Genomic DNA, 125,306 nt, shown 5'->3' on the forward strand with positions numbered 1-125,306 from the left:
TGGATGATTCTGCCTGACCATTAGCTTGTGGGTGGACTGGTGTTGATGTTATCATCTTAATCCCCCAGCTGTCACAAAAGTTAGTAGTTCTGCCCCCAATAAATTGGGAACCATTATCACATATAATTTCAGAAGGGATACCAAATCTAGTAATAATATTTCTTTTAATGAAGGATATCACTTCCTTTTCTCTGACTTGGGCAAAAGCTTCAGCCTCTATCCACTTAGAGAAGTAATCAATCATAGCAAGTGTTAGGGCTGGATTTTTATAACACGTGATCCTTACATGTGATCCTAACCAGTGATCCTTGTTTCTTTGGCAGATAGTGATCCTCAGCAGAGTTCCAGGATCAGGATCACGGACCATCATAGGGATCCTCATGCTAACAGTTGTTTTCATTGAATTTAATGTTATCTTGCAGGAATGTCTAGCAGGATCCGCTCTTAGCATCGCAAACAAGGGACGCGTCTTTACAACTTTGGCATATGCTTAATCAGAGATGAACGTTGTAGAGGATATGGAAACTCGGCATGATTTAAGGGCGATAATTTAGGCTAGATTTACTTTTATTTCTAAAGGGGTAATGAGCTGATTGTTAGTCTATTTACCTAAAATAGGTCACTCACACTTGTATATATAACACTCTTCCCCATTCGGAAGACACACAACACATTTCTCACACGCTTAGACACTCGATACTATAGTGATCCTTGTACTCAGCTCATTATCATCCGAAGTTGTAACCATTTTTTGTTATATTGAAGTTTGGTGATCGGTAGTTGCCATCACCCGAGGTTTTTTATGCCGGAGATCATTCATTGATCAAGGGCTTTTTTCTCGTATAAATCCTTGTGTCACTTACATATTTCTCACTAAAGTGATCCTTTACATTGTCAACAAACCAAGCATCATTCCCCGTTTACTTAGAGTTTGGTTGCATTATCCTTGTGTGATTTTTGACCAAAACAGTTTGGCGCCCACCGTGGGGCAATTGGTGCTTCATTCATAAGAAAACTTTCTGTTCGAAATCATTTCAAAGAATTACATGGCTTCATCATTGAAGAATACATCCACGGCGATGTCTGTAGTCACCTCATCTCAGAACACTCTGCCTTTGCCTCCACCACCGGCAGGATCTCAAAAAAATGCTGAGAAGAGACCAACTCCTACTTTCTCTAAACCTCCATCTTCTTCTGCTATGAATTCTTCTGCTCCCAGTACTAGTGATGTATTTACTTTGATTTTGCAGATGAAGGATCGTATGCAGCAGCAGGATGAAACTAATGACAGGATCCTCAGGGAAATCAGAGATCTCAAAAGACAAAAGAAAGTGGCAGAGGATCATTCCCCACTGATGCCCAAATCTTTAAGTTTTGATACTCCGATGATCACTTCTCAGCCATCAGGAGTCCCAGACGTTCAAATTGTGGGAGGATCAAAAGGATTGCACCTCGGATCGGCAAAAATGACTCAGGCATCGGGCTCACATTTTCAGCCGGCAGGATCCTATCCTCAGCATATGGGATCCTTCATGAATTCAGGAGCCTATCCAGGAGCACAGCAGTTTCAAGGATCCTACTTTGTTCCAGGATCATCCCAGGTTCAAGGATCCTCCTTTGTTCCAGGATCATCCCAGGTTCAAGGATCCTTCTTTGTTCCAGGATCATCCCAGGTTCAAGGATCCTTCTTTGTTCCGGGATCGTGTCAGATACCAGGATCCTCCCAGATGCCAGGATCCCTAAAGAGTTTGCAAACAGGAATCTAGATGTCCATCAAGGGGATTTCATTCCAATGCAGACCGTTGCCTCCACTGGTCCCTCCATCATCCCAGAATCCCAGCCATATGGATTCACACCCAGTATTCCTAACCTGAACCCAATGGGAGGTAACACCTTAAATAATTATCTTACCACTAACCATGGATTCGTGCAGGATACAGGTGTCAATCATGCTATGGCCAGGGAGTTGCAGAAGCTGAAGGATATGATCTCAAGTGTTCCAAGGGTAGTCAAGCCTATCCCGGAGATTGCAGATGGAAGCCATAAGGTATCTCGTTTTGCACCACCAATTTGTGATGCAGAGGTACCCAAAAGGTTCCATATCCCTACTATGAAGCTGTATGATGGTACAACGGATCCTGAGGAGCACATAGCACAATACAGGGAGAGGATGGAGATCAATCCAATCCCAGAAAAGTTAAAGGAAGCATGCCAATGTAAAGGATTTGGATCCACTCTTACTGGATCAACTCTTAAATGGCTGCTAAGTCTTCCCCCTTACTCTATCACTTCATTTGCTAATTTAGTTAATTTATTCAATAATCAATTCTCTTGTAGTAGAAAATTTGAAAGATTAACTAGTGATTTATACAGGGTAACTCAAAGTCATAATGAATCATTAAGGGATTATATAACTAAATTCAGTAAAGAATCCTTGGACATTCCCAACTTGGATATGGCCACGGCTGTTGAGGCCTTCAAAATGGGACTGCTTAAGGATTCATTGTTCTATGATGATCTTGTTATGACACCGTGCAGGAACCTAGATGAAGTAAGAACTCGGGCACTCAGGTTCATCCGGCTAGAGGATGACAAGAGGATCCAGGAGAGACAAGTAGGATCCTCAAAACAGGAGAAGCAATGATCCTCCTTCAAGAGCAATAAATTCAAATCCTACCATAGAAATGACAACCAGAACGTGTATGCTGTTGACCAAGAAGAGGATGATGAGGATTATCCTCCGATTTCTGAATATTGTTTTTCTGCTTCTAGGATAATCCTTGCAATGCAGAATCTAGGAGAAAAAGCCAGGTGGCCCAGAAAGAATGATAAACCATCCGGGACTAAAGACAAGTCAAAGTGGTGTGCATACCACGAGGATTTCGGGCATCTAACTGAAGAGTGCATCGCATTAAGAAAGGAAATTGGATATCTGCTAAGCAAGGGGCATCTAAAAGAGTTGTTGGGAAGAAAAAAGCAAGGGACTCAGGATCCTGAAAGGATCCCTGAAAAGGCTCCAGCCCCTCCGGCGAATGCACAAGTGATCAACTTTATTTCCGGAGGATCAGACATCTGTGGTACATCCTTCTGAGCGGCTAAAAGGCATGCAAAGGAAGCAAAAATGGATAATGGAGAAAAACCTATCCGAACCTCAAGTATCTCGGAAGGAAATACGATAACATTTGATGAGGATGACCGCATTAACATCCAGGATCCTCATCATGATAGTTTAGTTATTACCCTATTTATTTCTAACCATTTTGTCCGTAGGATCCTTATCGACGGAGGAAGCTCAGTAAACATTATCCAGCTTGATGTTCTAAAGAAGATGGGTATCCCAGAATCAGACATCACACCAAGATCCTCCGTACTTGTGGGATTCAGTGGAGAAACTAAGAAAACTCTGGGGGACATCAAACTCCCAATCTACGTGGAAGGATTACATAATTATCAAAAATTTTGTGTTATTGACTGTTTATCTTGTTGTAATGTTATCCTTGGCAGGCCCTGGATACATGATATGAAAACAGTCCCATCCACCTACCATCAATGTGTGAAACTCCCTAGCCCATGGGGGATAATCAAGATCGACAGTGATCAGCAGGAGGCCAAGGATTGTTATACCTCATCCATGAAACCAACCTCGAAGCCAAGGGAGCAATAGCAATTACAGTATCCTCCAAGGAATGTCTTGGAGGCAAGGGAACAGGATGTGGACGAAATCCTTCTGGATCCTAATGATCCTGAATCAAAAGTCTATATCGGATCAGGGATCCTTGGCAAGATGAAAGAAGACATAATATCCTTCCTCAAAAGAAGAAAATCTACTTTTGCATGGAAACATGAAGATATGACAGGTATATCTAAGGATATTATCACTCATAAACTTGGCATTGACAGGTCGATCAAACCAATCCACCAAAAAAGGAGGAAGTTTGCACCAGAAAGGAATGCCATTATCCAGGAAGAAGTAGAAAGACTACTTCGAGCAGGTATGATCAGAGAGGTAAAATATCCAAAATGGTTAGCCAATGTGGTTGTTGTCCAAAAGAAAAACGGAAAGTGGAGGGTATGTGTCGATTTCACTGATCTGAATAAAGCATGTCCCAAGGATCCTTTCCCATTACCCCACATTGACTCCATGGTGGATGCAACGGCGGGGCATGAACTGTTAACCTTTATGGATGCATCATCTGGATTCCAACAAATTCAGATGGAGCCATCTGACCAAGAGGATACGGCCTTTATGACCCCAACCGGTTTATATTGCTATATTGCTATGCCTTTTGGACTAAGAAATGCAGGTGCAACATATCAAAGGCTGGTGAATATGATGTTCAAAGATCAAATTGGACAGACTATGGAAGTATACATAGACGATATGGTAGTAAAATCAAAGAAAGCTGAGGATCACCTAAGGGACTTGGAGGAAGCATTTGATATCCTTGATAATTATAACATGAAGCTTAATCCTTCGAAATGTCACTTTGGTGTTAAAGCAGGTAAATTTCTAGGATATATGGTAACTCAGAGGGGCATTGAAGCAAGCCCGGAACAAATCAAAGCATTGGTGAATATCAAATCCCCTGCCAATGCTAAGGATGTGCAAAGGCTAACAGGCAGGATAGCAGCTCTAAACAGGTTCATATCAAAATCCTCAGAAAGATGTAAAGAATTTTATGATATCCTAAGGAAAAACAAGAGATTTGAATGGACTGAAAAGCACGAATGCTTTGAAAGCCCTCAAAGAATATATGTCCTCAGCTCCAGCATTAATGAAACCCGGAAAAGGAGATGTGTTATCCTTATATCTGGCGGTATCCTCAACCGCTGTAAGTGCAGTCCTTGTTAAGGATCACGAAGGTACACAACATCCTATCTACTATGTAAGTAAAAGTTTACTTGATGCCGAATCCAGGTACTCACACCTTGAAAAACTTATTCTTGCATTAATTATGGCATCTACTAAGCTAAGACATTATTTTGAAACCCATACTATCGTTGTTAGAACTAATTTTCCAATCAAGAATGTCCTCAGGAAACCAGAGATGTCCGGAAGGATGGCTAAGTGGGCAGTAAAGCTTAGTGCCCATGATATAAGATATGAGCCTAGAACAGCCATCAAATCTCAAGCATTAGCAGACTTTGTGGCTGATTTCAGTAGTGATCTACAAAAAGAAGCCGAATTAGAGGTCCAACAGCTGGATGAGACTAAGGATCCTTGGATACTGCACACCGATGGATCCTCAAATGTCAAAGGCACAGGGCTCGGCATACTACTAAAATCGCCACAGGGGGACATAATACCCCACTCCATAGCTTGTGAGTTCCAAGCAACTAACAATGAGGCTGAATATGAAGCCTTAATTGCTGGCTTGCAAATTGCTAAGGATATGGGGATCAGATATCTTAAAGTATACGTAGACTCATTACTGATCACTAATCACTTTAATGGATCATATGCTGTTAAAGGTGAAAAACTAACCAAATATTTAGAGATAGTCAAAGAATTGGCACTCTCCTTTGTTTCTTTCAGTTTAACACAGGTACCAAGGGAGGAAAATACAGAAGCTGATGCATTGGCCAATCTAGGATCATCCTTGAATATCCCAGAGGATATAAGTATCCCCATCATCCATATCCTGGCTCCTGCTATTGAAAATCAGGTGGCCATGGAAATAGAAGAGGATACTGCAATGATCCCTAGTGAAGAAACTCAATCTTATTCAGGATCATGGATCTCACCAATCATGAGATACTTACAACACGGGGAGATTCCTATGGGAGAAAATCCTAGAGCTTTCAGGATTAAGGTATCTCAATTCACAATCTTAAATAATGTATTATATAAGCGATCTCTTGTAGGACCATATTTAAGATGTATCGAGAATCCTGAAATTCAAGAAGTGTTGAGAGACTTCCATGAAGGAGATTGTGGAAACCACACTGGGGGCAGGGCATTGTTCTCAAGGATCCTTAGAACAGGATACTACTGGCCAACTATGAAAAGGGATGCTGTAGAATATGCTAAGAAGTGTGATCCTTGTCAAAGACACAGCAATATCCTTCATCAGCCAGCTGAATTTCTACATCCTATACCATCCTCTTGGCCATTCATGAGATGGGGAATGGATATAGTTGGCAAGCTCCCTAAAGCACCTGGTGGAAAAGTATATATGCTTGCCATGACCGACTACTTCTCCAAGTGGATAGAAGCTGAAGCTTTTGCTCAAGTCAGAGAAAAGGAAGTTATATCCTTTATTAAGAGAAACATTATAACCAGATTTGGCATTCCCTCTGAAATTGTATGTGATAATGGTTCCCAATTCATTGGGAGCAGAACCACTAACTTTTGTGACAGTTGGGGAATTAAGATGATAACATCAACACCAGTTCATCCACAAGCCAATGGTCAAGCAGAATCATCCAACAAGATCATCATCAACAACCTGAAGAAGAAATTAGGATCCAAGAAGGGGAAATGGGCAGAGGAATTGCCTTATGTGCTTTGGGCTGATAGGACAACTCCCAAGAATGCCACTGGTCAAACACCCTTCTCTTTAGTATTTGGGGCAGAAGCAGTGATCCCAACAGAAATGGTGGTTCCAACTGCTAGAACAAGTACTCGTGATCCTGAAGAGAATGCTGCAAACTTAGCTCAAGACTTGGATACTATTGAGGAAATCAGGGATCTGGCTAGGATAAGGATGGCAAGCTACCAACAAAGAATGGCTGGTGCTTACAACAAAAACGTCAGGATAAGGAAGTTCCAAGTCGGGGATATGGTGTTGAGAAAAGCATTCCAAAATACCATCAATCCTGCTGATGGAAAATTGGCACCAAAATGGGAAGGCCCTTACTTGATTGAAGCCGAAGCAGGAAAGGGGGCATACAGATTGCTAACCATGGAAGGAAATTTGTTACCAAGAGCCTGGAATGCTATTCACTTAAAGAAATATTTCATGTGAACAGGATCCTTCAAGCATATGATCCTTACAATGAAAGCATCCTCGAAGGATCCCGGCGATATCAGTGATCCTTACTCTGGTAAAGTCCTTATCTCAAAACTTTTCCATTTTCTTATTTTTACCTAAGGATAAGGATCACGTATCCTTCATCCTCCTCTCACGAGAATTTGAGTTCTGATAGTACAGGTATCCTCAGCATGTTATTGATAGTCTTCAAAAAGCACCTCAGATCCTTGGGTTCAACCCCAGTTATCCTTGGGCTTGTCCCCAGTTTTCGCCTGTAGCGCACGATGATCCTGGTATAGTTCACGTCTTTGGGACCAGTACCCACTTTAGGGGCTGACAACCTCATCGTACTGGCTATATCTAGGATCCTACGTATAATGGTAGACATACCATACATCCGTTCCTAAGGTTTCTAACGTTTTCACGTTAGCTAAGGTTTTGACATTTTCATGTCACCAAGTTTGGATAGTCGCCAGTAAGGGCCATACTCCAGTTTACATACGATCCTTGGGCTTGTCCCCAGTTATCCTTTGGGCTTGTCCCCAGTGATCCTTTGGGCTTGTCCCCAGTTATCCTTTGGGCATGTCCCCAGCTATTAATTTATCTTTTACATTGGCTTAGTCCCAAGTTATGTTCCATTTTTTAGGTTTTCGAAGTTAAACAAATAAGGATCCTTAATCCTTATTATCCATTAAAATTTCATTTACGGTTATCTTGATTAGAGGTTAGGATCCTAACTTGGATTCTCAGGTATGATCCTTGACTATTTTGATTATACTCGTTATTTTGAATAACCCTTACACTTTGACAACTAAACCTATGATCCTCGATCATAAATTATTTTTGAAAATTTTTCGATTACAGGATATTTGATCCATGATCATATCCTAAAATGATTGAACATGATTTGCTTAACAATTGGAAAATAAAAGGATAAACAAAGGATAACAACACGAGATAAGCCAGAAAGATTAGAGTTATTTTATTAACAAAGGATTTTAAACCCTTTCAAAAGTTGTCAAAATTGCCAACCCACGTTTCTACCAGCAAAACGTGGCCCGTCCACATGGGTTGGCAAAGGGTGTCCATTGTTTATGCGGTCATAGCAGGTGCAGGAAATTAAAAGCGGCAGGATCACAAAGGCTTCATCCCCCAAACAGAGGATCCCTCCACCGTTTGCAATCCTACCTATTGTCTGAAGGATCCTGGATCCTTTATCCTAAAACTATTGTTCAAAGTTACAAACCATCATTGTTTCAAAACATCAACAACCACAAAAACCACTACCAAATTCAAAAAATTGGGCTCCGGCCAAGTCTCGAAATTTCCATCATAGCCCAATCCTGCAGCTCAAACCTTCGCTGCTCCATCACCACCAGCTCCACTTGCTTCCCCCTGATCCTTGCCAGCATCACCACCTTCAAGCATTGGGATCTCCTCGGCTTCATCATCATCCTCCAACTCTGCTAACCTTGCCTTCCAGCCCTCCACATCCCATGTGCTCTTGTCAAAGGCAGGATCCTGAGCCTCCGCAGCCATCTGCAATTGGATCTTATACATAGCTATTGCGGCAGAGACCTTGGCATCCTGGGTGATCTCCTGCTTCTCACAATCCATGTTGATCAGCATTTGAGCAGCTTCATCCTTGGTAGCCCGGAGTTCTTTCTCAAGATCAGCTATCTTGAGATCCTTCAGCACGCCCATTTGTTGGAGGTTGGCGATTTGGCGATCCTGATCCTCAACATGGCCAAGGTAGGTTTCTATTTCAGCAAGTTTCTGCAGAAAGGGAAAAAGGTAAGTTCAGGACCAGGTGATCCTCAAACAAGCAGGATATACGAGCAGAATACACAAGCAAGAGCAATGATCCTTACTTCATTAACATAATCAAGAAACTGTTGGCGGAGCAGGGGAAATCCTTGAAGATCCTCAGAAGCTTTTCTCTTCTTTCCCTTACCTCTGACAGGTGCTTTAGGGGCTGAAGCAGACGGACTAGCAGCAGGGGTCTTCTTCCTTGTAGACTTGACATTTGCAAGATCATCAATACCAAACTTGGAGGCAGACTTGACAGATTTCCCAGCGCCTACACAATCAAAATAAGATAAGTACTCTAACTAATTTAAAAATCTTACATAGAACTACTTTTTAAATGAGGATACTTACTTGACATTGTGGCAGATGCGGAGGATACTTCCTGTGAATCTTGAATGGCAACTTGAAAACTTCTGGTCTCAGGATCAAGCTTTTTGAAGGCTAGAACTCTCTCTCTTGCAGCAGGAGTCAACTTGAGATGAGCAACAGATATGGCTGCACAAAAAACAGAATATTAGTGATCCTCGCCTTAAGGAACAAGTCTGATGGTGATCCTTCCAGGATCCTCTATCCTACCATGAGTAGCCCACTCCTTGGGCAGATCCTTCCCATTAGGGATGGTATCCCTCCTAACGAAGAAAAATCGTCGCTTCCAATTCGTGTCATTCTTGGTGACCTTAAGAACAGGGTGATCCTCTCCAGCTTTCCGTTTGAGCAAATATCGACAGGATCCAAACGTTGTGAGATCATACAGCTCAGCCAGCTCCGCCATCCCTAGGTCAATCCCCTCCTGCTCAATGATCCTTTCAAGGGTATACAAAACCCTCCAGATCATCGGCATGGCTTGGATGTAAGATATGCCGGTCAGGGTAAAGAAAGATTGGGTGAAAGCTGGAAAGGGATACGTATAGCCTATGGTGAACGGAGTAACAGGAAAAGCTACCCAAGTATCGGAGACAAAGTCACTTAAAGCAGTGGGAGTGAAAGATTTAAAGATAGCATTCACCGGAAAACTATGACGAATTCTATCAATATGAACATCGGTGAAACAACACCTCTCATGGGGAGAATCCTTGATGATCCCTTGACCCTTCAAGGGACTGTTCTTTTTAGGATCCTTATGAGGGGAGTTGCGTAGCAGCATGCTTGCAGAATGTTGAAGAAAAACAAAGAAGCAGAAAAACAGAGTAAGAGAAGGAAGAAGGAAGAAGAGAGATACCTGATTGATCTTCGGACGAGATTATAAAGGGAGTTTCTTTGATTTTAAATGCGAATTGATCCTATCTCTATCTCCTATTTATAATGATGATCTGCAGGGCTGTCACTTCTGTGACGTAAGAATCACAACGGCTAGTCCGACTCCAATGGCTAGTTATCCGATTAGCTCGTTGCAGATAAGATCAAGCAAAATATAACTCATTTATTTACAATATCACTCCTTATATTTTGGGGGCAATTGTTAGGGTTGGATTTTTATAACACGTGATCCTTACATGTGATCCTAACCAGTGATCCTTGTTTCTTTGGCAGATAGTGATCCTCAGCAGAGTTCCAGGATCAGGATCACGGACCATCATAGGGATCCTCATGCTAACAGTTGTTTTCATTGAATTTAATGTTATCTTGCAGGAATGTCTAGCAGGATCCGCTCTTAGCATCGCAAACAAGGGACGCGTCTTTACAACTTTGGCATATGCTTAATCAGAGATGAACGTTGTAGAGGATATGGAAACTCGGCATTATTTAAGGGCGATAATTTAGGCTAGATTTACTTTTATTTCTAAAGGGGTAATGAGCTGATTGTTAGTCTATTTACCTAAAATAGGTCACTCACACTTGTATATATAACACTCTTCCCCATTCGGAAGACACACAACACATTTCTCACACGCTTAGACACTCGATACTATAGTGATCCTTGTACTCAGCTCATTATCATCCGAAGTTGTAACCATTTTTTGTTATATTGAAGTTTGGTGATCGGTAGTTGCCATCACCCGAGGTTTTTTATGCCGGAGATCATTCATTGATCAAGGGCTTTTTCCTCGTATAAATCCTTGTGTCACTTACATATTTCTCACTAAAGTGATCCTTTACATTGTTAACAAACCAAGCATCATTCCCCGTTTACTTAGAGTTTGGTTGCATTATCCTTGTGTGATTTTTGACCAAAACAGCAAGCATGAACACTTTTCCACCAGGTGCCTTAGGGAGCTTACCAACTATATCCATACCCCATCTCATAAATGGCCAAGAGGAGGATATAGGATGCAAAAATTCAGCTGGTTGGTGAAGGATATTGCTGTGTCTCTGACAAGGATCACACTTCTTAGCATACTCCACAACATCTTTCTTCATAGTTGGCCAGTAGTATCCTGTCCTTAGGATCCTTGAGAATAATGCCCTGCCCCCGTTGTGGTTTCCACAATCTCCTTCATGGAAGTCTTTTAAAACTTCTTGGATTTCAGGATCCTCAATGCATCTTAAATATGGTCCTGCAAGAGATCGTTTATACAACATATTATTTAAAATTGTGAATTGAGATACCTTAATTTTGAAAGCCCTAGGGTTTTCTCCTGTAGGAATCTCTCCATGTTGTAAGTATCTCATGATCGGGAGGATCCATGATCCTGAATGAGAATGAGTATCCTCACTAGGGATAATTGCAGAATCCTCTCCTATTTCCATAGCCACATGATCCTCAATAGCAGGAGTTAGGATATGAATAATAGGGATCTTGATGTCCTCTGGGATCTTCAAAGATGATCCTAAATTAGCCAATGCATCAGCTTCTGTATTTTCTTCCCTTGGTACCTGTGTCAAACTAAAAGAAACAAAAGAGAGTGCCAATTCTTTGACTATCTCCAAATATTTGGTTAGCTTTTCACCTTTAACAGCATAGGATCCATTAAAGTGATTAGTGATTAAAAATGAATCTACATGTACCTCAAGATACCTGATCCTCATATGCTTAGCAATTTGCAAACCAGCTATTAAGGCTTCATATTCTGCCTCATTGTTAGTGGTTTGGAACTCACAGGCTATAGAGTGGGGTATTATGTCCCCCTGTGGCGATTTTAGTAGTATTCCAAGCCCTGTGCCTTTGACATTTGAGGATCCATCAGTATAGAGTATCCAAGGATCCTTGGTCTCTTCTAGGTGCTGGACTTCCAACTCAGCTTCCTTTTGCAAATCACTACTGAAATCTGCCACAAAGTCAGCTAATGCTTGGGATTTAATGGCTGTCCTAGGCTCATATCTTATATCATATGCACTAAGCTTCACTGCCCACTTAGCCATCCTTCCTGACATTTCAGGTTTCCTGAGGACATTCTTAATTGGAAAATTAGTTTTGACAATAATAGCATGAGTTTCAAAATAATGTCTTAATTTAGTAGATGCCATAATTAAAGCAAGGATTAGCTTTTCAAGGTGTGAATACCTGGATTCGGTATCAAGTAAACTCTTACTTACATAATAGACAGGATGTTGTGTACCTTCGTGATCCTTAACAAGGACTGCACTTACTACTTTTAAGGATACTGCAAGATATAAGGATAGCACATCTCCTTTTTCTGGTTTCATCAAGGCCGGGGCTGAGGATAGGTAATCCTTGAGAGCTTTTAAGGCACTTTCATGCTTCTCAGTCCACTCAAATTTCTTGTTCTTCCTTAGGATATCATAGAATTCCTTGCATTTCTCTGAGGATTTGGATATAAATCTGTTCAAAGCTGCGATCCTGCCTGTTAGCCTTTGGACATCCTTAGCATTGGCAGGAGATTTGATATTCACTAAAGCTTTGATTTGTTCCGGGCTGGCTTCAATACCTCTCTTTGTCACCATATATCCTAAGAATTTACCTGCTTTAACACCAAAGTGACATTTTGAAGGATTAAGTTTCATTTTATATTTGTCAAGGATATCGAATGCTTCCTCCAAGTCCCTTAGGTGATCCTCAGCTTTTATGGATTTTACCACCATATCATCTATGTAAACCTCCATATTTTGTCCAATCTGATCCTTGAACATCATATTCACCAGCCTTTGATAAGTTGCACCTGCATTCCTTAGTCCAAACGGCATGGCAATATAACAATATATATCGGTTGGAGTCATAAAGGCCGTATCCTCTTGATTAGATGGTTCCATCTGAATTTGTTAAAATCCAGATGAAGCATCCATAAAAGTCAACAGTTCATGACCCGCCGTTGCATCCACCATGGAGTCAATGTGGGGTAATGGGAAAGGATCCGTGGGACATGCCTTATTTAAATCTGTGAAATCGACACACACCCTCCACTTTCCATTTTTTTTTGAACAACAACCACATTTGCCAACCATCTTGGATACTTGACCTCTCTAATCATACCTGCTCGGAGCAATTTCTCTACCTCTTCCTAGATAATGTCATTTCTTTCTGGTGCAAACTTCCTCCTTTTCTGATGGATTGGTTTGAAAGACCTGTCAATGCCAAGTTTATGAGTGATAATATCCTTAGATATACTTGTCATATCCTCATGTTTCCATGCAAAGGTAGTTTTCCTCCTTTTGAGGAAGGATATGAGGTCTTCTTTCATTTTGCCAAGGATCCCTGATCCGATATAGATTTTGGATTCAGGATCACCAGGATCCATGAGGATTTCTACTAGATCCTGTTCTCTTGCCTCCAAGACATCCCTTGGAGGATACTTTGATTGCTATTGTTCCCTATACTTTGAGGCTGGTTTCATCGATGAAGTGTAACAGTTTTTAGCCTCCTGTTGATCACTATCAATCTTCACTATTCCCTAAGGACTAGGGAGCTTCACACATTGATGGTAGGTGGATAGGACTGCCTTCATATCGTGTATCCAAGGCCTGCCAAGGATAACATTACAACAAGATAAACAGTCAATAACAAAAAAAATTTGATAAGAATGTAGGCCTTCGATATATATTGGGAGTTTAATGTCCCCCAGAGTATTCTTAGTTTCACCACTGAATCCCACGAGCACAGATGATCTTGGTATAATATCGGACTCAGGGATATTCATCTTTTTGAGAACATCGAGCTGGATAATGTTCACAAAGCTCCCTCCATCTATAAGGATCCTGCGAACAAAATGGTTAGAAATAAAGAGAGTAATAACCAAACCATCGTGATGAGGATCCTGGATATCAACACGATCATCCTCATCAAAGGTTATGACTTTTCCTTCAGAGACACTTGATGTTCGAATGGGTCTATCTCCATTATCCATTTTGGTTTCCTTTGCATGCCTTTTAGCTGCTGAGAAGGATGTGCCACAAATGTCTGATCCTCCAGAAATAAAGTTTATTACTTGTGCATCCGCTGGAGGGGCCGGAGCTTTCTCAGGGATCCTTTCAGGATCCTGAGTCCTTGACTTTTTTCTCCCCAATAATTCCTTCAGGTGCCCCTTGCTCAACAAGTATCCAATTTCTTTTCTCAGTGTAATGCATTCTTCTGTGAGATGCCCAAAATCTTCATGGTATGCACACCACTTTGATTTATCTTTAGTTGCAGCTGGTCTGTCATTTTTCCTAGGCCATCTAGCTTTATCACCTAAATTCTGCATCGCAAGGATTAGTTCATTGTTATCAACAGAAAAACAATATTCAGAAATTGGAGGATAATCCTCATCATCCTCTTCTTGATCAACAGCATGCACATTCTGGTTATCAGATTTGTTATAGGATCTGAACTTATTGTTCTTAAACGAGGATCCTTGCTTTTCTTGTTTTGAGGATCCTGCTAATCTCTCCTGGATCCTCTTATCATCCTCTAGCCGGATGAACCTGAGTGCCCGGGTTCTTACCTCATCTAGGTTCCTGCATGGTGTCTGTTAGGGCAGGATTTTAATGACCTGTGATCCTTACATGATATCCTAACGAGTGATCCTTGTTTCTTTGGCAGATAGTGATCCTCAGAAGAGCTTCAGGATCAGGATCATGGATCATCCTAAGGATCCTCATGCTAACGATTGTTCTCTTTGAATTTAATGTTGTTTTGCAGGGATTACGAGTTGGACCTGGTCTTGGCAACGTTATTAAGGAATCTTTCACGTAAATCTCGCACATACATCACCGGAAATAGACGTTGTGGAGAATATGGAAACTATGCACAAATTACGGGCGATTAGTTAGGCTAAATTTACTTCTATTTCTAAAGGGGTAACGAGCTAGTAGTTAGGTGACTTGCCTAAAATTCAACCACACACGCTTATATAAATGATACTCTACAGCATGCGGAAGACACAACACATTTCTCACACGCTCTAGCATACGATACTATAGTGATCCTTGTACCTAGCTCGTTACCATCCAAAGTTGTAAACATTGTTTGTTATATTGAAGTTTGGTGATCGGTAATTTCCATCACCCGAGGTTTTTTATGCCGGAGATCATTCATTGATCAAGGGCTTTTTCCTCGTATAAATCCTTGTGTCACTTGTGCAATTTTCATTTAAGTGATCCTTATCTTTGTTCATCAAACCAAGCATCATTCCCCGTTTACAAAGAGTTTGGTTTCATAATCCTTGTGTGATTTTTTGACCAAAACAGTTTGGCGCCCACCGTGGGGCAATTGGTGCTTCATTCATAAGAAAGTTTTTCTGTTGGTGATCATTCCGGAGCGTTGCATGGCTTCATCGTTGAAGAATACCTCCACAGCGATGTTTGCAGTTAACTCATCTCAGGGCACTCCACCTTTGCCGCCACCACCAGCTGGATCTCAGAAAAATGCTGAGAAGAGACCAACTCCTATTTTCTCTAAACCTTCATCTTCTTCTGCTCTAACTTCTTCTGCTCCCAGTACTAGTGATATATTTACTTTGATTTTGCAGATGAGGGATCGTATGCAGCAGCAGGATGAAACTAATGACAGGATCCTCAAGGAAATCGGAGATCTCAAAAGACAAAAGAAAACGGCAGAGGATCATTCCCCACTGATGCCAAAATCTTTGAATTTTGATACTCCGATGATTACTTCTCAGCCATCAGAGATCCCAGACATTCAACATGTGGGTGGATCAAGAGGAGTACATCTCGGCTCATCAACAGTGACTCAGGCATCAGGATCATATTTCCAGCCGGCAGGACCCTATACTCAGCATATGGGATCCTTCATGAATTCAGGAGCTTACTCAGGAGCGCAGCAATTTCAAGGATCCTCCTTTATTCCAGGATCATCCCAGGTTCAAGGATCCTCCTTTGTTCCAGGATTATCCCAGGGTCAAGGATCCTTTCTCATCCCAGGATCATCCCAGTTTCAAGGATCCCTCCAGATACCAGGATCCTCGAAGAGTTTGCAGACAGGAAGTTCAGATATCCATCAAGGAGATTTTATTCCGATGCAGACCATTGCTTCCACTGGTCCCTCCATTATCCCGGAATCTCAGCAATACAGATTCACATCCAATGTTCCTAACTTGAACCCAATGGGAGGTAACACTTTGAATAATTCTCTTACCACTAACCATGGATTCATGCAGGATACAGGTATCAACCATACTATGGCCAGAGAACTGCAGAAATTGAAGGATATGATTTCAAGTGTTCCAGGGGTAGTCAAACCTATCCCGGAGAGTGCAGATGGAAGCCATAAGGTATCTCGTTTTGCACCACCAATTTGTGATGCTGAGATACCCAAAAGATTCCATATTCCTACTATGAAACTGTATGATGGTACAACGGATCCTGAGGAACACATAGCACAATACAGGGAGAGGATGGAGATCAATTCAATTCCGGAAAGGTTAAAGGAAGCATGCCTATGCAAGGGATTTGGATCCACTCTTACTGGATCAGCTCTTAAATGGCTGCTAAGTCTTCCCCCTTACTCTATTACTTCGTTTGCTAATTTAGTTAACTTAATCAATAATCAGTTTTCTTGTAGCAGAAAATTTGAACGTTTGACTAGTGATTTATATAGGATAACTCAGGGTCATTATGAATCATTAAGGGATTATATAACCAAATTTAGTAAAGAATCCTTGGACATTCCCAACTTGGATGTGGCCACAGCTGTTGAGGCTTTCAAAATGGGATTGCTTAGGGATTCATTGTTCTATGATGATCTTGTTATGACACCATGCAGGAACCTAGACGAAGTAAGGACTCGGGCACTCAGATTCATCCGGCTAGAGGATGACAAGAGGATCCAGGAGAGACAAGTAGGATCCTCAAAACAAGAAAAGCAAGGATCCTCTTTCAAAAGCAACAAATTCAAATCCTACAATAGAACTGACAACCAGAACGTGCATGTTGTTGACCAAGAAGAGGATGATGAGGATTATCCTCCGATTTCTGAATACTGTTTTTCCGTTGATAACCATGAACTAATCCTTGCAATGCAGAATCTAGGAGAAAAAGCCAGATGGCCCAGAAAAAATGACAAACCAGCCGCAGCTAAAGACAAATCAAAATGGTGTGCATACCACGAGGATTTTGGGCATTTAACAGAAGAATGCATCGCGTTAAGAAAGGAAATTGGATATCTATTGAGCAAGGGGCATTTAAAAGAGTTGTTGGGAAGAAAAAAGCAAAGGACTCAGGATCCTGAAAGGATCCCTGAAAAAGCTCCAGCCCCTCCGGCAGATGCACAAGTGATAAACTTTATTTCCGGAGGATCAGACATTTGTGGTACATCCTTTTCAGCAACTAAGAGGCATGCAAAGGAAGCTAAAATGGATAATGGAGAAAGACCTATTCGAACATCAAGTGTCTCGAAAGGAAAAGTCATAACCTTTGATGAGGATGATAGAATTAACATCCAGGATCCTCATCATGATAGTTTAGTTATTACTCTCTTTATTTCTAACCATTTTGTCCGCAGGATCCTTATTGACGGAGGAAGTTCGGTAAACATTATCCAACTTGATGTTCTGAAGAAAATGGGTATTCCTGAATCAGAAGTCACACCAAGATCCTCCGTGCTTGTGGGATTTAGTGGTGAAACTAAGAAAACCCTGGGGGACATCAAACTCCCAATTTACATGGAAGGATTACATAATTATCAGAAATTTTGTGTTATTGACTGTTTATCTTGTTGTAATGTTATCCTTGGCAGGCCCTGGATACACGATATGAAGGCAGTCCCATCCACCTACCATCAATGTGTGAAGCTCCCTAGCCCTTGGGGAATAATCAAGATCGATAGTGATTAGCAAGAGGCTAAGGATTGTTACACCTCATCAATGAAACCAGCCTCGAAATCAAGGGAGCAATAGCAATTAAAGTATCCTCCAAGGGGTGTCTTGGAGGCAAGAGAGCAGGATGTGGACGAAATCCTCCTGGATCCTGATAATCCTGAATCTAAAATCTATATCGGATCAGGGATCCTTGGACAAATGAAAGAAGACATCGTATCCTTCCTCAAAAGAAGAAAATCTACCTTTGCATGGAAACATGAGGATATGACAGGTATATCTAAGGATATTATCACTCATAAACTTGGCATTGACAGGTCAGTTAAACCAATCCATCAAAAAAGGAGGAAGTTTGCACCAGAAAGAAATGCCATTATCCAGGAAGAGGTAGAAAGATTACTACGAGCAGGTATGATTAGAGAAGTAAAGTATCCAAAATGGCTGACCAATGTGGTTGTTATTCAAAAGAAAAATGGAAAGTGGAGGGTATGTGTCGATTTCACTGATTTGAATAAGGCATGTCCCAAGGATCCTTTCCCATTACCCCACATTGACTCCATGGTGGATGCAACGGCGGGTCATGAACTGTTAACCTTTATGGATGCATCATCTGGATTCCAACAAATTCAGATGGAACCATCTGACCAAGAGGATACAGCTTTTATGACCCCAACCGGTTTATATTGTTATATTGCTATGCCGTTTGGATTAAGGAATGCAGGTGCAACATATCAAACGCTGGTGAATATGATGTTCAAAGATCAGATTGGACAAACTATGGAAGTATACATAGACGATATGGTAGTAAAATCTAAGAAAGCTGAGGATCACCTAAGGGACTTGGAGGAAGCATTTGATATCCTTGATAGTTATGACATGAAGCTTAATCCTTCAAAATGTCATTTTGGTGTTAAAGCAGGCAAATTCTTAGGATATATGGTAACCCAGAGGGGCATTGAAGCAAGTCCAAAACAAATCAAAGCATTGGTGAATATCAAATCCCCTGCCAACGCTAAGGATGTGCAAAGGCTAACAGGCAGGATAGCAGCTCTAAACATATTTATATCCAAATCCTCAGAAAGGTGTAAAGAGTTCTATGATATCCTAAGAAAGAACAAAAAATTCGAATGGACTGAAAAGCACGAGAATGCTTTACAAGCCCTCAAAGAATACATGTCCTCAGCTCCAGCATTGATGAAACCAGAAAAAGGAGATGTGTTATCCTTATATCTTGCGGTATCCTCAAAAGCAGTAAGTGCAGTCCTTGTCAAGGATCATGAAGGTACACAATATCCTATCTATTATGTCAGTAAGAGTTTACTTGATGCTGAATCCAGGTACTCACACCTTGAAAAACTTATTCGTGCACTAATTATGGCATCTGCTAAACTAAGACATTATTTTGAAACCCATGTTATTGTTGTTAGAACTAATTTTCCAATTAAGAATGTCCTCAGGAAACCAGAGATGTCCGGAAGGATGGCTAAGTGGGCAGTAAAGCTTAGTGCCCATGATATAAGATATGAGCCTAGAACAGCCGTCAAATCTCAAGCATTAGCAGACTTTGTGGCTGATTTCAGTAGTGATTTACAAAAGGAAGCCGAATTGGAAGTCCAGCAGCTGGATGAAACCAAGGATCCTTGGATACTACATACTGATGGATCCTCAAATGTTAAAGGCACGGGGCTTGGTATACTACTAAAATCGCCACAGGGGGACATAATACCCCACTCCATAGCTTGTGAGTTCCAAGCCACTAATAATGAGGCTGAATATGAAGCCTTAATTGCTGGTTTGCAAATTGCTAAGCATATGGGGATCAGGCATCTTGAGGTATACGTGGATTCATTGTTAATCACTAATCACTTTAATGGATCCTATGCTGTTAAAGGTGAAAAACTAACCAAATATTTAGAGATAGTCAAAGAATTGGCACTCTCCTTTGCTTTCTTCAGTTTGACACAGGTACCAAGGGAAGAAAACACAGAAGCTGATGCACTGGCCAATCTAGGATCATTTTTGAAGATCCCAGAGGATATAAGTATCCCGTCATCCATATCCTGGCTCCTGCTATTGAAAATCAGGTGGCCATGGAAATAGAAGAGGATTCTGCAATGATCCCTAGTGAGGATACTCAATCTTGTTCAGGATCATGGATCTCACCAATCATGAGATACTTACAACACGGAGAGATTCCTATGGGAGAAAACCCTAGGGCTTTCAGAATTAAGGTATCTCAATTCACAATCTTAAATAATATGCTGTATAAGCGATCTCTTGCAGGACCATATTTAAGATGTATCGAGGATCCTGAAGTTCAAGAAGTTTTAAAAGATTTCCATGAAGGAGATTGTGGAAACCACACCGGGGGCAGGTCATTGTTCTCAAGGATCTTAAGGACAGGATACTACTGGCCAACTATGAAAAGGGATGCTGTGGAGTATGCTAAGAAGTGTGATCCTTGTCAAAGACACAGTAATATCCTTCATCAGCCGGCTGAATTTCTACATCCTATACCATCCTCTTGGCCATTTATGAGATGGGGAATGGATATAGTCGGCAAGCTCCCTAAGGCACCTGGTGGAAAAGTGTCCATGCTTGCTATGACTGACTACTTCTCCAAGTGGATAGAGGCTGAAGCTTTTGCCCAAGTCAGAGAAAAGGAAATTATATCCTTTATTAAGAGAAATATTATAACTAGATTTGGCATTCCTTCTGAAATTGTATGTGATAATGGTTCCCAATTTATTGGGAGCAGAACTACTAACTTTTGTGACAGCTGGGGGATTAAGATGATAACATCAACACCAGTCCACCCACAAGCTAATGGTCAAGCAGAATCATCCAACAAGATCATCATCAACAATCTGAAGAAGAAACTTGGATCCAAGAAGGGGAAACGGGCAGGTTGCCTTATGTGCTTTGGGCTGATAGGACAACTCCCAAGAATGCTACTGGTCAAACACCCTTCTCTTTGGTGTTTGGGGCAGAATCAGTGATCCCAACAGAAATGGTGGTTCCAACTGCTAGAACAAGTACCCGTGATCCTGAGGAAAATGATCAGAACTTGGTTCAAGACTTGGATACTATTGAGGAAATCAGAGACTTGGCTAGGATAAGGATGGCTAGCTACCAACAAAGAATGGCTGGTGCTTATAACAAAAATGTCAGGATAAGGAAATTCCAAGTTGGGGATATGGTATTGAGAAAAGCATTCCAGAATACCACCAATTCTGCTGATGGGAAATTGGCACCAAAATGGGAAGGCCCTTATTTGATCAAAGCCGAAGCAGGAAAGGGGGCATATAGACTACTGACCATGGAGGGTAATTTGTTACCAAGAGCCTGGAATGCTGTCAACTTGAAGAAATATTTCATGTGAGCAGGATCCTTCTGGCACGTATGATCCTTACATTGGAAGTATCCATCAAGGATCCCTGAAGTATCGGCGATCCTTACTCTGGTAATATCCTAAGCTTGAACTCTTATTTACATATTTTCTCATTTAAGGATAAGGATCATGTATCCTTCATCCTTCTCTCACGAGATTTTGAGTTCTGATAGTCCAGGTATCCTTAGCATGTTGTCGACAATCTTCAGAAGCAACTCAGATCCTTGGGTTCAACCCCAGTTTACATACGATCCTTTGGGCTCGTCCCCAGTTATCCTTGGGCTTATCCCCAGTTTTCGCCTGTAGCGCACGATGATCCTGGTATAGTTCACGTCTTTGGGACCAGTACTCGCTTTAGGGGCTGATAATTCCATCGTACTGGCTATACCTAGGATCCTACGTATAATGGTAGACGTACCATACATCCGTTCCTAAGGTTTCTAACGTTTTCACGTTAGCTAAGGTTTTGGCATTTTCATGTCACTAAGTTTGGATAGTCGCCAGTGAGGGCCATACTCCAGTTTACATACGATCCTTGGGCTTGTCCCCAGTTATCCTTCGGGCTCGTCCCCAGTTATCCTTCGGGCTTGTCCCCAGTGATCCTTTGGGCTTGTCCCCAGTTACTAACTTATCTATGATATTGGCTTAGTCCCAAGTTATATTCTATTTTCAGGTTTTCAAAGATAAACAATTAAGGATCCTCAATCCTTATTACCCATTAAAGTTCTTCCTATGGTTATCCTGGTTAAAGGTTAGGATCCTAACTTGGATTCTCAGGTATGATCCTTAACTGTTTTGAATACATTCATTATTTTGACTAACCCTTACACTTTGACAACTGAACCTATGATCCTTAAAATTAACTACTTTTTGGAAGTTCTCGACTATAGGATATTTGATCCTGGATCATATCCTAAATTTCTTAAACATAATTTGCTTAACCTTTCTTACTTAGACAAGTATAAATCAAAACGATTGAAAATTCAAAAGATATACAAGGATAACATCACAGGATAAGTCAAAAGTTAAAAGTTTTATTCATTAAATAACCCTTTTTTAAGTTGTCAAAATTGCCAACCCACATTTCTACTAGCAAAACGTGGCCCGTCCACATGGGTTGGCAAAGGGTGCCCATTGTTTATGCGGTTATAGCAAGTGCAGGAAATTAAAAGCGGCAGGATCACAATGGCTTCATCCCCCAAACAGAGGATCCCTCCACCATTTGTAATCCTACCTATTGTTCACAGGATCCTAGATCCTCAACCCTAAACCTATTGTTCAAATACAGACCATAATTGTTTCAAAACATCACCACCAAACAAAAAAAATTGGGCTCCGGCTAAGTCTCGAAATTTCCATCATTGCCCAATCCTGCAGCTCAATCCTTCGCTGCACCATCACCACCGGCTCCACTTGCCTCTCCACCCTGATCCTTGCCAATGTCTCCACCCTCAAGCATCGGGATCTCCTCAGCCTCCTGATCATCCTCCAGTTCAGCCAGCCTAGCCTTCCAGCCTTCGACATCCCAGGTGCTCTTGTCAAAAGCAGGATCCTGAGCCTCCGTAGCCATCTGCAGCTGGATATTGTACATAGCTATTGTAGCAGAGACCTTGGCATCCTGGGTGATCTCGTGCCTCTCATAGTCGAAGTTGATCAGCATCTTGGCGGCTTCCCCCTTGGTGGCCTGGAGCTCCTTCTGAAGATCGGCTATCTTGAGATCCTTCAACACCCCAACCTGTTGAAGGTCAGCAATCTGGCGATCCTGATCCTCAACATGGCCAACATATGTCTCTACTTCAGCAAATTTCTACAAGGAAGACAAGGAATGATGTCAGAAACCAAGTGATCCTTAGACCAGCAGGATACACAAGCAGGATAGTGATCCTTACCTCGTTGATATAATCCAGACACTGTTGGCGAAGCAGGGGCAGACCTTGCAAATCCTCAGAGGCCTTTCTCTTCTTGCTTCCTTTTCCCCTGATAGGTGCTTTAGGGGCTGAAGCAGTTGGGCTAGCAGCAGGAGTCTTCTTCCTTGCGGATTTGACATTAGTAAGATCATCAATGCCGAACTTCGAAGCAGACTTAGAGGATTTTCCAGCGCCTGCACAACCAAAACAAGATAAGTATCTTAATTTTATTTGACTCTCATTATATAAATACTCCTTAAAAGAGGATACTTACTTGACATTGTGACAGAAGCAGAGGATACTTCCTGAGAATCCTGGGTGGTGACCTGGAAAGTTCTTATTTCAGGATCAAGCTTCCTAAAGGCCAAGAGTCTCTCTTTTGCAGCAGGAGTCAACTTAAGATGAGAAACGGATATAGCTGCACAATAAGGAAACAAAAGAATGTCAGTGATCCTTATGCTAAAGGATAAGTTCTACGGTGATCCTTCCAGGATCCTCTATCCTACCATAGGTAGCCCACTTCTTGGGCAGATCCCTCCCATCAGGGATGGTATCTCTCCTCACAAAAAGAACCGCCGCTTCCAGTTCATGTCATTTTTGGTAACTTTGAGAACAGGGTGCTCTTCTCCAGCCTTTCGTTTGAACAAGTATCGGTGGGATCCAAAAGTTGTGAGATCATACATCTCAGCCAGCTCCGCCATACCCAGATCAATTCCTTCTTGTTCGATGATCCTTTCAAGGGTGTATAAAACCCTCCAAATCATCGGCATAGCCTGGATATAGCAGATGCCGGTAAGAGAGAAAAGGACTCGGTGAACTGAGGGAAAGGATACGAGTATCCTATCATGAAAGGAGTGACCGGGAAAGCAACCCAAGTCTCAGAGATGTAATCGCTCAGAGCGGTAGGGCTAAAAGATTTAAAGAGGGTGTTCGCCGTAAAACAATGACGGATCTTATCAATTTGAGAATCAGTAAAACAACACCTCTCGGTGGGGGAGTCCTTGATGATCCCTTGACCCTTCAAGGGGCTGTTATTCTTAGGATCCTTGCTGGGAGAGTTCCGGAGCAGCATATTGAAAGAAATAAGAAAAACAGAGCAAGTAAGAAAGAAGGTGAAGGGGAATACCTGTTCAATCCTCTGGTCGCGGTTATAAAGGGAAGAGTCCTTGAATTTAAATGCAAACGATCCTATCCCTATTTCTATTTATAATGATGATTTGTGCAGGGCTGTCACCTCCATGACGTCAGATCGCAACGGATAGTTCTTTCTTAACGGCTATATATCCGTTGAGTTAGTTATAGATAAGATCCGGCAAAATATAACTTGTTCATATTATATAATTACTCCTTATATTTTGGGGGCAATTGTTAGGGCAGGATTTTAATGACCTGTGATCCTTACATGATATCCTAACGAGTGATCCTTGTTTCTTTGGCAGATAGTGATCCTCAGAAGAGCTTCAGGATCAGGATCATGGATCATCCTAAGGATCCTCATACTAACGATTGTTCTCTTTGAATTTAATGTTGTTTTGCAGGGATTACGAGTTAGACCTGGTCTTGGCAACGTTATTAAGGAATCTTTCACGTAAATCTCGCACATACATCACCGGAAATAGACGTTGTGGAGAATATGGAAACTAAGCACAAATTACGGGCGATTAGTTAGGCTAAATTTACTTCTATTTCTAAAGGGGTAACGAGCTAGTAGTTAGGTGACTTGCCTAAAATTCAACCACACACGCTTATATAAATGATACTCTACAGCATTCAGAAGACACAACACATTTCTCACACGCTCTAGCATACGATACAGTGATCCTTGTACCTAGCTCGTTACCATCCAAAGTTGTAAACATTGTTTGTTATATTGAAGTTTGGTGATCGGTAGTTTCCATCACCCGAGGTTTTTTATGCCGGAGATCATTCATTGATCAAGGGCTTTTTCCTCGTATAAATCCTTGTGTCACTTGTGCAATTTTCATTTAAGTGATCCTTATCTTTGTTCATCAAACCAACCATCATTCCCCGTTTACAAAGAGTTTGGTTTCATAATCCTTGTGTGATTTTTTGACCAAAACAGTGTCATAACAAGATCATCATAGAACAATGAATCCCTGAGCAATCCCATTTTAAAGGCCTCAACAGCCGTAGCTATATCCAGGTTGGGAATGTCTAAGGATTCTTTACTAAATTTTGTGATATAATCCCTTAATGATTCATTATGACCCTGGGTTATCCTATATAAATCACTAGTTAAACGTTCAAATTTTCTACTACAAGAAAACTGACTATTAAATAGGTTAACTAGATTAGCAAATGAGGTAATAGAGTAAGGGGGAAGACTTAGCAGCCATTTGAGAGCTGATCTAGTAAGAGTGGATCAAAATCCTTTGCACAGACATGCTTCCTTCAACCTTTCTGGGATTGGATTGATCTCCATCCTCTCCCTGTATTGTGCTATGTGTTCTTCAGGATCCGTTGAACCATCATACAACTTCATGGTTGGCACGTGGAACCTCTTGGGTATCTCAGCATCACAGATTGGTGGTGCAAAACGAGATATCTTATGGCTCCCATCTGCAATCTCCGGGATAGGTTTGACCACTCCTGGAACAGTTGATATCATATCCTTTAACTTTTGCAATTCTCTAGCCATGGCATGATTGATACCTGTATCCTGCATGAATCCATGGTTAGTGGTAAGAGAATTATTAAAAGTGTTACCTCCCACCGGGTTCAAATTAGGAACACCAGATGTGAACCCATATTTTTGAGACTCTAGAATGATCGAAGGACCGGTAGAAGCAATGGTCTGCATTGGAATAAAATCTCCCTGATGGACATCCGAACTTCCTGTTTGCAAACTCCTTAAGGATCCCGGCATCTGGAAGGATCCTTGAAACTGGGATGATCCTGGAACAAAGGAGGATCCTTGAACCTGGGATGATCCTAGGACAAAGGAGGATCCTTGAACCTGGGATGATCCTGGAACAAAAGAGGATCCTTAAACCTGGGATGATCCTGGAACAAAGGAGGATCCTTGAACCTGGGATGATCCTGGAACAAAGGAGGATCCTTGAACCTGGGATGATCCTTGAAACGGCCAGAACCCTTGAATCTGCTGCGCTCCTGGGTATCCTCCTGAATTCGTGAAGGATCCTATATGCTGAGGATGGGATCCTGTTGGCTGGAAGTATGAACCTGATGCCTGAGTCACTGTTGTTGATCCGTAGTGCACTCCTTTTGGCCCTCCCACATATTGAACGTCTGGAATCACTGAAGGCTGAGAAGTTATCACCGGAGTATCAAAATTCAAAGATCTGGGCACCAGTGGGGAATGATCCTCTGCCGATCTCTTTTGTTTCTTGAGATCTCCGATTTCTTTGAGAATCCTTTCGTTGGTCTTATCCTGCTGCTGTATATGCTCCTTCATCTGCAAAATCAAAGTAAACATGTCACTAGTAGTAGGAGTATAAGAAGCAGAAGAAGTTGGAGGTTTTGAGAAAATGGGAGTCGGTTTCTTCTCAGCATTTTTCTGAGATCCAGCGGGTGGTGGAGGCAAAGGTGGAATACCCTGAGATGAATTGACCGCAGACATTGCAGTAGAAGTATTCTTTGATGATGAAGCCATGTACTATGCAATGAACTGGAATGATCACAAATAGAAAAACTTCTTAGGAACGAAGCACCAATTGCCCCACGGTGGGCGCCAAACTGTTTTGGTCAAAAATCAGATGAGGATAATGCAACCAAACTCTTTGTTACGGGGTATGATGCTTGAATTGAGGATCAACGATAAGGATCACTTAAATGTAAATTGCACAAGTGACACAAAGATTTGTACGAGGAAAAAGCCCTTGGTCAACGAATGATCTCCGGCATAAAAAACCTCGGGAGATGGAAACTACCAATCACCAACTTCAAATTAATCAATAATTATTTACAACTTCGGATAATAGCGAGCTAGGTACAAGGATCACTATAGTGTAAAGTGCAGAAAATGTGTAAAATTGCTAAGTGTTTTGCTGTATACTCAAGAGTGTTGCTGTACGAGTGTGTGTAGCCAAAATTAGCCAAGTGTTTATAAAGCTAGCTCGCTACCCCTTTTAAAAATAGAAGTTAACTATGCTAACTAACTATCCGCAATTCGTGCCACGCTCCCACGTTCTCCACAACGTCCATTTCCAGTCAAACACGTGCGAAATAACCGTGGAATATTCCTTAGTAACGTTGCCAAGACCAAGTCTAACTTGTTACTCCTGCAAAACAATACGAAATTCAAAGTGAACAATCGTTAGTATGAGGATCCTTAGGGTGATCCATGATCCTGATTATGAAGCACTCCTGAGGATCACCATCTGTCACAGAAGTAAGGATCACTAATAGGATAACACATGAGGATCATAGGTCATTAAAAATCCTGCCCTAACACAAATGTAACTGATTGATCAAGAGTTTAGTAGTTCATGATGATCATATGATTAAGGGCTAGACATGATTTAGTTGGTGTAAATGTTCATAAAAGTGCATGAAGTTAAACTGCTTGATCCGATTGCTATTGTTCTTGATTAAAGGATGAATAATAGGGTTGAATGATTATGCATGATTACTGAAATAAATTGTTGTTTGATCTGAAATGAAACTGCCAAAGTTGTTTGCTGATGTTACGGGAATAATGGGCTGGAAATTTGGAAGGTTGTTGCGTAATTAATCTGGACGCGGGTTGCGAGCCGAGACCGCACAGTCTCGACTCGAGACCACACCTCACCAGCACACAAACAGCATTACTCGAGACCATGGTTGCGGGTCCTGTTGCGACTCGAGACCGTCTAGTCTCGACTAGTACATGCATGACTCGAGAGTTCCTTAGTTGTGACTCGAGAACTCCAGGACTACAACTTGAGACCACCTAGTCCCGACTCGAGATCTCTAGTCTCGAATCGAGACCAGGAACACGTGCACACGGTTGGACTTATACACTGTTACGAGCCCAACTATTTGGGCCGCATACTTGGACTTTGGTTATTTACGTGACTGTACTATTGAACTCGTACTGTGGTTGAACTGCCATGATGATATGTGCATGACATGATCAATACTTGTATGCAACTAGATGGAACATGTGTAGTAAACATACGTGCACTACTTGAATACGAACCTGACTTGTATGGTACACCTATGTTAGGACGTGGTTGACCACATTATAGCTTGATTGACCTTTCTGTGTATCTGCCGAGCAAACCAAGGTGAGTTCACACTCTTACCAAGGCATGGGATTCCTAGGGTCGGGAATGGGTTTGGAAGATTTCTTATACTTAAGACATTATCGGGATTACGTACTTTAGGCCTCGGGAGAGGAAGGTTATTGATAGATACTGCTAGACTAGTGATACAAATACTTCTCTTCGCACACACGCCGGGAATGGCTGCGATAATAGAACCAATCTTCGCACACAAGCCTGGAATGGTTGTGAACCATACACTAAACTTCGCACACATGCCGGGTGGGCTGCGATACGAATATACCTAGTATAGAATACTTGGGAAACTCCCACTAATCTTCGCACACATGCCTAGAGGGATGCGATACAAATGCATACGATACATGGTTTACTAAACGAACATACGATTTACTATACTATTACGATCACTGAACAACCAACTGTGAACTCGCTCAACTTTGTTGTTGACTCTCTGTTACATGCCTTGCAGGACCTTAGGTATACATGGAGCTTGCACGGGAGGCGCAGTCGTTGTGGGACATGGACCGTGGATGCCATGCTAAAACATTTAAACATTTGAACTTATTACTTACATCGGGTTTACATTTATGCTTCTGCTAGACACTTAATATGCCTTGTTTAAACACCTTTCGTATTGTTTGGTTGAATTACATTTATTACTTATTATGTTCGATATGATTGGTGGCTTGATCCTGGTCATGTCACGCCTCCAACCGGTGGTACTCCGCGTGTGGATTTTGGGGGTGTGACAGATTGGTATCAGAGCCATTGGTTATAGAGAACTTGGTTTTAGTAAGAGAAAAACGTTTTTATTAAGACCAGACTATAACCAGTACAGTGCTCTCAACAATCCACAACGACGCCTCGCTCCACGTGCAAGACTCAACATACTAGGTAATATGGTATATGTTATATTGCCTACTTGCTAGATTACGTAGGACTTTGCTCAGAGTATGCTTAGATACACATAACCACTATTGCTTGAGAACACTTGTGTGCTTACTCCCTTCTGTCATCGCACTTTTCGCGAACCTCTCTCTCACTTATGTTACCTTTACTATGAAGATCATGGCTGGACGCATTAACATGACACAAGCCCAGTTGACGGCTCTCATTAACGAACAAGTTGCTGCGGCACTTGCAGTCGCACAGGCAGGAGGTCAACACGCTCAGCAACCTGTTTGCACTTTCAAGAATTTCATGGACTGTCGTCCAAGCACATTCAGTGGCACTAAGGGAGCAGTGGGACTCCTCCATTGGTTTGAAAAGCTCGAGTCGGTGTTTGAGATGTGTGAATGCCCTGAGGCTCGCAGGGTGAAGTACGCCACTGGTACTCTGGAAGGAATTGCGCTGACTTGGTGGAACGCGCAAGTTCAGATTCTAGGGCTGGCAGCTGCTAACGCCACCCCTTGGAACGATTTCAAGGAACTGATCAAGTGAGAATACTGCACACGTGATACCATTCACAAGTTGGAGGTGGAGCTCTATCATCTGAAAATGACAGGGTCGGAAATTGAAGCTTATACGAAACGGTCAAACGAGCTGGCCATCTTGTGTCCAACCATGGTGGACCCTCCAGTCAAGCGCATTGAGTTGTACCTCAAGGAGTTAGCACCAGAAATTCAGAGCCATGTGACATTGGCTAACCTTAATAATATTCAGGATATTCAGCGTCTTGCTCATCGCCTCACAGATCAGGCAGTGGAACAGAACAGGCTGCCTAAGCGCATCAGCGCTACTGCTACCGCTACCACTTCTGCTACTCCTGCTACCCCCAATGAAAACAAACGGAAATGGGATGGGGATTCCAGCAAGGGTTCAGCTACCGTTCAGTCTCAAGCACAGCAGCAGCGCAAGAATAGTGATTACCAGAGCCCGGGTCAGCAAACTTCTGGTGGTCAGGGGCAGGGAGGATATCGGGGAATTCACCCACTGTGTAACAGGTGCAACAGACACCACAGTGGTCAGTGCCGCAAGGGCCGCTGTCAGAGATGTCTCAAGAAAGGGCACGAAGCTAAAGATTGCAGGAGCTCAAGACCTGCGAATCAGAACCAACAACAACCACCAGCTCCTCAAAACCAGCAGCAGCAACAACGAGGCAACAGCGGATGCTTTCAGTGTGGTGCTGAAGGTCACTTCAAGCGGGATTGCCCCCAGTTGAACCAGAATCGCAACAACAATAACAATCAGGGCAATGGGAACAACAACGGTGGAAACAATAATGGCAATGAAGCTAGGGGACGTGCATTTGTGCTGGGGCAGGGAGAAGCAAGGAATGATCCCAACGTGGTAATGGGTAAGTTTCTCCTCGACGAGTTTTATGTTACTGTATTGTTTGATTCGGGTGCGGATACAAGTTATATGTCTCTAAAAGTTAGCCAAATGTTAAAACGTGCACCAACTCCCTTAAACACCAAACATGTCGTAGAGTTAGCTAACGGTAAAAGTCTAGAGGCCACACACATAGTTCAGGGTTGTAATCTTATCCTCGCTGGTCAGACTTTCTCTATTGATCTCATTCCCATAGCTCTGGGTAGTTTCGACATCGTCATTGGAATGGACTGGTTATCCCAACAACACGCAGAGATCCTATGTAAGGAGAAGATCGTTCGTATTCCCCGTGCTGGTAAAGAACCTCTCGAAATTCAAGGCGACAAGAGTGGTGCTGTGGTAGGCATCATCTCCTTTCTAAAGGCTCAGAAGTGTTTGCGTAAGGGCCACACTGCCATTCTGGCACTTGTTACCGATGCATCAGTAAAAGAAAAGAAATTGGAAGATATTCCAGTTGTACGCGACTTTCCTCAGGTGTTCCCTGAAGATTTACCTGGTCTACCGCCTCATCGCCAGGTCGAGTTTCAAATCGAGCTAGCTCCAGGAGCAGCACCTATAGCTCGTGCACCGTACCGCTTAGCTCCATCAGAATTGGAAGAACTATCTGCACAGCTACAAGAACTCTTGGATAAGGGTTTCATCCGACCTAGCTCTTCGCCTTGGGGAGCTCCAGTATTATTTGTGAAAAAGAAGGACGGTACCTTCTGCATGTGCATTGACTACCGTGAACTGAACAAGGTGACAGTGAAGAACCGCTATCCTCTTCCACGTATTGATGATTTATTCGACCAGTTGCAAGGGTCGAGCTACTACTCCAAGATAGACTTGAGGTCAGGTTACCATCACCTGAGAGTCCGGGATGAGGACGTCTCCAAAACAGCATTCAGAACTCGCTACAGCCACTACGAGTTTCTAGTCATGCCATTCGGGCTAACGAACGCACCGACAGTCTTCATGGATCTTATGACCAAAGTGTGCAAGCCATACCTAGACAAGTTTGTCATTGTTTTCATCGACGACATCCTGATCTATTCCAAGAGTCAGGAGGAACACGAGCAGCATTTACGAATTATCTTGCAACTTCTTCGATCAGAACAGCTGTACGCCAAGTTTTCAAAATGCGACTTCTGGCTTCATGAAGTCCACTTTCTAGGCCACGTGGTAAACAAGGATGGGATCCATGTTCACCCATCCAAGGTAGATTCGATCAGGAACTGGCCTGCACCGCGTACACCAATGGAAATACGCCAATTCTTGGGTTTGGCGGGTTATTACAGACGATTCATTAAGGATTTCTCAAAGATTGCTCAGCCACTTACACTACTGACACAGAAGGGTGTCACTTACCGTTGGGGTAATACTCAGGAAACCGCTTTTCAGCACTTAAAGGATAGACTTTGCAGTGCACCTATCCTCTCATTGCCAGAGGGCACGGACGATTTTGTGGTCTATTGTGACGCATCGATACAGGGGCTTGACTGTGTATTGATGCAACAGGATAAAGTTATTGCTTACGCTTCGCGCCAACTCAAGGTTCACGAACGGAAGTACACAACGCACGATTTAGAGCTGGGAGCTGTTGTTTTCGCGCTCAAGATATGGCGACACTACCTGTACGGTACCAAGTGCACTATCTACACCGATCACAGGAGTCGCGAGCATATCTTCAAGCAGAGGGAATTGAACATGCGTCAACGTCGATGGGTTGAACTACTTAACGATTACGAATGCGCCATCAAGTACCATCCAGGCAAAGCCAACGTTGTGGCTGACGCTCTCAGTCGAAGAGACACTCTACCTAGACGCGTGCGAGCACTACAGCTTACTATTCAGTCTGGTCTTCCTGCACAGATACGAGATGCTCATGTAGAAGCATTGAAACCAGAAAACGTAAGGGCTGAAGCCTTACGTGGCTCAAGGCAACGATTAGAACAGAAGGAAGACAACGCCTATTACGTAACGGGGCGTATTTGGGTCCCACTATATGGCGGTTTACGAGAACTTGTAATGGACGAAGCACATAAGTCTCGCTACTCGGTACATCCAGGTTCGTATAAAATGTACCACGATCTCAGAACTACGTATTGGTGGCCTAGCATGAAGGCCCACATTGCAACTTACGTTAGCAAGTGCTTGACTTGCGCGAGAGTCAAGTCGGAATACCAGAAACCATCAGGCCTACTTCAGCAACCCAAGATACCACAATGGAAATGGGAGGAAATTTCCATGGATTTTGTTACTGGCCTACCTAGATCTCAACGTGGAAACGATACCATTTGGGTGATCGTGGATCGACTCACAAAGTCTGCACATTTCCTGGCTATTAAGGAAACGGATAAGTTCTCCACTCTAGCGGACGTATATCTTAAGGAAGTTGTCTCAAGGCACAGAGTGCCGACCTCTATTATCTCTGATCGAGATGCACAATTTACTTCAGAACTGTGGCAAGCAATGCACAAATCTTTTGGCTCTCGATTAGACATGAGCACAACTTACCACCCTCAGACGGATGGACAGTCTGAGCGCACTATCCAGACTCTAGAAGACATGCTCCGAGCATGTGTTATCGATTTCGGCAACAGCTGGGAAAAGCATCTCCCGTTAGTGGAGTTTTCATACAATAACAGTTACCATACCAGCATCCAAGCCGCTCCATTCGAGGCATTGTACGGACATAAATGCCGGTCACCTCTCTGTTGGGCGGATGTGGGGGATAGTCAAATCACAGGTCCAGAAATGGTAGTTGATGCTACTGAACGGATTGCACAGATACGGCAACGCATGGCGGCGGCCCGTGACCGTCAGAAAAGTTACGCTGATAAGCGCAGGAAACCACTCGAATTTCAAGTTGGGGATCGAGTGCTACTCAAAGTTTCGCCCTTGAAGGGTGTAGTTCGTTTTGGTAAACGAGGCAAACTCAATCCGCGGTATGTCGGACCATTCGAGATCATAGAAAGAATAGGCAAGGTGGCCTACACACTGAACCTACCAGCTGAACTCGGTGCAGTTCATAACGTTTTCCACGTGTCGAATCTGAAGAAGTGTCTGTCAGATGAGACCCTCATAGTTCCTTTGAAGGAGCTCACTATCGACGAGCAGTTGCGATTCGTCGAGGAACCAGTAGAAATCACGGACCGGGATGTTAAGGTCCTCAAGCACACCAGAATACCTCTTGTTCGAGTTCGTTGGAACTCCCGTCATGGCCCAGAGTTCACCTGGGAACGAGAAGACCAAATGAAAGAAAAGTATCCCCAATTGTTCGCAAACAGTACAACCACTACTGAGGCTGAAGCTACCACGGAATTTCGGGACGAAATTCTAGATCAACGGGGGGGAGGGTGTGACACCCCAGGAAAACCATGCAACTTAACTAGCTTCCTCAGTAAGTACGTACCAAATTTCGGGACGAAATTTCTTTTAAGTTGGGGATAATGTGACAACTCGTATTTCCGAACTTATACATGTGCTTAATGTAACGTATGTGAACTTGGTGTAATTATTTGATATGTTAATTTAATGAGATGATATGTGTTATATGTTATGTGAGTGTATGTATTATGTAAACGCACAACACAACCCAACCGCACAAGTCATTTGGGCTACACTCTTGTACTCGGATCTTTAGGGCAGCCCAAGTTTGGGTTCGGCCCATCCTCATTAGTTCGATTAACACTTAGGGTGTTAGTAACCACCTCACACTTTACCAAAACACTAACACACACAAAAACCCTAAGCTCTCTTCCTCTCTCTTTGTACGATGGCAACAATCCTCCATCACCGAACCCGGTGGTAGTTGAAGGCCATCTCGATCAAATTAGTCACATCACACGATTCGGTTAGTGTTACATCTTTGTTAATTGACATGATCTCGATTTCTATATGACAACTAGGGTTTCATGCTAGTGATGTTTATTAATGAGATTATGTTGTGAAATCAGAACATGTGCTTGACTGTAATATTAATATGTGATATGATATTAATAAGATGGTGTTTATGCAAATCGATTTACATACGAATGTAACTGATTGATCAAGAGTTTAGTAGTTCATGATGATCATATGATTAAGGGCTAGACATGATTTAGTTGGTGTAAATGTTCATAGAAGTGCATGAAGTTAAACTGCTTGATCCGATTGCTATTGTTCTTGATTAAAGGATGAATAATAGGGTTGAATGATTATGCATGATTACTGAAATAAATTGTTGTTTGATCTGAAATGAATCTGCCAAAGTTGTTTGCTGATGTTATGGGAATAATGGGCTGGAAATTTGGAAGGTTGTTGCGTAATTAATCTGGACGCGGGTTGCGAGCCGAGACCGCACAGTCTCGACTCGAGACCACACCTCACCAGCACACAAACAGCATAACTCGAGACCATGGTTGCGGGTCCTGTTGCGACTCGAGACCGTCTAATCTCGACTAGTACATGCATGACTCGAGACTTCCTTAGTTGCGACTCGAGAACTCCAGGACTACAACTCGAGACCACCTAGTCCCGACTTGAGATCTCTAGTCTCGACTCGAGACCAGGAACACGTGCACACGGTTGGACTTATACACTGTTACGAGCCCAAATATTTGGGCCGCATACTTGGACTTCGGTTATTTACGTGACTGTACTGTTGAACTCGTACTGTGGTTGAACTGCCATGATGATATGTGCATGACATGATCAATACTTGTATGCAACTAGATGGAACATGTGTAGTAAACATACGTGCACTACTTGAATACGAACCTGACTTGTATGGTACACCTATGTTAGGACGTGGTTGACCACATTATAGCTTGATTGACCTTTCTGTGTATCTGCCGAGCAAACCAAGGTGAGTTCACACTCTTACCAAGGCATGGGATTCCCAGGGTCGGGAATGGGTTTGGAAGATTTCTTATACTTAAGACATTATCGGGATTACGTACTTTGGGCCTCGGGAGAGGAAGGTTATTGATAGATACTGCTAGACTAGTGATACAAATACTTCTCTTTGCACACACGCCAGGATTGGCTACGATAATAGAACCAATCTTCGCACACATGCCTGGAATGGCTGCGAACCATACACTAAACTTCGCACACATGCCGGGTGGGCTGCGATACGAATATACCTAGTCTAGAATACTTGGAAAACTCCCACTAATCTTCGCACACATGCCTAGATGGCTGCGATACAAATGCATACGATACATGGTTTACTAAACGAACATACGATTTACTATACTATTACAATCACTGAACAACCAACTGTGAACTCGCTCAACTTTGTTGTTGACTCTCTGTTACATGCCTTGCAGGACCTTAGCTATACATGGAGCTTGCACGGGAGGCGCAGTCGTTGTGGGACATGGACCGTGGATGCCATGCTAAAACATTTACACATTTGAACTTATTACTTACATCGGGTTTACATTTATGCTTCCGCTAGACACTTAATATGCCTTGTTTGAACACCTTTTATATTGTTTGGTTGAATTACATTTATTACTTATTATGTTCGATATGATTGGTGGCTTGATCCTGGTCATGTCACGCCTCCAAGCGGTGGTACTTCACGTGTGGATTTTGGGGGTGTGACAAAACGGCTATGGGTAACGGTCATATTTTGCTAGCCAATCCCAGCCATCCACATCATTTAGCCAACCCGTCCCACGCTAGGCTTCATAGCCACACCAAAGGGGCAACGCCGCTACCCAAGCTGGCATGGTCTGACTAAAGCGGCGTTGGTTTGGTTCCCACGCCCCAAACCCAAGCCCACACTCCGCGGTCTTATAAGAACCCGATCTTAGGTATTTGTTTCTTTACCAAACAATAAGATAAAGTTTCGTTTTAAAACTAAAAGCTATAGAAAGTTAAACAATAGAAATTTAAACGTTTTTCATCTTATCTTAAATATAGAATAAATTAAAAGGTAATCATCTAAGCATAAAACAATTTTAAAGAACAAAATAATTGAACACCTTTTATATTGTTTGGTTGAATTACATTTATTACTTATTATGTTCGATATGATTGGTGGCTTGATCCCGGTCATGTCACGCCTCCAAGCGGTGGTACTTCGCGTGTGGATTTTGGGGGTGTGACAAAACGGCTATGGGTAACGGTCATATTTTGCTAGCCAATCCCAGCCATCCACATCATTTAGCCAACCCGTCCCACGCCAGGCTTCATAGCCACACCAAAGGGGCAACGCCGCTACCCAAGCTGGCATGGTCTGACTTAAGCGGCGTTGGTTTAGTTCCCACGCCCCAAACCCAAGCCCACACTCCGCGGTCTTATAAGAACCCGATCTTAGGTATTTGTTTCTTTACCAAACAATAAGATAAAGTTTCGTTTTAAAACTAAAAGCTATAGAAAGTTAAACAATAGAAATTTAAACGTTTTTCATCTTATCTTAAATATAGAATAAATTAAAAGGTAATCATCTAAGCATAAAACAATTTTAAAGAACAAAATAATAGACCCAATAACTATGAAGTAGCAACGTCTAGACATCTAGGTTAACTAAAACAAGTGTGTTTTTGTAGGAGAAGTCTTGGTTTTAAGTTTTGTTCAATTCTATTTCCCATTCTCACCTTCTATAAGTATGTATGCTACAACAAGACTCAACTATCCACCAGGTCTAGTTTAATCCAATTGTTTGTTTCAGTTGTAAAATCAAATTCAACATATTATTTCCACATTACAAACTTTGATCGATTCATGCTCATATCTTTTTTTAGCGAAGTTAACTTTTTCATTCCTTTATATGCCAAGAACATGTCCGATGCAAAGCATTTAGCTAGCATTTGTATTATGTGGATTTAGCAATTGAAGGGAATGCATTGCAGGAGTTTGCTAGGAGTTCACATTTGATAGGAGCGTAATTGGTGAAGAATGATGCATTTGATAAGATGGTAGGGCCCAATAAAAGTTCTATATGGTTTTTGTGTTTTAATTTATTTTGAAATGCATTAATAAGTTATATACACTATAAGCTATAGTGAGTTATACAACTATTTAGTTATGATTTTAAATGTAGTAATTAGATAAAGTAACAAAAAATAACATGTAATGTTTTTATATGAGTGCTACTTGAAAATAAGTTAATACCAAGTTTAGTGTACATATATTTTAATTTTTAGATTTAATTTTTATTTTTTTGTAATTTTTATTTAAATAGTATGAAGATAAAAAAAAGAATAAATGATAAAAAATTAACCATTAAACGTAATTGTAAAAAAAAACTAGTAATGATGCGAAAATGTAAGTATTGATTACGATGTGTGTATGGTTGAAGAGAAAAAAATGTAGTACTTTTGATGCATTTATGAAAATCTGATGTGTAAGTTGATTAAATACGTTCTAACATCATAAACATGTGCACCGGTGATTGTTCAACAACTATAGACAAATTTGTAGTTATCTTAGTGGGTGAATAAAGTCAAGTTATTTTGAAAAAAAACCTAAGTTATATAAGACTGAAAGGAATGGGGACCGGCTTAGGCCCGACGTGGCCCAGCGCTGCACCCCACACCGCCCCCCCGGAGCCTCGTCCCGTCTTCCCCGTCCTCCAGCCGACGCCCAAGCCGGGCCACTCCTTCACACACATACCTATACATACATACATACATATATATATATATATAGGGGATGGATCATGAGAAAACTAGTTTTAATAAGAAAACTAAAAAACTAAAAAGCAACCATTGATCAAACAAGATCAACGGCTGATATAAGTCAGTTTATAAATCACGGACATTTAACTCTAATCTATACACAGGAGGGTAGTTTGGGAAATATACAAGTAAAAAAAATTGGACCGCCTATCCTCACCAACATTCGTTCAGACCTGAGAAAAAAAGGAACTCTCCATCTCTCTCGGCGACATCCTAGGGTTTCATACAAACGGAGATCGATGCACAATCGATCCATCAAATCAGTAAAAAAAATAACGAAGATCTACCAGGTATGAACTCCTATCACGTTAATTTGCCTAAAAATCATCACACATTTTGATGTATCACTCACACAACACATCGATTATAACTATGTTCACACCAATCACTGTTAATATATACAAAATTGATAAAATCGTCACACATTTCATGTTTAAGTCGTTAATTGTGGATGATAATTGACGTTTGTTGTATGTAATATACTGACACTGATTTAGACACATATAATCGCCCAAACATGTGATATATGTGTGAGATTCATGCCTACAATGTTGAATGATAGTTACATGCGTATAATGTGTCTCATATGTGTGATAATCGTGTATACTGTTCACATGTGTAGTACACCACTGAATGATATTTAGGACGCGTGTAACGTGTATCACATATGTGATACTCGTGTTTACTGTTCACATGTGCAAATACAAGGTTGACTGATAGTTAGGATGCGCATAACGCGTCACACATGTATGATACTCATGTATATGGTTCACCATGTGCAAATATGATGTTAAATGATAGTTATGATGCGTGTAATGTGTCTCATATGTGTGATAATCGTGTATACTGTTCACATGTGTAGTACACCGTTGAATGATATTTAGGACGCGTGTAACGTGTATCACATATGTGATACTCGTGTTTACTGTTCACATGTGCAAATATAAGGTTGACTGATAGTTAGGATGCGCATAACGCGTTACACATGTATGATACTCATGTATATGGTTCACATGTGCAAATATGATGTTAAATGATAGTTACGATGCGTGTAATGTGTCTCATATGTGTGATAATCGTGTATACTGTTCACATGTGTAGTACACCGTTGAATGATATTTAGGACGCGTGTAATGTGTATCACATATGTGATACTCATTTATAAGCTTCACATGTGCAATACAATGTTAAATGATATTTCGGATATGTGGAATGTGTCTTACATTTGTTATACATGTGTATACGGTTCACGTGTGCAATACAAATGAAATATATATATACACATATATTCGTATGATATGATGGCCATGTGTAATATAAATGATAAATATGTTATTGATATACGATGATTATATGAGTTATAAATATGAATCGTATCCATCACTTGTGTATTATGGTCACACATATAATTATGTTATATTACACATATGTTATATTCATTATATGTTCCATTTAGCAGTTGATGCGATCAAAGAAAAAAAAGAAGAAATGATGGCGAACCTCAACAATGATGAAAGTCCCGGCAATATCGAAACCAACCAGGCAAAACCAGGTATTACTAAAAAAAAACATTAATATTATATTCTTAACATTACTGCCATCAATATTATTTATTTATTTGTTCATCCGTTTACTCAATAATTATGGTTACTCTTTATGTTTTATTATTTATTTATTATTATTACTATTATTATTATTATTATTATTATTATTATTATTATTATTATTTTAATATGACAAACAACATCACAGTTCGCAAAAAAGTTAGATTCATGGTTAAATCGAACAACAAGAAAAAAGATGATGTTCAAAACAGCGAAATTAAGGACATGCACAACAATATCAATGATGAAAGCCATAACAAAGAAAACGAAGCTGTAAACAACAAGGATAATGCTCGAGACACCAAAAGTAACGTTGTGAACGACGAAGAATTTGGTAAGTTATGATACGTAACAATAAAAAGAAATACATATGTTCACTTGGAAGCATTACATACAGTTCTAACGCACACACACATTCATATACACATATACATAGTGTAATTTATTTATTTATTTATTTACTAGGTTATCACCCGGGATTGCTTCCCGGGCTGAAGAAAGTAACTTATATTATTATTTATTTTTTAATGCATAATGTTTTGAAAAAAAAAATTAAAAACTTTAAGTTTGAAAGAAGGTTTGAAGTTGTATGTTTAAAATATCATTTTGCAGTTTATACAGATATTATATTAATCGATTCTTTAAATAAATAACATTTTTGTACGATTGTCTTTTGATTCTTTTGAATATACTGAGTAAACATTATTTGAGTATATCAAAATGCAACACAACCATTTAGAATCTAAAAAAATGTAAACACAAATATATCATTTATGGTCAATATGTGTAAAACGAAATAATCTATTTATGGTTGATGTACACAATGAAATAAAAAAACCTTACAAAATTTAAAGATTTGGTAATTATTATTATTATTATTATTATTATTATTATTATTATTATTTTAATAGATGAAGTTAAATGAATAGTTATTTGATCATGTTCATCCACGTGTATGGGTTTGTTATTTTAATATCTCATTGTATTATAGCTTCAAACTTTATGGATATATAAATTAGGCATTATATTTTCATCAATTGTATACCAATTTTTGGTCTCCTGTACGTTTTACTTCCTTAAACGAAGGTATTAGCCAAATACATCTTGTTTACTTACATTTTGAATGTATTGCATATTAATGCCTTGTGTATTAGATTGAATGTAATGAGAAATGTGATTTGAAATGTTTGTAGTGCATTAGTTTATAATATACCGTGTGAATAAAGAATTGAAATTTAGAAATGATATTGATAACAAAGGAAGGTATACTATTTTAATTACTAATAGTTGTATATTGGCTTATATTTGTTAAGCATATATATGCTAATGTCAAAAACTCAAATAATTTATAATGTATAATGTCTATATGATTTTATGTATTTAAACTGCATATTCATATCAATGCATATTCATATCAAAATAAGATATGGGAATTAATAAAATATTCGTATTTATCAATAAAACATTTACCGTCAAAATTTCATATTTCAAGATATTAATTATTGATTTGATGTGGTGTAAGTTGTTATCATCACATTCTTTTTTCTTGAGACAATCAAAATAATAATGTTTATTGTCTTACACCATATAATAATTTTTTATTTTAACTACAACTGAAATCATAAGAACAATGTTGGTGAAATTCTTATTTAATCCGAATGTAATGGTTATAAAAATCGCAATTTAATGAAAATTCTACTTTCATTTGATAATTTACTTACAAAAAAATGGAAATGATTTATCACTAAGTAACGACAACAATAAAAAGGAAACTGTCAATTTAAATTTTAAATTCGAATCAGAAGAAAATGGAAAGATGAAAACTATTGTGGATTAATTACATATCAATCACATATCTATCATCTAAAAATATCAATGATTTAGTTTTCTTTTAATCATAAATTAATTAAAGAAAAATATCCATCACGGATATAATAAATTTGAATGGTTGAAGAATGGTAATGAGGTTATACGATAAAGTATAAATTAGAATTATAAATTTTTGTTAAGAGAAAATATGGAAAGTATTGATAACTAATTAAGTAAAAAAAAAAAGAGAGAGAGACAAACTGTCATTTTGAATTTGAAATTCGAATGGTGACCAATACTAAATTAGACAAAAATAACCTAAAACTTAAATGCGTTAACTAAAACATGGAAACTATTGAGGTAATTAACTATAAATAACCTAAAACTTAAATACAGTAACTGTTATACATTAATTTCGTTTGTGTTTTGAAATTCGAAATATAAGAAAAATAAGATTTAATATTTAAACATTTATAAAAAAACCTGAAAATTAAATACAAATTCTAATTCAATACAAATACTAAATAACAAAACGAAAAAAATCATCAATCTTCAATACTAAAATTTTCCAGATTTCAATATTCAAGTCATCCGTCTTCCAATCACCAAACATCAAACAACCAACTTCAGCCATACACCAATTAACACCCAGATACTCAACAAAACAACCCTCAATATACTCGACACTTATCAGCAGCAATACAAACATTAACAACTCATTCATAAACAACAAAAATATACCCTTCACATTTCAAAACCTACCAAAACCTAGTAAAATGCCCAGGTCAAACTGAAATCACCCCATTGATAACCTACACTAACCCAACTCGGCAGCAAACACCAATAAACGGTAACAGCCAACCTGCTCATTAATTCAACCAGCATAGTCAGTAGCATCAATTTGACCCATTACCCTTAACCATAAACTTCGTAACTTCAGCAGCCATTGATACACTCTAAGGTTCATGCAAGGATAACCCCATAAGCCTCATTCTTAACATATCAAAGATTAGATTACATAAAACCTGCACCAGCCTTTCAAAACTATTAAACGGCCTGTTATTTCGTTCCTGCCAAATGAAACAAATCGAAGCAGCTGATACCAGCCTTCTAATCACACACTAAATAGTTTAGATACATTTCATTGTTTAACATACTCAACAATAGGTGGCCGAGAGTCCGGAGCATTAGTAAAATTCGCCAAAACTTTAATTTTCCTTGAAACCACTCTAAAAATAATGAAAATAGTACAATATAAAAAACAACAAAGATAATGAAAACAACACAATAAAAATCAACAGATATAGTGAAAACACTCCAATAACAGTTGCGATTACATAGAAAAAAAACAGTGTTGAAATTCTAATTAGACTACATTGATGCAACTTAAATTTATTTCCACAAATCAATAGAAAATGGTAGATACATGATTAATTTTATCTCCTTTGCGCCAACATGATTATGAACCCTAAAATCGTAAAATCTAAATAAGGATAAAACATGATGTTTATAAAAAAAACCTAATAAATCAACATGCATAGAAATCCTCAAATCTAAAACCCTAAAATCGTCGAACACTAAACGGACAAAATTAAAAAAAAATAAAGCTGTAACAAAGACATCAGGAAACAAATAAGCATAAAAATCGATTAAAATATCATTAAAACATTATCATTACGCTGTACAAGAAAAACATCTACCTCGAAGTAGATCTGGATTGTAAAAACCCAAATAAATCAACAGGGACTGAAAACAGATGAATAAATCACATGAAAAAAACATAAAAAGGATGCAGATGACAATCAAACGGAAAACCTGTTATAAGATACAGGATTGTAACATAAATACCTTGAAACACTTAATCGGAAGATTATAGTAGAGATTGTATCGCCGGTGTTGAAAGATTCTCTGATGATAACGGTGACAGATTCGAGTTAAAAGGAGATTTTATGAAGACACAAGTGAGAGAATGGAGAGAAAAAGGAGAGACAAATAGGATGTTATATGGTTCTAGAAAGTAAAACAGTGTGTATTAGATGAATAAATAGGATCCAAAATCACGGGTCAAATATATTTAACTGGTGCTTTGCGAATGAAAAAAAAATACCCGGCTCATTTTCCCGCCAAAATGGAATCTAAGGGTGTAAGGGGTGCTCACCTAATAGGTGAGTCCCCCCTTTTACACACAACCAATCACATGGTGCCATGTCAACTCCCCTAATACACTCCCCTAATACCGATTTTTGATGGCGGCACTCCCCTATTAGGTGAGTTCAAAATTAAATTTTTTTTTTGGTAAAATTATGGATGTTTAAAAATTATATAAAAGACATTTCATTAAATTTAAAAAAAAAATACATCGTCACTAGAAAAAAAAAAACACATTCAAACTAGAAAAAAAAACACATTCAAAGTAGAAAATAAAAATTACATTAAAACTAGAAAATTAAAATTTTAGAAATCGCATGGCCACCCGTACTTGTTAGCGATTTCTCGCTTTCGGACGAGGATGATCGGCAACATACTTGGCGGAACATCGTCGTGCGGCTTAAGGAAGGTTTTCATATCTCGATCGTAATTGTAGTTTTTCATCGTCTCGATTTGTACCGATATGAGCTCGCGAGCCTTCGACTCTCTTTTTTTCCTCAATTCGATCGCCTCCAATTCTACCGCTTGCTTCGCTTCTTTCATGGCGGTGTACACTTTGAATTGTGCCGCCAACTCGGCCGAGCTTCCCTCGGACGATGTAGCTTGACGCTTGTCTCGCCGTTGTGCTCTTTGTGGCGAGGGATCTTCGTTCATATCCGGTATTGAAAAGTCTACGTCAACCGGCTTTCTTTTATGTGCCGAACCTTCACCTTCCTCGCCCATCAATGGGACTTGGGCCCATTTCTCGTGTTTTCGAACGACCTCCCACGCCTCGATGTGTTGAAAACCGCTTGGAAATTTCGCTTTAAATTCTTTTAACGCGATTTTCATCACGTCGAGATCTTGACATCCGCTTGCTCGTGTGCGATCCTACATGTTATAAAATAAAAAAAAAATTATAAAGTGTTAAAAAAGTATGAACTTAGAAAAAAATAAAAAATATGCAATGTTAAAAAAAATATAATTTTTACCGCTTGTTGGTATAGGCCGTTGAAAAAGTTTATTTTCGCATGCATCGGGTTCCATTTAGACCGTACTTGATGAACGGTCCGGTTACTTCCACCGATAGTTTTGTTAAAGTGCTCTAAAATTTTACCCCAAAAACTTTCGCGACTTTGTTGATTGCCCTTTTTTTTGTTGGTAGAACAATGTACCCACGCCTTCGCCAACGCCTCTTCTTGTTCTTTTGTCCATTTTTCGCTCACCGTTTTCCCTTTTTTTTCTCGAGCCTCGTCTTCTTCGTTGCCCGCGTCTTCGTCCACATTATATTCATATTCCTCGTCGTCGTCGCCCAAATTTTGAGTTTCGGGCACTACCTCATCGTCCTCGTCGTCCTCGTCAATAGGTAGAGGACGTTCGACATTTCCTCGTGTAGAAGGAACTTGTGGAGAACGATAAGCATATGGGTCGAAGGCGGGGGATTGAGGAGGAGCGTCCATTGATAGCAAATTTTGAAAATAGCCGAAATTGGGTTGTTGGGTGTTGTAAAACAAGGGGTGTGGAGGTTGTTGGAAAAAAAAGGGGGGTTGTGAAGTGTATCCGAAAGGGGGTTGTGGTTGAGCATTTGCACCGCTCGAACCATCTCGAGACGGTTTCGAGACCCGTCCCTTAGTTTTTTTCTTGGCCTCGCGGGGTCGGTTCTCCATTGCTCGGTGTATAAAAAATAAAAAGTGAAATGGTTGTGGTTGGAGAGTTTAAAAAAATATAGAGAATGAGATGGGTTGTGTATAAAAAAAGGGTGAGAATGAGATGGGTTGTGTATAAAAAAAGGGTGAGAATGAGATGGGTTGTGTATAAAAAAAGGGTGAGAATGAGTTGAGTATTTATATTAGTTTAAAAAAAGTGATTTTTTTTTTATAAAAAAGTCGACCGTTCAACGGTCATCTCCTCGATCAACGTGCAAATTCAAGCGGTAACCCCACACCCAAAATGAACCCCGATTCGGGACCCCGCGGGGATGGCGGCGGTGTTCCCGATCGGGGAAATCCTTCACCGCACCACTCCCCGATTGCGCCCCGTACACCCTAAGAAGCTCTCAGCTAATGACACATCAGCCCAAATATTCTCATTTATTATATATAATAGATAATAGATTTATAAACAGCCAACAACACGAATCATCCATTAGCAAATAAAAGGAAAAAGCAGAAAGCACCTGACACGGCCGATACTGTTACAGGTATGTAATTAGTACGCAAATACACGTCATTCATTGTATATATATTGCACACGTGCCCACAATTATGTTTGTTAAGCGTTAACATGTGATTATGTGTCCTACGTATTGCATTACACGTATGCTACTGAATATGAATGTAATGCACATGTGCATCATAAATGTAGTGTGATATGTGCAACGCAAGTGAACACCAATAATATAACATATAACTATACTCTGAAACGTGTATATGCGCGAATAAACTCATATATGTTAAACACATTGATACGGTCAGAGGGTTAAAACAATAAATAAAAAAAACATGGACTTAAATGTATATTTTGTGAAACGCCTGGCCTAAAGTTGTAATTGTAGTTAATAGTTAGTTGGTCACGAATAACTGCCAAAAAAACTGTTAACAGTGAATAACAAACTACAGTGGATTCATCCCTAACGTTTATGTCCCCTATATATATGTGTGTTCTATTTGTTACCGTGTGATTATATGTTGTATGTGCTATATTACACATGTGATTGAAGGTGATTGAATGTGCATCCAATGCACACGTGCACCATTAATGTAATGTCATATCGTCTGATGTTTTGCAGGTGTGCATATTAAAGCCAAAAAGACAAGGAAATGCTCAAATGCACCTGATGCTAACAATGACAACCCATTAAACGAAAGAGCGGTTACCGTAAAATTGAGGTCGGTGAAGTTGATACGCTCGAAAACAGTTGACGATACTGTTACAGGTATGTAATTAATACGCAAATACACGTCATTAAGTGTATATGTATTGCACACGTGCACCACGAGTATGGTATATGATAATGATATATGTACCAAACTGTTATGTAAATGTATTGTATTGTATTTACATGTGAGTCAAATGCAATTTTTAGTGAACACATGCACCACAATTATGGTTGTTAAGCGTTAACATGTGATTATGTGTTCTACATATTGTATTACACGTATGATATTGAATATGGATGTAATGCACATGTGCATCATAAGTGTAATGTGACATGTGCAATGCAAGTGAACACAAATAATATAACCTATAACTGTACTGAAATGTATATATGCGTGAATGAACTCGTGTATATTAAACACATTGATACGGTCAAAGGGTTAAAACAATAAAAAAACATGGACTTAAATGGATATTTTGTGAAACGCCTAGACTAAAGTTGTAATTGTATTTAATTGTTAGTTAGTTAGTTGGTCACGAATAACTGCCAAAAAAAAAAAAATGTTAACAGTGAATAACAAACTACAATTGATTCATCCCTAACTTTTGTGTTTCCCTATATATATATATATGTTATATCTGTTACCGTGTGATTATACGTTGTATGTGTTATATTACACATGTGATTGAATGTACATCCAATGCACACGTGCACCATTAATGTAACGTCATATCGTCTGATGATTTGCAGGTGTGCATATTAAAGCCAGAAAAACAAGGAAACGCTCAAATGCACCTGATGCTAACGGCGACAACCCAATAAATGAAGGATCTGTTACCGAAAAATTGAGGTTGAGAAAGTCGATACGCTCGAAAACAGTTGATGATGAACACAAAGACGCAAAAAACACACCCAAGGGTAAAAAACGAAGGTTACAAACGGTAGTAATTGGTGTTCGATACGAACACGTGTATCTCCGAGACAACTGTGTATAGCGATAAAGGGTATGACAGAGAAACAGAAATAAGCTGTTAGAAGCCTAGGTTTTGGTAAACTTCTATCAATCCAAAACGAAGGCATACCTGGGAGGTTGGGCCATTACGTAGTTGACAATCTTGACACAGACAATATGGAGATCAATGCAGGATGTGTTAAGATTAAGATTGATGGGGATGCAATCCACAACCTTCTAGGGATAAGAAACCATGGTATATATCTGGAAACATTCGAAAACAAGAAAAATTTTGTTGGGATTACAAAGGAATGGAGAAACATGTACAATGGAAGTTACGTTACACCTTCAGCCATATAAAAAAACATAGAGGAGAACGGCGATGATGATGGAATAATGTTCAAACTGAATTTTTTGACATTATTCATGAGCACATTTGTTGAAAATCAAGACCAAGGAAAGTGTGATCTTAATTTCCTACACCATATGAGGGATGAAATAAACCCACAACATGTTGATTGGTGCGCGTACATTGTCAATTCGATCAAGAAATGCAAAAAAACATGGAGAAGGTGTGACAAAAATTGTTTCTTCACGGGCGCGTTAACAATCCTAACGGTATGTATTACATGTTTTATATACGCGCACGTGTGTGTATGTATGTGTGTAATTGTAATTCACAAATTGCGTTTGTTATCACTATAATGATCACATGTGCATGTTGATCAGATTTCACGTGTAATATGGCATGTATTACACATGTGATATGTATTGTGTTTATAGTTAACATGTAATATAAAAAAATGTGCTTGTAATTCACTTGTAATGTATGTGCATTTGTAATTCACAGGTGTAATTCACATATGTATCAACTGATAAATATGTTCTAACTGTTTTATGTCACACATGTGAACAGCTGTTGTACGTTGATCGAACAAATGTCCCTCCAATAAATGTTGATTGACATATGAGCCCGCTTGAATTCTGGACAATCGAAAAGTTGCGAAAGAGGGAGAGAATCGAACTGAAAAATGGAGGTTTTGGCATGGGCGAGTTAAGAGATCAATACGTTTATCCAAAAAACGACACATCTGAACATGTCACAGAACACAATTTGAACAAGATAATGCTTTACGATGATACGAGTAATCCAGCTGATTTGACGGTATGTTATTGTATACATTTATCCAAACCTGTATTATATATATATGTATATATTCCACACGTGTGCTACATACTTATCATGTAATATCAACAGGGACATGTTATAAAACTGGACGCTCTGTTCGATAGCATCACGAGGGACAAAAAATATTAGAAAAAGCGTTGTGTGATGCATGTTTGGCTTTCCCGGACGTACCTAAGATACAAAACTGCATACAAAAATACAAAACAATATACAAAGAAGTGATTGATATCAATGAACATGTAACGCAAACTGGGTGGACACAGTTTTTTTAAGAAAATATTGGGGAAATCATTGAAAAAATGAACAAAGTTGCACATGTGAAAAAGAAGAAAGAACGTGATACCTCAATGCCAAACTCTGATCTCGGAATTAGTTCACAAGAGTCTGGGAGCATATCGGGTGAAATAAACTTAAAATCTGTTGAGCATCAACAAAGCGCGTCTATTAATCAGCCGGTAGACATCAATGAAAAACTGAATGACGAGGAACAACTGATATGGTCGTATATGTTGGCAATCGCCAATGACAAAAATGATGGAGAAAAACGACAAACAACTCAAGAAAAGAATGCAACAAAAAAGAAAACGAGAGCAATGTCAGAAGAAGATGCAAAAGCAGAACAAAAACAAATGGAAAAGGAATTGAAGGCAGCAAAAATAGAAGCAGAAAAGAAAGAAGTCGAAAGACTGTTCTTGTAAGTTTTATTACATTTATGCATTATGAAGTTTACAAAATATTATTATGATTCACATGTGTAACTGATGTGAACATATGTATACAGGAAAGATATTTTCGCAACTGCATACGGACTGGAAACAAGAGCGTTTCTGTTAGCACACCTTATTCCAGGCAAACAGCTGTACACATGTGCTATAGATTGTTGGGCGGGTGTTTTGAATCATCAAGAAGGTTTGAAAAATAAGGATGGACCTAAACGTTTGTTTTGTTACACGTCGACAATTGTAAGTATTATATGATAAACAATTTTTTACCATTACTATTAAATATACTCAAACGTGTGTTTTTTTTGTTATTTTTTTAAATAACAAAACAGAATGGATGGATGCTAAACAGAAAGCATACTGTGGAGGCAAGGACAGCAGCATTCAAAAAGAACCTGTTAATAGTGCTTGAACGTAACGCCGACAAACTTGATCTGAAATCATATGATGTAGTTGTGATTCCTGTACTAGAAAGTCACCACTATTACCTAGTATGCTTTGACTTGAGGGAGCCTTCAATTGAAGTGATAGATAACATGCATCCAAAATTTGCTTGGGTATCAATGAAAGACGGTAACAGCTTCGCGTCAAAAGGCACACCAAACAAGATTGTAAGTTATTAAAATATAATGACAATGACATTAAACAGTGATACACATATGCACCATTTCAATGTGGATGTTGATATCACCTAACATACACTTTATTATTGGCAGAAACATATCGTATGTGCTTACATGCGTAGTGTCCAACACCCGAGTGCACAAGCATTATCAAGCGTAACACTATCAAAGAAAGAGATTGGCTGGGCAACAAGAGACAACTTCACTGACTGCGGGATTTTCGCCATGCGGCATATGGAGTTGTACTATGGAAAGAACAAACCGTTTGAATGCGGATTCAACAACAGGGAATCAATGCAACAAAGTCAGATAAACAACCTCAGGATGAAATATTGTGCAAGAATCCTGCTTTCTGATGCAAACGTGTTCAAAGAAAATGTTATAACGGATGCAAAGAATGAAGCGAACACGGCCAAACAGAATGAACTGGAAGGTGCAACGTACAAAGGATAGATGGAAAATCGTATCATTTCGACATTGCTTTTGACTATTATCTCGTATTGATACAATCTTTAGATGTTATGATTGATACAATATTATTAGTATAACATGATTGTGTAAGACATATTATGCTTTATGCACGTTTAAATTCTAGCATCTATATTGGATACGAATGTTTATCGGTTTTGACAGTTGTATGCATTTCACGTGTGTAATGTTTTAGCAAACAGTATCATACAGAAGAAACGTATCATACAAAACAAAAAACGTATCACAACTTTATGATAATGTTATACAGCACACGTGAAATACAACTACATAACTAAAAAAAACGAACGTATCATGGCTTGGATTATTCTGAATGATTTTTATTTGGAATATAATAGCAATATCATATGAAATGTACATATAAAATGAATGTGAACAAATCCATCAGACGTGTAATATGAGGTCAACATCGATGTTACCATAAAACAAATAATGCATACATGTAGTATAATATCACATTGAATATAACGTCAAAATATGTAACACCATGTATGCTTATGTAACATGTAACAAAATCCATAAAAAAAATGTCATCACAAACAGGATGCATGTGTAATACTAGAAAAAAAAATCCATAATCCCATGAAATTTATTCGAAGCACATGTGTAATGTAAGAGTCACATTGCTTATTATGTAAAACAAGTCTCGATATTGTATAAACCAAATCACTCTTCAAACGGCTCGGACGAACGTATGGTAGATCTTCTAGTGGATCTTCTAGTGGCCCGAGTACAAATGCGAGACGATGGTCCAACAGATGTATCACCGTTAGACAAATCAACGACACCAACGTGACATGAATCTTCTAGAACAGCAACATTACCAGCTTTAGCAGCTTTTGCAGCAGCAGGCGCGGCTTCTTTGGCAGCCCGAACTTTTTCACAATTACGTGAGTCATGATCATTAACGTATTTCTTGCATTTTCCACACAGCCTAGTAGTTTTAGCACTATTAACAACAACCTTTTCCCCGGGATCAATGAGTCGATGGTTGGTACCGCACCCTTTGTTCCGGATGCCTTGTGGCGGATTTATTGAGACTTCCATATCTTCAGGTTGTTTGAGAAGGTCACTGATCACAGCTGATGTCTTGTTACACGCCGGTTCGGTCGGGAATTCACGAAACACACGGTTCCTAATTTCTTTAATTTCACCAGACAACTCAGAAAGTTTACCAATATTACGCCTTAAACGATCAGTACACTCAATGACCAAATCAAAAATCTCATTCCGGATTACAGATTCCGCGTCTGTATCGGCAGAATACCTATTCGACATGCTAAAAACCCTCCTTGGCAATATGTCTCGTTTCCATCTACCAGGTTGATACTGAACGGGAATTTCATCAACCTGGTTGTATCTATACACGCAAAAGGCATGCCTACACAAATAGCCAAGGCGCGTATAACCCATACACGAACATGAAACCGATCTATCACGTATATCAAAACTGACCTGCATCACATGTGTATATGTTACAAATGTTAAAAAACCTAACGTTGATAATTATAATGTACATATGTAATACAACAATATAATAAGCCAATTACCTCAAATTCATTAATATCTTTGTACTGCCTGTTAGTATGAACAATGGTATAAATTTTTACCCCATCAAGTTCTGGGGTTTTTGAAGCAATATAGCAGAATGTCATGCCTCTGTATATCTCTTTTTGCACCTCCAAAAACAGCGTATGTGTATATAACTCCGAGGCATGTCTTTCGATAGGCACATTCTTCGGCATTGATGGTGCTATTGTGTTACTTTCGAACTCCAATCTGCGTTGAGTGTACCGTTGCCCATCAATTGCTGTGTCGAAATACATCAAGAATTGCACGAGCGTGTTTATTCCACTAGAATTTGTTTTAAACAAGGAATTCAAACTCTCACACCTCGAGGTGGTTTTCATTAGACAACACATGTGCACATCCCTAAAATAGCACGGAACCCATTGATCCCTAATCTCATACATCTCGTTCAGCCAATTATTTTCTTTCAAGTGTAACCCTTCCATAAGCAAATTCCATCTTTCTTCAAATTCTTCAGGTGTGATAAACAAATTCCAAACCAGCTTATGTATAGCAGCTCTCAAGTCTATATTTTCCAATACATCACCTGCAATCTGAATAAAAAAAATCACAAACATAAATGAATGACATTAAAGTATACAACTATTACACGTATGTAGATGAATGTATGTAAAAATACTATCATACCTTTGCAGGAATTTTCCTTACAATATGCCACATACACAGTCGGTGAATAGATTTATTGAATACACCAGAAACTGCTTGTTTCATCGCAGCATCCTGATCGGTCAACACCAACGTTGGTTGCTTATTGTTATGAGCTTTAAGGAATGTGGTAAGCAACCACGTGTAAGAACCAATTGTTTCATCGTATAATAGCCCAGCACCAAAGGTGACACACTTTTTATGGTGATCGACACCGGTAAACAGAACAAATATCATGTTATACCTTCAAAACAACATAAAACAATGAATTTAGTGTAATATGACAAACATAACATCAGTAATACATTCATTAATAAAATAAAATCGTTATTACAAAGATGCAATACAACAAAACAGTGTAACTGATTGTAACCACAGTGTTCGTATCATTTATGCAACATAATAAAGATAGAAAACTTACTGATTCGTATGATATGTTGCATCAAAACCTAACACATCTCCGAAGGCTTCGTAATTGCATTTGGATACGTCATCAGCCCAGAACAATGATCTTAACTCACCGTCAACCACCACACATTCAAAAAAGAAATTTGGCAGATTTATCATACGGGCTTTTAACGTATCAACAACCATTTGTGCATCCTTCTTGCCGATAAAAGACCGTAGATCTCTAGTGAAAATTTTAAATTCTACTACAGTTCCTTGTACATTATGGTGCCCACCCTTTAACGAAGCTCGAATCTTATGCGCGACATTAGGGCCAATTTTGTTCAAGCTTAGTTTGTGAATGAACCTCTGTCGTCATAACTAAGTTTCCTCCTATTTCTGGTAAAGTCTAGATTGTCCTTGTCGACCAATCCATGTTATGAGCTTCAATAAAACCATAAATGAAAAATTTTGTAGTGCCTGAGATAGCTTTAAGCTTTAGCCGCGCCCTGCAGTCAGTAACTTTGTAGCTGCTACTTCGAGATACTTTAAAAGCACTAGGGTCCATCGATTCAAGTTGTGTTTGCTTAGGTTTACTGGATCTGGTACATTGCATTACCTATGTGTAACAACAGTTCCATTTTTCTTCATGGCACCCAAACGTACAGAAAACCCAGACCTCTCAGCATAATACTTGTACATATTCTCAACGTCGCTCCATGTGTCAAAAACCATTCCGATAGTAGGTGTATATTCAGGAGACACCAAAGGTTTCCAGAACTTTGTTCCATCAGTTGTTATGTATACATGGCTGGTTATATCTCCTTCAATATGAACACGAAAATTACAGCCAAATAAAGAAAAAACATTGCACATATGCATTATAGTAATATATTTAAAAGATGGACATATACATACATATATACAACACACACACACAACATGTAAAACATACATACATACATACATACATACATACATACATACATACATACATACATACATACATACATACATACATACATACATACATACATACATACATACATGCATACATACATACATACATACATACATACATACATACATACATACATACATACATACATACATACATACATACATACATACATACATACATACATACATACATACATACATACATACATACATACATACATACATACATACATACATACATACATACATACATACATACATACATACATACATACATACATACATACATACATACATACATACATACATACATAGGGTCCCTACATACATACGTACAATAAAAAACAACATATTATATTGAAAATACAAACATGTTAACAATTAATGATATATATAGTTCACATCGTAATACAAACACGTGTACACATGTGTAATACACATTTTTTTAATAAATAAATAAATTACCTAATTGATCAACGCCATACAGACGTAATGGACGGACATTATGACTGCCATAACTTGAATTGTTAGCATCAGTTGACTCATCGATGCGTTCATGTCCGTCATCATTGTTAGAACCATTAATGCGTCAACAATAATTGCACCATTGTTTGTAGAACTGCCGGATGAAGCCATACCTGAACGATTTAACAACAATATCGATTAAACAACAATCAAACATGTCCGAATTCCGATTATGAACAATATGTGATAAAATAAACATGAAATCCGATTACCTACGCTTGTTAAACACGAATTTGGATGCGAAACAGCTTTAATTCAGTATGAGATCCGTTATATGTATGAGTAATTGATACAATTATGGAATTGATTGATGTAAGATTCGATAATTGTTGAACACGAAACCTCCAGAAAAGAAAATCGAGACTGTGTGTGTGGGTTATGAATTGGGCGAACAGAAAGCGTGTAAATATGTTTGTTGACGAAAATACCCCTATGTTTAATAGTTTTTTGGTTTTCTCATTTATATCTAGTTTTCTCATGATCCTATCCCTATATATATATACCTATATAGGGAGCCGCTAAAATGAAAACCATCCCCAGTTGTAAGAACCATGAGAACCAGTCTCCACCAATCAGATTTTGCCAACAATAAGGGTATATTGGTCATTTACCCCAAAGGTCATATCCTTCCTCTCTCCTCTCTTTTTTCAATTTATAAGATGCAGATCATTTTTAAAATATCATCTCTCTCTCTCTTGAAAAATCCAAACCCCACACCCCTGTTTCTCTCTCTTTCAACCACCATTACCGCCGCCATCGCCATCGCCGGCGTCGGTTCGTCGCCGGCCGTCCCCAACGGTTCTACTGCCGCCATCGCCGGCGTCGGTTCGTCCCCACACCTCTCTCTCTCTCTCTCATCGAGTTTCTCTCTCCCATCGAGTTTCTCTCTCCCCGTCCCTTCTCTGTCTGGTCGCTACACGGCGCCTCTCACCACCACCGGATGGTGGTGGTCGTTCCTATAGCCGACGAAGGGTAGGTGTGTGGTGTGTGTGAGTGGTGTTTGGCATTTTAAAAGGCAGTGGTGGGTACAAACCCCACCTGCAACTCCAACTATCACAAAACCCAACCACTGTTCACGAAGATGGGGGACTGAAACGAGATGGGGGAACAATTCCAAGGTCCGATTTGGGGGTAGTGAGCTTCGATTTGTTGTTGTGGTGGTGGTGGCGGTTCGATGACTGGGTGGTGGTCATTGGTGGTTGGTCGGCGGCGGTGGTTCTACGGTTACGGTGGTGGTTGGTCGGCGGCGGTGGTTCTAACAGTGGGTTAGTGGCTGGTGATTCTTCTGGTGATTCTTGGCCTATGTTCTTTTGATGTGTTCTTGATACGTGTTCTTGAATGATGATGATGATGATACCGATGGTATTTTTGGTATGTGTTCTTGATTTTTCTGGGTTTACTTGATTTTTCTTGTGATTCTTTGGCCTGTGTTTTTGATATGTGTTTCTTGAATGATGATGATGATACCGATGGTATTTTGGTATGTTGGTATTTTGATATCTGTTTTGATTTGTTTGGATTTGGTATGTTGGGGATTTTGATCTGTGGGTTTTGATATGGTCAGTTTTTGGGTGGCGATGATGAAAAAAAAACGTAGATTTAGATGACGATGACGCGACAAGGACGGCGAAGGGTAGGTTTTTTGAACCTGCAACCCCACTTTGCAGCCTTCTGATTATCGGAAAATCTGAGCCAAACCCCGTTTTTTTTTTTCGAGATGCACTTTGTTTTGATGGTGTTGTTTTTTTATTTTCCCCCCTAGTCGATGATGATAACGATATATCTGAGACACCTCTCGAGTTTGCGATTTCTGAGTGCATTCATTTTTGTGTAAAAACGTTTTTGTAAAAAAAACGATAAACCGTAAACCTTTTTTTACATAAACCGTAAACTTTTTTAACGTAAATCGTAAACTTTTTATTGTAAAAACGTAAAAAGTTTTACGTAAAACGTAAAACGTAAAAAGTTTTACGTAAGACTTTTTACGTAAAACGTTAAACGTAAAAAGTTTTACGTAAAACGTCTTACGTTTTACGTAAAACGTAAGACGTTTTACGTAAAACGTAAGACGTTTTACGTAAAACGTAAGACGTTTTACGTAAAACGTAAGACGTTTTACGTAAAACGTAAGACGTTTTACGTAAAACGTAAGACGTTTTACGTTTAAATTTTACGTAAAATGTAAAAATTTTACGTATAAAACGTAAAACGTAAAAAGTTTTACGTAAAACGTAAAAATTTTAACGTAAAATATAAATTTTTTTACGTAAAATGTAAAAAGTTAAACATAAAACTTAAAACGTAAAAAGTATTAAAAGTATAACGTAAAACGTATAAAGTTTAAAAAACGTCAAAAAAACGGCGCGTTAAAACGACGTGTAAAAAACGTGCAAAAAAATGGCATGTAAAAAACGACGCGTTAAAAAAACGTGTAAAAACGACGCTTTGAAAAAACGGCGCGTAAAAAAGTCACGTTCAAGAACGACCCCGTTAAAAAACGATGCGTGCAAAAACGACCCGTTAAAAAATGGTGCGTGAAAAAGCCGGGCGAAAAAACGGAAAACGTAATTTTTTTAACGTAAAACGGAAAACGTAAATTTTTTAACGGAAAACGTAAAGTTTTTTTACGTAATTGACGGCGCGTAACTCAAAACGTAAAGTTTTTAACGTAAACGATGGCGCGTTTAAAAGAACGACGCCTGAAAAAGCCGGGCGTAAAAAAAGGCTTTTCAAAACGTTTTTTTAAATAAATCTTAAAAAAAATTATAATAAAAATTTGATTTCAAAATATTGTTTAACAAAAAAGCTGTTTATAAATAAAAAATATTTAAGTCAAAAAAGTAATTATTGAATATGACAAAAAAAAGTAATTTAAAATTAATATATATAAAAAGACAAAAAAGACAATTTTACTTATATACCCTTTAAGAATAAAATATTAAAAATATAATAAGAAAAAAAGTTTTTAATATTAATTTTAACTACTTTTAATCTCATCCATCCATCATCTTGAGCTAATGGCCAGAAAGTGGTTCTCGTGGTTTTTACAACTGGAGGTAGTTTTCATTTTAGCGGTCCCCATATATATATATATATATATACATATATATATATATATATATATATATATATATATATATATATATATATATATATATATATATATATATATAGGGGACCGCTAAAATGAGAATCACCTCGAGTTGTAAGAACCGTGAGAACTACACTGTACAGGGCGAGGTGGACCAAACTTTTTTTTCATAAACGTAGATGCGTGTATTATAAACACATTTGTAAAAAAAATTCAAAAAAAAAATGTCGTGTGCGTAGTTTTGATCACCACAAGTTTGTGTTTACGGGTACCGTAAATCTTACCGGAAAATTCACGGTACCCGTAAACACAAACTTGTGGTGCTCAAAACTACACACACGACATTTTTTTTTTGAATTTTTTTACAAATGTGTTTATAATACACGCATCTACATTTATGAAAAAAAAAATTTTGGTCCAACTCGCCCCGGATCAAGTAGTTCTCATGGTTCTTGCAACTGGAGCTGGTTTTTATTTTAGCGCAATTCTATATATATATATATATATATATATATATATATATATATATATAGGGTAAGGATAGTGTAAAAAGGGCCTAAAGTGTGAGAAGTTTATTATAACACTATATATAATACTATATAACACCATATAAACACCGTATAACAATATGTAACACCATATAACACCATATAACACTATGTAACACTTATATAGGGGGCCGCTAAAATGAAAACCACCCCCAGTTGTAAGAACCAAGAGAACTACTTTTCAACCATTAGATCTTCAAAATGGATGGATGACATTAAAAGTAATTAAAAATAATATTAAATACTTTTTATCTTATTATGTGTTTAATATTTTAATTCAAAAGGATAGTTTAGTAAAATTACTCTTTTTTATCTTTTTGTCTTTATTGTTTTTTATTACTTTTTTGTATTATTATATTACTTTTTATTTTTTAAACATATTTTTTTTACTAAAAGTATTTTTGAATTCAGATATTTTTAACTGATTTTTTAAACTTTTTACGTTTTACGTTAAAATTTTTATGTTTTACATTAAACTTTTTACGTTTTACGTTTTATGTTAAACATTTTACGTTTTACGTTAAACTTTTTACGTTTTACGTTAAACTTTTTTCGTTTTACGTTAAAAAATTTACATTTTACGTTAAAAAGTTTACGGTTTTAACATTTACGTTAAAAACTTTACGTCTTACGTTAAAAAATTTACGTTTTACATTAAAAAGTTTACGGTTTTAACTTTTTTTTTCAAAAACTTTTTTACACAAAACGAACGCACCCAGAAATCGCAACTCGGTAGGTGTCTCAGATAGATTGTTATCATCATCGACCGGGGAAAGAATATAAAAAATCAACAACATAAATCAAAACAATGTTTGGATTCATGAAAAAAACGGGGTTTGGCTCAGATTTTTTCCGATAATCAGAGGCTGCAACGTCGGGTTGCAGGTTCAAAACTCAACCATCCACCAACCGTGCCGCGCCATCGTCATCAAAATATACGTTTTTTTTGCATCATTACCGCCCAAATCCAAACGGGTCAAAACCCACATAGTTCACTGTTCAAAATCTATCAAAAAGCTCCAGATTCAAAACATTCAAAAAGCACCAGATTCAACAGATTCAAACATTCAAAAGCACCATATTCAAACATTCAAAAGCACCGAGATTCAAAACATTCAAAAAAGCACCAGCAAAAACCACCAACAAACATTCAAAAAGCATCAGCAAAAACATCAAGATTCAAATATTCAAAATCACCAGCAAAACCAACAAAAACCCTTACCATATCCAAACATTCAAAAGCACCAAGATTCAAAACATTCAAAAAAGCACCAGCAAAAAGCACCAGCAAACATTCAAAAGCACCAGCAAAAACATCCAGATTCAAACATTCAAAATCACCAGCAAACACCGTCCCAAGGGTACCGCCCACCCACCCCTGTGCGGCGGCGGCATCGACCGGAGACGGCGGCGGCGTCCACATAAGTGAAACCCTCCCCCTTTTCTGCTCTGATCTCCACATAAGTGAAACCGCCTCCAACACCAGCACCGCCGACCAACCACCTCCCACCATCGTCTTCCGCCGCTGACCAACCACATCCTCACCACCGATCACACATCTTTTGGGTTCCTTGGAGGAGATGAGAGATGGGTTGCAGATCTGAGGGTCGCTGGAGATGGGTTGCAGGTCTGAGGGTCGTCGGAGAAACGAGGGGGCGCCGGAGAAACGAGGGGTCCGCTGGAGTGGGTGCGGTGTTTGGGGGTCGCCGGTGTGGGGATGAAGATTTGGTGATCTTTAGAGATGAGACACATGAGAGACTTATGAGAGGTGAGAGATGAGAGAGATTTATAAGAGATGAGAGAGATTTTGAAAACGTCGGGTAATTTAATGAAGAGAGAGAGATAGATTGGACATTTGAATGAAAAGACCAAATGACCCCTTATTCTGATTGGTTGAGAGTGGTTCTCACGGTTCTTACAACTGGTGATGTGTTGGACCCAGTATGGCCTTAATAACTTCTTTTTACGTAATATGGCAAGTGATTTCAGTATATGTGAAAAAGATGTGCGGAAATGGAAATCAGACTTTCAAGAAACAAGACCTACAGAATTATCAAGTTTATATCACTTTGAAACAAATTAGTTTAACAAGGTGATTGTAAGATTATTATCTAATACAAATGAATCTTGATTTCTGTGGGTGAGAAGAGCAGTTGGAGTTTGAGTGTTTGTATGTGAATGCTAAGCTTCAAACTCAATTATCTTCTGCCTCTCGAGCCTTCTATTTATAGACGGTTGTGGACATGAATAAACAATTGTTTATTCATGCAATAAGTCCTGCATAAAGTAGCAATTTGACATATTCATTGAATCCATCGTTCAAGTTGCATTTGTAATCATGAAAACCAATAATGTCATGATTCGGTCATGGGTGGCAGGATAGAGTTGTGATTTTAGACAAGTGGGTCTGTCATCAGAATTTCTGATAAGCCACTTCATCAGAAATTCTGGTGAACAAATCATCAGAAAGTTTGATGATCAGAATTCGTCAGAAACTGATGATATTTCATCAGAAATATCATCAGATCCATCAGAAACGACCTTCTCTGATAATCCAAATCAACTCTTTATCAACTTGAGATTCTTTGTAGTAGATACTTTGCTTTTCAGTTGTCCCAACTGTTTTTCTTCATCTTGCTGTGTTCTTCAAGACTGTTATCTTCTTCAGAGATCCAGTTGATTGAGATTTTCTTCAATACTTACAAATAAAGTTTCCTAACATGATGGTTTCTATTTTAGCGGCTCTGTATATATATATATATATATATATAGAGAGAGAGAGAGAGGAACAGGATCGGGAGAGAACGCCTCAAAGTGTGAGAACGGTGAGAACGATTCTCAGCCACAAGATCTTAGTGGTTTGTGACTGAGATTGATGCGGTAGCATTTTTGTAAATAATAGGAGCTTTGGAACTACCAGGAGGGGTAAAATAGGAAGATCCAAACAAAGGTGCACATGCTAATCACATGCCATTTTCCCCCATCATATTTAAATGACAATAACTTTTTTATACGTGATTATTTTTCGAAAAAAATTACACCATAAAACTGAGCGTTTTTTTATCTTTCCAACGAGCATACTATTGATATACTTTTTGAAAAAAAAATTAACTGGGTTTTATGGAGTTTTTCTGAACTGGGTGTTTTATGGCGTTTTAGACTATGTATTTTTATTGTGTTTTTCTGAACTAGGTGTTTTTATGGCGTTTTAAATAGGCATTTTCATGACGTTTTTCTGAACTGAGTGTTTTATGGTGTTTTAAACTGAGTTTTTTTCATGGCGTTTTTCTGAACTAGGTGTTTTATGATGTTTTTAACTGGGTATTTTCATGGCATTTTTCTGAATTGGGTGTTTTATGGTGTTTTATTTGAATACCCAGTTCATGTTCATGTGAGTGGGGTTTTTTGACAATATTACCCATTAGTGTAATTTAGCATCAATGCCACATGTCACCACCAAAATTGTTCTCACCGTTCTCACGCTTTTCACAGTTCTCTCTAAATCCTGACCCTATATATATATATATATGTATCTTGAAAAATTGGTCAAACTTCCTAACATTATAAAATAATTAGTATAGCAAAGACGTTATATAACAATACAAATAATATTATACCTTTAATAAATGTAAACTCTAAATGTAATAATACTATAATCCTATCACACGGTTGAATATATGTATTGTTGTTACATTCTTAAACCGTGTGATAATGATTATACATAATTTTATGATTTCCTTTTTTTTACATTTAACTCGTGTAATACACGGTTTTATAACATTTATTAACTAAAATAATAATTATTCTATTATATTTTTTATATTTAACCCTTGATACACGAGCTTATATACTAGTGTCAGATCAAATAAGTTATGTGTTTGTTTCATATATGAAAGCAAAATAAAAAACATAAACTAAAAGCCTGTTGTGCTAAATGATACCTTATTCTATTGTTCTTATTGAATACATATCTTGGCCTCTACTATATCAGTCACATCATATTTTTATTCTTACTTAAACCAGGTGTATTTAACATATGGGTTTTGAAGAAACACGGAACTAATTTAGAGTTAATTAGTTTGGTTTATGTTCCTTTCATAGTGGTTAATCTTCTAAACTTTCCTGAGCTCCTTAATGATCCGATAATCCTGCAAAACAGAACACCGTTAGCTCGTTAAGAAGGGAATATGGGGGTTTCCCTCTTAACCAGACTCCGGCGTGAGAATAAATATCTGCTTTGAGGAAATAAGTGTGTGGTGAGAGTGAGAGTGAAGAGAACAGAATGAATTAACCTGTGAATGAAGGTCCCTATTTATAGCCAGAGAGGTGAAGGGGAGATGGGCTGATGGGCCTTGGGCCGAAAGGCGACAACCTACAGGATACGCTCTTTGTCTCACTAGTGTCGACCGTTAGTGCCTTCTAGAAGATCTCCGGTGCTGGCGCATCATGATTGGAGCCACGTGTCCCTGTTGTCGGCCTTGTTGTCCCTCTGCCATCAGCAGGTAAGTGGAGATCGTGGGGCAGGTGTCACCGCCCCCTGATTGGTTCCGCATAGGCGTCCTTGTGTACTTATTGTCTCATGCACGTCAGACGATCGTGGAGCACGATAGAGCACAACCTGGTGGACGCTGATTGACTCTTTTCTTCTTCCACTTGTACCTTGTGTACCTTCTGAAGTGGCCCTGCGCCCTTGCCCTGCGCGACCCTTGCTGAGCACGTAACTACCCCGCGTAGGGTTATAGGTGGCTGAAGGCTCTTATTCAGAACACTAAGTATAAAACTGATGTTCTTTCTTGTCTGAACCTCACGCGAGGTCAGTCTTTGTTGAAGTAAACCGCATGAGACTAAGATTGATCAGCTTGCTGAATAAGGAGTATGGTCCCACGTACGACCTGAAAGAAGGTCTGCACGGCTTTTTTGGGACCATACCCCTTCAAGTCCCCCCAGTCCAGTGTTGCACCATGCGCGAAGCAATTGGTTGGAGCTCTGGATTTAGAAAAAAGAAAGTACTAGTGAAAAATGCTTGTTTGATCTTGGTAGGCTGCGCGCGTGTAAGTGTTTGTCAGTTACTACGGCGCGACTACCAGACTTGGCTGTTGATGATTCTCTGCTTTTAAGTGTAAACACGCAGGTTCATTGGATAATTATGAATATTGCGCGGTCTGAGTAACTTCTGCATGAAGTTTGTAGTAATTTTGGGCGGGAAAAGCCTCGAATTTTGAATTCTGACAGGTTGGTGCAAATGTCGTTGAAGGCGACGTTTGAGTTGACTGCTGACACGGTTATGATGACGCTGTTTCTGACGGTTCGGCTTTCCGTCAGGCGAGTGAGGCCCACGCGCGCGTGGTAATTGTCACTCCGGGAATCTCGCCTTATGTGGCGGCTCCTGATAGGCTACGCGCGCGGTGAATCCGGCACGTTTACCAATCGCATTAAATGTGATTGGTATATATAGTCGATGGGGGGAGAGAGGAAATCACAACCTTTGCTTCTGTTGCTTTATTTTCTCTCCATATCCTCTTTGAATCTTCAAATCTTCAAGTGTTCAGTAGCAGATCTTCAAGTTTTTTCAGAAGTTCAAAGGTCTTCAAGCTTTCCAGAAAATATTCAAAGCTTCTACTTGAATATCCATGGCTGAAGAAAATCCCCAAGAAGAAAACCCTAGTGACGAAGGTCCCCTTCGTGTCCTCAAATGGGACCTGGGGCTGTTTGAGCAAATTACGAGAGGCTTACGATTCCCACCGGAGTGGGATGCACGATATCCAGGTCAAAACCAGACAACCGCCGATGCACCACCGGGGTATATTACCCTTTTTGAAGATTTCTTCATACAGGGCAACTTCCGGTTGCCGGCGACGGAGTTCCTGTCCCATATACTTCAGTACTATGGGTTTCATATCTCACAGATGAGTCTGCCCGGAATGGTGAGGGTGAGACACTTTGAATTTCTCTACCGATCCCATGATATAGAGCCCACAGTGGATAAATTCAGGGTATTTTATCAGCTGATTAGAAACATGGGATTCTACTCCTTTGGTAACCGGGGGGCTGCCAAGAAGATCCTTCTAAATCCTCCGAAGAGTTTCCATGACTGGAAACAAAAATTCTTCTTCATCCGGGAGGAAGTTATCCCAATTGCCATAATCTTCCGTGCACCGGATGTGATCAAGAAGGAGGAGCTAGCGATTCCTAAGAAAGAAGAATGGTACGTGAAGCTCACTACCGCACCTAACCGGGTTTTTGGTGAGAACGTTCTGGTTGCGGCGCAGATGAGTGACCACTGGCCGGAAGATAGCACTGATGTGCCCGTATTGAAGTTTCAAGATAGAGGTTCGTTACTTCTTTGATTTACTTCCTCTTTTTATAATTTAGTCACGCTTAATTGCCGATTTTGAATGCAGAAGCGCGCCTTTATCAAGCTGCTTTCCCCACCTTTGGTGGGGCCATGAGTATGCGTCCGCTGGAACCAGGCGAGCAATACTGGTATGAACGGATCAAGGGACACTTCTTGTATCCTCCTGCTGGATCTTTTGCCAACCCTCCCACTGCAACCGAAGGTGCGCATCTACCTAACCACAGGCCCTTGCGAGCTGTGACTTCTGCTGGGAAAGAGATTCTTTATCTTTCCAGCGAGGAGTCTATAGGGTCTTCAAATGGGGAGCTAAGTTCCTAGTCTAACATCTTTGCAGGTGTGCTGCGCGACCTTGGGATTGATCCGGAGGAGAAGAAAAAGAAACCACTCAAGAAGAAGAAGAAAGTTATTACTATTGATGCTGAGGTGACTAGCAAGAAAGGTGAGAGTAGCCACGCGACTGCCGGTGCTTCTGATAAAGGTACTCTACGATTTCGTCAGAGTAACTTGGGGGATTATGTTATCACCAGTGACTCACTTGAGGGTTTGTCGTGTATAGGCGAAAAGAAGACTGGCGCCGCTGGCTCAAAGAGCTAGGGGAGCACGGGTTCACGGAACCCAGATGCTGGCGTTACCCCTTCTTCCATCGCGATAGGTGAAGATGAAGAGGAAGAACCTGCTGTCAAGTTGATAAGCAGGAAGAGGAGCAGAGAAGAGACCACTGCTGATGCGTCGGTGGCGCAGAAGACTAGGGAAGCCCAGTGATAGGCAAACAGAGCAGTCTGTGCTCTCTCTATAAATTCTCTCCAGGTTAGTTTTGTGCATTCGTGTTCTTCTTTAATGAAATCTCTTTATAACATTTGGTTTCTGCAGAAGCCAAGAAGAAAACCCCTGAAAAGAAGGGTGTTGAGTTTAAGGACCCCCAAGAACCGGCGCAGAAGAGAACCCGGGTTGTGATCAAGCCCTTTAAGTCTGCTGGGTTGGAGGTTGAGAAGGAGAAGAAGAAGACTGCTGAGGAGCCTGTTAAGGAGAAAGAGAAGGAGAAAGAGAAAGAGAAAGAGAAAGTTGTGGAAAAACCTGAGGGCGATAAATCCAAGGAGACCGGGGCCGCTGCTACTACTGCCTATGAAAAGGCGCAGGGTCCGGAGGTCGTACATATTACGGGGCTTGACCAGCCCCTTCATGAGAAAAGGAAGGAACCTGCTCCAGGTAAGGGGCCCGAGGTTGTGAAGCCAACCAAGCCTGCGCAGGCTGATGCCCCCATTCAGACTCTTAAAGTAACTTCTACTACTGGGGGATCAGCTTCTGCTGTGCATAAAGAAAAATCCGCTACTGCAGGTGGTGCGAGCTCTGGTGGCGCTGGAGGGTCCATACCGTAGTCTCCCATCGGTCCTAATGATATTGTGTGCGACATCTATTATAAAACTTACACCGAGGAGGCTCGCGGTGATGCTCCCCACTGAGCTCCATGGGGTTTAAAGCAGAAGGATACCTTTATGGAGTTCGCTCCTTGCCGTGATTGGTTCTTGAATTCCTTCCCTACAGGGGAAGTTAACCGGCAAAGGGCGCGAACTCATAATGGCTTGTACCATGCTTATGTGGTTGGAGAAGCCAACACCCGCGCCGCTAACAATCAAATCGTGCGCGAGTGGCGTACGATGGTTAAGGAACGCGCTGAATGGGAAAAATACCGTGAGCGACTGGTGAGGCAAGTTAAGGACTATGAGAATGCTAAGGCTGCATTTGCCGAAGAGAAGACTAAGTTTGAGTCTGATAAGAAATCAGAGGAGTAGGGCCGCGAGGGCCTTAGGAGCAAGCTACGCACTGCGGAAGAGTTCTTGTCGAAAGAGCGTGCTTAGTGGAAGGAAGTATGTAAGAAAGACAACCAACACATGTATGGCGCTCGCAATAAGATTACCGATCTTGAGGCCCAGATCACTACTTTAACAAAGAAGGTCGAGTATGTTGAAGCGGACAAGGAGCGCGTTGAGGTTCAACCCCTTTAGCTCTTCCTTCTTTACTTTTATTTGTCAAAATTTTACTAAGTCATTATTCGATCTCTTGTAGGCTGAATTGAAAGCGCAAGTGGCTGGAAAGGACAGGGACTTGCATGCCAAAGACGTGGAAATTGCCGAGTTGAAACGTCGACTACAAGAGCAGACTGACAAGAGTGAATCCTTGGAAATTGACCTTAAAGTTGAGAGAGTGAAAGCCGCTACTGCTGAGGAAGCCAAACAGAAGGCCGAAGAGGCGCAAGACATCAGCACCTCTTCTCTCAACGTAGCACAGAACAATTACTCTGAAGCTCAAGGCATCGTTGATACGCTGGTCTCTGAGGCGAAATGGATGCGCCGTAGAGGTGTGGTACTGGTAAGGCTCTCCTCTTTTTAGCTTAGGCTTTCTTTTTGTTATCTTATTTCTTATCCATTGCCCTTGTTGTAGATGGCTAACTCTATCCTGAATGCTTCTGAGCTGGATGCGGCTGTTGCTACTCTTATAGATGCCTCGCGCGCGGTTGGTCATTGTGGAGGTTATCTGGACTGTGCGCAACATGTTGAAAGGCATTAGGACAGGAGTTTGATGTCAGTCATTGCTCAGTGACCGATCAGGCTGATGCTGCATTAGCCCGCGCTGAAAAGGTCTATGACCATTTATCACTGCCTGTGATGGATTTGGTCGCAGAGGCGCTGAAGCATGATGACTGGTGCCAATGGTTAAAGCAGATTCTCGACCCTTCAGAGACTGTGGAGCTATCTGATGAAGAACCAGCTGGTGGTGATGGTGATGGTGATGGCGGTGGTCATGACGATGATGATGGTGGTGACGGTTATGAATAGATAGTGTTGATAGGCTTTGTGCCTTGTAATTTTCTTTTTGGACGTTAAATGTAACTCACCGCGCGATTGCGCTTGTTTGAATCGAACTGATGATGTTTTGCTACTTTTTATGTAACTAATGCGTGGATTTGGGCGCTTGCCTTTATCTCTTGCGCTATATGTTGGTCCATTGACCATGTGTGTCTCAAGGCGTCTAACCTTCTTCTGGCTTCCTTCATCGTTCCTCTGAATCTGGCGCGTCTCCTTGCGCACATTTTTGACCAGATGGCTTAACTTTCCGCTCTTGAGCGCTTTTTCAATTTCTTGCCTTAAACTGATACAGTCATCCGTCAGGTGGCTGTATCTTTGTGAAAATCGCAATACAGATTCGGGTCTTGGCCCTTCTTGTTCGTCATAGGCTTTGATGCCTTGAAGTCATGGTTCTCCGTCATGAGCACCTCTTTTGGTGTCTTAATGAGCGGAGTCCAGCGCTTTTCTCGATTCTCGTTCCTGACTGCTTTCCGATAACCAATGCGATCGATCGTTTCTCGCGCGTCCTCTCTGAAGCGAGGTCTTTCATCATAACTGCTGGACTGGTTTGCTTTCCATCCAGAGTTTTTCTTTTTGTTTCGCCTATTGTTATCGCGCGAGCTTCCCTTAGAAAAACGATCTTCAGTGTAAGAGTTCTTGGTACCGGCCAATGACTCTTCAGTTTGCGCAACTATCTTCGCTGCTTCCATGAGTTTATCCCACTCCTTGGGCATACCGTCTTTGCCTGTCATTGTCCTGATGAGGCTATCACACCGAATGGCTTTCTTGAAGTGCGCGCGCATCAATTGTTCATTAACACCACCAATTTCTAAACACTCCTTGTTGAAGCGAGTGATGAAATCTTCTAGCCCCTCGTTGTCTCTACGCTAGATGTCTGTTACCTCGGCTGTCTCGCGCTGTTAACGTCTTTGCTGGCTGAAATGATTTACGAATTGGGTTCTGAAGTCAACCCACGACGTGATCTTTCCTGGTGGAAGGCTATCGAAACAGGCGCGAGCAGCCCCTGTGAAAGTCTGGATAAACAGATGGCACCACATCGGCATGTTCCATCCTCCCATACAACCAACGCTTGTGAATACTCGGACATGATCATCAGGATCAGTTAAACCATTGAACTTTCCCACTGTTGGTGGCAATTTTTCTTTTGATAGCGGGGCTAGAGCAATCTTTGTAATGAACTTCGAATGTTCTGCAGCTTAAGCTGGTCTATAGGCGAGGCGGAAGTCTCGCTCCGCTTCTTCGCTGTACGCGATGTACTGCCTTGGCTTGTAGTATTCATGATCTTCTGCAAACGGTTGAAGACTGAGGATCCTTCGTCATCTTGCCAAGTCGGATTGTTTGGGTCTGTGTCATCCCATTCGTTGTTCATGTTGCACGACCCGAGCCGGCTATGAACTGGACCCCTTTGAATGTTTGACGGATGGTCATAATAACTGCCTGTCTCCCTATGTGTGTTGCGCATGTCATGCACGCTTGGCCTTCTCATGGGAGGAGGTATGTTGGTTCTTCCTTGGATATTCTGCTACGGGGTGTCTAGCGCGCCCCCAGACGTGGACCCGGGGGTGTAACCAAGGATGGTTCAGCTTGCAGAATTGCTTGTTGTGCGCTCAAAGACTGATACGCAGCATTGATGGTAGCAATTTGTTTGGCGTACCAAGAGGCTAGAGTTTCGCCTTCTGGTAGCCCTATTAGCGCCGAAATATTCGGATTTGGAGCTGGGTTTGAAGGGCCAGCAACATTACTTCCTGGGGTTCCCGCTGGAGTGATGCGAGTGATGCTCGCGCGGGGTCCCCCAGTGTTAGTTATTTCGATTTCGCCTATCTCTTCGACAGGTTGGACTTGGACATTATGATTGTCCTCAATCGGTCCTGCGTTAGAGTTCATGCCAAAACCGAAATCGGGAATGATTCCTTGACCAGCCATGATCAAGAAAACCGAAAAAACTCAGAAAAAAGAAGATGAAATTGATTGCAAAAATCGGTTGGCGCCAATGAAGAAACACGGAACTAATTTAGAGTTAATTAGTTGGGTTTATGTTCCTTTCATAGTGGTTAATCTTCTTAAACTTTTCTGAGCTCCTTAAGGATCCGATAATCCTGCAAAACAAAACACCGTTAGCTCGTTAAGAGGGGAATATGGGGGTTTCCCTCTTAACCAGACTCCGGCGTGAGAATAAGTATCTGCTTTGAGGAAATAAGTGTGTGGTAAGAGTGAGAGTGAAGAGAACAGAATGAATTAACCTGTGAATGAAGGTCCCTATTTATAGCCGGAGAGGTGAAGGGGAGATGGGCTGATGGGCCTTGGGCCGGAAGGCGACAACCTAGAGGATAAGCTCTTTGTCTCACTGGTATCGACCGTTAGTGCCTTCTAGAAAATCTCCGGTGCTGGCGCACCATGATTGGAGCCACTTGTCCCTTTTGTCGGCCTTGTTGTCCCTCTGCCATCAGCAGGTAAGTGGACATTGTGTGGCAGGTGTCGCCGCCCCTTGATTGTTGTCACATAGGCGTCCCTGTGTACTTATTGTCTCCTGCACGTCAGACGATGGTGGAGCACAATAGAGCACAACCTGGTGGACGCTGATTGGCTCTTTTCTTCTGCCACTTGTACCTTCTGTACCTTCTGAAGTGGCCCTGCGCAACCCTTGCTGAGCACGTAACTAGCCCGCGCAGGGTTATAGGTGGCTGAAGGCTCTTATTCAGAACGCTAAGTATAAAACTGATGTTCTTTCTTGTCTGGAACTCGCGCGAGGTCAGTCTTTGTTGAAGTAAACCGCGCGAGACTAAGATTGATCAGCTTGCTGAATAAGGAGTATGATCCTGCGTGCGACCTGAAAGAAGGTCTGCGCGGCTTTTTGGGACCATACCCCTTCATGTTTCGAACATGATTACAATATAGTTTACGCTTGTCAAAATTTGAATAAAAAAGAAACAAAACAATTAAAAAATAAAAACCTAAAAGAAGATCTTATAGTAGTATACTAGTTGTTTTTCGTTTAGACACCAAAAATATAATACATAAATTAAGTAATTAAAATTGTTTTCATCGATAAGACATAAATATTGACTAAATAGTGGTGTCTAGTTATCAAAAGGACGTGTTCGATTAGGAAGAGTGGTCGGTATCTCTATCGACATCCCTTGTGGTTTGTACGCTAAGAAGAATGAGAGTTTGAGATCTCGAGTTGATTTTAAATTTTCACATATCACTACGTACGATGTACGTTAAGAAGAATGAGAGTTGATATCTCGAGTTGATTTTAAATTTTCACATATCACCACGATATAGTTTACACTTGTTAGAATTTGGATTTTAAAGAAACAAATAGAATTATAAAGATTATATAAAAGCTAAAAGAAGATCTTATAGTAGTGTAAGACATGTTAAATATCATTAAAGAATCAAAAGGTTATATGTAACTTAAGTAGTTAAATCTTTCTTATTGAGAAGACATATTAGTATAATAGTTGTTTATCATTAAAGAATCAAAAGGTAATATGTAACTTAAGTAGTTAAATATCTTTCTTATTGATAAGACATAATGTTACTTGTGTGTGTCGTGGAAGGGGGGGGGGGGGGGGTTAATAATCTTTTTAGCATATTGTAGGCAAAAAAATCCAATCTTCACCCTTAAAAGTTCGGTTAAACTCCCTGATTTCCCCACCCATAACATAAATCCTGGATCTGCCACTAGGGGTGAGCATAAAACCGAATAACCAAATTAACCGAACCAGAAAAACAGAACCGAAGCAATAAGCGATGGTTCGGTTAATGTTTTTTGATTAACCGAACTTTTGGTTTCGGTTAATCATATTTCTAAAACCGAAAATAACTGAACCAATTAGCCAAACACACACACACACACATATATATATATATACATATAGAAAAGGTATATCGAACAATTGGACTTAACGTACATTACGTACGCGATTAGAAATCGCATGTGTGTATAAAAAATCATTATCGCATGTTATAAAAGATAACGCAAACCGCGTGAAGTTCAATACTACCAAAATCACATGTTGATAATGCTTCGCGTATGAAATGTACGTTAAGCCCTATTGTACAATAACCGGGTTCTATACAAATATATATACTAAACTCTCTTAATGTAATATTATTTTTAAGTTCATGGCCCACTAGATTTTTTTAACCTTTTTACTCCAATTGAGGGTCCATTAGTATTTGTTTTATTATGTACATAGAGCCCATTACCAATATGCATATGGTATCTATATAATTTTGCAAGTTTTATATTTATGAGTTTATATGTATCTATATAACTTTGCAAGTTTTATATTCGTGAGTTTATATTTTACAAGTTTTATATACATTGGATAATTAACCGAAACCTATCTGTAAACAATGGTTAACCGAGCAACGGTTAACCGACCATGGGTTATGGTTATGATTAATGCTTTTTAATTAACTGCACCCTTGGTTAATCGACCATCAGTTAACCGAATCCGACTTTGCACACCCCTATCCCCCTCTGTCACATATATATTTATGAAATAACATTATTTAATTATACTTTAATTATACGAGATGATGTGGTCGATTAGGACGAGCGATCGGGATCTCCAACATCCCTTGTGGTGGGTACGTTAAAAAGTATGGGAGCAGACATCTCGAATGACCTGAGTCAAGTACCATTTGACTTGTCAACTCATTTCATTTATAATATTTATTCATAATTAATTTTATTACTTGTATATTTTTTTATTAATTTATCAATTAATTTTTCGACAGTTGTTTTATTTATCTGAGTAAGTTATTTACAAAAAGAACTCATATGGCATGCCCATATTACTAGTGTGGTTGTATCTATTAAAAAATAGGAATTTTGGACAGGGCCTCTAATCTTTACCGATCAACAAAATGCTTGGTCTTGTTCACTAGTTAATGTTAAAATGTTGATCAGTTCTATATAAATATAATGGAAAACATATAGAAATACCTGTAACAGCAAACAGGCCAGCAGAGAATCCAGTCAGGGACGTAGGCATAGAGTTCGACATAGTTTTCAGCTTGATCTGATGACTGATTCCTCCTTAGGGTGTAAGTTCTTGATGGTAGTATCGAATTCTAGGGTTGGAATTCGTATGGAGAGAGAGATAGAGAGAGACGAATTCTTTGATGTTATGGTTTTCCAAGTTGTGTAACCTTTAATCTCTCTAATTACCTCTTTATATATACACCCAAGAGGAAACCTAATTAGTTAATAAGGGTAATAGGGTCCATCAACAATTACCAACTAATTGTATAATAGGTATAATATATTTTGATCTATATATTATATAAATGATTATATGACTACATGAGGAAATGTAACATAGTTAGTATATTTAATCTTACATTCTCCCACTTAGCCGAGTAATCATTTATCATGAGTATTAGATAAGCCTGATCAAGAGTTAATACTCATTTTAGCTTTAAACCAAGAACCGTAGCAAAGAAATACAGCCGTTGAGTCATTATGCAACTTAGGACCCCCATTACTGATACTACAATCTCAATTTAAAACCTAACAGTCATGATCAAAATACGCAAGTAAGCCCTTAACGTTTGATTTGTATTTATATTTATATTTGTCTATATGTCATTATACCGGTAGAACATATGTTAGAGACATACAAAATCAAAACTGAGGAAATGTTATTAATTAAAACATAAGTAAGTACAATATGCTATTAAATAAGGTCTTTAGTAAATCTCATATTCGAAACATGTTCTTCAAAAACTTTAGGTGGGAGACATTTAGTCGTCGGACCCGCAAGCATATTATTAGTACTAATATACTCAATACAAAGATTATTTTTCTCAACTCGTTCACGTACGAACAAATACGTTGTATCGAGATATAAACCAGCTCTAGTCAAACTGTTACTGTTCAAGAAACTAACAGCAGCTAAGTTATCACAGTAAAGCTTTAATGGTCTAGAAATGGAATTAACAATTTTGAGTCTAGTGATTAGATTCCTAAGCAACATTCCATGACAGGTTGCGTTATAAACAACAATGTATTCTGCAATCATTGTGGAAGTTGTGGTCAACTGTTGTTTATGACTCTTCCATGAGATTGGTCCACCTGCTAAGATAAAGATATAACCCGAAGTGGATTTCTTTTCATCTTTGCATTTGCTAATGTCAGAATCAGAATAACCTACCACTTCTAAGTGATCACTTCTTCTATAAGTCAGTTTATAGTCTTTCGTCCCTTGCAGATATAGAAGTACTTTTTTAGCTGCTTTCCAATGATCTAGGCCAGTATTAGTTTGATAACGGCCTAGTATTCCAGCAATACATGCAATATTGGGCGAGTATAGACTTGAGCATAAATTAGGCTCCCGACTACTGACGCATAAGGTATCTGGCTCATTTGCTCTTTTTCAACCTCTGTTGTCGGGCATTGGAATGAACCGAAAATATCTCCTTTAACTACTGGAGCGATTGAGGGTTTGCACTATTGCATATTGTAACGTGTATGGACACATCTATGTAGGCCTTTTGAGATAATCCTAAGATCCTTTTGTGTCTATCTCGGTGAATTTCGATGAGCATCTCTGAGATCCTTCATGTCAAAGTTATGCGAGAGTAGTCGCTTCGACTCATGCAACATGTCCAAACTATTACTTTCCAATAGAATATTATCTACGTAAAGGACATGTATAGTAAAGTTGCTCCCACTCATCTTGAGGTAGGTGCATTGATCCACTTGATTCTTTGCAACACCTTGTTTCTTCATGACTTCATCACACTTGAGATACCATTGACGTGATGCTTGTTTCAACCCGTATATGGATTTCTTCAACTTACAGACTAGATGTTCTTGACCTTCAAGTTTAAATCCTTCAGGTTGTTTCATGTACACATGTTTGTCTAAGTCTCCATTAAGGAAAACGGTTTTAACGTCTATCAGATGCAGCTCTAAACCAAAATGAGCTACTAGGGCCATAACGATCCTTAATGAATCTTTACTAGAGACTGGTGAAAACGTCTCTTGATAATCATTTCCCTCTTTCTAAGTGTAGCCCTTTGCAACCAATCTCACTTTGTGTCGTTCAACATTCCCATTTGGATTCAGTTTTGTTTTGAATACCCATTTACATCCAACGTATAATAGTTATTTTACGTTGATTCGTTAAAATTTGTATCATCGGCTAAATAAAACAATAAAAAATTGGTAAACAATAAAGCCATATATAGGTTTTTAAAAAACTGGTAAACCAGAAAGGGTTTGATAACGCCTCCAGTACCATCCCCTGGACGTTATAGTGGCATGAAGAGGAATGAACATTTATAGAATAACACCCAAAGAGGAAAAATATTCGAAAGTATATGTTGAATGAAATAAACATTAAGAGACATTAACCATTACATATTTTTTCAAGGGACATTATAATGCTGATGTGGCGGAAAATGTCTCTTAGAGAACATTATCCATTAGACATGGCCTTAGAATATTATAACTTTACTAGTATTTCAACTCTATCTCTATAAAAACTAACACATTGGGTTTTTAAACCTATATTACAACTAAATTAACTATTACCACACAAAGTAAATGAACCATGATGACCTTTTTAAACAAAGGAATAATATATAATTGAATTTAGATGACTAAATGCTAACTTTCAGATAAGCTAAGGACCTAAAAAACACCACACCCTCACCTACTAACCTTAAATGAACCATGGTGTGCACCCTCTTTCCTCTCCCTACTGACAATGTGTTTCGTTAGAAAAGAAGAAGGTATTTAATAAAAAAAACAGGAGGTGTTGGGGTCTATTTTCTTAATTAAAATTTTATTATAAATAGTCTAATTACCTTGATAAAACAACAACCATACCTAATAAAAACGGAGATTCTAATGGCACACCCCCTGTCTATCCGCACACTTTTCGAATTCAATACGCATCGTATAGGCCTACACGATGCGTAATTGATATAAAGTAAAAGACATGGCAGACTGACAGGTGCAGGTTATGTCTGGCGGCGGGCTTGATACGCATTATATAGGCCTATACGATGCGTATCAAGGCACTGATTTTTTGAAGTTTATTTTTTGGTGTGTTGTGTCGAATGCGAACCCGAGAAACGAAAGGGATTTCGATGCAGTTGATGAAACCGGAGCTGTTATCTCAGTTGTTCAATACTTCCGAGACGATTCAAATGAGTCATATTAAGCAAGTGTCTGTCTATTCACTTGAGGGGAATCATTTCATTACATCCACGTTGAAAACAAGTGGTTGTAATGATGAGACCCTTGATTTGAAACACATAATGTGAAACACACGAATATGTGGTTTCAACGGATTGTTGGACTTCTTGTTCCAAATGCAGCTGATGAAACCGGAACCGTTAGCTCGGTTGTTCAGTACTTCCAAGACGATTCAAGTGATGAAACCGGAGTTGTTATCTCTGTTGTTCAGTACTTTCGAGACGATTCAAATGATGAAATCGGAGCCGTTATCTAGGAAACATTTGTTGGTAACAACGGTTCTCCAATTCCAGAAACTTATTCAGATCTCTATTCGGTCATCTTTCCAAATTACAACACAAGAAGTACTGAACAAATTAAATTGACACCTTCAATTGAGAAATTCATAGTTTAATACGCATAGTATAGGCCTATACGATACGTATTAATCGACGAAATTACTGAAATACCCCTGTTTTTTTGATAAATTCAGGGGTATTTTTGAGAAAATTCAAAGTTTAATACGCATCGTATAGGCCTATACGATGCGTATTAAGCCGATATATGATATAACATAGGCCTATACGATCGTATATGGCATAATTTAAAATTTAGTTTTATCGTGTTTTCCTCGGTTTGACGCGTATACGAGTCGTTTTTTGACAAAATTTTGCATATTTTGTCATTTTATGACGTATACCTTCGACATATGTCATTTCGGTGACGTTCGGTTGCGTGCGATTATCGTATTCTATGATTACGTACCGTTTTGTTTGAAATCCACTTGTATTGTATAGTTCCGTGTTATATGTATACGCATGTGGAAATATCATTAGTCGCGTATTTTGATGTATTTTTGCCTATTTTGACGTATTCTAACATATTGTTGCGTATTTTATATTATTTTTGACGTATTTGAGCATATTCAAACGTATTTTAGCTTATTTTAACCTATTTTAGGTTATTTTTACGTATTTCAGCGTATTTTAACGTATTTTAGCGTATTTTATTGTAATATGACGTATATTAACATATTGCAGCGTATTTTAGCACATTTTTGCGTATTTTAGGGTATTTTTGCGTCGTTTTGCGTATTTTAGGGTATTTTTGCGTATTTTTGCCTATTTTATAGCATTTTAGCATATGTTGAAGGATAACGCAAACAAGTTCTCCACAGTTTGTTATTCAGATCTCTATTCGGTCATCTTTCCAAACTATAACACACGATAAGTTTAAACGTTATATTGTGTGATTTGACCAGGAAAGGATTGGAGGTGATTTCTACTTTTAATAAGCTGTCACAGCTGTCAAATTCGTTGTGTGCATTCATATTGTTGAGACAACAACAGATAATTAATGGATTGTTGGACTTCTTGTTCCAAATTCAGCTGTAGGATCCATACTTAAAGGTCTCTCTAAAATATGCAACTGAGTCCGCCTTGTTAATTTTAATGAGGCAATGAAGATTGAATGTGCAAACCGCAACCGTTTTTTACTACAGAAACGGTGGCTATGGGAAATAAAAACCGCAATCGTTTGTGACTATGGGATACACACGTTTTCTTTATGAGCTTGATGGATGTCCGTTATCTCAATGCTTGTAAGACCCTTAGTCCATTTTATGCAATTTTTATATAAAATCCAATTATAATAGTGTAGTTGCGGTTAAACATACACATAAAATACGATTTTGTTAAAACATTTTAAACTTTAAAACATTTTAACATAACGTGTACAAATTCGCCATTTAAAAGTGACGACGAAACTTTTTCGCTGAAGCTTTAATTCTTTATGTGTTCGGTTCCTCATCGAGCTTGATCGTCCTCCGGTACATCTAACATACCTATATTTCATAAAAACATGAAACGCATTAGTTATATGACGTTTAAAACGAGTTTAAACGGAATTGCAGGTCAAAACAGTCAACAGCAAATTTTTTTGCCAGTTTAAGTGGCCTTCGCAGGGCGCGAACAATACTTGCCAGGCTTACGCGGGCCGCGTTGCGCGACAGCCTTCATGGCTTGCTGTCGCGTGGCGCGAAGCCTTATATTTGACAGAACAGTTGTTCCCAGACCTGCATATTTCCAGCAAATCCATCTTTTACGTCACGTTTCTTCCTACGTGATCGTAATTCGACTCTCCATCACATGGAATTAAAATCCGACATCCGGATTATCAAAATTTTAGACTTTTAAGTCTTCGGCTTATTACCTTTTTACAAAGTTTTGACCCGTTCATGCATTTATCAAACAAACATGTTTGTTTGATCCCAATTTCACATGAACCTTATAATTTCAATGTTGTCTATTATATTAGGTTCAATTCACAAGTTTATATACATTCTTAAACACGTTTTTACTTAAATGCTTATTTTGACCCGTTAAGGGTATTTAAGCACTTTTCCGCATAATTCACGCTCGTTTATTTCTAGCATCTTATTTCCACCTTATTTATCAAATGATCTTCCACCACAACTGGTGGATTTAAAATGGAAATCTATTTATTCCGTGTTTTACTCATCGGATTATCATTTTACGGCAAGGACTCTTATAGAGTCGTTTGACCTAACGATTTACACCATTCACTTTACATACTTATTCAAAGTATTTATTTAATCATAAGACTCGTTTTCAAACAACCTTTAAGGGTCGTTCGCTCGATTTAGCTTACAAGGGTGTTTTGATCAACTTTAACCCTTCTTTTACGATGAAGGATTTTTAATGACATGTGTGACCAAAAATCTCATTTTTAACTATGATCTTGTTTAAGAATCATTATGTTTCACAAAACATAATGATTGCCATTTAAATCATTAGGTTTACCTATTAAGGTAACCAAATGTCCATTTTTGACTTATCTAACTCTTATAGAACCTCAAGTTCTAAATGATAAGTTGAAACATTGTACATACCTAATTCGGATCAACTTATTGACCCATTTTAATGCTTTGCTTAATAATCACTAAGTAATAGCGATGCAAATATCCATTCGATATTTATTCTTGAAATCTTATACTCGACAAAGTCATTAGTCGATATTGTCAAAGGGTGATATTTTCACCTTATGACCCGTTTGGTCTAAATGACCATGTATCCTTGCGAGATGGTATTTATTATCATCTCGTCTACATGACTTGCTCCGGTTTACACCGTATGGTCATTTTATTTATAAACCTTTTCTAAATGATTTTATGTCACACCTCTATTTTCCACGTGTCACCAGTGGGCCCGGTGGGGGATTATCGTGACGTAGTTGATATCATCATAGTCAAACGACACAAATTATAATGCACAGCGGAAGCAAAAGATAGATTTATTTCAACTTAAATTATTGTAATATTCAAGTATCACAAAATGTCGAAATAGATCCACAGGCAGATCCAAACAAAAAGGAAACTTCATTTCAACAGACTTCATGCATCCTAAGCTTGCGAGACTTCTATGGATGCTTAAGGAGTGACCAGCCTATTACGCGCAGTACCTGCACTTAGCCTTTTTGGAAAATACGTCAGTTTACACTGGTAAATACAATTTAACTGACTCATTTTGAAAATGTTTAAAATTGATTTAAATGCCCATGGCATAAAACTTTTTATAACTTGGGATAATTATTTGCTTAATAATCTTGTAAAAAAATTACATGTTCGTTATGCGTTTAGTGGCCCGGGTCGTGCCGGGTTAAAGTTCAATAGACACACCACTTAATATAATTCCGCCGCAAGACTTCTCTCGGCCGGCGATTATACATTTAATAAAATGCACAACGGGTGTACGCCTACATCCGTGTGCTAAGGTCGTGGCCATTCTTTGAATGATGCCAAGGATATCCGGGACATGGTCATTAAACCCCCAAAGGCGTTAAACAAACAAAATAGCATTTTTAAACGGGTTAATTTGACAACACTTAGCCATCAACTGGTTAAGGTCAATTCCCCGACCAAGCGGTATTTTATATACCGTACCCCAAGCCCGTATAGGGAAAATAAGTTAAACGTATTTACCTGAGCAAGTATAAACCAAATATAGCGAGTGCACGTAGCTTTTACTGGGCTCCTAGATCTGGAAATTAAGGTTGTAATAACCTATTAGAATCCTAACGGGTCTTAAGCTTAGACCGGTTAGTTTTAAAGGAAGATTACGGTTTTAAACGCACAATAAGGCGAAGACCGTTTTAGAATGTGGTTTTGTCCCATCAAGCTTGTATACTTTTTTAATATGGGTAACATAATCACATTCTGGATTTTGAGACCGAAAAGATATGGTTTGACCCGTTTCGGCTAAAATGGCCAAACTAGTCACATAAGCCGATCCGAACGCGTATAGTGCGTAACGAGTAACCATAAGAGTCAAATACAAGTTTCTGAAGTTAATATGCTTAAAATATGTTGTGATATCAGAATGATACCTTCCATTATGCCCCAAATGGATTTAAACTAAGACTATGCCTCATAAGGGCGTTTTGGTCATTTTATAAGGTGTAAAAGGGTTAAAATAATAACCTGAGTTACAGGTCTGATTAAATTAGTAAATATACTTAATTTACTAAGTTATAACAGTAGGGTATCAAATCTATGTGAAATTTATTACCTTTAACCTCACCATGCATCATAGGGGCATTTTGGTAATTTCACATGTGCCTAAAAGGTCAATTCTGGAATTCTGAGTTCAAAGCATTTGCCTACTGTTTTAAATATAGAAATTCACTGATTACATCAGTAGGTTCATTCCCTTAAGCTTAATAAGGTTCTAGTGCACACTTATGCGTTAAAAACGCTTAAAAAGGTGATTTGGAGCCATTTCCGGGTTTTCTGTAAAAAGCTGATATTTTTATTAATCCAGAAGGCTCAAAATAATTTATTTATCATAACAAATCAGTAGAAATTGGTTTGAGGTCAAAAGGATTTGTAAAACTCATTTTATAGCTTAAAAGGGCAAAACCGACATAAACCGAATTAATCTTAGAACACTAAGTTATGCTCAGCCTAAAAATAAATAAAAATCTCCAAAAATCCCAAAATATTATATCATAACAGTAGGTATCAGGTTTTATACAAGAATTTGGATTTAGGTAGGCTATACGCAATTTACGCCATTTAATTACTTAAGAAGCTTCTAATTACGCTAATGAGTATAACTCCTAATCTACACCTCCCACTGATCTCAAATTTTAGGTACAAGCTTATTATTCAGTAGCTAAGGTGTCTACCCTTTCACATTTTCAAAAATCATGTTTTAGGGTTATTCGGGCATAATGGTCAACATATAGGCATTTAACGGAAACATGCATGCGAATAGGATTTCTAATGAACCAAGTTGCATAACCTCAGGGAGTTATACTAACATGAATATAGGTTCAAAAGAAGCTCTAAGGCAATCCTAAACTTGACTAGAACGGGTCAGAAATGAAAGTCAAAGCGAAAGTTAAACTATGCGACTTTCGGTTCCAAACCGGGTCTAAACAGAAAATTGTCGAGTTGAACATGTTGGAACATGTTCTTACATTATTTACCAAGTTATATTAAGGATCAAATAGGTTGCATGCACCCTACATTACTAATTATGCATTAATCCGCAAATAAGCATTCTGTTGACTTTTTATAATAAGCTTTGACTCGACAATTGACATGTTTTAGAGTGGGAATCTGGAAATACCCTTTTAAGGGTTTATTACCGACATAATTACCTACTTAAAGGTGTTTTTAATTCGTGATTTGACAGAGCACATTTTAATTAATCACGAAGTCAAACCTTAATTACGACAGTTTGACTTTTGGCTAAATAACTAGGCTAAAATGAATTAGGAAGGGTTAAGGACACTTACAAGAGTCCTAATTGAGATTAGAGATCACTAGGAAGATGGCTTGAAGTCCAGAGAGCTCCAGAGAATGCTCCAAGTGAGTGACACAATTGAATGATCAAAGTTCACCACACTTCACTCCTTTATATAGTGACCAAGATGCTCTAGGATCAAGACATGGAAGTCTAGGATGGTTACAAGATTACCCCAGGTGTCCCTAATAGGCTAAATACTGCCTAGAGAGTCCCTTGTTTCGAAAACCACCTCAATAAGGCGGTGCAACAGGCTGAACAGGCAGCTGTCCAATTTCTGCTGCCAGCGACAGGCTTACGGACCGTAAGCTTAAACTCTTGCGGTCCGTATGCAGCCCTTGCGGACCGTATGCTCAGATTGTTGCGGTCCGTAACCGACCTTTGCTGAAAACGCCCAGGTACCCTCCTTACGGACCGTAAGCCTTGGATCTTGCGGTCCGTAACCGATGGTCAGAGGACAAAAATTTGTAAACTTCCAAGTCTTGACCATGCAATCAAACAAATCTGAATCCAAGCCCTCTTTTCCAGTTGTGGGACCATCTGCTCAGCCATTGCATGCTTGAATGGTTCTTACATGTTCCCCATTTCAAATTTAATTCTTGTGGGACTTGCAAGGTGACGGATATTACTAGGAAATCTTGAATTCTTCATCACTCCCAACTCTCATTAGTTTAGGATTAAAATCAGAATTCATTGTAGTAACACTATTAATAATCCAACTTCCTTATAAAGGATGGAGTTTTATTTATTTAGAATCAACCGGTAAAAATATATAAGATGTTTATCAAATAATTTATGGATCTTGGGATTTATAAATTCGGGTCGCTCAGAGGTGTTTTAATAACATGTCGCCCTTGGGTCGTTCAGAGGTATTTTTATAACATGACGCCCTCCTAAAATCCTACCACGCATCTTTATATTTGACCCGGGTTTCTGACACATTTGTCCCACATGACACGTGTCTTTATTTCGTTGGACAGGAATTTTCGAGGTGTTACATTTTAACCCATGACTTTCGCCATAACGTGTCTTTCATAAATAACGGTTTTTAACGCGTGAATAATTTACCGTTTTGCCTTTACTATTTATGTTGGTTTACCCTATAAGGTAACCACTCGAAACTCATTTTCTATTATTCATTACATGACCCAATTATCGTATTAGTCCGTTTTAACCATTAACCATGGTTTATTATCATCGTCTTTTGTTCCGAACCGCACATGTCGTGTCGGAACATCATATTTCAAACAGGACTTTATATTATTCATAACCTATAAAATCAATAGGTATTTAATACAAAGAGTGTAAGCTGTACTTACCTAGCATCCAGATTATGCTTTTCCTTCATTCTTGATTCGTTTGACCCGCTTCCTTCCCAAGCTTTCCCTAGCTCGTCAAACGTCAAACTATCATTGTAATTTGTAAGATAGTTAGACTAGTCATAATCATTCATGACTATTCCATCCTACGATCTTTATGTCGAAATTATTATTCGATCATATAATTGGTCATTTTGACTTTTAAAAAGTCAAACTATCTATTGAGAAAGTAATTACACGATGTAGATCAACTACTCGTTTTATTACTTTGTCAATATCCGGTAAGCATCATTCTTATGCTACCGGTTTAATTACTTATTCAATCAAGTTCATATAATCGAAATTCATTGAATTAACACAACTTTAATCATTTTTAACACATGATGATATCAAACATCATTCTAACGTTAAGCTATCATTATTTTCGTTTTTATCATACTAATCCAATTCCTAGCAAGTATGATCATGTACTCAAACACAAAATTTGTTTAAGTATTTCCTGATTACTGTCAGATATGATGATTATAATCATAATTTGATCATCAAATTCATCATAAGATTAAAACCCACTTATCTAGTGTGGTGAATCATCAAATCATTCAATTTATAGCATCATATGTATAATTTTCACTTAGGGTTTGGTTCCTAAGCATGTATACATCACTAATTCAATCATAGCTTCAATAGTTCATTCATAATTCGCGATTATGATGATTATCCAAATTTCCTAACTTCACAAATCATCAAAATTTGACATACCTTATCATCCCCTAGCTTGGGTGATCTTAAATTCACGTTCAATTGTGAATTTGAGCTTCATTTAAGCCTTCAATTTGATGATTTTGAATGAGGTTAGGGTTTTGGTTCCTGGGTAACCTCCTGGTCGACGAACAGAACACACAATTTGTGTGTGTTTTGTTTTAAAACCCTTTTTATTAATTAACTTTCAAGTCTATCCAGATTTGGCCCCTCTTGTTTGGTTAGTTATTAAGTAGGCTACAACCTACTTATTTCTTACATTATTTCCACTTATTAACTAGGTTAAACATTCCTAGTTAAACTAGTGGGTTCGGGAAGTTATGACTCAGTTTATTTTGAGTCCTGTTAACTCAGGCTTCTATAAACTTTATTTTCTTAAAAGCTTTCTTTCAGCTTTTATTTAATATTAGGCTTATTTATTTAAAAATCCTAATATTCACCGGGTTACTTTTACCATTACGGTAATTTACCCGTCTTTTAGTATTAATATGGTTTGATTAACAAACCCGTTTTCGGGGGGTTATAACGCTTCTCCTTACATTACTGATCTGGAATTGGAGAACCGTTGTTATTTTAGTGCTTCTCAGTCAGATATTATTTATTGAAACATAACTGAAACAGTCGGATAAAAACTAAACCGAACCAACATAGTTGAATTGATTGAACAACAGATAATGAACGAATTGTTGGACTTCTTAAAAGATGCAACTTTACAACACGCTTACCTTAATCACATCTTCCATGGAGTCAGAGATCCGACAATAGGGCTCACGGATCTTATGCCCACCTGAGAGAGAGAGAGAATTTTTGGGTACTTCTTCTAATGATGCCTCATTAGCGCTTTAACTACCAAAAGAATGCATACACAAATAGTTCTAGTGGACGAAGCAAAGAGGACATGCTCAGCAACACTCTATATCAAGACATATCGAATTCGTTTACGGGGTTGGCGTAAACTCATGATTAAAAATGACTTAAAAGTCGGGGATGCGTGTATGTTTAAACTCAAGACATATCGGATTCGTTCATGGGGTTGCCGTAATCTCAACGCTTCTCCTTACATTACTGATCTGGAATTAGAGAACCGTTGTGTATTTGCTTGCTGATTATTGAAAATATTTGTTGAAATCGAAGAAAAGAGTAAAAAAGATGAAATGAGGCGTGTTAAGGCAAATGCAATACTTACAATTAACCAACGTATATTGATTGTAGATTTAACTTGCAACATACATCAAAGCTTCATGCAACCGAGACCGCCTTGTTAATTTTAATGAAGCAATGAAGATTGAATGTGCAAACCGCAACCGTTTTTTACTTTGGGAACGGTGGCTATGGGAAATACAAACCGCAATCGTTTGTGACTATGGGAAACACAAGTTTTCTTTTTGAGCTTGATGGATGTCTGTTATCTCAACGCTTCTCCTTACATTACTGATCTGGAATTGGAGAACCGTTGGGTATTTGCTTACTGATCTGGAATTAGAGAACTGTTGTGTATCTGAATCAGGTTCTCAAACAAACACTACTAAAGATGAGTTGGTATTGAACCAAGAATATGAAGATCACAATGCAGACACGTGGGAAGAAAGTCGTTGGACTACCGCAGATGAAGTCAAATGTGATCAAACTTGGACATCAGACGTAAATCTTGAAGCAAATGTATGGTTCCAATTTGCGGAACATAATCCCAGATTGTCTAGAGAAGCGCTTTTATCATGTGTCATATGGTAACAAGAGTATGTTGTTCCAAGATCAATTCCAATTGCAGTTTTTTCAACTCTCCTGGCCATTTTCAAACAAGTGGTCGTAATGATGGGACCCTTGATTTGAAACACATAATGTACGTTGATTGGATTGTAGATATTCGTTGCATGCATTCATATTGTTGAGACAACAACAGATAATGAACGAATTGTTGGACTCTTATTCCAAATGCAGCTGATGAAACCGGAGCTGTTATCTCGATTGTTCAGTACTTTCATGATAAATACAATGTTCATCTTCGTTATGCTTTGCTTTCTGCAATTCAAGCAGGCACAGATGCTAAACGTACTGTTATTACATTCGAGACGATTCAAGTGAGTCCTATGAAGCAAGTGTCTCTCTATTCAATTGAGAGGAATCATTCCATTACATCCCCGTTGAAAAACAAAATCGATAAATTTAGGGAAAATGGGGTTGAAAGATGATAACCCAACAGTGGAGGATCTCACTCTACAGCTTCGATAAATTCAGGGGTATTCTCAAATAATGGTTCCTAGATGTTTGAAGACCAACAAATGTCCAAAGTGCTGCTTCTTCGTTCGCGTGACAGAAAGCTACCGCGTGATAGAAAGCTACCTTGCAAAATTAAAAAAATAAATCGACACTTTCAATACGTATCGTATAGGCCTATACGATGCATATTACTTTTTTGGTTAGGGGACATTGTCAGCCTTTGATTGACCTAGAAGTGTGAACCAACCTCAATACGCATCGTATAGGCCTATACGATGCATATTGAGGGTGTCGATTTAATTTCCAAGGTGTGCCAATAATACGACCCAATAAAATTCCCATCACCTGCAAAGCTATTGGTAATGTCCGAGAAATAATATAGAAAAACCATTACCTTGATAAAAACACAAAATTATATAACCCATTTTAGGTCAGAATAATTAATTTGATTAACTGGTTACCAACAACATGTCTAGTTATAGTTGCGTTGTTAAAAAAAAGCATAATAAACTATTTAAAAAAAAGGAAAAAAAATATGTGATTGGTTGAGAAGGAATGGACCACACCACACACCCATCTCTCTCCCCCTTCCCTCCCTCTCACTGAATCGGTAAAAAGGTTGGCGGTGAAGTTGTGTTCGGTACCGAGTGGGTTACCACCCCCACTTCGTTCACCCTTACTCCAAATTGTTTTGAGTTTAATTAATGTATATCCTTTACCCGAAACAACCGGTTGTACCATTTCAAAGCTAAAATAAAATTTGAATCACATCAACAAAGTGGAATAATTAATGGGTTGACCTCAATTAATAAGCATTTAGAATTCCTAGGAAGAAACGACATTTAATTTTAATAATTGACGGGACAATTTTTAAGTTTTAATCGTGTCCACAGGATGCCGTGCCTCATATTTGTTTGTCTTGTTGAATCTGTCCGACCTATTGTTTGTATTTTTATTTATTTTAAATCCACACAAATATATAAAAACATGAGGTGCAGTTAAAAAGACGATGACATCACCAACATTCGTGCTCAAAGCTCAATCTCACGTTCATACACTCAAAACGTTTGGTCTGAATGGTTTCATTGATCCTTGATGAATTGTTTATATTATTTTAAATATTGGATAACATAGGTGTCGCAAACATGACCTAAGATAGAAAAAAAAACATAAAGAAGAGAATAAACTACTATATATTGTTTTAAATAGATTTAAGAAACATAAAGAAGAGAATAAACTAGTATATTTTGTTTTAAATAAGAGATAACATAGGTGTCCCAAACAACACCTTAGGAAGTATAGAAAAAGAATCAACAAGAGTTCCATACATACATAAGCATAATCAATCCTTAAACCATGTGTAGTGGTACACATGAATAATGCCCTCACCTTGGGACATTTTGCGTCATGTGACAGTCCAGTCAGCAATGGGACATTATGGGGCGTTTTTCATAAATGGGTATAGTGGGGATGTGGGGCATTATGTTAAAAGGGGTTTAATAGAATTAAATAAAAAACTATCAAAAAGTGTTATTGGACAAAAACCATCAAAAAGGGTGATTGGTCAACACACAAGGAGCTTGGGCGTGAAAAAAACAACGCCAAACTAGATTTTGTTGAAAAAACGCCCAGGGGGTGGGAGTTGTGCGTTGTGGGGCGTTTGTTAGGGCAAAAAGTCCAAAAAACCCCCACTACGGATGGTCTTATAACCTCTTATTTTGTATGGCTAGTTGCACTTAATCCTGGGTGAACAAATCGATCCGTATTGACCAACGTGTGACATAACTCTAAAATGACTTCATAGCCTAAATCTTGACGACGAGATTTAAAATAAGGTGGGGAAGATGTAACAACCCTAAAAAATATTCCCAACGACAACCCGTAATCAAAACCAGAAGTTATAGGAGTAGCACACCCCCCGACGGAGTTTTGTTAAGTTATACTCTTTATAGTCTCGATTACTTCGGTATCGAGGGACACATATCATTCATACTTAGTCTCGTCACTTTTGTGGCGAGGGACACATATTATTCTTGTGGACACTTGGGTTTGACTTTTAGTTATACATGCTAGATTGGCCTTGTATATCGAATTGCTATGTTGGATTGAGAAACACTTTTCATACTTATGCCACGTGTCTAAAACTAGTGTACTTGCCAATACGTCATATTGAACTATGCTTTTTAAAACATGTTGCCGGTTAAATGATGATGTTGATGATGCATGGAATATAGTAGGATGCCTAGATACACATTTTAAATTTTGTATTCTTATTGTATTGTAATTCTTTTATTTCAAGTTGTTGTATTTGATTTCAATCCATGTAATTGACTCTTTAGCAATGAAATGAAATTCATCGTTTAAATACTTGTCGCAAATATTAGTGTTATGACGTCTCGAGCAATCTATTTCGTCTCACTCCGTTGTTTCCGCCATCGGTTAGAGTGTGTGCCAAATTGGTATCAGAGCCATAACTATAAGGAATTAGGAAAATTTCTATGCATTTGACCTAGTCTATAGTTAAGTACCATACTCGATCATACTTAATTTATGTGCTAAATTCTTGAAATGCTTTATGTGCTCATACTCATTTTTACTATTTCATACATACGCCTTTCCTAAGGCATTTTACTTCATTATGCTAAACTCAAAACACTCATATTGTACAAACGAGAAAACTTCACCAAAATAGGCGTGAAATCCACAATTTGGTGAATGACTCTCAGTCCACATATTCTTTACACGAAATTCGCCATCAAGTTAGGAGTGAAATCCTCACCTTAAAGGAGGATTTCCATTCAAATCTAGTGGACCCTCGTCAAACGTGTCAGAATTAACTTCTTGACCCGACGAGTACTGATGTGCTGAAAATGGGTTAATTAAAAACAACTAAAATTACCCTAATTCTAGACTCTCTAAGTTTTAAATTTATAAAACTAAGACTCTCTAAACCCTAAACCACACGACCGGCAAGTGTACCGATCGATGCAGTATAGCCTAAGGAAGTCCGAGTATCGAACCCAAGAGACTCTACTGAATTACGCTAACGACTCTATCTAAACTTAGACTGACACGAACTTAACTGTTTGTTTATTGATTGGGGGGGGGGGGGTTCTAAATATCCTAAATAAAATATTAAAATAATGCTAAAAGACTAGACACGAACTCGAACGAAGACTTTGACCAGAGATGATGAAGACTACCTAGGCTAGACGCAAGCTAAACTCAGAATGGATTTCTATTCGATAATTTTGTGGTGTGGAACCGGGATCTTTAAATGCTAAACCTATTAAGACACCACTAAGCCCCTCAAACACTCTCGAGGCGATTCTTATGGCACTACCTAGGCTGTTACGCTCACCGGTTTTCTAGATTTCTTTTCCGTCCTCTAGTTTCTTGAAAGTGCTTATGTAAGACGCTCTACCTTTCAGCGCGAACGTCTAAAGCGACAATGGGTTTTAATCTTGGTTTAATAGACAATGGAATGTTAAGGACTTATAACCAAACCGAGACCTATTAATACCCTCGAGCCTCACAGCGACGATGTTTAGCAGCACACTTGATTTTATTAGGTTACCGAATATTGTTTCTAAGGTTACTTACTAGATTTTCACCCTAAAGGATTAGAGATTTATTATGTGATATAGACACTCACCAAAACCTAAAACCCTAGCCCGACCCTATTCCGTGATAAAGACCGTCACCAAGAATCGAACGAAGCAATAAACAATAATCAAACAATCACAAGCACGCATATGCACCAAGTTAAATTCCCATAGCTTTTACAGTACAAGAAAGATCCACAACCACGACAAAAACCGAATAAAAATCCGAACTTTATTAAGCTATTGTCATAACCTAGGTAGTTAAAAGAACGTTTAGCCAAGAATCATAGTCTTAAAAACAATCAAACAAAATCTCAAACAAGAATTCATCGAAGTAAAAACAAGAAACTAGAAAATAAAAGAAATCGTAAGGTAGAACCCGTAAAATTTCTTAATCTCTATGCTTCCCCCTTGACCCCAATGATTCCAAAGCTTGATTTCTTGTAAAACAATTCGCTCCTGCTTATCTTCGTTCATCTAATCTTCTTTTTCGAATTCGATGCAGCCCTCCTCTGATCGATTTAATTATATATGTGCAAAACCCTATTATGCGCGGCTCCCTTTTTTTTTCTTCTGACGTGTCCTCGATATGTCTAAAGGCCCAATATTCCAATTTCATGTAAATGCTGCTGGATTGGTATATTTTGGTGGCCCGCAGAATGATTCGGCCCATGATAGTTTAATATGGCTCCCCAATGTATTGCCATCCAAATATAATGTTGTTGCTGCCGTATGCTTTCGGTGGGCTTGGCCCCATCTTTCTCCTAATAAGATAACTAGAATTTTGACCCGCCGCGCGTTGCGGCGGGCCGGCGGCATAAAAACACGGCGTACAGACGTAAGCAACTGATTGTGATTTTTTTTATTATACAATGACAACCAAAATTACAGTGTGCTTTCCATGCTTTGATTGATTGCCACTGTAGTTGCCGGTGTCATTTCTAGGTGTAGCATTCCTGACAATCAAAAATAAGGTTATATGTTGGTTAGCTTCAATCTAGTTATGTGAGAAAGCAGATTCGCTAGTAAGGTAAATGGTTTCACAAATTGCGTTCATTTAGGCATACCTTTGTATTCGGAGATGGATGTTGAAGTGACTGCAAGTATGTCTTTGGACTGAATGTTATCTCCAAACCAACATCGCCTTGTCTTCACAAAAGGTTATCACAATCTTGTTTCACGGTTAAGTTTCTACAAGCATCAGATAGTTTCAAACTCAAAAAATAAAGGAAAAAAAATAAAATACATGCCACGTTTAAAGTTACAGCAACTTTATTGGGAGCACAAAACGAAAAAAGAATGTGGGGCCTAATTCACGCACCTTTATGGGTTTCAATAGAAGCAGAGGTAAGTAGCTCATGTTCTTTTTCTTTTTTTTTCCGTGAGTCTAGACGGTGCTTTCCCAAAACAAGAGGCAATCCGGCTGTAGAGTCGCTATCCCCAACCACAGACTACTTAGTTTCAGTACTTTTTATTATTTTTTTTTCTTTTATTGCTTTGCACGGTCGATTTCACACACCCTAGCGGTAATCCGGCTGTAGAGTCACTATCCCCAACCCAGACTACATAGAAGTGGCTACTTTCATTTAGTTTCTAGCTCACTTTTTTTTGAAAATTTTTTTAATTTTTTTTTTGAATTTTTTTTATGACTCAAGACACTACTAACTAGACACACTGAACACTAGTTCCCATCCCCACACTTAAACTTTACATTGCCCTCAATGTAGGATGGAAACCGATTCAAAAAAACTAAAAATAAATAAGAAATAAAAGACCAAGGGCAAATTGGAAAGGACTTAGCTGGTAATATGACGCATAAGCCCCAAATCTCTCGTCCAATCCAGCTCGATCGTATAGCATTTCATTCGCGATCGGCTTGACTCTAACTGGTATACTCGATAAATGCCTGATATCTGATAAGCAGCTCCAAAATCACCCGAATGGAGATTGAGTACGGGTGGTACATATTCAAACCTGCATAAACAAAAATAAGCAAACATCAAAGCAATACCGACTCGACCCGAACGACTGACTCAATACTACTAACTTAAACTCACTATACAAACTCCCGAAAATATACCAAATATATAAAATTACAAACTCTACAAAACCTCCCCACACTTGAATTTAATCAGGAGGTTTCTCTTTGACCTGGACCCTGTCCAACCCGTTTAATTCCACCCGAACCTCAAAACTTTTCAAAAATATATTGGTGGAATTATACAATATTTTAAAAAATTGAAACGAGTCAGACCACCAAAACTTAAACTTACCTGGCATTAACCGAATGCGTGGCATGTAATGAGAAGACCGATCATGCGTGAACTGTAATGTCTTCTTCTTTTCCAACTCGACCCAACCTTCGATCCTCTTCCGGTTTAGATCCTTTCTCTTTCTTTTTCGTTTCTTTGCCCTCCCCTGCGGTTTTATTGATTTTGAAGTTTCATCTATCACTAACACCAGGGGCCAGCTGTGGTGTTCTTCTTCTTCCACCACTCTTGCAGGATGATCCCCACACTTAGTCTCTTCGTAAGAGGTAGGTTCGATCACCTGTGTCGATTCACCTTCAAGTAGAGCATCAAAGTATGCTATATCCCCATCAGGATCCAACACTCCTACCTCTTCATATACCGGTAAACCATCTAATTCTAACTCTAAAAACTCATCCTCCCCAGACGACTTAATTTCTACCTCTTCAATTTCTTCCTCTGCACCAAACATTAACCCTATTGAGTCTCCTAACTCTACTCCCTCCTCTATCACTTTTTCTTTTTCCACTTCATCAAACATCCAACCAGTGGAATCCCCCAATTCCACTTCTTCTTCAATTACTTTTTTCTTCACTAACGACCTTTGATACGCCACCCATTCTTCTTCGTCTATTTCATCATCAGAGTCACTCCAGTAATTAATAATCGGAACCTGTGGAACCGGAGGTGGGACTTCAACGTCCATTTTCGTCTCCGTAACTGAAGTGATCTCTTCATCTGACCACTCCTCATATGGCAGCTCTTTCCCCAGTTCTGGAAATGCTAGGATTAATTCCCCAGTAGAAAGCATGTAACCGAGGTAGTTACCTTCCGCATCATATGTATAACCAGTCGTCGGCTTCTCTGGCTGCACTTTCTCCTTTTCTACCACTTCTTCTACTTCCTCAAGGTCTTCTCGCTCTCGAACTAACTCCTCTACTCTCTTTTTATTTCTCTCCGTATATTCAGCCATGCTTTCCAGGGTAGCTTGATTTTGCGCTATGAACTGCGCCATTTGTGTCATTGTCTGAGAGAACATCTCTTCTATCCTACTCATACTACCCTCAAAACCTCTATCACTCGTCTGAACCAGGTTACGTTGCGGCTGCTGATACAGATCATTGTAATATGGCCGATGATCATAACCTTGCAGAGAATACCCCTGTGAAAAATATGGCTGCGGCTGCACAAAAGGGTTAGCATAATATGGCGTAGAGGACCCCTCATATTGGGGGGCATTTAACAGTAAAATGAGGTCCTCCACAAATTTCACACATATTTACAAGACTCAAGAAAAATAAAAGACACGGACAATTAGACTCCTACGACTCAAACACACGAACAAATAGCACGGATGTGTCAATTAAGTCCAAACAAAGTAATCAACGCAATCGCCAAGAGTCCCCGGCAACGGCGCCAAAAACTTGATGTGCTGAAAATGGGTTAATTAAAAACAACTAAAATTACCCTAATTCTAGACTCTCTAAGTTTTAAATTTATAAAACTAAGACTCTCTAAACCCTAAACCACACTACCGGCAAGTGTACCGATCAATGTAGTATAGCCTAAGGAAGTCCGAGTATCGAACCCAAGAGACTCTACTGAATTACGCTAACGACTCTATCTAAACTTAGACTGACACGAACTTAACTGTTTGTTTATTGATTGGGGGGGGGGGGTTCTAAATATCCTAAATAAAATATTAAAATAATGCTAAAAGACTAGACACGAACTCGAACGAAGACTTTGACCAGAGATGATGAAGACTACCTAGGCTAGACGCAAGCTAAACTCAGAATGGATTTCTATTCGATAATTTTGTGGTGTGGAACCGGGATCTTTAAATGCTAAACCTATTAAGACACCACTAAGCCCCTCAAACACTCTCGAGGCGATTCTTATGGCACTACCTAGGCTGTTACGCTCACCGGTTTTCTAGATTTCTTTTCCGTCCTCTAGTTTCTTGAAAGTGCTTATGTAAGACGCTCTACCTTTCAGCGCGAACGTCTAAAGCGACAATGGGTTTTAATCTTGGTTTAATAGAAAATGGAATGTTAAGGACTTATAACCAAACCGAGACCTATTAATACCCTCGAGCCTCACAGCGATGATGTTTAGCAGCACACTTGATTTTATTAGGTTACCGAATATTGTTTCTAAGGTTACTTACTAGATTTTCACCCTAAAGGATTAGAGATTTATTATGTGATATAGACACTCACCAAAACCTAAAACCCTAGCCCGACCCTATTCCGTGATAAAGACCGTCACCAAGAATCGAACGAAGCAATAAACAATAATCAAACAATCACAAGCACGCATATGCACCAAGTTAAATTCCCATAGCTTTTACAGTACAAGAAAGATCCACAACCACGACAAAAACCGAATAAAAATCCGAACTTTATTAAGCTATTGTCATAACCTAGGTAGTTAAAAGAACGTTTAGCCAAGAATCATAGTCTTAAAAACAATCAAACAAAATCTCAAACAAGAATTCATCGAAGTAAAAACAAGAAACTAGAAAATAAAAGAAATCGTAAGGTAGAACCCGTAAAATTTCTTGATCTCTATGCTTCCCCCTTGACCCCAATGATTCCAAAGCTTGATTTCTTGTAAAACAATTCGCTCCTGCTTATCTTCGTTCATCTAATCTTCTTTTTCGAATTCGATGCAGCCCTCCTCTGATCGATTTAATTATATATGTGCAAAACCCTATTATGCGCGGCTCCCTTTTTTTTTTCTTCTGACGTGTCGTCCATATGTCTAAAGGCCCAATATTCCAATTTCATGTAAATGCTACTGGATTGGTATATTTTGGTGGCCCGCAGAATGATTCGGCCCATGATAGTTTAATATGGCTCCCCAATGTATTGCCATCCAAATATAATGTTGTTGCTGCCGTATGCTTTCGGTGGGCTTGGCCCCATCTTTCTCCTAATAAGATAACTAGAATTTTGACCCGCCGCGCGTTGCGGCGGGCCGGCGGCATAAAAACACGGCGTACAGACGTAAGCAACTGATTGTGATTTTTTTTATTATACAATGACAACCAAAATTACAGTGTGCTTTCCATGCTTTGATTGATTGCCACTGTAGTTGCCGGTGTCATTTCTAGGTGTAGCATTCCTGACAATCAAAATAAGGTTATATGTTGGTTAGCTTCAATCTAGTTATGTGAGAAAGCAGATTCGCTAGTAAGGTAAATGGTTTCACAAATTGCGTTCATTTAGGCATACCTTTGTATTCGGAGATGGATGTTGAAGTGACTGCAAGTATGTCTTTGGACTGAATGTTATCTCCAAACCAACATCGCCTTGTCTTCACAAAAGGTTATCACAATCTTGTTTCACGGTTAAGTTTCTACAAGCATCAGATAGTTTCAAACTCAAAAAATAAAGGAAAAAAAATAAAATACATGCCACGTTTAAAGTTACAGCAACTTTATTGGGAGCACAAAACGAAAAAAGAATGTGGGGCCTAATTCACCCACCTTTATGGGTTTCAATAGAAGCAGAGGTAAGTAGCTCATGTTCTTTTTCTTTTTTTTCCGTGAGTCTAGACGGTGCTTTCCCAAAACAAGAGGCAATCCGGCTGTAGAGTCGCTATCCCCAACCACAGACTACTTAGTTTCAGTACTTTTTATTATTTTTTTTTCTTTTATTGCTTTGCACGGTCGATTTCACACACCCTAGCGGTAATCCGGCTGTAGAGTCACTATCCCCAACCCAGACTACATAGAAGTGGCTACTTTCATTTAGTTTCTAGCTCACTTTTTATTCTATCTCTTTTTTTTATGATCACAAACTCTAACGGTTTTAACTTATAACGGTGCCCCTTATGTTATTTTTGGCAGTTTCAATTTCCCCACTTTTCCTAGATGAGAACCCACTAGTAGACCGACAATTAGGTATATTTAAGATCAAAGGAACCCAAAACCGAACCAGGCCTACCCGCATATCCCAAACTAGACACAAGCACGATTAAATTATCTCATATTATTATTATTTGAACCCGAACAAAAACCTCGACTTTTCTATCATTTTCCGTTTTTTAAGTTGCAAACTTCTTATTTCAAAGAACATTTTCTGATTTTTTCATTTTTTTTTGAAATTTTTTTTAATTTTTTTTTTGAATTTTTTTTTATGACTCAAGACACTACTAACTAGACACACTGAACACTAGTTCCCATCCCCACACTTAAACTTTACATTGCCCTCAATGTAGGATGGAAACCGATTCAAAAAAACTAAAAATAAATAAGAAATAAAAGACCAAGGGCAAATTGGAAAGGACTTAGCTGGTAATATGACGCATAAGCCCCAAATCTCTCGTCCAATCCAGCTCGATCGTATAGCATTTCATTCGCGATCGGCTTGACTCTAACTGGTATACTCGATAAATGCCTGATATCTGATAAGCAGCTCCAAAATCACCCGAATGGAGATTGAGTACGGGTGGTACATATTCAAACCTGCATAAACAAAAATAAGCAAACATCAAAGCAATACCGACTCGACCCGAACGACTGACTCAATACTACTAACTTAAACTCACTATACAAACTCCCGAAAATATACCAAATATATAAAATTACAAACTCTACAAAACCTCCCCACACTTGAATTTAATCAGGAGGTTTCTCTTTGACCTGGACCCTGTCCAACCCGTTTAATTCCACCCGAACCTCAAAACTTTTCAAAAATATATTGGTGGAATTATACAATATTTTAAAAAATTGAAACGAGTCAGACCACCAAAACTTAAACTTACCTGGCATTAACCGAATGCGTGGCATGTAATGAGAAGACCGATCATGCGTGAACTGTAATGTCTTCTTCTTTTCCAACTCGACCCAACCTTCGATCCTCTTCCGGTTTAGATCCTTTCTCTTTCTTTTTCGTTTCTTTGCCCTCCCCTGCGGTTTTATTGATTTTGAAGTTTCATCTATCACTAACACCAGGGGCCAGCTGTGGTGTTCTTCTTCTTCCACCACTCTTGCAGGATGATCCCCACACTTAGTCTCTTCGTAAGAGGTAGGTTCGATCACCTCTGTCGATTCACCTTCAAGTAGAGCATCAAAGTATGCTATATCCCCATCAGGATCCAACACTCCTACCTCTTCATATACCGGTAAACCATCTAATTCTAACTCTAAAAACTCATCCTCCCCAGACGACTTAATTTCTACCTCTTCAATTTCTTCCTCTGCACCAAACATTAACCCTATTGAGTCTCCTAACTCTACTCCCTCCTCTATCACTTTTTCTTTTTCCACTTCATCAAACTTCCAACCAGTGGAATCCCCCAATTCCACTTCTTCTTCAATTACTTTTTTCTTCACTAACGACCTTTGATACGCCACCCATTCTTCTTCCTCTATTTCATCATCAGAGTCACTCCAGTAATTAATAATCGGAACCTGTGGAACCGGAGGTGGGACTTCAACGTCCATTTTCGTCTCCGTAACTGAAGTGATCTCTTCATCTGACCACTCCTCATATGGCAGCTCTTTCCCCAGTTCTGGAAATGCTAGGATTAATTCCCCAGTAGAAAGCATGTAACCGAGGTAGTTACCTTCCGCATCATATGTATAACCAGTCGTCGGCTTCTCTGGCTGCACTTTCTCCTTTTCTACCTCTTCTTCTACTTCCTCAAGGTCTTCTCGCTCTCGAACTAACTCCTCTACTCTCTTTTTATTTCTCTCCGTATATTCAGCCATGCTTTCCAGGGTAGCTTGATTTTGCGCTATGAACTGCGCCATTTGTGTCATTGTCTGAGAGAACATCTCTTCTATCCTACTCATACTATCCTCAAAACCTCTATCACTCGTCTGAACCAGGTTACGTTGCGGCTGCTGATACAGATCATTGTAATATGGCCGATGATCATAACCTTGCAGAGAATACCCCTGTGAAAAATATGGCTGCGGCTGCACAAAAGGGTTAGCATAATATGGCGTAGAGGACCCCTCATATTGGGGGGCATTTAACAGTAAAATGAGGTCCTCCACAAATTTCACACATATTTACAAGACTCAAGAAAAATAAAAGACACGGACAATTAGACTCCTACGACTCAAACACACGAACAAATAGCACGGATGTGTCAATTAAGTCCAAACAAAGTAATCAACGCAATCGCCAAGAGTCCCCGGCAACGGCGCCAAAAACTTGATGTGCTGAAAATGGGTTAATTAAAAACAACTAAAATTACCCTAATTCTAGACTCTCTAAGTTTTAAATTTATAAAACTAAGACTCTCTAAACCCTAAACCACACTACCGGCAAGTGTACCGATCAATGTAGTATAGCCTAAGGAAGTCCGAGTATCGAACCCAAGAGACTCTACTGAATTACGCTAACGACTCTATCTAAACTTAGACTGACACGAACTTAACTGTTTGTTTATTGATTGGGGGGGGGGTTCTAAATATCCTAAATAAAATATTAAAATAATGCCAAAAGACTAGACACGAACTCGAACGAAGACTTTGACCAGAGATGATGAAGACTACCTAGGCTAGACGCAAGCTAAACTCAGAATGGATTTCTATTCGATAATTTTGTGGTGTGGAACCGGGATCTTTAAATGCTAAACCTATTAAGACACCACTAAGCCCCTCAAACACTCTCGAGGCGATTCTTATGGCACTACCTAGGCTGTTACGCTCACCGGTTTTCTAGATTTCTTTTCCGTCCTCTAGTTTCTTGAAAGTGCTTATGTAAGACGCTCTACCTTTCAGCGCGAACGTCTAAAGCGACAATGGGTTTTAATCTTGGTTTAATAGACAATGGAATGTTAAGGACTTATAACCAAACCGAGACCTATTAATACCCTCGAGCCTCACAGCGACGATGTTTAGCAGCACACTTGATTTTATTAGGTTACCGAATATTGTTTCTAAGGTTACTTACTAGATTTTCACCCTAAAGGATTAGAGATTTATTATGTGATATAGACACTCACCAAAACCTAAAACCCTAGCCCGACCCTATTCCGTGATAAAGACCGTCACCAAGAATCGAACGAAGCAATAAACAATAATCAAACAATCACAAGCACGCATATGCACCAAGTTAAATTCCCATAGCTTTTACAGTACAAGAAAGATCCACAACCACGACAAAAACCGAATAAAAATCCAAACTTTATTAAGCTATTGTCATAATCTAGGTAGTTAAAAGAACGTTTAGCCAAGAATCATAGTCTTAAAAACAATCAAACAAAATCTCAAACAAGAATTCATCGAAGTAAAAACAAGAAACTAGAAAATAAAAGAAATCGTAAGGTAGAACCCGTAAAATTTCTTGATCTCTATGCTTCCCCCTTGACCCTAATGATTCCAAAGCTTGATTTCTTGTAAAACAATTCGCTCCTGCTTATCTTCGTTCATCTAATCTTCTTTTTCGAATTCGATGCAGCCCTCCTCTGATCGATTTAATTATATATGTGCAAAACCCTATTATGCGCAGCTCCCTTTTTTTTTCTTCTGACGTGTCCTCCATATGTCTAAAGGCCCAATATTCCAATTTCATGTAAATGCTGCTGGATTGGTATATTTTGGTGGCCCGCAGAATGATTCGGCCCATGATAGTTTAATATGGCTCCCCAATGTATTGCCATCCAAATATAATGTTGTTGCTGCCGTATGCTTTCGGTGGGCTTGGCCCCATCTTTCTCCTAATAAGATAACTAGAACTTTGACCCGCCGCGCGTTGCGGCGGGCCGGCGGCATAAAAACACGGCGTACAGACGTAAGCAACTGATTGTGATTTTTTTTATTATACAATGACAACCAAAATTACAGTGTGCTTTCCATGCTTTGATTGATTGCCACTGTAGTTGCCGGTGTCATTTCTAGGTGTAGCATTCCTGACAATCAAAAATAAGGTTATATGTTGGTTAGCTTCAATCTAGTTATGTGAGAAAGCAGATTCGCTAGTAAGGTAAATGGTTTCACAAATTGCGTTCATTTAGGCATACCTTTGTATTCGGAGATGGATGTTGAAGTGACTGCAAGTATGTCTTTGGACTGAATGTTATCTCCAAACCAACATCGCCTTGTCTTCACAAAAGGTTATCACAATCTTGTTTCACGGTTAAGTTTCTACAAGCATCAGATAGTTTCAAACTCAAAAAATAAAGGAAAAAAAAATAAAATACATGCCACGTTTAAAGTTACAGCAACTTTATTGGGAGCACAAAACAAAAAAAGAATGCGGGGCCTAATTCACGCACCTTTATGGGTTTCAATAGAAGCAGAGGTAAGTAGCTCATGTTCTTTTTATGTTGCTTGAACAATATAAGAGACTGAAGTACCATGGCAGTGTGGTAGGAATTCTGGTGTGATCCTATCGAACTGAGGCGAAACGCAACCTGAGTGCCGTTCATGAATTTCACTTTGTGTTTCTTTGGACGAACATACTGAGTTGATTTATTCAAAACAAATGACATTACCCATCACAACTTATATCTAAAACAAATGACATTACCCATCACAACTTATAGACGCAATCACTAATTAACAAAAAAAATGAGCATGATAAGTGAAAATTACCACATTATTCACGTGTAAAGTAAGTACGAATGTGGCCAAAAAGGAGTACCCTGCGTAAGGATTGATGCATTAGTAATAGTAAACACCAATTCAGCCGAAGTACCAAAACTCAACCTTCCAAAGTTAAGAAGTGAAGGAAAAATTACCATAATCTATTGAAAAGTTGGCTTCCCACTTTGACAATAAGCTTTTTGGTTGCATCTGTTGATTCAACCAAAGTTGGCTTCATATGGCAACGGAGTTCATTACACTCGGGTGGCTGCCAGTGTGTTGATCTGTAAGCGCTGAGGCTATACGATTAATCATAATAAGAAACATGTTCTTTTTTATTTTGGTGACCAGCCAGATATAATATTACCGTGACAGATCCCTCACATTCTTCTGTCGGATTATGTACCTTTCAATATCTTGTTTTAACAAAGTAGTAGTAAGAGTTTTATATCATTTAAGTTGAACTCACTAAGGTTTGTTTAATGAAGTAGCATGAGTTGCTACTTTAAATGATGGTGCTTGCTGGATTTTTTTAAAAGGTTTGTGGATGCTGTTACATTGATTAGATATTGGTAGGAAAGTGGGTCACATTTTCTTTATTATAAAAAATATAACAGTAAACAAACAAACACATACAAACCTTAGTAACTGCGTTACACAAGTTGACGCCTTCTCGCGCGTTGTGGTGGGATGTTGATTATCGCACAACATACAAAATATATCTCTTCTACATTTCAACATAAAAAAATATTCAATCTCCTGGCAATAAAGAAAAGTAAAGTAAATTTCTTTTCTAAGTAAAGAGGTTTGAATAAACGGGTCATATAGCCATTAAAAATAGTCTTTAAACGCACCTGGTTGTTCAAGGAAACTAATTTGACAATATGAATCCCTGATTTGAATGGTCTCTTTATAGTTGTTATGAGGACCAGCAGCACACTCATGTTACTGAGTGCAACTGTCACTAATATGCAAACCACTTTTATCATCCGTTGACATTTGATGATGACTTTTAGTTATGTTTAGTGTTTATCATTGCTGAATTTGGGTGCTGTTTTGTATCTAATACACTCTAAGGGTAGTTTGCTTGACAAAATAAGTCGATCACAGTAGTCCGAAAAGGGGTCTACTTAGAAAAAGTGAAACAGCCGCAACCCAAAAGAAGGTCCGCTTTGCTTTAAAAAAAGCTGCAAAAACAGGCGACTACATTTAAGATCGATCAATCTTCAGCGTCTTCTTCAAGATTACATTACCCTATGTGACTTCAAAGTTGAAAAAAATTACTCATTCATTAAAAAATTCCCCAAACTTTCTTCCTAATGAACAGTCGAAGTTGAAAATAGTAACCTAAATCGTCAAAGCATACATGCTGGAGACGTAATCGCCTAATGAAAGCCTTCGACTTGGTTGTGGTTGTGCCGAGGGCGGCAAGTTTGAGAGTGGAGTAGTGTTTAGCGCGGTTGCTTGATGCCCTTCTGAGACGCGAAAGTTTAAAAACAAACAGTCGATTTGTTAAACAATTTCCCAACTACCTTTGCAACCAACAATGAAAGTTGAAAAGAATAACCTAAAATGCGCAAATCGTACCTGGTGGAGCCCTAATTGCCTGACGAAAGCCTTGAATTTGGTGGTGGTTGTATCGCCGGCGTGCGTTATCTCGTAGAAGAGTGCTGGTGAGGGACAGATGCATTAGGTGACGCGGTGGTAGCAATTCGAAGCATTAGGTGGTATGGGAGGGTGGATGAGAAGGTAGAAAGTGGAAGGATGAAGTGTTGTGGTAGGGTGGATGACAAGTTTTGCAGAGGTGGGAAGATGACGGGCAGATGGCAGTCATGATAAACTTGATAACTTGAACTGTTCTTAAGGCCTTTCATCATTTGTATATATATAATAATATGGCAGTGGCCTCATCACCCCAATTCCCCACATATATTATGTGCCAGTTCTTTTTCGTTTGATAATTAGTCCCCTCTCTCAAGAAAAGTGGCTAACACTAATATATGAATATATGGTCGCACCCTTTTAATATATAGAGATAAGTGGGCTCGACCCAATCATAGAAAAATAGCGGCAATTTCACTTCGGTCTCTGGCGGTCTACTCTACTCAACTGGCTGGTTATTTATTTATTATTCTTTTTCGCTCCAATTACACCAGAACCTGCCAAAACACAAAATAATATAATAAATAATATAATAGAACACTAAAACTAGATAAAAACAAATAAACCTTGTACAATAATTATACAATTTACACGGGACAAATATGTGTATTTTACCCCACATCAAATATCCCCACACTAAACCTTTTTTCGTCCCCGAAAAAGAATTATGCAAAACGGAATCATAGTCGGAATAATCATTCGGGACAAAAGCTTAATTTACTTATTAAAATCGAAACTTATGTTAGCCGCGATTGCAAGTATTTTGATCCTCTTAAACCCAACCCGGTTCCAGACCCTTATCATGCAATTTAAGTTCAAGTATGGTCAATCTACCTAGGGTCTCACATTAGAAATCACAGGCCCATCTAATCCCACCTCAAACTTATAGGACTAAAGGAACGATTACTGGACCAATTCCCAACCGTCTTATATTAAAACCAGGAGAGTTTACAATCAGATTTTTTTTTCTTTTTCTTTTTTTTTCCGTGAGTCTAGACGGTGCTTTCCCAAAACAAGAGGCAATCCGGCTGTAGAGTCGCTATCCCCAACCACAGACTACTTAGTTTCAGTACTTTTTATTATTTTTTTTTCTTTTATTGCTTTGCACGGTCGATTTCACACACCCTAGCGGTAATCCGGCTGTAGAGTCACTATCCCCAACCCAGACTACATAGAAGTGGCTACTTTCATTTAGTTTCTAGCTCACTTTTTATTCTATCTCTTTTTTTTTTTTTATGATCACAAACTCTAACGGTTTTAACTTATAACGGTGCCCCTTATGTTATTTTTGGCAGTTTCAATTTCCCCACTTTTCCTAGATGAGAACCCACTAGTAGACCGACAATTAGGTATATTTAAGATCAAAGGAACCCAAAACCGAACCAGGCCTACCCGCATATCCCAAACTAGACACAAGCACGATTAAATTATCTCATATTATTATTATTTGAACCCGAACAAAAACCTCGACTTTTCTATCATTTTCCGTTTTTTAAGTTGCAAACTTCTTATTTCAAAGAACATTTTCTGATTTTTTCATTTTTTTTTTTGAAATTTTTTTTAATTTTTTTTTGAATTTTTTTTATGACTCAAGACACTACTAACTAGACACACTGAACACTAGTCCCCATCCCCACACTTAAACTTTACATTGCCCTCAATGTAGGATGGAAACCGATTCAAAAAAACTAAAAATAAATAAGAAATAAAAGACCAAGGGCAAATTGGAAAGGACTTAGCTGGTAATATGACGCATAAGCCCCAAATCTCTCGTCCAATCCAGCTCAATCGTATAGCATTTCATTCGCGATCGGCTTGACTCTAACTGGTATACTCGATAAATGCCTGATATCTGATAAGCAGCTCCAAAATCACCCGAATGGAGATTGAGTACGGGTGGTACATATTCAAACCTGCATAAACAAAAATAAGCAAACACCAAAGCAATACCGACTCGACCCGAACGACTGACTCAATACTACTAACTTAAACTCACTATACAAACTCCCGAAAATATACCAAATATATAAAATTACAAACTCTACAAAACCTCCCCACACTTGAATTTAATCAGGAGGTTTCTCTTTGACCTGGACCCTGTCCAACCCGTTTAATTCCACCCGAACCTCAAAACTTTTCAAAAATATATTGGTGGAATTATACAATATTTTAAAAAATTGAAACGAGTCAGACCACCAAAACTTAAACTTACCTGGCATTAACCGAATGCATGGCATGTAATGAGAAGACCGATCATGCGTGAACTGTAATGTCTTCTTCTTTTCCAACTCGACCCAACCTTCGATCCTCTTCCGGTTTAGATCCTTTCTCTTTCTTTTTCGTTTCTTTGCCCTCCCCTGCGGTTTTATTGATTTTGAAGTTTCATCTATCACTAACACCAGGGGCCAGCTGTGGTGTTCTTCTTCTTCCACCACTCTTGCAGGATGATCCCCACACTTAGTCTCTTCGTAAGAGGTAGGTTCGATCACCTCTGTCGATTCACCTTCAAGTAGAGCATCAAAGTATGCTATATCCCCATCAGGATCCAACACTCCTACCTCTTCATATACCGGTAAACCATCTAATTCTAACTCTAAAAACTCATCCTCCCCAGACGACTTAATTTCTACCTCTTCAATTTCTTCCTCTGCACCAAACATTAACCCTATTGAGTCTCCTAACTCTACTCCCTCCTCTATCACTTTTTCTTTTTCCACTTCATCAAACATCCAACCAGTGGAATCCCCCAATTCCACTTCTTCTTCAATTACTTTTTTCTTCACTAACGACCTTTGATACGCCACCCATTCTTCTTCGTCTATTTCATCATCAGAGTCACTCCAGTAATTAATAATCGGAACCTGTGGAACCGGAGGTGGGACTTCAACGTCCATTTTCGTCTCCGTAACTGAAGTGATCTCTTCATCTGACCACTCCTCATATGGCAGCTCTTTCCCCAGTTCTGGAAATGCTAGGATTAATTCCCCAGTAGAAAGCATGTAACCGAGGTAGTTACCTTCCGCATCATATGTATAACCAGTCGTCGGCTTCTCTGGCTGCACTTTCTCCTTTTCTACCTCTTCTTCTACTTCCTCAAGGTCTTCTCGCTCTCGAACTAACTCCTCTACTCTCTTTTTATTTCTCTCCGTATATTCAGCCATGCTTTCCAGGGTAGCTTGATTTTGCGCTATGAACTGCGCCATTTGTGTCATTGTCTGAGAGAACATCTCTTCTATCCTACTCATACTACCCTCAAAACCTCTATCACTCGTCTGAACCAGGTTACGTTGCGGCTGCTGATACAGATCATTGTAATATGGCCGATGATCATAACCTTGCAGAGAATACCCCTGTGAAAAATATGGCTGCGGCTGCACAAAAGGGTTAGCATAATATGGCGTAGAGGACCCCTCATATTGGGGGGCATTTAACAGTAAAATGAGGTCCTCCACAAATTTCACACATATTTACAAGACTCAAGAAAAATAAAAGACACGGACAATTAGACTCCTACGACTCAAACACACGAACAAATAGCACGGATGTGTCAATTAAGTCCAAACAAAGTAATCAACGCAATCGCCAAGAGTCCCCGGCAACGGCGCCAAAAACTTGATGTGCTGAAAATGGGTTAATTAAAAACAACTAAAATTACCCTAATTCTAGACTCTCTAAGTTTTAAATTTATAAAACTAAGACTCTCTAAACCCTAAACCACACTACCGGCAAGTGTACCGATCAATGTAGTATAGCCTAAGGAAGTCCGAGTATCGAACCCAAGAGACTCTACTGAATTACGCTAACGACTCTATCTAAACTTAGACTGACACGAACTTAACTGTTTGTTTATTGATTGGGGGGGGGGGGTTCTAAATATCCTAAATAAAATATTAAAATAATGCTAAAAGACTAGACACGAACTCGAACGAAGACTTTGACCAGAGATGATGAAGACTACCTAGGCTAGACGCAAGCTAAACTCAGAATGGATTTCTATTCGATAATTTTGTGGTGTGGAACCGGGATCTTTAAATGCTAAACCTATTAAGACACCACTAAGCCCCTCAAACACTCTCGAGGCGATTCTTATGGCACTACCTAGGCTGTTACGCTCACCGGTTTTCTAGATTTCTTTTCCGTCCTCTAGTTTCTTGAAAGTGCTTATGTAAGACGCTCTACCTTTCAGCGCGAACGTCTAAAGCGACAATGGGTTTTAATCTTGGTTTAATAGAAAATGGAATGTTAAGGACTTATAACCAAACCGAGACCTATTAATACCCTCGAGCCTCACAGCGACGATGTTTAGCAGCACACTTGATTTTATTAGGTTACCGAATATTGTTTCTAAGGTTACTTACTAGATTTTCACCCTAAAGGATTAGAGATTTATTATGTGATATAGACACTCATCAAAACCTAAAACCCTAGCCCGACCCTATTCCGTGATAAAGACCGTCACCAAGAATCGAACGAAGCAATAAACAATAATCAAACAATCACAAGCACGCATATGCACCAAGTTAAATTCCCATAGCTTTTACAGTACAAGAAAGATCCACAACCACGACAAAAACCGAATAAAAATCCAAACTTTATTAAGCTATTGTCATAACCTAGGTAGTTAAAAGAACGTTTAGCCAAGAATCATAGTCTTAAAAACAATCAAACAAAATCTCAAACAAGAATTCATCGAAGTAAAAACAAGAAACTAGAAAATAAAAGAAATCGTAAGGTAGAACCCGTAAAATTTCTTGATCTCTATGCTTCCCCCTTGACCCCAATGATTCCAAAGCTTGATTTCTTGTAAAACAATTCGCTCCTGCTTATCTTCGTTCGTCTGATCTTCTTTTTCGAATTCGATGCAGCCCTCCTCTGATCGATTTAATTATATATGTGCAAAACCCTATTATGCGCGGCTCCCTTTTTTTTTCTTCTGACGTGTCCTCCATATGTCTAAAGGCCCAATATTCCAATTTCATGTAAATGCTGCTGGATTGGTATATTTTGGTGGCCCGCAGAATGATTCGGCCCATGATAGTTTAATATGGCTCCCCAATGTATTGCCATCCAAATATAATGTTGTTGCTGCCGTATGCTTTCGGTGGGCTTGGCCCCATCTTTCTCCTAATAAAGATAATATGGCAGTGGCCTCATCACCCCAATTCCCCACATATATTATGTGCCAGTTCTTTTTCGTTTGATAATTAGTCCCCTCTCTCAAGGAAAGTGGCTAACACTAATATACGAATATATGGTCGCACCCTTTTAATATATAGAGATAAGTGGGCTCGACCCAATCATAGAAAAATAGCGGTAATTTCACTTCGGTCTCTGGCGGTCTACTCTGCTCAACTGGCTGGTTATTTATTTATTATTCTTTTCGCTCCAATTACACCAGAACCTGCCAAAACACAAAATAATATAATAGAACACTAAAACTAGATAAAAACAAATAAACCTTGTACAATAATTATACAATTTACACGGGACAAATATGTGTATTTTACCCCACATCAAGTACTAACCACACTTAGGGTACGATGTTGTCAAGTTACGGGTGAAAGCCGCACCTTGTCAACTAGTCCCACTCCTTGATTTTTCAAAAATCCCGCCAAGCCTCAAATTTTCGAATGATTTGGAACATGTAGTAACCGGAAGGTTAAATACCGTTAACCGAAATTTCGGCGAGAGTATTTCACCTATTAGGCCAAAGCATGCTTCCCACATCCAAGAGAACTTTCGACCACTTCGGTTTAGTCAAAAGGATCAATTTTGGGACGATCCAAGTTTTAATCATACCTTTATTTTACTATTACCAATTATATGCCTAACACGATGCAACCTTCTCTTTTCAAATTCAAATTTTCATCAAGATCGTTACACACACATCATACTAAATCTTTTCATACACTTATACGTTATTTACATGCATGATTTCAAAAAAATGTTAGCAACTAGATTTACATTTCTTGAAATCTCAAAATGGAGACATATCATCAAGATAGGAGTGAATTCCTTACCTTGACGATTAGCTCTGCTTCATCCTTCTTAAAATGACCTCACCAACGGGTTAGGGGTGATTCCCTTACCTCGGTGATCGTTAGCAAACTTTCATTTTTAAGAAACTTGTTATGCAAACCATACGATCAAGTTTAATACCTAAATCGTTCATCTTTTGTCAAAATCCCTAATTATGCAAATTTCAAAATTCATTGTTTTATCAAAACGTATATCTTACCTTACAACCTATTTTACATAAATCTCATACATGAAATCCCTAATCATACCTTAAACTTTTTACTACCCGATTTTCAAAACCTAAAGAAATGCTACTATCAACTTAATCGGTCTAATGAATCTCTTGCCCACGAACATCATACTCGAATTCATCACTAGACACGCTCACATTACAACATTTTACTAAAGACATTTATTCCCGATAAAAAACCGACCAACTTTTCTCACATACTTATAGTACCTTGTAGATGTTACAAGATCATTTTGCTAAAACTTATTTCCAAAAATCAATAAATCGTTTTGTTAAAACACCTCCCAAAGCTACCAAGTTCAAGTATGCTAAAATCTTTTTCAAGGACCAAAGCTTTCGCAAACATTTCTAAAATACAACTATTCATAGTGGGATACGAAATACTTTGATAAAGCTAACTTGTCGTTTTTCGAAAAACCATTTTCATACACCGCTCAATACATAATCTCAATTTCAAAACAAGTGGGCAAGTAACTTCATTGGAACCGACAACCTTTGACTTACGAAAATTCTTTTGAAACAAGAGTAGCATTTCCCTTCTTTTTACAAAACTCATCTCGCATAACCACTTGATACTTTGTGTTCTTTTTACATTCACAAACTTGATTCTACCTTTCAATCCAAACTCAAACTATTTTGATTCAATCAACACACGTTTTATTCAAACAACTATGCGTGCATATTACCGTACACATTCTATCTGATATTTCACGATGATCACACACATACAATTCGTTTTACGTAATCAAAACTCCTTGATCGTTTTGTATGCCTAAATTCGTTGTCTTCCAATTTATACTATATACGCAATCATCACCATACATGCTTATACTTCTGCTCATAATTATATGCAAACTCACACTCATACTCATATATCTTATACCTATACTTATACTTATATTCACACTCATACTCATATATCTTATACTCATACTTATACTTATATTCACACTCATACTCATATATCTTATACCTATACTTATACTTATATTCACACTCATACTCATATATCTTATACTTATACTTATACTTATAATTATACTTATACTCATACACGTACTTGTATTAATACTCAAATTCATACATTCGTACCTATACGTAAGCGTAACCTAAGGGGTTCACTTATGTTGGTCTCTTACATACTAAAACGTAATTATGCTTTCTTATTTCGTACATATTTTTACTTTTAAAATTAATGTATACCCTGATTCATACACAACTAGTACAAACTATGTAGATCATGCGATGATCAATATAATTGCGGGTGCACACGGGATTATAATGGTAGGCGCATAAGAATCATAGAGTGCACTACTGTGCATGGTAAGACATGGAACGTAACATGACACCGAATAACTGAACAGACGTAACATGGTTAAAACATGGTGGATACTGTAACGCCTGCATCCCTAAACTTTTACCTTTTTGGCAACATTAGTCCCCGCACTCTGTAAGACTTGACTATATTAGACTATTGTGAAACTTAATACTTGAATCTTGTGATACTTGACTCTTATGATACTTGAATCTTATGAAACTTTGAATCTAGACTCTTGAAACTTTGAAACTTGACTCTCGATGCTTGATACTTGATTCTTGAAACTAGAGACTTGATACTTGATACTTGATACTAGATACTTGAGACTTGACTCTTGATACTTGATTCTTGACTCTCGAAACTATTGAACGAGACTCTTGATACTTATTGAAACGAGAAACTCTAAGGCTTTGAAACTTGAAACTTGACACTTATTGACTAGCTTGTGTAAACTGGAAACTTGGAAACTTTTGTGTTAGATCTATGGTCTAATCAAGTAATGATATTACACAATAATACGCAACGCAACTCTTAATCTAACTCGCAAAACGAACCAAAGTCAGAAAATCTTGTAAACGGGTCTTGGCTGTCGGAATGGACATCCGATCGGATGACCATCCGATCAGAGGGCCATTCGACCGAACAGCCATCCGATCCAGCTCACTTGCACCGCCTTATCCTCTCTACCCTATAAATAGCCTGTCACATCACTTGATGTGACATGCTCCTCCGACCAGCACGCACTCCCTCGTTCTAAGGCACTTTCCTCTCATTTTCAGGCGATTCTTATAAGTTTTCCACTTGATTCTTGTACAACTTTCATCTACACACATTTCCTCACATGATTCTTCATCAAAATCACACTTTTCACCGTGAAATCACTAAGATTTGGACTCTTGAGGGTGACGTCATCATGGCAGGTTATACAATCGGCTGTGTGATGTCATTTTCATCAAGATTTAGTCCAGATCTAAGATATTTCTATGTGTTTTACCACGAATCTTTACTAAATCTAAGATTACATGTTTTTCTTCAAATTTTCTTAAACACTTTACTCAGATCGGTGGTGTCTGGAACCAAAACAGGCCAAGGACTTGTTCCGTAGTCTAGAGTCGGCTCAATAACGGATTTCCACCGGAGAGATGACCAAGCTACAGGTCAGACATGAAAACCTTGTCAAGAACCGCTGTTCGATCGAACGGGGTGATTCCCATCCGATCAGACAGACTGAGCCATGGTGAGTTTTGCGTTGTCTTGATACGTACACTGTCGTCTCCGCTAAACTTAAACTTAGAATAATCTTTTATGAAGGTTGCAAAGGAAGAATGATCACACAGTCGAATGATCATCTGATCGGAGGGTCGTCCGATGGAACGGTTATCCGACCGTACGACCTGGTTCCCATAGCCTTCAACACTTAAACTTAAACTATTTGAATCAAATTTTGAACTATGAAAATTTCACTCGAAAAGTCATCCGATCGAACGGTCATCCGATCAGATGACCATCCGATCGAACGACTTGGATTTATACTACAACGAAAACTTCAAAAGTTTGAACATTTTGGAAACACACCTACTGATCGAATGACCATTCGATCGAATGGTCATCCGTCTGGATGACCATCCGATCAGATGGTGATCCGTCCAATCCATCAGGTCATCCGACCGGATGACCATCCGTCCGGATGGCCATCCGATCAGGAAACCTGTCCGACACTTTGCACGATTCTTCTATTCTCTCCGACGCTTATCTGTTAAACAATAATCAGGCTAATCTCAGCGCTCCCTTCGATCCAATCAGTAGGTGTTGTACTTAGCACCCACTGTGAGTATACTCGATCCCTTTTTGTTTTAAACACCTTGTGGATGCAACATGTATTCAATAAACTTGATACTTGAAACTTGTTTGGAAACATACTCTATCCTCTGTGAACGTGAAACTTGATACTTTTTGGATTCTTGATACTTTACGCTATGCGAACGTTTAATCCTTGTGTGTAGTTCCGCCTTAACAATAGTAGCGTTATAGGAGTAATGCACCTCCCTATTATTCTCGGGGGTATTGTTATGAGGAGTCATTTATCTTCCCATTATTCTCAGGGAAGAGCTTTTAAACGCATTGGGATTCTTGGGCTATCACTTGGACTACGTAAACTAGCATGGCTGAAACTTTTATATGTTTACATGACAGATATGAGTGTTTTAAACTATTATGATACTATATACTCAAACTTGCATATTCGCCAGTACATTATTGTATTGACATTATTTTAATACATGTTGCAGGCTGATAGGATGTTGAATCCAAGAAACAAGCTAGGATGACGATTAGAAACTCACCTAGTTAATTTGAGAAATTGAACAATGTTTAATGTTATGTACTTGATACTTTTGATGCGTGGTTGATGTTTTAGACAATTTAATATGAATCTTGATTAATCTATATTGACACTTTTAGTGTTGTGGAAACTTCTGAACAATCTGAATCGCTTAGTGCCACACCCCGATGTTTCCGCCATCGGTTGGGGTATAGCAGATTGGTATCAGAGCCATAACTATAGGGAATTAGGAAAAGTAGGAATGCTTTGCCTAGTCTATAGTTCTAGGAATCTTGACTCTTATCTGTTGTTTAAGACTTATGCATTCTACCGTACTTGCTTCCTAGCAACACATGTCCTGTTAAATTTACATACCTTCCTAAGGCTGACACAATATACACTTGGATACTTTGAAAACACTGTTGATCAGTGTTTGTATTTTGAACGAGATTTACCCTCAAGTCAGGAGTGACATCCGAACCTTGATGGGAAATTTCCATAAAATATTCTAGTAGGTCTTATCTTTTGATAAGTGCCGACAACAATTTGGGTACAAAGTTGTCAAGTTAGAGGTGAAACTCATACCTTGATAACTAGTCTCACTCTTTGATTTTTCTGCCTCGCCAAAGTCTCGAAATTCCCAATCAATTAGGAACGTGAAATGATCGAAAGGACAAATATCGTAGGCCTAACATCGATGACGTATTTGTCTAAGTAAGTCAGGACTCGTTGCCTCAATTTGAAAGGGGTTCGATTCACTTTGGTTAGTCAACGTTCCTCTACCCGGGACAATCCTATGTTTTATGAGCCTATCATTATATGTTATCTCAATTTTTCATGTAGTTTTGAACTTGATTCTTGGTTCGTTTCGAGGCTTCTTACACAAATCACACATATCATCCGCAATCTAAAACATTTAATAATCATAATCTCTCAGGATCGAACTAAATTTGTGTTGCTTTGTTCGTGATAAACTACGTGGAATCTTGATTAAACTATGTGAAACATGATTGAACGTGATACTATGTGAAACTACTTGTGTAATCTATGTGCAACGTGTTGTTGTGGGTAACAAAACACTGTACGTAACATGGAACCGAATGACGAGACGGAAGTAACATGGGATGAAACATGGTGGATACACCGCTGGTACTTCCTGTATATAAGTGTTTCCAACATGTTACCAACTTTCTTACCACGTGCCATGCGAAATTTAGTGTTTTGTAGACCGGTGCTGAGAATGTTGAAATGCTGAGCTACATGAAACTACTTGTTTAATCTATGTGTACTCTAATGCGTATGTGTTGTTGTAAGTGGCAAAATACATACGCAGCCTAGCACCGAAGACGAGACAGACGTGACATGTCCGAAACATGGTGGATACACCGCTGGTACTTCCTATATATAAGTGTTTCTGACATGTTACCGAACTTTCGTACCACGTGCTTTGTGAAATTCGTGGTTTTGCAGACTCGTGGTGGAAATATTGAAACTACTTGATTCATCTATGTGAAAATGATGGAGTCTAATGTTATAGGTGGCGAAACATGACACCGACGACGAGACGGACGTGACATGAACGAAACATGGTGGATACGCCACTGGTACTTCCTATATATAAGTGTTTCTATCATGTTGCCAAACTTTTGTAACACGTGCCATGTGGAATTCGTTGTTTTGTGGACTGTGGTGAGGATGTTGAACGGCAAGCTATGTGAAACTATTTGATTGATCTACGTGTACGTGATAATGGTGGAGTGTATTGTCATGGTTGGTAAAACGCGACACGTAACATGACACCGAATACGAGGCGGACGTGACATGCCCGAAACATGGTGGATACGCCCCTGGTACTTCCTATATATAAGTGTTTTTGACATGTTGCTGAACTTTCGTACAACGTGCCATGCGAAAGTCGTGGGTTTGCGGACTTGTGGAGAATGTTGAAACTATGTGAAACTTGTTGAAACTTGAGTCTTTACGCAATCGTGTGTGAAACTATATACTGTGAGACTTTGTGATCTAGACATATACGATCCTTTTCTTTGATCTTTAGATGTATTCCCGTAAACTATCCGATTCTCTCAAGAGATCCTGGGAAAACTCTCAGTTAAAGATGATGTTATTCATGGCCGATCAAATCGCTCGCATTGTGCCAAAGATCGTCTCTGAGATCCAAGGATCAAACACTCTTCCTTCCTCTGTGGAATCTAAAGGAGAGAAGCTATAGCCTACGAAGTTCAGCTACAAACACTTCGTCTCTTGCAACCCTAAGCCTTTCACGGGCACTGATGGGGTGACTGCAATGCTAGAGTGGTTCGACAACATCGAGGTTACCTTCATTAACAGCGAGTGCCCAGAACACTTGAAGACTAGGAGTGGAACTAGCATGTTTCAAGGCAGAGCTCTGGAGTGGTGGTCGAATGAGAGAAACATCCGCTCAAACTAAGAAGCTTATGCTCTTCAATGGCCTGAGGTGCGAGAATTGATGATGCTCGAATTTTGCCCTCCCCATGAACAGCTGAAGCTTGAGGAAGAGTTTTGGCATCTCAAGCAGGTTGGAGATGACAACTAGGCTTATACTACCCGTTTCAAGCAACTCAGAATAATCGTCCCTCACTTGGTTTCTACCCTGAAGCGCATGATAACCAAGTACATCAATGGCTTACCTCCTGCCATGCGTGATTCGATTGAAGCAGCTCAGCTAGAGACTATTGAAGAAGTTTATCGTCTTGCCGCAAGTTTAAACAACAACCGTGTTCGTGACAAACAGTTCGCTACTGCTGCTCCCTCCAAATCAGCGAACCAAGTTACCCAGCAGCCTAGTGGCAGCAAAAACAAAAAGCGAAAGTCCCAGGGATCTGGCTACAATGCCATTATCCCTGCTACAAATGCAAACCCCGCGGGCAAAAGAGCTATGGGCCAGACATGAAAACCTTGTCAAGAACCGTCATCTCAATAACGGATTTCCACCGGAGAGAAGCTATGGGTCAGACATGAAAACCTTGTCAAGAACCGTCGTCCGATCGAATGGGGTGATTCCCATCTGATCAGATAGACTGAGCCTTGGTGAGTTTTCCGTTGTCTTGATACGTAGCACGTCGTCTCCGCTAAACTTAAACTTAGAAAAATCTTTTACGCAGGTTGCAAAGGGAAAAGGATCACACAGTTGAATGAGCATCCGATCGGAGGGTCGTCCGATCGAACGGTCATCCAACCAAACGACCTGGTTCCCATAGCCTTCAACACTTAAACTTAAACTATTTGAATCAAATTTTGAACTATGAAACTTTCACTCGAACAGTCATCCGATCGAACGGTCATCCGATCGGATGACCATCCGATCGAACGAATTGGATTTATATTACAACAAAAACTTTAAAAGTTTGAACATTTTGGAAACACACCTACTGATCGAATGACCATTTGATCGAATGGTCATCCGTCCGGATGACCAATGGATCGGATGGTGATCCGTCCAATCCATCAGGTCATCCGACCGGATGACCATCTATCCCGATGGCCATCCGATCAGGAAACCTGTCCGACACTTTGCATGATTCTTCTATTCTGTCCGACGCTTATCTGTTAAACTATAATCAGGCTAATCTCAGTGCTCCCTTCTATCCAATCAGTAGGTGTCGATACTTAGCACCCACTGTGAGTATACTCGATCCCTTTTTGTTTTAAACACCTTTGGTATGCAACATGTATTCTATAAACTTGATACTTGAAACTTGTTTGGAAACATACTCTATCCTCTGTGAACGTGAAACTTGATACTTTTTGGATTCTTGATACTTTATGCTATGTGAACGTTTAATCCTTGTGTGTAGTTCCGCTTTAACAATAGTAGCGCTATAGGAGTAATGCACCTCCCCATTATTCTCGGGGGTATTGTTAGGATGAGACATTTATCTTCCCATTATTCTCGGGGAAGAGCTTTTAAACACATTGGGATTCTTGGGCTACCACTTTCACTGCGTAAACTAGCATGGCTGAAACTTTTATATGTTTACATGACGGATATGAGTCTTTTAAACTAGTATGATACTATAAAATCAAACTTGTATACTCGCCAGTACATTACTTTATTGACATAATTTTAATACATGTTGCTGTCTGATAGGATGCTGGATCCAAGAAACAAGCTATGATGACGCTTAGAAACTCACCTAGTTAACAACGAGTGCCCAGAACACTTGAAGACTAGGAGTGCAACTGGAATGTTTCATGGCAGAGCTCCGGAGTGGTGGTCGAATGAGAGAAGCGTCCGCTCGAATGGAGAAGCTTATGCTCTTCTATGGCCTGAGGTGCGAGAATTGATGATGCTCGAATTTTGCCCTCCCCATGAACAGCTGAAGCTTGAGGAAGAGTTTTGGCATCTCAAGCAGGTTGGAGATGACAACATGGCTTATACTACCCGTTTCAACAACTCAGCATAATCGTCCCTCACTTGGTTTCTACCCCGAAGCGCATGATAACCAAGTACATCAATGGCTTACCTCCTGACATGCGTGATTCGATTGAAGCAGCTCAGCTAGAGACTATTGAAGAAGTTTATCGTCTTGCCGCAAGTTTAAACAACAACCGTGTCCGTGACAAACAGTTCGCTACTCCTGCTCCCTCCAAATCAGCGAACCAAGTTACCCAGCAGCCTAGTGGTAGCATAAACAAGAAGCGAAAGTCCCAGGGTTCTGGCTGCAATGCCATTATCCCTGCTGCAAATGCAAACCCACGGGTAAAGCTATTGTGCCTGCTACCCCTGTTGCTGCTACTAACCCTCTTGCACCGGAAAACAAGAAGTCATACACTGGGATTCATCCTCAGTGCGTAACTTGTAACTTTCATCATCCTGCTACTTCTGCTTGCCATTTGTGTACCAATGGCAATCGATATGGTCACACAACTCCCTACTGTCGTCAAGCCAACCAAGCCCAGCAAGCGCCAGCTCAAGCAGCTCTACCAGCTCCCCCAGCTCCTCCGCAGAACCCCAGACCAGTCAACACTGTTCGTGCATGCTACAAGTGTGGATACACTACTCATCTTCGCAATCAGTGTCCTCAGCTAAACCAGGAGCAACAACCAGCCGCTCGTGGACGAGCGTTCAACATTAATGCTAATCAGGCCCGTAATGACAATGACGTCGTAAAGGTACGTTTCTCGTCAATAATCTTTACGCTTCGATACTATTTGATACTGGTGCCGACAGAAGCTTTGTGTCCGTAGAATTTGAATCTTTGTTAAACTGTGCACGCTCTAAGCTACCTAAGTTGTTTTCAGTTGAGATTGCCGATGGTAAGTCTATTCTAGTTGATTCTATCCTCAGTGGTTGTTCCATGACTCTTAACGACCACGTCTTTACTATTGATCTAATACCCATTCAATTGGGTAGCTTTGATGTCATAATCGGCATGGATTGGTTGCGTAAGAATCATGCCGAGATCGCTTATCATGAAAAGTTTGTTCGTCTACCTCTTCCATCCGGTGATATTTTGCACGTCTATGGAGACCGACCTTCTAGGGGACTGAAGTTGATGTCATGCACTCAGGCGAACAGGTGCTTATGTAAACATCACTTTGCCTTCTTCGCCCACATTGTGGAACAAAAAGGCAAGGGAAAGAACATAAGCGACGTTCCAGTAGTGTGTGATTTCCCTGACGTCTTTCCCGAAGATCTTCCTGGTCTTCTTCCTCCTTGATCTGTTGATTTTCGTATTGACCTCATACCTGGTGCGACTCCTGTCGCCAAGGCTCCTTATCGACTTGCACCTTCCGAGATGCAAGAACTTTCTAGTCAACTGCGGGAACTACTCGACAAAGGATTCATTCGCCCAAGTACCTCTCCGTGGGGTGCTCCTGTGTTATTCGTCAAGAAGAAAGATGGTTCGTTTCGTATGTGTATCGACTACCGCGAGCTTAATAAACTCACCGTTAAGAATCGTTATCTTCTCCCTCGTATCGATGATCTATTCGACCAACTACAAGGCGCGTCCTGTTTCTCAAAAATCGACATTCGATCTGGCTATCATCAACTCCGTGATCTCGAAGATGATATCCCCAAAACTGCGTTTCGCACTCGTTAGGGACACTACGAGTTTGTGGTTATACCTTTTGGCTTGACCAACGCAGCGAGCTGTGTTCATGGATCTTATGAATCGTGTTTGTAAACCTTATCTGGATCGTTTTGTGATAGTCTTTGTTGATGATATTCTCATTTATTCAAAAACTAGAGCTGATCATGAATGCCATCTACGTCTTATGCTAGAACTTTTACGTGGTGAACGCTTATACGCTAAATTTTCTAAGTGTGAGTTTTGGATTGATGAAGTACAATTTCTTGGGCACGTTGTTAGTAAGCAAGGTATTCATGTTGACCCTTCTGAAATCGAAGCTGTGAAGAATTGGAGTACGCCTAAATCTGCATCTAAGATTCGATCCTTCTTTGGATTGGCGGGTTATTACGGTCGATTCATCTCAGACTTTTCAAAGATCGTTGTTCCTCTTACTTCATTGACTCAGAAAGAGAAACCTTTTGCTTGGGGTTCCAAGTAGGAGGAATCTTTTCAGACTCTTAAGACCCTTCTGTGTAACGCTCCTGTACTTACTCTTCCTGATGGTACTGACGATTTCGTGGTATACTGTGATGCCTCGAACCGTGGCATGGGCTGCGTGCTCATGCAGCGGGACAAGGTTATCGCTTATGCCTCCCGTCAACTCAAGATACATGAGAAAGACTATGCTACTCACGATCTGGAGCTTGGTGCAGTTGTGTTTGTGTTAAAGATTTGGCGACACTACCTATATGGAACTAAGTGTGTGGTTTTCACTAACCATAAGAGCCTACAACATATCTTTAACCAAAAGGAACTGAACATGCAGAGACGTTGGGTAGAATTGCTTAACGACTACGACTGCGAGATTCGCTACCATCCTTGCAAGTCGAATGTCGTGGCCGATGCTCTTAGTCATAAGGCTCATGTTAATACTATCTGTTGCTTTCATATTTCTAGTGATCTTCATGCTTGTATCCGTGAAGCTCAGTATTCGTCAGCTGATGAAGGAAGTCTATTTATTGAAGTACGAGGTGCTTCTGTTGATCAACTCGAAACTAAGTCTGATGGACTTCAATACAATCTAAATTGTATCTGGGTGCCAGATCGCGACAATCTTTGTGAGCTCATTATGAATGAGGCTCACAAATCTCGATACTCTATTCATCCAGGTGCTGATAAGATGTACCATGACTTGCGTATGACTTATTGGTGGCCTGGTATGAAGAAGGACATTGCTGCATACGTCTTGAAATGCCTTACTTGCACAAAGGTAAAGCCTGAACACCAACGTCCTTCAGGTCTTCTTGAACAACCTGAAATCCCTGTTTGGAAATTGGATAGTATCGCTATGGACTTTATAACCAAACTACCCCGAACACCTACTAGTCATGATAGTATCTAGGTAATCATTGACCGTTTGACCAAATCTGCCCACTTTCTTCCTGTTCCTGAAGATTTTAAAGTGGAGAAACTTGCTCGCATCTATACCGATGAGTTCATATGCCACCATGGCATACCTCTTGACGTAATCTCTGACCGTGATGGTCGTTTTACTTCACGTCTTTGGCAAACGTTTCAATCCGCTATGGGTTCTCATTTAAAACTTAGTACGGCCTTTCATCCTCAAAAGGATGGACAGACCGAACGTACTATCCAGACCATAGAGGATATGCTCTGTTCTTGTATCATCGACTTTGGTGGTAACTGGGATGTACGTTTACCATTGATTGAGTTCTCGTACAACAACTATCATTCCAGTATTCAGATGGCTCCCTTCGAAGCTTTATACGGTCGCAAGTGCCGATCTCCTCTTAGCTGGCATGAGATTAGCGACAAGCAACTTACTGACCCTGAAATCATTCAAGAGACGATGGATAAGATTCTTCAGATCTGTGATAACTTGATCAAGGCTAGGAGTAGACAAAAGAGCTATGCTGATAAAAGGCATAAGCCTCTGGAATTTGATGTTGGAGATCGAGTACAGCTTAAGGTATCTCCCTAGAAGGGAGTGGTTCGCTTTGGTAAGAAAGGAAAGCTCGTCCCTCGCTATGTGGCTCCTTTCACGATACTCGAAAGGATTGGCAAGGTGGCGTACCGACTCGACCTGCCACAGGAACTTAACAATGTACATCCGGTATTCCATGTATCTAATCTTCGGAAATGTTAGCCGACGAGGAACTGCAGTTCCCATCGAAGACTTGCAAATAAATGAGGCTTTACATTTTGTGGAGGAGCCGGTTGAAATCATTGACCAAGGAACCAAGCGGATAAGGCGCAACAAAATTTCCATAGTCAAGGTTCGATGGGAAGGAAAGCGTGGCGCCGAGTTCACTTGGGAACTCGAGAGCGAGATGAAGGCCAAGTATCCGCAGCTCTTTGAGCAGTCTTCCTCTTAGATTTCGGGGACGAAATCTCCTAAAGGAGGGGAGACTGTAACGCCTGCATCCCTAAACTTTCACCTTTTTGGCAACATTAGTCCCTACACTATGTAAGACTTGACTATATTAGACTATTATGAAACTTTGTGAAACTTAATACTTGAATCTTGTGATACTTGACTCTTATGATACATAAAACTTTGAATCTAGACTCTTAAAACTTTGAAACTTGACTCTCGATGCTTGATACTTGATTCTTGAAACTAGAGACTTGATACTTGATACTAGATACCTGAGACTTGACTCTTGATACTTGATTCTTAACTCTTGAAACTATTGAATGAGACTCCTGATACTTATTGAAATGAGAAACTCTGAGGCTTTGAAACTTGAAACTTGACACTTATTGACTAGCTTGTGTAAACTTGAAACTTGGAAACTTTTGTGTTAGATATATGGTCTAATCAAGTAATGATATTACACAATAATACGCAACACAACTCTTAATGTAACTCTAAAAACGAACCAAAGTCGGAAAATATTGCAAACGGGTGTCGGTTGTCCGAATGGACAATCGATCGGGTGACCATCCGACCGGATGACCATCCGATTGGAGGGCCATTCGACCGAATAACCATCCAATCCAGCCCACTTGCACCACCTTATCCTCTCTACCCTATAAATAGCCTGTCACATCACTTGATGTGACATGCTCCTCCGACCAGTACGCACTCCCTCATTCTAAGGCACTTTCCTCTTATTTTCAGGCGATTCTTCTAAGTTTTCCACTTGATTCTTGTACAACTTTCGTCTATACACATTTCCTCCGCTAAACTTAAACTTAGAAAAATCTTTTACATAGGTTGCAAAGGGAAAAGGATCACACAGTCGAATGACCATCCGATTGGAGGGTCGTCCGATCGAACGATCATCCGACCGAATGACCTGGTTCTCATAGCCTTCAACACTTAAACTTAAACTATTTGAATCAAATTTTGAACTATGAAACTTTCACTCGAACAGTCATCCGATCGAACGGTCATCCGATCGAACGACTTGGATTTATATTACAACAAAAACTTTAAAAGTTTGAACATTTTGGAAACATACCTACTGGTTGAATGACCATTCGATCGAATGGTCATCCATCTGGATGACCATCCGATCGGATGATGATCCGTTCAATCCATCAGGTCATCCGACCGGATGACCATCCGTCCGGATGGCCATTTGATTAGGAAACCTGTCCGACACTTTGCATGGTTCTTCTATTCTGTCCGACGCTTATATGTTAAACTATAATCAGGCTAATCTCAGTGCTCCCTTCGATCCATTCAGTGGGTGTCGATACTTAGCACCCACTGTGATTATACTTGATCCCTTTTTGTTTTAAACACCTTTGGTATGCAACATGTATTCTATAAACTTGATACTTGAAACTTGTTTGGAAACATACTCTATCCTCTGTGAACATGTAACTTGATACTTTTTGGATTCTTGATACTTTATGCTATGTGAACGTTTATCCTTGTGTGTAGTTCCGCCTTAACAATAGTAGCGCTACAGGAGTAATGCACCTCCCCATTATTCTCGGGGGTATTGTTAGGATGAGACATTTATCTTCCCATTATTCTCGGGGAAGAGCTTTTAAACGCATTGGGATTCTTGGGCTATCACTTGGACTGAGTAAACTAGCATGGCTGAAACTTTTATATGTTTACATGACAGATATGAGTCTTTTAAACTATTATGATACTATATACTCAAACTTGTATACTCGCCAGTACATTATTGTATTGACATTATTTTAATACATGTTGCAGGCTGATAGGATGCTGGATCCAAGAAACAAGCTAGGATGATGCTTAGAAACTCACCTAGTTAGTTTGAGAAATTGAACAATGTTTAATGTTATGTACTTGATACTTTTGATGCATGGTTGATGTTTTAGACAATTTAATATGAATCTTGATTAATCTATATTGACACTTTTTGTGTTGTGGAAACTTCTGAACAATCTGAATCGCTTAGTGCCGCACCCCGATGTTTCCGCCATCGGTTGGGGTGTGACAGATACGCCGCTGGTACTTCCTCTATATAAGTGTTTTCACCATGTTGTCAAACTTTCGTAAAACGTGCCATGAGAAATTCGGTGTTTTGCAGACCTTGTTTAGACCCGATATACAAACTTTAATAGCACACAAACGCATTGCTAAACGCGCAATATCCAACACACATAACATTCCTATCCTTGCATTCCCTTACTAGATCAATCGTTCACTCTCGTATCTCCGTTATTCCCAGTTATCATTTGTCTTTTATACAAACCTCATTTACAACCAATCTATTTAAATGTTCGAACCCTAAACTACTTTCTTGCTTTTAAAAACTATCTTCAATACTTGTTTTGTGTGTAAACACGCTTAGTTGGCCGTTACCTCCAAAACCGCTTTTAAAATACCTAACTTTCTCCTTCCTCCTCGATAAACAATTTTCTACAAATCTGAGACTTATTAAGGCACTTGAAACCAATAAAACTTTTTTTACAACCTACAATGCGGCCACACTTTTCATCAAGATATATACCGTTTTATACGAAAGTTTTCTTTCTTAGGCAAGATATTTTCAAATACCTCTCCATTTCGAGTTATTCAACCTTGTTTAAACTCACTTTGCCGACACACACATACATGTTTTACTTAAGGCTAATACCTCAAAAACTTATTTCGAACAAACTCTCTTCACAAACCCATCCTTTCGTTCCTCAACGATTGTATACATTTTCCCAACACGTCTCGAACTTCAAAATCTCAATTGTAGACAATCATCCTTTTAACCAAAATACCTTTTCAAGGTCTTCCTCTTGAATAAATTTCGTTATGAAATTTCCTAAAGGAAGGGAGACTGTAACGCTCCAAAATTTCGTAACTTCCCTTAATTAGAAAGCTTGTTTTGTAATCCTATATTTGGAAACTTGTATCCCTCGTAATCGTATTTCGTTGTATTGTTGTAAAACTGAGACTTTAATCGTAATAAAATCCATTGTTGTATTCCAAATCAGACCTTACTTAATCGTTACATTTATATGTTGTAAATTGTTTTACGTTAGATGACTTATTCGTGATTTTTGTAAATGTATGATAAAACTTACAAAAAGTATCAAACATACTCAACTGTTACGTTTTCACTCATGTCTATACTTCATTGGACTCTTACAATGATTATTCACGGTAGTTACACTTATATTATCCTTATTTTATGTTCATACTTAAAAATCATCTTGTAACACACCTCCACACATTAAAGCATATCATATATGAACTTAAAGGACCAAATCTACCAACATTTAAACTTGTTTCCGGAACTAGGACCCGTCGCGTCACGCGACGGGGATGACCTATCACGGTCGCGGCACGCGACAACCCTTAATCAATAGAAACTCGTTAACAGCTCGGGTATTGGCCAATTTTGTGTTTCTTGGTTGTGTTGCTTGCATTTATAACTCACCTAATTCGCCCTAAACCTCAACTATAAAACCCACCTCATTCCCACTCTTTTACCACTTTACAAACACCTTAAATCCTCTCTAATACACTCTCTAAATTGCAACAAATAATTAGATTATAATCAGAAACTTCAAGGCTTTCCAAGAGAGTTCTTGCTCGCTTCCTTTGCTCCTTTTCTTCTTTTTTCTTTCTTCTTAACACTTGGAACACCTATAGGAGTGTTTCCATAGGTTTTCCATGAAAACCAAGATGGAACATCACCATATTTGAGGTTAAAAGTGTAAGAAACTTTCTGTTTTGAATAAAATTATTATAAACCTTCTTTAAACTTATGTTTTCTTCAAGGAAACTTGTGTACTTATGCCACCAATCAAATTCATGATTAGTAAGCTTAACCAAGGTTGTTTCACACAAATTCGGAGGTGTTATTTTCTTCTAAACTTTCTATTTTGTAAAGGGTTTTAACCCACAAGTGTTGTAACCTTCCAAGCTTGTTCTTGTAACAAGACTTGTGCTTGGTTGTGTGTGATTACTTGGAAGCCTTGGCTATCCTACTTTCAATCCACCACCTCACTTGATGATTTGTCCCTTGAGTAATATGTACAATTCATTTCCATTTTATTTCATTCATGACCATCCGAGTTGTCCTTGTGACAACTTGTGCATTGTTGAATCTTACGAAAGAGGTTAAAGGAAGGTTATCCTCCTACCTCCATGCATGACTTCTATGAAATTCCATGATAAATATATTGGACTTAATACATAATTATATAATATATATTAACTATATAAACATAACTGAACCCTTGATGACAATCAAGTGATTATTCATCATGGTAATAAGTCATATTATCTAAGGACTTAAAACCCTCGTTACGATTCTAATGCGTATCTTAACCCATGAAATCATTCTAACCCATACGGGATTCATGGTGTCAAAAATGAGCGTTTAAGTCTAGATGATTATTTTCTCATATACATACTTTCGTGTACTTTAAATTCCTAATTCCGAATCTAAACATTCCTTAAACTCCAACACCGAGCACATTCATTCCCCTATTCTCCTTAACTCGTCAATACTTGGATAATCAGAAGACTTAGCAATTTTGTGAGTACACTTAACCCTTTTCGCTTTAACACACTTTGGGTGAAACATGTTCTACTTGTTAAAATGCACGATTCACACAAATATACTTTATTCACTCAATCCGTTATACATGATTTGTTATGCTAAGGCTCATGCTAGAATT

General features: G+C 39.1%; 3 protein-coding genes and 2 long non-coding RNA genes across 37 annotated transcripts; all 5 read right to left on the bottom strand.

Annotated features, from left to right (window-relative positions):
• Positions 1-44,277: 44,277 nt before the first annotated feature.
• Positions 44,278-45,851, bottom strand: LOC118492474. The gene is made up of 2 exons (XM_035990541.1): positions 44,992-45,851; positions 44,278-44,890 (listed from the first exon to the last, which is right to left on the bottom strand). Exons 1-2 carry the CDS (start codon positions 45,664-45,666, stop codon positions 44,327-44,329), a joined length of 1,239 nt encoding a protein of 412 aa, XP_035846434.1. The 5' UTR covers positions 45,667-45,851; the 3' UTR covers positions 44,278-44,326.
• A 5,667-nt stretch (positions 45,852-51,518) lies between these two features.
• LOC110942979 (protein FAR1-RELATED SEQUENCE 5-like) lies at positions 51,519-55,773 on the bottom strand. Its single transcript, XM_022184739.1, has 7 exons — positions 55,677-55,773; positions 54,977-55,072; positions 54,094-54,298; positions 53,509-53,718; positions 53,070-53,331; positions 52,403-52,975; positions 51,519-52,307 (listed from the first exon to the last, which is right to left on the bottom strand). Exons 1-7 carry the CDS (start codon positions 55,771-55,773, stop codon positions 51,519-51,521), a joined length of 2,232 nt encoding a protein of 743 aa, XP_022040431.1.
• Positions 55,774-89,991: 34,218 nt separating this feature from the next.
• Positions 89,992-91,122, bottom strand: LOC110940368. The gene is made up of 3 exons (XR_002593077.2): positions 91,070-91,122; positions 90,816-90,939; positions 89,992-90,704 (listed from the first exon to the last, which is right to left on the bottom strand). It is a non-coding gene; the product is annotated as an uncharacterized LOC110940368 (long non-coding RNA).
• A 3,290-nt stretch (positions 91,123-94,412) lies between these two features.
• On the bottom strand, positions 94,413-95,543 carry LOC110940369. The gene is made up of 3 exons (XR_002593078.2): positions 95,491-95,543; positions 95,237-95,360; positions 94,413-95,126 (listed from the first exon to the last, which is right to left on the bottom strand). It is a non-coding gene; the product is annotated as an uncharacterized LOC110940369 (long non-coding RNA).
• A 3,584-nt stretch (positions 95,544-99,127) lies between these two features.
• On the bottom strand, positions 99,128-102,527 carry LOC110940370. Of its 33 annotated transcripts, XR_004893909.1 has the most exons (9): positions 102,136-102,524; positions 101,915-102,023; positions 101,403-101,735; positions 101,189-101,307; positions 100,704-100,847; positions 100,558-100,607; positions 100,239-100,424; positions 99,984-100,107; positions 99,128-99,872 (listed from the first exon to the last, which is right to left on the bottom strand). XR_004893909.1 is itself a non-coding variant. In XM_035990543.1 (7 exons), the coding sequence occupies exons 1-5, from the start codon at positions 102,236-102,238 to the stop codon at positions 100,562-100,564; spliced, it is 489 nt and encodes a 162-aa protein (XP_035846436.1). In that variant the 5' UTR covers positions 102,239-102,519; the 3' UTR covers positions 99,128-99,872; positions 99,984-100,107; positions 100,558-100,561. The 33 variants fall into 33 exon arrangements, 2 of the variants coding, with proteins under 2 accessions (XP_035846436.1, XP_035846435.1); XR_004893919.1 differs by having other exon boundaries at positions 100,704-100,816; positions 101,403-102,023; positions 102,136-102,526; XR_002593090.2 differs by having other exon boundaries at positions 100,704-100,832; positions 101,189-101,275; positions 101,403-102,023; positions 102,136-102,525.
• Between the last annotated feature and the right edge of the window lie 22,779 nt (positions 102,528-125,306).

This window comes from Helianthus annuus, chromosome 5, assembly GCF_002127325.2.
Source record: "Helianthus annuus cultivar XRQ/B chromosome 5, HanXRQr2.0-SUNRISE, whole genome shotgun sequence".
Lineage (NCBI taxonomy): Eukaryota > Viridiplantae > Streptophyta > Magnoliopsida > Asterales > Asteraceae > Helianthus > Helianthus annuus.

What these genes read in the sequence shown, in the direction of transcription:
- LOC118492474 (XM_035990541.1), bottom strand. Translation starts at nt 45,666, where the DNA reads ATGGAGAACCGACCCCGCGAGGCCAAGAAAAAAACTAAGGGACGGGTC. An exon ending in ACGGCCTATACCAACAAGCG is followed by an intron (nt 44,891 to 44,991) that starts GTAAAAATTATA and finishes TATAACATGTAG; the next exon opens with GATCGCACACGAGCAAGCGG.
- LOC110940370 (XM_035990543.1), bottom strand. Translation starts at nt 102,238, where the DNA reads ATGCATCTGTCCCTCACCAGCACTCTTCTACGAGATAACGCACGCCGG. An exon ending in TGTGTAACGCAGTTACTAAG is followed by an intron (nt 100,848 to 101,188) that starts GTTTGTATGTGT and finishes TTAATCGTATAG; the next exon opens with CCTCAGCGCTTACAGATCAA. An exon ending in CAACTTTTCAATAGATTATG is followed by an intron (nt 100,608 to 100,703) that starts GTAATTTTTCCT and finishes ATCCTTACGCAG; the next exon opens with GGTACTCCTTTTTGGCCACA.
- LOC110942979 (XM_022184739.1), bottom strand. Translation starts at nt 55,773, where the DNA reads ATGGCGGCAGTAGAACCGTTGGGGACGGCCGGCGACGAACCGACGCCG. An exon ending in GGACATGAACGCATCGATGA is followed by an intron (nt 54,299 to 54,976) that starts GTCAACTGATGC and finishes TTCATATTGAAG; the next exon opens with GAGATATAACCAGCCATGTA. An exon ending in AAGATATTAATGAATTTGAG is followed by an intron (nt 52,308 to 52,402) that starts GTAATTGGCTTA and finishes CATGTGATGCAG; the next exon opens with GTCAGTTTTGATATACGTGA.